Here is a 141,352-nt window from a genome sequence, read left to right as displayed (position 1 = left end):
GGCTCTAGTACGTGTTTAAGTTCAATAAGACAATGATTTTGATCTTTGTATAAGGTAGTGATGAATGATGTGATAATTGAGTGGTGGACGGTAAGATAGAAAGAAGATAAAATGTAAGATTGGAATATAGTTGGTTGAGATACACATGGTGTAAAACAAGTTGTTGATTAAAACAGGTGATTAAATGATGGGCGATGATTTTAAGGGTAAATGTGGCCGGTATTAAAAAAAACAGATGGGTTAACAGGGCCAAAATGCAATAAACGAGTAATTGTGGACCAAACCTTAATGTCACTATTATCACTATGACCAAAATGCAAAACACTCGTTAAGTTATTGATGACCAATGATTGTAAGGGTAAATGTGGTATTATGAAATTTAAGACAGGCTAACGACAATTTTAGACCAAAGTGTTGCAATAAACTATTATTAATTGTAGACCAAACCCTAATATCACTATGATCAAAATGCAAATTAAACTATTATCACTACTATGTCAGTGTCTTAGTAGACCTTGACCTGTCTAAGCCTACACCTAATCAAATTTTGGTTAAGGTTGAGAGTGGTAAGGATTTTATGCAGAACATCGAGCTCTCGAACCTCCCTAAGTTCTATAATCACTGTAAATCCCTTGGGCATCTTGTGGGGGGAATGCAAAGTTCTTCAAAAAGAGATCCATATATAAGGATGATAAGCTTCCCACAGTAGAAGATACGCAACCCAAGCAAAAAAGGAAATGGAACAAAAAGAAACAAAACAAAAGTACTGGCCTAGTTCTATTGGTGCTAAAGACTTGCATCCAATTCCAACACCACCAACTATTGATACTTCACCTCCTAAGGGCAATGACACAGTTGAAGTTGTTGTCGAAGAAACTATCATGGGGGAAGTGGATACTAATTTTATAGGGGAACTTGCATCTGCTGTTTTTGCTGAAGAACAAGTTGCATTGGCAGCTAACTCGTAGTCTGCTCTCGCATCTTCTTCTCCACTAGGACATGCCCCACATGAGGTTCAAGTTGGACAAGCTGTTAAGTCTGCTAATCAATATGCTCTTGTTGTTGATCAAACAATAGTAGTTAGTCATGGTGAAGTAGTAACATATACAGAGAATGATGGTACAATACGTAGACTGGGATGTTATGGTTCAAGTGGATGTTGTTGTAGTTGCAAATGCTTCCTAGAACCTCTTGGTTGGTGAGCAGGCTTGTGCTCCCATGCAACAACAGATGAGATATAAAGTTCAACCTATCTCGCCACCCAGTACAAGGTCGAGAGTTCAGAAAGAAGCTCAAGCTGAGAAATAGACTACGGTTATGACGAAGAGAACTAGCAAAGAACCATCTCCAAATGTAGTCGGTGGGTGCTTATCTGGTGAGATTAGTCCTACCTTAGCTATAATTAAGCAAATTTTCAAAATAAAATATAAAGGTAAAAACTTTGATGAGTACATTACTAAGATTTCAGATGATACGCTTGGTTTAACATATGCGTGCTGTGAATGTGTGATCTTTTTCTATAGTTTTGAGAATGCACAAAAACATTTAAAGACTAATCATCAGGTCTTAAGGGATAAACTTTTGTTTGGTGGCACGTTAAGTGTTTTATGTTGTATCTATGTGTGTGTCACCGAGTTGGTTTGTTCATGAGTTTTTCATGATTGTTAGGCTTATAGTCTAGTGTTGTTGTAGTGAAGATTTTCCCCTAATGATCATACAGATGAGGGTGCTTTTTACCCTGTAGGTAACACTGTTTCTTAGATATTGAACCTAGTTTGATGGTTGAAGCCATACCCAACTTCACACGTTTCTCTTCATTTTTAAAGTGTTTTATCTTGTTATATTATTCTAGTTTGTCTTTTACAAGTACGTCCAAGACCACATAAATCTCAGCCGATTTCGACATTCGACCATATAGTTCACTTCGCTGCAACATTTTGTCTGTTAATTTTCAAAAGTTAAAAGTCGGTGAAAGGAGGTTGCTAATTTAATTTGTAGGCGTTGATGAAGATTGATGTTGACTTAACAGAATTTCTAATATCTTCGTTGTATATTAATCTTGAGAAAATGTAGCCTCATATTAAGGAGATTGGAAAAGTGGAAATCAAACTTTTTATCTTCCACATCCAGAACAGTAAATTCTTAAGATAGTCTAGATTATCTTCATCCTCGCCAATGCAAAATCCGGTTCTAGTTCGGGTGTTTTCGATATATGTTAATCTTGTATTCTTGTCCATACAATGGAGGTTGACAGTATAATTCCTTTTTATAATTATTTTTCTTATCTTCATCATATAGTCGAGATGAAAAACTATGGAAACAAACAAATGTCTAGAGAATCATACATGTGATTCCGTGTAAACTTGAAAAAAACTACCCTCTATGGCAATTTGTTTCAAAGAGTACTAACTTTTGCTGTTTTTTGTGTTCTGAGTTCAGAAATATACAACAGTTGATCAAAACTACAGGTGATGTCCGTTCCACTTTTAGACATGACCACAAATGTTCAAAAGGTTTATTGTAAAAATGAAAGAGATCATTTTCACAGAAAATGGCCCTTTAATGGCGATGGTTTGTCTTTATGGCCTTAAAATATTTCCTGCTCTACTCAAATGCAAAAATTAGATCGCATTCGGGGCATTAATTTTTGAGTGAGATTTATACCAGCGTAAGGACCATACTCTAATGAAATTTCCCATCCAGCTATATTTTACTTTGAGCCAAGCTAGCCTAGCGTGTCGCTTGTATTATTGTATACACCTATCACAATAACCTGAATGCCTGATCAATACATATCTTCAGTAAATGCTTCCTTCCACGGGACTTCCAAAAGATTCATCCTCTTCTACGTTCGAATTTTTTTTTGTTTAAGGTACTGAATTTGAGTGTTTTTTATATATACGGTGTAGATGTGTGGGTTTCTTCCTACGACTTGATGTTGAGGTTGAGGGGAATAGCTGCACTTTTGTTTGGGATAAGAGTTGCTTACATATCAAGTTTCTTGAGTGAATTTGAATCAAGCCTTACGTAATTCATCTCTATCTACTTATAGATGTTTGGTCTGACTTTCCTTATTTGCTTCAGACCGTTGTTAAGTGTAGATTCATATTTTGTGCTCTCTTGATGATTCGTCATTACTCTTGCTGTTACAAAATAAATGTCTCATTCATTGGTGTGTTGACTGAGCTTCAGCATCGCGGTAGATCATTTATTTCTATATATGAATGTATTTGATATTTGGGACGACCTGAGTTTGGGTCGTGATTATGTCCTTGTGGCGCAATACGATCTGGTGGTATACGAGCTGTGAGGACACGACCTGATAGATTGGACACATGTGATGTAGTGAATGTCTGAGAGTACTTACATACGGTATCATACAAAATCTATTGCGAAATAGGATACTTGTGCATATGTGTGTCACTGTTAAATCATTTGGGCACCAACCCAATATTCAAAGTACAAAACTCAAAGCACACAAACCAAAAGCCCACATGAGATGTCTACATGTGTCAAAATACTTGTACAAAGGAGCATGCACACGGTGCCCTATTTTGCAATAAAATTTGTACAATATTGTATATGTAAAAAACGCTCAAGTTCGGTACCCAAAACTAGGGTGCCAACGGGTCGGTTTTGGGTTGGGTCTTAGCAGTTTCGGTTTGAGTTTTACTATTTGCGGTTTTATCGGTTTTGGTTCTTAACGGTTTTAGTATGAGAATTATATAACCCAACCCAAAACCATAAAAACCCATGGGTTTTTATCGATTTCGGTTCTAATTCGGGTCTTTATTATTTATTATGATTATTAAACAATTTCAATCATTTAAATACTAAAATTTGCATTGTTTTTTTTTTATTTTTTATTTTCCTACACGATAATATTTTATATATAATTAGTGATGTATCAACAATCATATTTACATCAATTTATGAATATGTATCAATCATACATGTTAAAACATTTACTATTCATGTGATAATTTAAACATTTGATATAGAAATTAAAATAATCAAATATCTAACCTTATCATTTTGATTTTTTTTTTACGTACATAAACATATATTTGTTTTCTTGTATTAACTCGATCGTGTACACGTGCAATCACATATATTTGTTACATTGATATATTTTACGTGCATACACATATATTTTGTACGCGTGTATTAACTCAAGATTTTAAATCGAACATGCGATACATACGCATCTTACAATTACATCTCATCACTAATTTTTAACATGAACACTATATATTGGTTTATAATAAGTGTGTGTACCACAATATATCAAGCATGTGTATCCTATTTAAATATACACGTGCATAAGTTAATAAATATAAAATGTATTAGTTAATTCATAATATACACGTTGACATTATTATTAACAATCTATGATACACTTGTTTAACGTATAATTATAAAATATACATTTAACAACACACATTCATTATTATGCTATATATATTTAATAAACTTTTACACATAAAAAATATATTTTATATTATGATATATGAGTTTGATTATCTTAAATGTAATATAATATTAAATTTTATATATCGAACATAATAATCGGTTTTGGTTTCGGTTTCGGTTTCGGTTCGGATACCCATGAGTTTTTTACTATTCGGTTTAACGGTTTCGGTTCTTTATCAGTTCGGTTTTAAATGGGTCTAACTTTTTAAGACCCAGAACCGGAACATTTGGTTTCGGTTTTGGGTAATCGTACCCATTGGCACCCCTACCCAAAACGATAATTTTTTCTCTTTTAAAACGGGGTAGCTCAAACTCCAAATCCTACTTAATTTAGTATGAAATTCATAACCTTATCATAAGAAAATGACACCCATAAGTTTGTGTTCCCAAACATACATATTTAATCACTTACATAATTACATGTTGCTTATATCTTCCTTCCCCTTCAATACCCTTAAACTTTAAAGTTTCTCTAAGCTAACATGGTTTCACTTTCCTTTCTAAGAATACTTCTACTGCTTTGTACATTGTTCTTTTCAAGTACATGGGGTCTCAACTCTTCTTCTACTTCAGCTCTAGATACTCAATTGTCTTCCTTCAGATCAGTATGCAAATCAACGCCATACCCAGATGTCTGTTTTGATACTTTGAAGCTTTCAATCTCAATAAATATCAGTCCAACTATTAATTACTTATGTCCTTCAGACCCTACAACTTGCACTATCAGAGGCTGGGAAGCTCTCTGATCTTCTCTACCATGTCGGTAGCTCAGATATAGTTGAAAGACAAAGGGGTACACTCCAAGACTGCAAGGAGCTTCATCAAATCACAATGTCATCACTACAAAAATCCATGTCTAGAATTAGTTCAGGGGACGCTCGTAAATTATCAGATGCCAACGCCTTCCTAAGCGCAGCCCTCACCAACAAGAACACATGCTTAGAAGGTCTTGATTCGGCGACTGGTCCACTTAAAACAACCTTAGTAAATTCCTTCGTTAGCACATACAAATATGTTGGTAATTCTCTTTCAATGCTCTCGAATTCTAAGCCAGTGAAAGGCCATTTAAATCGTCGTCTCATGGGTTTTCCGACATGGATAGCGCTTAAAGGTAGACGAATTTTGCAAAACCTGGATAACGAATATGACCCAAGTGAAGTGCTCACTGTGGCGGCTGATGGGACGGGAAACTTCACAACTATCACTGATGCCATTAGTTTTGCTCCTAATAACAGTTATGATAGGATAATTATCTATGTCAGGGAAGGGATTTATGAAGAAAATGTGGAGATTCCAAGCTACAAGACTAACATTGTTTTGTTGGGGGATGGAAGTGATGTTACCGTGATTACTGGTAACCGCAGTGTGGCTGATGGTTGGACTACTTTCAGGTCAGCAACTGTTGGTAAGTCCAAAATTCCCGGCTTTTGATCTTTTAAGCTAGTTTTTATTGTTTTTCCTTTTTCAAAGGAATAGTAGTGGATATTATTCGGAGTTCAATAGTTCATGAACAGGCATATAAAATGCCGCATTGGACCAAAAATATCAGAGTTCATGAAATCTATTCTATCAAGTGGACACTAGGAAAAATTCAAGTGTATACGACCCAACCCAATTCGATTCTGTCCTTCACGTGTGAGATTTCCCGTGAATAGTCTGGATCTTGTACATTACCCAAATCTGCCTGCTTTGGCCTTTGGTGACTGTCGTCCACATGATGGTTCATTGGTTCTTCCCTTAGGCGCATGTTTAGGCTATTTCATTCCGTGTCCAGGATTGAAGTATGTCATATGATATGGCAATTTTATCAGTTGAGAGAAAGATTGTGTTAATAATGGTTCCTTTCGTAATATTGCTGTTTGTATATTATTGAGGCTTAATTGCAGAAATATACAGCGTATTTAGGTTCTTTCTGACACTTATATCATTGTACTAATAAAACTAGCAATCTATTAGAGTCTGTCAGTTAAGTGGTGATGTGTCTATTTATTTTTTTCAATTTTTTTTTTTTTTGTATTTTTGACCTATTATTAGTTCATGATACTTCAGCAACTACTGCCATTGACAATTTTTCTTATAGTTTCTATTGTTTTCTGTAAAACCAGCTGTGTCTGGAGACGGTTTCCTAGCACGTGATATAACTTTTGAAAACACGGCAGGACCAGAAAAGCACCAAGCTGTTGCTTTACGCATCAACGCAGACTTATCTGCGATCTATCACTGTGTTGTAAATGGTTACCAGGATACATTATACGCTCACTCATTTCGACAATTTTATCGAGAATGTGATATATCTGGGACAATAGATTACATATTTGGAAATGGAGTTGTTGTGTTCCAGGGTTGTAACATTATATCAAGATTGCCTTTGCCAGGACAATTCAATGCAATCACTGCACAATCTAGGGATTTTGCAGAGGAGGACACTGGGTTCTCGATACAGAACTGTTCAATTTTGGCCTCAGATGAATTGTATGCCAATAAGATGAGCGTCAAGAGTTACTTGGGTAGACCGTGGAGAGAATTCTCTAGGACAGTCTATCTTAAATCCTACATTGACGACTTAATAGACCCTGCCGGATGGAGGGAGTGGTCAGGTGATGTAGGACTAGATACATTGTATTATGGGGAGTACGAAAACAGTGGGCCTGGTTCCGGGACAGAAAATCGAGTCACTTGGCCTGGGTATCACATTATGGACTATGACGATGCATCGAACTTCACTGTTTCCCAATTCATAGCTGGCGACCAATGGCTCGATTCGACATCATTTCCTTATGATGATACGGTTTGACCGATAATGCAGTATGTGTCCAAATTATTTCTCACCATAATGTGACTTTGTTTTAAAGTTTGTAATATCATGTACAATTTCGGATTAAATGTTGCTTAGGTGAGTGAGACGATGGTTTCATTTCAACCTTGAGTCCTAATTTCGGATCCCAATCTGCATTTTAAACAAGATCAAATTGGGTTTAGCAGGCAGGTAAATCGTTGTAATTATACCTTTTGTTATGAAATTTATAATTGATACTTCTACAGCCTCACCAAATTTTGGCATTGCTGCAAGAGATGGGTGCACGTAACGTACTGTATATTTAATCATGCTAAAAAAAGGTAAAATGTGGCGCCAAAAGTGGTGCAATGGTTAGAATCTCCATCACTCATTTCCATTAACGTTTAACTAACTTTCATAAATGAAGAGGTCAGAATTTGAAGGAAAAGAAAGGAGGAAAAGTAGGTTGATACTGTTCTTTTCTCTGCCTTGGAATATTTTCTAAGGCAGACTCTCTGCCTCAGTAATTCATAGACAAAATGTTCCAAGATTTCAACCATTTATCGGAACGCCGAAAGGCCGAGAGAGCACAAAAACGGAGAAAGAAAATTGCTATAATTGCTGGAGTCATTGTTGTCGTGATAGTTGGAGCCATAATTGCGGTTGTTTATGGATCTCATCAGGATGGAAAAACTAGGAGCCACGAAATCCCATCAACAAATCAAGTCTCGCGTTTACAAAAGGGAATTAAGATGATATGTACCCCTACGGATTACAAGAAAACATGTGAATCAAGTTTGACAAAGGTAATGAGCTCTAACAGCTCAGGTAACCCCAAGGAACTTATGAAGGCTGCTGTCCTCGTTATCGTTAATGAGTTAGACAAGGCCTTCAATAACTCAATTAAAGGTAAAATTGATGATCCAAAGGTTATAGGGGCAATACAGGATTGTCAGATACTCCTTCACGATGCCAAGGAAGAACTAGGAGAAACCATTGCTCAAATTGGTGACAATCTTGATAAGCTGTCCTCAAGAGGCCATGACATGAGTAATTGGTTAAGCGCTGTAATGTCCTACCAACAAACTTGTATTGATGGCTTCCCAGAAGGGAAACTGAAAGCTGCTATACAAAAAGGAATGAAAACTGCAAAGGAGTTGACAAGCAATGCTCTTGCCATAGTCTCTGAGGTGTCATCTACTCTTTCGGTGCTGCAGATATCAATACCAGGACTCACCCACCGACGCCTTCTAGAAAATGTATCAAATGAGCTTTCTCTAGATACCGATGGACTTCCAGGTTGGATGACACATGAAGACCGGAGAATGTTAAAACACGAACCTATCAATTTGAAGCCTAATGTTATAGTGGCAAAAGATGGGAGTGGAAAATTTAAGACTATTTCTGATGCCTTGGCTGCCATGCCCAAGAGTTACAAAGGGAGGTACGTGCTTCTTTAACTACATTAATGTAAAATAAAAACAGCATGAAATCAATGTCATGATATTTTCATGCTATTTGAACCGCATTTGATACATAGACATTTTGATAAGCCACCTGCAACGCTGCAATAATAAAAAAAACCTACATCGTAACCAGAATTTAGATCCATAGAGTGCAAATTTATTGTTTTTTCACTACTTTGAACAATGTGTTTTCTTTTTTGTTTCACTTATTCTTGGAATTTCTTTCTTTTGAGACACAGGTATATCATATATGTGAAGGAAGGAATTTACGATGAAACTGTAATTGTAACAAAAAAGATGGTGGATGTCACAATGTACGGAGATGGATCGATGAAGACAATTGTCACAGGCAGAAAAAATTTTGTGGATGGTGTCAGGACTTTCCAGACAGCTACTTTTGGTATAGTTGAAAATAATTCATTTATGTTGTACTCCCATTTGTTTTTGGAATTCTGTTTTTGTTTAGTAAAAACATCTTTGATGGTTGAGATAATGGACGTTGATTGCATTCCTCTTCACGTACAGCTGCTCTAGGAGATGGTTTCGTTGCTAAATCTATGGGATTCAGAAACACTGCTGGTCCAGAAAAACATCAGGCCGTGGCCCTTCGGGTCCAGTCCGACCGTTCCATATTCCATAATTGTCGAGTGGAAGGGTACCAAGACACATTATATGTGCAAACTCACCGACAGTTCTATCGTAGTTGTGTCATTTCTGGTACAGTGGACTTCATTTTTGGTGACGCAGCTGCAGTCATTCAAAACAGCTTGATTGTTGTTAGGAAGCCCTTGGACAGCCAACAAAACATTGTTACAGCCCAAGGAAGGATTGACAAGCGTCAGACAACAGGGATAGTTGTACACAATTGTCGCATTTTTGCAGACGAGAGACTTGAACCGGTCAAGTCCAAGATAAGAAGTTACCTTGGGCGACCCTGGAAAGAATATTCTAGGACTATTATTATGGAATCTGACATTGGGGATCTAATTCATGCTCAGGGATGGTTGCCTTGGGAAGGCGATTTCGCTTTAAAGACATTGTCCTATGCTGAGTACAAGAACACGGGGCCTGGTGCAAAACTAAATGGGAGAGTAAAGTGGCTTGGGTATAAGGTCATTAGCAAAAATGAAGCCATAAAATATACAGTAGGACCTTTTCTGCAAGCAGACTGGGTAAAGGCCTCTGGTGTTCCTGTACGCCTAGGTCTGTTCCATCCGTAAAGGCTTTGACATGGATGAGATTGAACCCTGAAGGAAAAACAATAAATGGGCATCACTGCTTCATTTTGATTGGAAATGAAACTGAGTAACGTGTCTGAATTTGTGTAGGTCAAAGGCTCATCCGAGTATCAACGTTATATGTTCTTCTATATTTGATCAAGTAAAACTTAAGAAGTTACTTTTGTCCTTAGATATACAAACTCGCACTGATTCCTCTTTTTGTAGAATAACAAATATTCTGGAAAGTTCATTATCATTTAAATTCTCTTGGTTTTCAACCAATCAAAACATCCTTCCTGTGGAAACTAACTTCATTATAAAGTTCGCTTAAGTCCCAAATTTTGTTCTTCAAATTGAAAAGAATTTGTATTCGTATGATCATGTGAATTCCAGTATATATAGGTCAGTGAAGAAAGGATAAACAGATCAATTACCAAAGACTTGAAAATGAAACAACTTTATTTGGAGCACGTACTAGAGACCAGATTTGTAACTAAAACCTGCTCCAGGGATCCACGTATCTCCACTGATGAATGACTTCACTGTCAGTTTATTAGCTTCTTTAACGCTAATATTCTTCAATCCCTTCCATTTGACACGATTCTTGGTCGAAGAACCTGGACCAGAGTTCTGGAACTCAGAATAATAAATGGTGTCGGGGGCAGAGGTACCAGTCCATGGTAACCATCCAGCTGGAGCAATCAAAGTTCCCATCATGGAATGCATAAAAATAGTTGTTGAGTAGGCCTTCCATGGCCTTCCAAGGTATGTCGCGACTGATGTCAAGTTTCCTGAAGCCCTAACGGTGCAGTTCTGGATTACAATTCCAGTATTCTGATTTGGATCATATTTTCCTTGTGCAGTTATAGTGTTCTGTTGACCATGCATGGGGACCTTAGCAAATATGTTGCAGTTTTGGAGGACCACTGCTGCATTTCCAAATATAAAGTCCACTGTTCCGTAAATGTCACATTCACGATAAAATTGACGAAGGGCATGTGTGTAGAGCGTGTCCTGGTATCCATCAATACGGCATCGATAGAAAATTGATTCATCGGAAGACGACATAAGAGCTACTGCTTGGTGCTTACTTGGACCTGCAACATTACGAATTCCTATATCGCGACCAATAAAACCCCTTCCAAACACGGCTGCAAAAATAGTTTTCAGACAATTTAAAATTCTGAGAATCTGAAAACAGGACAAGTAAAGTTTTTATTACATGTAGAGAATGAAACGACTAAGTTAAGTAGCCAAGGCTAAGTTAGAAAATTACCTAATGTGGCAGTGGCAAACGTAGGAGTTCCATCAACGACATTGAGTCCACCCGATATGACTGTGGCACTCATACCATCACCATAGATCATAACATTCAATTTGGCTTTCTCCACCCGAACATTTTCCCTGTACACCCCCTTCTTCACATAGATGACAAACCTCTTCTTGCTCTTATCAGGAACTGCATTAAGGGCCGCATTTATAGTCATGTAACTCCCAGAGCCATCTTGGGCTACTATTGCATCTGCCTTGGTCTTAGAACTTTGAAGTAGCTTTCGATCTTTTGATGTCAACCATGTAGGCAATTCACTGGTTGAGTGAGTACTCAACAACCGTCTTAGCTTGATAGAATTTGCAGCATTAAAAATCCCAGTGATGATTGCAAGGCTGTTACTAGTTAACTCAGTTGAATTTTTAAGGTACTCAAAAACAGAAGCCTTTACGTTGTCTGTTGCACCTTCCAGTCCTTCTAGGCATGTCTGTTGGTATGTCCCAGCTGCACTTATCCATGTTTTGATATCATCGACCACTTCTAGCGATGTGAGCTGATCCGAGGACAATGTCATATTTAGATAGTCAGTTGCCAGGTCAATAAGATCATAACAGTTTTTTAGTGCTTGAATAGAAATGCTATCAGAAACCCCCTCAAGTACATTTTCGGAAAAGTGTTGGGAAGCTCTTGATAACTCTTGCAATGCAACTTGAATCGATAATTTAGACAGCTTTCCAGGGTCTGGCCACGATGAAATGCCAGATTGTGAGAGGCTAGTGTAGCATGAGTCAGGGTACAATGTGACCTTACATATAGCTTTGATGGAACTCAAAATGGATTTAGTACCACTATCATCGTTGCTCAAATTTGATTTTCCATCAGATTTTAGCCGAGTCACAGTTGTAACCAGCACGGCAACTATAATTGCTAATAGAACAATCAACCCCAAGCTTATGATGATGATTCTGTTTCTTGTTTTCCTCTGAGCTTCGAGTTCTTCTTGCTCAATTTCGTCGACTTTTCCATAAGCTTTGGAGGAAGACATCATGCTGTTTGTGTACATATCTGTGACAACTTTGAGCTAATGCTGTGAACTCCCAGTGCACTATTTGCATGTATACATATATAACCAAATGTAGAAACATTTTGGTGGCATTACGTGCAAAGCAGTTGGTTGATTGAAAAATAAAGAAAGGGGAGGGGGCGTAAAAAGGCGTGGGAGGACGTTGTGTAATCAAAAATTCAAAACTAAATAAAAATCCTATAAAAGTGCCACCCATGTCGTAGCACCATCTGCGTAAAAATGCGTTGAATTTGGGTGTGGTCAAAGGGCCGGGTGTATTAGCTAATACAACTTGTATGGGTTTTTATACAAATCAAAACATGTGAGATGTGCTGAAAGTTACGATGGATGGGTTTTGTTACTCGCTAGACCAAAAATCTAGTATCAGTTTGCAGAATCTAAATGATAAAAAAAATCGGGTTTCCTTCCTGCGCGAACTAGACCACTCTCTCATTATTAGATATATAGTAACTAGATACTAGTCAGACAACTCGATAAAAGAGATTTTGACGTGCAGTCGATTACTCGATTTAGATATTCCAGAATCCGCTACATTAATTAATAAGCTGATAATGTACAATCAAACCCACCAAAATTATAACGTAATATAATTACAACTACGATGTCAACCAATGTGTATGCAACCGCTACCAAAAAGAACTTACGTGTAAGTGTGTAAAAAAATTAAACTACTTCAAACACGAAATTTTTTGTAGTGATAAAGATTTATAAACTGAACCTTGGTAATAAGAGAAAAAGTACCAGTCTCACCAAGTAGAAACTCGGGTTGCATGCAGGTCTGGAGAAAATTCTTAATTTTACCAATGCTTGAAAAAGTTTTTCTTCTTCTTACGTTTCAGAATCTGTATGAAAATTTTTACTTGATTTAAATAAATATATTTTGGTAACTAGCTAGCTAATTATTGCATTGATTCCGAATATATTAGAGTTACTTTATATAGACTAAATAATTCTAGTAAGATATACAATTTGAGTGGTTCTAGTTCGGCTCATACCAGCAGTAAGCCAGTAAACAGATTGTTTGTGAAAAGACACTACAGAAATAATTAAGTACATCCCTATGGAGATACAAATAATGGAAGTGTGATGGGCATAAAGAAAGCTAGGAGTCAATTCCAGTATTAGTTGCATAGATACAAATGGAAGTGTGATGGGCATAAAGAAAGCAAGGAGTCAATTCCAGTATTAGTTGTATTCTGTCTGTTTCAATTTAGTGTTATGGTAGCCTTGGAATTTAGATTAGAAATGTCAAGGAGCAATCTCCGGCTACGCGGAACTAAGCTGTCACGCAGAAGTTTCTCAATCGAATCTGTTGGGAACATAGAATCGGTCTTCCCTTGTGGGATTAATTGGAGACCATAACTCCTTAAGAACACATAGTTTACAACTTCAAAATGGGCCGGATTTGAACCAAAACCTAATTCAAGCCAACTCAATCATGGTTTGCACTGCAAAAAAATTCGTATCAGCACGCATGTTTTCTGCCCTGAGCTTAGAAAGCAATATGAATTGTTGTATCTTATTAACCCCAGTAAAAAAAAGAGTCTGGCAATTTTTGTCACAAGAATCTAAAAATAGGTATGGACCAGCTCTTTGAAACACACATCGTACGAGGCCTTTGTTTTAAGGAACCCAAAGTTGCTTGTATTCATTCCTCATTGAGTTCTACTATATTATGAATTTTGCGCGTAATTCCAAATCAGGTCGACTAAGTCCCAAACCATTATGAACTCCCAAAGGAGAAAACAGTGTGAATTTGATGGTTAATATTTGGCAAGGCCAGTTCTACTCTTGTACAAGTTGACTTACCTGATTGTGAAACCAAGAAGTGGACAGATGTTGATTTACCAATCCGCCAAATCAGCACTCACTCTGTCTTTGCTGTCCTTACGTGGATCGTCGGCTTGCGGCAATTGGCCTGGCTTAAAGTTACAATATAGATTAAATCTCAGTATAGTAATCAACTATACTTTCATGCATATGCATAGCTCTACTCATAGTTCCGGATTTTGAAATTTTTGGAAGTCTGACAAATTTAAAAACCGAAATTAATTATATTTTGACTCATATCAAATTTTAATTTCGATCAAATTTCAAAATGACTAATATTTCAACTTTATGTTGTATTTTCCGGTTTTCTAAAACCCCAAAATATCCAACGGAATTCTAATATTCCGTTCGGAATCTTAAACACTAGCTCTACTACACTCCTACAACGCCGGGTTTAACAAAGTGACTAAATCACCATCAAGTTGTAAGTACCTATTCTAGTGGCATTCCAAGAAATTGCTTGGCGAGAGCCCTTTGAGCAAAAATTGCGGCATACTATATTGCTGCATATTATAATACCTATTCTAGTGCAAAAATTGCTGCATATTATAGAGACTGCTAGCTATTCTCAACATATATGATATCAACAAATGCACTTCATCATTACCCATTTGCCTTGACCTGAATAACGATCCAATCAGAGTTTATCTTGACTTTTTTTTATGAATATATATTGTTGAACGTCATCAAAAATATATGAATGACAGAGCTCTACCAACTACCAAGAGCAGTCAAGTTAGTTACTTGCATATATTTTGTGTGCGCAACAATAGATGCTGGTTTGACGGAATTTTTGAATCAATCTTTCTAATCAACCTTCGGAAGGCCTCAAATCCCTCAATATTGGGAATTCCGCGTGGATCAAAGTCCTGATCAGTCTATAGTTGGTTAGTATACCTAGTCCAATGTCAATCACAAAATAGTACAAAACACTGAAGTGTTTACCGCCACATAAGGCTAATATAGTAATTCTCAGCTTGCCAAACTGATTAGCAGGCTAAGTTACGTTAACGATACACACGGAAACAGCATTTAGTTCACTTTGCACTTTTGCAGACCCAGTCTCGACTCTCGACTCTGCACTTGGATGATTACATCTGCACATTGAAGCATCCTAGCAAGTCAGCCTCGTTGACGTTTTCTCTATAAATCTCAACACTACTAATCACAACTCCACCTACGACCTAGCTTCCACTAAATCACCCCCAACAGACCAACAACATTCAATCACTGATCAGTCCATATGGATACTGTGAAGTCCTTTAAGGGCTACGGCAAGGTAGACGAGGTCGAAGAACGTACATTTCGACAAAAGACGCGACGCAGGATCCTACTCATTGGCGTCTCAGCCATCGTCTTGGTAATAGTAGTCATTGGTGCGGTTATCGGTACCGTAGTACACAATAACAACAACAAATCGGATTCCAAGAATCCAACCACTTCAACAGCTCAAACAATCAAAGGTGTTTGCAGTGTGACTCAATACCCCGAGTCATGTATCTCCAGTCTTTCTTCAGTTCAAGATTCAAATAAAATAACCGACCCCAAACAGCTCTTCAAACTCTCCATGCAGATTGCCATTAACGAGATTTCCAGAATCTCTTCTTTACCCGATCAGTTCATTTCCAACCTCAATGACACGCTCGCCGAAGATGCATTGCGCAATTGTAAAGAATTGTTCGATGATTCAATTGATCAACTCAATACTTCAATTTCGTCAATGACAGTGGGGGGAGGAGAAAGTTTGTCGTCCCAGCAGGCACAAATCGACGACATCAAGACTTGGATTAGTACTGCAATTACCGATCAAGAGACGTGTTTGGACGGCTTAAATGAAACTACTAAATCTGACGTTTTCAATGAAATGAAAATGGCAATGAAGAATTCTACGGAGTTCACCAGTAACAGCTTGGCTATTGTCACTAAGGTCATGTCCGTTATTGATCATTTGAACATTCCGGTTCATCGAAAGTTACTTGGTTATATTGATCATCATGGTTCTGATTTTCCAAGCTGGCTGCACCCAATGGACCGTAGACTGCTTCAGGTGGCTAATCCGAAAGCAGACATAACGGTCGCGAAAGATGGTAGTGGAAATTTTAGAACAATCACCGCTGCGATTAAAGCTGTGGGAAAGAAGAATAAGGCCAGAACTGTGATCTACGTTAAACAAGGGGAGTACGTAGAGAATGTGGTTTTAGACAAGACGTGTTGGAACATTATGATGTATGGTGATGGCAAGGCTAAGACCGTTGTGTCCGGCAGCTCAAACGTTGTCGATGGAACCCCGACGTTCTCCACAGCACCTTTCAGTAAGTTATTTCTCTTGTCGCATTTATTTATTGTTGTCTATAATTGGCCTGCGTTAGCATGTACATGTTTGTCTTCTTCTTTTTGGTGTGAATGTGTGATAAATCATCACTGTTGGTCAGATGACTTTGTCAAGGTGTGACCATCTGACATTAGATATCGATTTGATCGGAATGCCCAAAATTTCGTCAAAATTTTCAGAGTCCGGTATTTGGTTACAGAAAATTATAAAGTGAGGTCTGAGATATCGTTATCATGCTTTGCTATTTTGGCTCTCGCGTACTTCACTAAACTCTTGAATTTTGGCAACCAATTTTGTTCTAGTTTACAACCAGTTGCTGAATAAGATATAAACACGTCTTGGTCTGCTTCTGAGTTCTGACTTAAAATAAAATCTAATTAAAGCACAGAAAATTCCAATTAGGTAACAAGAAAATGAAAAGTTATTTAGTCCTACACTCTGACTCATCAATTACTCTTTTAAAAATGAAAAAATAAAAAGAAATGAGACGTACTGTTCGTTTGCTCTGTCTTGCCTAAGTCTATTTATTGTTTTGGTTGGGTTTATATCTAAAACCGGGTTCCAGACATTACTAGGTTTGCAATTTGGTAGTTGGAGTCAGAGTCACTGACCTTCCGCTCATCTCATATTCACTCTAGAAGTCTAGAATCAATCATCTTCCGATCTAAAACATTGGTGATCTGATCACCACTACAAGCAGTTTGACAGATATATATACCTGTTGCATTTAAAGTTTTAAACCTTGAGTGATTGAGTCAATGGTGCAAGTTTGCATTTATCCAACAAGTAGCATAAATTTGATTTTCCCTTTGATTTATTGGTGTGTCTTTCTTGTTGTTGTGGTCCAAGTGTCCAACCCGCCGGCAAATAAAAATGGGAATTTATTACTTAATCATAAACTAGGGAATTGGAATACTATTCCCAAGGTTGTTCTATGGTTTCAAACCTATATGTGACTATGTGAGAAGCAAAAGCAAAAACAAATTATCAACACGGCTGCTTTTTTAAAGAGAAGATAAGATATCCAAGAACTGAAGAACGTGGTACCGATTATTGGGTCCCAAAAATAATTCAGTGTCCTGAGGGATTCATAATTATGATCCACCAATTACGGAATCACTTACTAGAAATAACAAGAAATTGATCCCAAACCCTATTTTGGAGTGAATTACAACAGCGTTTTTTTTTTAATTCAAAACTAATTTTCGAGTAAAAATAACTCATAAACGTAAATAGTCTGAATTTGACGATTTTATATTTTTTATCGTTTTGTTATGAACCATAAGTATTAATACCTTATGTTGATATATGAACAATGATTATTCATATCCAAATAGATTAATGTACCTCATACAATATATTAATGTATGAACAATGATTGTTCATAGTTCATATTGAGATATAAACAATGATTGTTATATTCCAATAAGTGTTCTTACTGATCATATATTATGTTTAGGTATGAATAGTGATTATTCATACGAATAATGATTGTTCGATTGTTCATACGAACAGTGATTGTTCATAGATTATGTTGAGATATGAACCGTGGTTGTTCATATCTCAAATAGATATGAACAATCATTGTTCATACTATATATATCAGGTCGTTTCGGTTGGGCCGGGCCATTTATTATTTTACGCTGGGATATACTTATTTTTCATCTATCGAAGCCATTTTTACGCTGTGATTTGACAGTTAAATTACTCGGAGAACATAGACTCAGTGATCAACTGCTACCAGAATCTAATCATTTTATCTTACTGCACAGTTGTTGTTGGGAAAGGATTTATTGCAAAAGACATGGGATTCGTTAACACAGCTGGGGCCCAAAAACATCAAGCGGTTGCCCTCCGTTCTGGATCCGACCAATCGGTATTTTATCAGTGTTCCTTTGGTGCCTATCAAGATACATTGTATGCCCATTCTAACCGGCAATTCTATCGTGAATGCGATATCACGGGTACAGTTGATTTTATTTTTGGAAATGCGGCTGTGATCTTCCAGAATTGTAACATCCAGCCTAGGCAACCGTTGCCTAATCAGTTCAACACGCTTACCGCACAAGGAAAGACTGATCCCAATCAGAACACTGGGATTTCCATTCAAGGGTGTACCATCGCGGCATTGGGTAATGTAACAGTAAATACTTATCTTGGTAGGCCATGGAAGAACTTCTCGACGACGATCATCATGAAGTCAGTAATAGGATCTGTAGTCAGCCCACCTGGATGGACCCCATGGGTGACCAACATAAAGCCAGCAAGTACCATATTTTATGCCGAGTATCAAAATACTGGCCCTGGATCAAGTGTTGCTCAACGAGTGACATGGGCTAAGCCTACAGCCACAGCAGATGAAGCAGCTAAATTTACAGTGGAACCTTTTATTCAAGGAAGTCAGTGGTTGCCTCAAGCTGGTGTCACATTTACTTCAGCCTTGTGATTGGTTAAACCATAAATTTATTTGGGTTACTTGTATTGTATTTGCTATTGAAGAACCGTTTAGTTACCCACCAAATTCTGTATTATTTTACACGTCAAATAGTGAAATTCATTTCATTACTAAATTTCAAAACTTTTGGTGTTGTTCATTTGATTGGTTGTGAAATAAATAAGTTGTTGTATATCGAAACTTAGACATGGATCGGAGTTGGATTATCACTTTATCCGCGAGCAACTCATTACAATGACTCACAAAGCTCAGTTTGTTCCCTTTGTTGATCAGCTTATCGATATTTTCACTGATGGGTTACGACTATATGAGTCTCATTTTTCAATTATATTGTTGCGCTCCAACCTCATCTCTTTTGCATGGGCGGAGTATTAAGGACTAGCAGGGCCGGGCCCTGGGCCTATGCTGTCTAAGCTCTTGCATAGGGCCAAACCGAAACTAAAGCCCCATTAAACTATACAAAGTCCACTATGATATTAAAACCCCAAACAATAACCCAGAAAAAGTAAACAAATAGGCCTATGTTGCAGACCTTGCATTGGGCCTTTCGAAACTTAGGGCCGGCCCTGAGGACTAGAATATGCCCCATGCACTCATCAACGCCTTAGGCGCACTTTGGCCATGCCTAGTCATGGACTCATGGTTTGTAAGACTTAGGCTGGGTGCAATGGCTTCACATTCCCTCAAAATTGGTGGGAGTTGCGGTGGTTTCTCTCTCTATCCGCATTTAACTCTCTATATATAGAGAGTATTATCGAGGAATGGAGAGTGCATTCCACATGAGTTGAAATGGCATGGTTTGTAAAAACCCAAATGGCGCCACTTGAAATAGCGTGGAATGCAAAAACAATTTTATATGATGTCATTTGAAGTGGAGTGGTTTGCAAAGTGTCCCCACCAAACCGATTTAGAAATACAATTTCATATGACGCTGATCAAAGTGGCGTTGAAAAACACGTGAGCTTCAAACCGCACCAGTTCAAGTGGTGTAGGATTGTTCAGACCATTGACTCATCGAAACCTCCTCTCTATCCGTATAACACTATTTTTTGAAGGGATAGAGATGCAGAATACAAAGCCATTGGACTTAGCCTTATAAAACAAACCTAACTCTACTCAACAAAGAAATTTTATTAGACTGTATAATTATGATGTTGGGAATAACTGACGTATTGGTCTTATGTAATAAAAAGCGATTTAAACATTTGATCTTATGTATAAAAACGCACATCATTCGAAGAACCAATGAATTTATTTGTTGCAAAAATGAATAAAAACAAGTTGGACTTTGAAGTGTTAGCTTCCAAAATTATTGGTTTAAAAAACTTGATCGAGGAACCAGTGCTTATTGAAGAAGCAATGGAGTCGATTACAAATAGTACTCATTTGAAAGCTATGTGGTGGTTGAGATTTTTTATTTTGTCTCGAGATCTAACATAATATTCCTATTATTATTTTTTTGAGAATACAAATCTCGAGGCAAAATAGAAAATCTCAGCCACCACATGGCTTTCGCGAGATTTTTTATGTTAGATTGATAATAAAAAAACACTTAAGGGCCTGTTTGGCAGCATGGTTTGGGTAGCATGTATAATGTATAAGACCCCTTATAACGTGTTTAGTTGTTTGGTCCAGTCCATTTTCAGAATATGGACCACAATTTATGAATAAGGAGAACATAAATGGCCCGGGAACAAGGATTATGTTATCTCTTGGGAAAGGTAAGATAACGATATTCATTCAACTTAATCACGCGAAAAAAAAAAAAAAAAAAAAAAAAAAAACACAAGAACTTGTATAAGAAAGCCTTCTTCTTCACCCATTCTATGACTTCTTCTTCTCCACCGTCTCGATTCCGATCTCAACCGACCACCACAAATATTTGTCACTTCCTCCGTTTTAAGTTCTAACTCCTACCATTTTTTTTTTTTATGTATTTGAAAAAACAAAAAACCAAAGCATTACCACAAATAGAATTTGGGTATTCAAAGAAGAACCATCTTTACAATTTCCTCATTTTTATATTTTCAATCTTCTCTCTGTCTTCACAATCTAGTGGAGTGCTTTTGAATTATCAATTTTTTTTGTTGGACCTCAAGTAATAGGGAGATAATGTTGAAATTATGTTGAATTGAAGTTTGGTTGTCATTTTAAAATTACTAATCCAAGTTATCATTCGGTTGATTTGTGGTTATTTTTTCTGAAAAATTTGATGTTATTTTCATTCAATTTGGAGAATTTGATAAAAAAAAAAAAAAAAAAAAATGAAGAACAGTACCAGACAAATCTGAAGGACCAAACAGTCTCCAAACTGATTACTTTTGGGGTATCCACCACAAATTACACTATTTTGGGGTATCCACCACAAATTATACATAGTGTAGACATGGTCAGGTACTACAGAAATTTCACGATGCCAAACATAGCCTAAACAAACTCATGATCATCATTAGAGAATTTTTAAGTTTTTGTAGATATAATGTTGGAGTGTACACATGCGTAGTCTATTGCCGTGACATTTACTCAAAATGAAGAATAGAGGAGAACTTCCAAAAGCACAGTTTGAAGTTTGAACTCTTTATAGAGTACTCCTCTTTATATAATCAATTCACGATCACATTAATGATCTCCATTGTAAACTTGTTTTTCCCGCACATTAATTATCTTTTGAACGTGCTTAGCTTGATGTGAGGATGGTAACGAGTGGAGGTGTCACTTTTAGACTCGAGTACTTCAACGTACTGGTCTGACACGGTAAACCCAAGCTAGCTTCTTGTCCTTTCGATCATTGGATTAGTAAGTCATTGATTATAGGTTGTTAATGTTTCAAAATCAATAAGATAGGACTAGAAAGCTGCCGGACCCCTTTGAGTTAACCTATTCTTCGACCAATTTCGACCACTTCACGTTTGATCACCGACACCTGCTGGGTCCTAGCTCAACATGTTTCATAAAAAAACCTTTTTGTAAGAGAATTTTATCCAAATCTATATATGTAAGGATCACATGAATCACATTGAGAATATCTTTGGTTAGGGGCATTTATATTTCAAGAAATTTTAATCGTGGAAAACAGAAGTTGTATAACGACCCTGATCAAGATGATACGTGGGAAATTTGAACTTCGTAACTCCACAAGTATATGAGAAACACGCAGAGTCACTTGGTTTATGCTGGAATCGTGTTTGAGGATGGATTCTATGTAGATCAATAGAGAGTTTGTAGAGAGCTAGGATGCAACTCTGCAGGAAGCCCGCACATAGAACATAATTAAGTAGGACACACCTTGACGTTGGTTATTTGGAATAAAATGTCCCCAGTATGAATGCGAACTAACAACGGAAACGATAGCTGAGGAAGAGGATGAAAGGGAAGGACAAAATGAAGGGAAGATCCTTAGATAATTGGAAGAGAATCTTGTTACAAATAATAGTCCTAGCTTTCGCCGACCCTACAAAAGAAGTATTAATCAGTATTCCACAAAAGGGATAGACCACAATTTTTAAAGGCATTGTAGAACTAGACGTGGTCCAGTTGCAATAGTGAGACTGTGAGTATGCATCCAACATTTGTAGGGTACACAATTTGGATTGTATTCCTAATTTTCCTCAGAAGACTCAAGGCTCATGTTTTTTTGCATTTGACTAGTTTTTATTCTTTTCCAGTAGTACATTTGTTGTCGAACATGTTACAGCTTTAGTCACTGGAAGATCTTCATTTGCCAATTAAAAATACAACCAAACGTACGATGCACGGCAAGTAACCCTTGCCTCTTTCTGATATGATATCAGAATAATCAAGATTCCACGTCCTTGTAATCCCTTGTCCCAACCCCAATGCTCAAGCAAAGAGCACTTTAATATTTGTTAATCCCTTACCACTTGTTGGCAAGTTTGAATAGTATTAATGGCCGGCAAGGGTGGTGCATTGCATTGCCTTTATCTCTAGCGGGTCTTGGGTGTGCCGCATACTAGCTACTAAGAGAGTAAGAGGTTGATAAGGCAACTAGGTTGATAATCGATCTCTTTTCTGAAGTTGATAGATGCGCGTGATGTAATCTAATCAGAGTCTGCTCCTATTGTCCTATTGGCTTGCATTTCTTTTCTTTTAGTTATACTGTTATTGACTTATTGTCATCATCTTGCTGCATGTTGTTATCAACTATTTCTCATCTGTTTAAATAAGAATAAAAGCATCCATAGCTGCAGGATATTTTTCAGTGTATCTATACAGTTTTATTACTTCTCCTTTTTTTTTGTTCCCCCATCCCCCCATTCAGAATTATTACCTTTCAAGTGCAATGCTTGGAAATTGGAATAACCAGTATGCATATATAAGATACAAGACCCTAAAAATGTCGTCTAAATTTGAAATTTCCATGTAGCTATCTAACTAGCTTACAGAAAAGAGCAATTAATTTATGTATGCAGGAGCAATGGGACCAAACCGCCAAAGTGTAGGGGGGCAAAAGTTAGAACCCAGCAGAAAATGCTTAAGGAATAGTAAGAAAGGAGATGGAATTCTATAAATTCCATTTACGTTCAGATTGTGTCGAATGTGGATTACAAGGTGTTGTGAATAATTAGCTCGCTAAAACAACGCTACTTCATAACCAAACGGATCAATCCTACACAAAGATTGATCTTTTCTCAATAGAAAAAACTTCAACACCCTCCAAGCAATATCTCAACACTTCCAATATCAAATAAAAAGATATGAAATAAAACAATCAATGTAAAAAGAAGAACAAACCACAAGACGAGATATATGGTGGTTTCGCAATTTGCCTACTTCCACACCGCGAAGTTCCAAGCTTTACTAGATGTCCGAGTATGGACGATTCTCTCTCTCAATTCACTCACAAAGAATGAACACTCAACTCACAAAGAATTGTTCTCTTGTAATCACTCTCTTTCTTGGTTTTGGAAAAGTTAGGTTTTCCAAAACTCGATTTTGTTTTTATACCAAAACCAAAAATCGCGGTTATCGTGAAGCGATGGTGAGGCCCGCAAAAGACTGAAGGGCTGGCCGCTTCTATTCTGGCTGGCGCTTACGGTTAAAGCCATGGCGAGCGCTGGCGCTTTTTTGAGCGCTGGGCGCCGCTTAAATCATCGGAGTAGTGTGGTTGAAGTCGCGCTTCTGAAAGCGGTGGCGCTCGACCGCGGAGAAACGAAATTTTTCTACATTCTCCACCTCGGTGAGGTTTTAACACATAAAACCAAGCGAACACATCCAAAGAAGATCACATCCAAGAGGGAACACCTCCGGCAAAGAAGGAAGACTCGCGATCAACCGCCCGAAGGGCTAAGCCCACACTGGGGCTCTTTCAAACATGTAGGATTTGGAGCAAGTCCAAACAAAGTGTTGGAACTTAACTCCGGTGACAACTTTTCACAAGATATCGCCGGGGTTGTCATGGGTGTCTACTTTCTCAAGTGCTACATCACCATCCTCAACGACATCCCGTATAAAGTGATATCGGACATCAATATGTTTGGTCCGACCATGATGAACTTGGTTCTTCGCCAAATGAATAGCACTCGACTATCACAATACACAAGAACACCGTTTCGCTTTCAATACCCAAATCATCTAGAAGACCTCGAAGCCATAGTGCCTCTTTTCATCGCTGCCGCTTAATCGCCATATACTCGCCTCCGGAGTAGTAGAGCAATAACTGTAGATGTAGACCTCAACTAACCGGTGCACCATGCATCATAAACACATAAAAAGTCGATCGCCGTCTATCTAGATCACCGCATAATCGTAATCCACAAACCCTTCGACATAACAAGTGCCTCCACCATAAGCTAATCCCACATCCAAAGTACCCCTTCAAGTACCTTAGTACCCATTTCATCGCCTCCCAATGCCGCTTCCGTGATTTTGCCATATACCGCCACAACACTAATCGCCTGCGGAAATGTCTGAAGCGTGCACACCATAGCATACATCAAACTACCCACGGCACTTGCATAAGGAACATTAGCCATATGCTTTTTGTTCCTCCACCGAACTAGGGAGAGAATGAAAGCCTAAAATGCCCAACTAAAGGAGTAGAAACCGACTTTGCATTCTCCATACCAAATCGAAATTACTTTTCGAATGTATTTTTTCCGAGATACAACTATTTCGCTTCTTCCTATCTCTTCAATCTCCATGCACAAGATCTTCTTGGCTCCACCTAAGTCTTTCATCTCAAACTCGAGCTAAGTTGAGATTTCAACTTGTCTATCTCCACCATGCTTTTGGAAGCAATAAGCATGTCATCCACATAAAGCGGGGAGATAGATGAAGTCATTACCAATTAAGCCTTCTAAAGTAGACAGCGGTCATACTTACCCCGGGTGTACTACTCATGTTGCATCATGAATGTGTCAAAGCTTTGTACCATTGCTCGGGCGATTGCTTTAACCCGTGATGGACCGATTCAATTTGCATACATAATCTTTTTTCAAGAACGACAAACCCTTCGGGTTGTCTCATATAGATCTCTTCTTCCAAGTCCCCATGCAAGAAAGCGGTTTTTACATCAAGTTGCTCTAACTCCCAGTTTAAGTGAGCAACTAAACTTAATAACACACGAATGGACGTATGTTTGACCACCGGGGAAAATACCTCATTGTAGTCAACTCCTTCCTTCTGTGAAAAACCCTTTGCTACCACTCTTGCCTTGTACCCAGAGATTGTCGGACTCGGGAAGGACCTCTTTCTTTCGAACACCCATTTACTGCCGATAGTCCTTTTGCCCTTTGGCAATAAAACTAGGTCCCATGTGTGATTTTTATCAAGAGATTCCATCTCTGCTTGCATAGCTACCAACCAATCTCTCAGAATGAGCATCTCTAACGACTTCCTTGAAGCTATCCGCTCATCATCTTCGATATTCGGTGCATATGCCACTAAATCCACCGACCATAAGTGTTTCATCGGCTTCGTGCCCATACTTGTGCACTTCTTTAACTTGTCTCGTGGCCTAGGGGTCGACCTACTACAATTCGCGGATGCTCTTGCTCTTCTTCTTCCTGTTCTGTGTGTGGTTCCATGATTTGGTACCTCATCATGATCTAACCGGGCCATCTCACAGATCGGATAACTCAAGCTCGGAGGCTTGAACTTCTATGGACTCACCATTCGTTTCAGCCTACTTGGAAACTGCCATCGAAAGATAACACTTTAAGTCTCATCAAAAGTAACATCTCTGCGACCGGGGAACTTGTGGGCTTCTAGACACCACAATCTGTATCCCTTTACCCCATTTGCGAAAGCCTAAGAATATGGCCTTCTTAGCTCTAGGATCTAGCTTGCGTCCTCACATGATAGTTAATGTCGATCCAAACACTCGCAAGATACTATAATCACCGGTGGGTTCGACCACACCTCATAAGGTGTCCCGCAATCGACCGGTATCGGTGACCTATTTCACGGGTAACACGCCATGGACACCGTGATTCCGCCTAATACTCTTTTTGCCTAGACGGGCATTAGACAATAAACATCTTGCTCTTTCAAGCAAAGTTCTATTCATCCCTCTCGCCATTCCATTCTTTGTATGGCGCCCCCGATCGTTGTCCGATGTCCGCAATTATATTCATTGCGCATTTAACTCTTGGAAAGGTCCATAGGTATACTTCAAGATTACCATTGTCGTAACCGTAATGTCTTTACCTTCCTATCACGATGCGATTCTCAACCCTTGCCTTCCACTTCTTAAATGTCTCAAACACTTCATCTTTCGATTTCATCATATACACCCACACGCGAGTATGATCATCAATGAATGAGACATAATAGCGGTTACCTCCTTGGAAGCCACCACGGAGGTCCCCAAACATCCGTGATACACATAATCAAGGATGCTCGTTGAGAGCTTGCTTGACTTGAACTTGACTCTGCTTTGCTTCCCATAGACGCAATGCTCACGAACCCCATACTTGGCTTCTTCAAGTTCTTCAAGAACCCTCGCTTGCACAACTCGGACAAAACCTTTTCACTCATATGCCCTAAACGCGATATGCCACATCTTAGTGCACTCGGAATCATTACTACATGCACCCATTGCTACATCGCTTATCACCGCACTACCAATCGTGAGTATACAAGGTTCCATATTTTTGACCCTTCATAACAATTAAAGAGCCATTAACAATATTTAGGAAGAGCCCACAAACTTGTGGCCTTTGGAATCCAAGGTACCAAGAGAAATAAGACTTTTCTTTAGCTCGGGGAACATGTCTCACATCGGTTAGAGTCCCTCACTACACCATCATACATCTTGACTCAGATAGTTCCAATTCCTACCGCCTTTACAAGCAACGTCATTACCCATTAAAACAGAACCACCATCAATGCTCTCATAAGAAGTAAACCACTTTCCATTCGGGCACATATGATAGGAACAGGAATCAAGAATCCACCTCACCGATTATATATATAGTCTTGTGTGGACACACAAAGATCGAACTCATCCTCTTCAGAGCACAAGCATAATTTGCCTCAAATTTTGCCTTACCTTCTTCGACCATCATCTCTTGTTTCTTTTTCTTGGTGGGGACAATTTGCGTAATGTCCTTTTTCATTTGCAATTGAAGATCAGCATGTTTTAAAGGCTTTTTGACTTGGACCTAGAATTATCATTACTTGAATAATTACGTTCGAACGAATTTCCTCTTGCCACTATACGACTTGCATCAATGCTATTCTCTACACGTGTCTTCTTCATTAACTCATAAGAAAGAAGAAGCACTTCGAACTTCGTCAAGATCGACGACTTCTCTAATTCATGAATGTAGTCATTAGATGCTCATAGCTTTTCAAGCAAGGAGAATATTAAACATGCCGCTTGATCCTCATCATCCATCTTCATACCAACATTCAAATAATCCGCTAGACGCCGACGGAACTTGAATCGCGTGCTCTTGCATCGTTGAACCATCGACCATCATGTACCGATAAAGACGCTTCTTAAGGTACATCTTGTTAGTCATGCTCTTGGTCATATACATAGACTCTAGTTTGAGCCAAATACCGGCAATGTATTTTCTCCCATCACACTATACATGACCTCATTAGCAAGACATAACCGGATTGATGAACAAGCCCGAAGATCGAACTCTTCCCAATCATCATTACTCATACTTCGCCTTAGATTTAATCCCCTTCAAAGCCTCAGGCAAACCTTGTTGGATGAGGATGTGTCCTTTACTTGGACTTGCCAAATCCCAAAGTTATTCTTCCCATTAAACTTCTACTTCAAACCTTGCGTTTGACATCTTGGGAGCCATCTTTCAAGTTACACACAATAACCCAAAAGCGGTTTCACCCTCGAATTTAATCTGTTTGTCTACACAAATTTTTTAGTACTAAACTCAAAATCCTAGGTCGGATACCTACGCCCGATACCAATTGTTGTGAATAATTAATGCGGAAACAACGCTTTTTTTTGTTCCGGATCAATCCTACACAAAGATTGATCTTTTCAATAAGACAAGACTTCAACACCCTCCAAGCAATATCCCAACACTTCAATATCAAATAACAAGCATATGAAATAAAACAATCAATGTAAAGAAGAACAAACCACAAGGCGAGATATATATCGTGGTTCGAATTTGCCTACTTCCACAGCTGAAGTTCCAAGCTTTACTAGATGTCCCGAGTGGCGATTACAAGTCTCTCTCAATTCACTCACAAAGAATGAACACTCAACTCACAAAAATTGTTCTCTCAGTAATCACTCTCTTTCTTGGTTTTAGAAAAGTTAGGTTTTCGAAAAACTGATTTTGTTTTATACCAAAACCAAAAATGCGGGATAAGGAATAGGTAAGAAAAAGATGGAATCCTCGAAGGAAAAAATTATTATTAAAGCCATGTTCAGCTTAAATCACTGGAGTAGTCGAAGTGTGGACCGTGAGAAACAGAAATTTTCTCTACACAAGGCTAGTTTTGTTTTTTTCACACTCAGATGCTCCGTCTCTTTATGGAGAGAGGCAGGTATTTTATGATGATGACCAAGACTAGAATAATTTGTAATTTCTATTTATTATTATTATTATTGTTGTTTTTTTTTTTTTTACCAAGCTCGCTCTTAAGTACGATACGAATTTAATTTAGCCTTTGATCTTGTACTCTTTTGCTTTTGCAAGACCTCCATTTGGTTTGATGTCTTCAAAGAATTCAGAAGATGACAGCTTTAAATCTTCACCTAAGACTGTTAGATTGTTAACATCTTAACTAAAAGGAGTAGATGGGATGGATCACCAATAGAACGGGTCTATTGCATGTACTCCCCCTTCTTTTTTGTTGGATTATTTTCATCTTAGATGGTTTAGTTAGACGGCATACATACTTCTTTCTGTTTTCATCTAAGCATTGAACTTTTGATGACGGTCCAAAAATTACCAATCCATATATACAGGATCGAAAAGTAAGGGAAAAGCCGGCATTGCCTGTATCATTATATAAAGCTTCATTTGATTCCATGGAGATCATAATTCATAAGCCATGCCATCTTAAAAAATGACTATACAAGCAGAAAACTACACCAAAACATTAAGTTAAAAACTTCCTTTCATGAAGATATTGTACAATTCTGGGGCATGAAAGGTAATAGGTACATTTGTTTTATACACGAGGATATTATTGACAAAGAAGTATGATAATGTAAGACGGCGATCTTAAAATATATTTATTTTTCTGACCAGAGGACTCAATCAAAGACCAGCCTCAAAAATTACTCCTGTAGAAGGCAGCCATGCATTTCCACCAATTAAGTTTGCCACAGTAAACTTGGCAGCATCTGCAGACCCAATAACATGATAGCCAGGCCAATTGACCCTGTTGGACGTTCCAGCACCAGGCCCTGTGTTCAGGTATTCTGCGAAATAAAGAGTACTCAACGCAAAATTACCCGACCATTCAACCCAACCTCTTGGGTTAATAGCGTCATCAATGATTGATTGCATTACCACCGATCTTGCGTATTTCCTCCAGGGTCTTCCTAGATACGAGGCAATAGAATGTTTGTAAGGAGAAAAGTCTGACGCTGGACTTATTTTACATCTTTGAATAGAAAACCCTGTATTTTGCCCGGGATCTTCCCTACTATTTGCAAATATCACATTGTAGCCTCCAGAACGAGGTCGGCGTAGATAAATGTTACAGTTTTGAAATACAGCCGCAGCATTTCCAAATATAAAATCAACAGTCCCGTATATGTCGCATTCTCGGTAGAATTGACGGAGAGCAAGTGCGTACAGGGTGTCTTGGTAGCCTATAAAGCTACACCTGTAGAGAACTGAATGATCCGAAGCGATATTGATTGCAAGTGCTTGGCCACCTTCAGGCCCAGCTGTATTCTGAAATCCAATGTCTCGGGCAATAAATCCGTCACCTGTAATTGCTGGTAGTAGACACGAAGAGCATACATAAATTGAAAGGTCTTAATTATTGTTCTAAGTTCGATCAATTCCTAGTTGATTAGTATGGTATAGTATTGAGAAACCGTAAGGTAATTGTAAAAGAAACCAGGCATGTTATCATAAATTAGCAGTGGCTTTTTTTGTGTTGTCATTTGTCAAAAAAAAATTCTGACAGAGTCCAGTGAAAACAAATTCCAAATTGTAGAAATTTCAAATATCAGGTGAAAAACTAAGCAGAGGAGTGACCTCAAAAACTCGTATATATGATGGCTAGGATAATAGTATCAACAAATATCTGGTCCTAGCACTTTGTAAAGTTTTCACTGTGAATGGGGGTTCGGACTTTAGACCAATAGGATTTATTTTTAAAACAAATTATTCTTAAGTGATGCAGAATCTGTAAGAAGTGTCGGCAGTTCATCAGTCATCACTAAGCAGTCTCCTTGTCGCATAAATGGAATATATAGCATCTTAAAAAGTGCAGTACAGTACAGTACAGTACAGTACAGTAAATATAATATATAGTGACTCCAAATATGAACGAAGAGATGGAATGTGTACCAAATGTGGCTGACCCAGGCATGGTGGAGCCACCTTGAACACTACCACCATTTGATATTATAGTTGAGTACTTCCCATCTCCTATCAAGGTGATACCATCCTTGTTAGTATGAATTTTTTCCTTGTACACGCCAGCCTTGACATAGATCACAAAGCGCGCCCCTGAAGCTGCCTGGATTGCTTCTGAGACTGACATATAATCCCCTGAACCATCTTTTGCAACGACTGCATTTGCTTCTACGGGTATGGTCTGCAATAGTTTCCTATTTTTGGCGGGCATCCATCTAGGAAATTCGTCATTGGACATAGTACTCTTCTGGTCTCGGCCCATTTGATTTACCAGAGCCAGTGTATTACTAGCCAAATAAGAAAGATAGTCCATCTTCCCCGAAATCTTGCCAACTAGATCATCAGAATGGCCGTTGACCACATCTTGGCAACTAGACTGAAAAGTCAGCACAGCACTTAACCAGGTTTGGATGTCTTGCTTTCTTTTTCTTGATGATGTGCTTTTGAGAGCTAAAAGGGACTGGTCAAGGCGTCGGAGTGACATGTTCATGAGTTCAAAACAGTGCCCTGCATGTAAAGCCAAAACCTAATTAACTAATAAGAAACAATATTATGAAATACACTTTTTGGATCATATCGTAGTTCTCTATATCAGCAATAACTAATTCACTATAGTTCAAGCACGTATACTAAATCTGATTGCTATACAAGTTGTATATATAGGTTGAGTCCAGGTGCAATGTAACCCTGGCCGGTATTCATGCTAACTCATGTGTTTTAATTGAACCCGCTTCGTCTTACAGCTCCGTGTTATACTACAAATTAAACAGAAACCAATGGAGTTAGCTAATACCCATAGAAGAAGCATGTGCATGCTGGTTATTTAGGCTCTGAAATTGGTAGTGTGGATTTGAAGGAGTGAGCATCATGGTTTCATTTCTCAACTTTTCAACCATAGCAATCAGTATATCAGCATCAGATTGCCCTACACCCAAGCCTGACAAGGTTTCAACACATTGCTGGGGATACCTAGTGAAGCCACACTGCATTTGGTGATGCTTATTTGCTCTATGGTGTTGGTCATTTAAGCTCCATGCAATGGGTGCCCTATGAGCCCACACAAAGAGGATTAGCACCAGGCACCGTTTTACCACCCCCATAAGGAAATTTATCAAACACTAACTCTCTCTAAGAAGACCGAGAACATGGGATGTTGGAGATTGAAATTTATAGTGAGAGACCTATAAGAATTTTTGGCTTAGTCCACCCTAATGTTTGGTTAAAGGTCTATTCCTTTCTTCATTTTTTTTTTCTTTTATATACTGAGGTGGGTCTACTACCCTACACTAGGACAATTCAGTGATGCCTAAATTTTCCATGTTATGTCTTATGTGCGTACGTAAGTATAAATGCAAGTTTGGATTAGGACTGGCACTATTATATACGTCTTCATTATTTATATCGGTGAACAAGCAGATAGCTAGGGGTGTAACATGCATGCCCCTTCCTTGCCACAGATGTTGTAACAAGAGTGCATTCATGAGTTAATGGTATTTAATTCTCCCTATAACAGATGTACGTTGAGTGATTGGCAGCCTCTAATGGCCAAAGAATGGCAAGTCAAATTTCACGTACGTACTGGTTTGCTAGGTAGTCTTTATGAAGTTTCTTTTAGTGATGGTTCCACCAAATTAACCAAAAATGAATGTACATTCTTATAACTTACAATTCTCCAAAAAGGAAAGGTGCGTTAGTAATGAGCTATCCATTAATCACAAAAATTAAATACATCTATCCTATTCAAGAATAGATGGATATAGTCATAGAGTTGAGAATACTTCTACTTCAAGTAACTGATAGCCCTCACCCTGAAGTTTCAGAAAGTATTAGGAATGGAAACAAGTGAGGTTTCAGTTAAGGTCGTGAGGCTAAATAATTCGAGGTAAATTGAGAAATTAGGAGTTCTGAAGGAGCACATAAAGGGGTGAAGATATTGGGGGAGTAATACAGAATGTGAAGGACCAAGTGGAATTGCATATATGTAAGATATTATAAGAGAATGTGGAAACTAACAAAAAGGTATACGTAGTGTTGAAAAACAGGAACTTTTGACCTACTCTTTCTAGAGTGAGTCACTCACGGTTAAAATTAAAGGGTTGCATGGTTTTTTTTTGGCAGATACAACCGAAATTAAATTAACTATATAAAAGAAGTTAGGATTTTGATTCAAAACTAAATTAATGAGTGAGAAGAAAATTGAGAGATTTGAGATAGCATTTTTTGTGAGTGATTGAGAGTTGATTGTTGTGTACAATCAAATATCTCATCTTGTAATCTTCTTGTTCATCTAGTAAAATCATCGATCATCGTGTGGATGTAGGCATATTGCCAAATCACCTAAAATTATTGTCTTGTGGTGTGTGTTATTTGTTACATCGCTTTACTTGCTTATGTCTTGCTAATTGAAAAGATATTGGGTTTGTACTTTGTGCTTGGGTATTGTTAAAGACACTTGTCTTGATTAAAGGTCACACCTTTGTGGTTGATCTTGTTATTGAATACTTGTTTTCCACTATGTGTCTGTCACAACAATTGGTATCAGAGCTCTGGGTTGAAACCTAGAGAGCATTAAGTTTGAGTTTTGGTTAAATCTTAAGGTACTCAAATTTGTGATGATAAAGTGTTTGATAAAATTTCAAGTAAAATTTTCTTGTAAATTACTTTGTGTGACTTGTAGAAATGGCTCCCAAGATGTCTAGGGTGAATTTTGAAGAAGAGAAATTTGATAAAAAAAAGCACAAGAATTGATAGCAAGAGTGAGGTCGAATGTTTTAAAGGTTTCTTAGAACTACACTTATGTGGAAGTGTAGTTAGTTAAGAAACCTTTAAAACATGTGCGGTGCTACAATTGTAGGGAAAATAGGTATATTATCTAAGTAATTGCCCTAGCCCGAAAAATAGTAACAAGACGAGTGGTAATTAAGTTGGAGAATGAGGATGTTGGTGAAGCAAGTCACGCGCTTTTGGCTTCGATGGGGATGATGTAAGTCTTTTGGTGTCTACACAAGACGATCAATGACCAATAGGTGGATTCTTAATTCCGGGTGTTCCTACTACATGTGTCCAAATAAGAAGTAGTTTGCTACTTATGAGAACTTGAGTGGAGGTTCCGTTTTGATGGGTAATGACGTTGTTTGTAAGACGGTAGGGATTGAAACTATACGAGCCAAGATGCATGATGGTGTGGTAATAACTTTAACTGATGTGAGGTATGCTCCCAAATTAAAGAATAATCTAATTTCTCTTGGTACCTTGGATTCCAAATGCCACAAATTTGTACAAAATGGTAGAGTCCTAAAGATCTTTAGTGGCTCTTTAGTCATTATGAATGGTCAAAGATATGGAAACTTGTATACTTTGTTGGGTAGTACAATGAAATGTAATGTAGTAGTGGGTACATATGGTGATAATTCTAAGTGCACAAAATTGTGGCATATGCACTTTGGGATATGAGTAAAAAATGATTGTCTGAGTTGTGCAAGCGAGGGATACTGAAAGACTTAAAGAAACCAAATATGGAGTTTTGTGAGCATTGTGTCTACGGTAAACAGTGCAAAGTCAAGTTCGGTACAAGCAAACACAAGACGAGAGACATCTTGGATTATGTGCATTCGGATGTGTAGGGACCCTCCAGAGTGGCTTCTAATGGAGGTAACCGGTATTATGTCTCTTTCATCGATGATTATACACGCTATATGTGGGTATATATCTTGAAGACCAATGATGACATTTTTTAGACATTTAAAAAGTGTAAATCAATGGTTGAGAATCATACAGAAAGAAACATAAAGACTTTGAAGTCTGATAATGGTATTGAATATACCTATGGTCTTTTCAATTAGTTTTTGCGCAATATGGTATTACTAAACACTAGACAATGAGGGGCATGCCGTAGCAGAATAGGTTAGCAGAAATAATGAATCGCACATTGCTTGAGAAAGCTAGGTGTCTGCTTTTCAATGCCAATCTTGGCAAAGAGTTCTAGGCAGATGCAGTGACCATGATGTGTTACTTGTACAATAGATCACCAGTTTCGGCGATAGACTGTAAAACACTTTATGAGGTGTGGACAGGGAAACCAACTGATTATAATACTTTGCGCGTGTTTGGATCTAGTATTTACTACCACGTGAAAGATAATAACTTTGATTCTAAAGCTAAGAAAGTTATATTTTTGGGTTATGCAAAGGGAGAAAAAGGATAAGGATTGTGGTGTCTTGAGAACCACAAGTTCCTGGTCAGCAGTGAGGTTACCTTTGATGAGACTTCGGTGCTATATTTTAGCAGGTCGGAGAAGACTGGAGATAGCGGTGATACTATAGAATCTCAAGTGGTTGAGATGGAAGCATCACAGGTTGATATATATATAGAGAGCGAGGTTCTTACTGATGAAAAAACTATTCAACAAGAAGTAGAGCTACAACAACCTGAGCAGCAAACTTTGACGCGCTAGATCAAAACCAAAGAGAAGTGTGAAACAAGTTACGAAGTATGGACATGATAAGCCAGTGACGAAGCATTATAGTCAACTGGACTCGGTTGCATACACACTGAATATTGAGGGTGGTGAGCCAAACGACTTAAAAGAAGTTGTTAGAGATGGTCATTGCAAAGATTGGTCGGTGGATGTACAAGAAATGGTAGAGGCTTATGACAAGTTTTGTACCTGGAATTTTGTTTCTTTGCCTAAGGGCAAGAGGGCTTTGGGTTGGAGAAGGTTCTCTATGAAGTTGAGTTCCAACATTGGTTAGAAGTACATACTCCACTTCTTACATTATTGAGTGATGCCTTTCATAGGCATGGCCATTTGTTGGCATTATTGCTCTTTGTGAGCATGACTCTCTGTGAACAACACGGCTCTTTGTGGGCACAACACGGCTCTTTGTGGGCAAGACTCTTTGTGGGTATGACTCTTTGAGGGCAAGGTCCTTCGGGGCAGTTGACGACGATTTCAAAATGTGGTTTCTTGGTGGATAGTGTTCGACTCAATTTTATGTGTTAAAACCTCATTGAGGTGGAGAATGTTGAAAAACAGGAACTTTCAAGGAGTGACCCACTCTCTCGTGAGTCACTCCTGGTTAAAATTAAAGGGTATCATGGTCTTTTTTGTAGATACAACTGAAATTACAACAACTATATAAAAGAAGTTAGGGTTTTGACCCAAAACTAAACTAATGAGTGAGGAGAAAATAGAGAGATTTGAGAGAGCATTCTTTGTGAGTAATTGAGAGTTGATTGTTGTATACAATCAAATAGCTCCTCTTGTAATCTTCTTGTTCATCTAGTGAAATCATCAATCTCGTCGTGTGGATGTAGGCATATTGTCGAACCACTTTAAATCCTTGTTTTGTGGTGTGTGGTATTTGTTACGTCTTTTTACTTTTTTATACCTTACTAGTTGAAGAGATATTGGGTTTGTGCTTGGGTATTATTCTTGTCTTGATTAAAAGTCATACATTTGTGGTTGATCTTGTTATTGAATACTTGTTTTCGTTGTGTCTGTCACAACACTAACAAAAATGTATATGTAGCGAGGTCAACCGAGAGACAGAGACGAATGTTTATACTTGGTATCCAGGAAATATAACCATTATGGACTTCTAATACAAAGCCAGTGATGATGTAGTGATAACATATAATATCAAAGTCGATCGATCGATTTTACATCCAAGAACGCCAATAAAACAAAATGCCACATAAAGTTATAGATCGATCAGGTTTTGTTATACTGCTTCATCAGATAGATTATTGTTTTAGCATGTTCAATGATTGCTGATGTTATTGCCTAATGATTTTCATACAAGTTCTTTATTACTTATTTAAATTTAGGATTAATTATAGAAATATGCAACGTATTTAGGTCCTCTTAATATACACTTGTATCAACATACAATTTTTTTTAACAAATGTATTAATGTACTATGACTGATTTCACAAAAATAGCAATATGTTAGCATCCGTTAGTTAAGCGATGATGTGTCCATTAAATGATGATGCATGTGTCTGTCAGTTAAGTGATAATGTGTCCGTTAAATAATGATGTGTTCGTCAGTTAAGTGACGGACACATCATCACTTAACTTAACTGATGGGTGCTAACATATTGCTATTTTTGTGAAATCAAACATAGTGCATTGATACGATTGTTAAAAAAATTGTATGTTGATACGCTATGTACGTTGCATATTTATGTAATTAAGCTTTTAATTTACTGATAAGAATAGTATTAAGTCCAAACCAGCAGGGCATCATAAGCTTTGGATAATTGAGCAAAGATAATGGCATTATGCATGCTAGGGAAAATAATGATGAGATAATGTAGTAAGTATTTATTTACTAATGCACAGACAGTAGTTCTTAGAATGTAAAGGGAATTAACTCACCATATCCATAACACAAGCAAATACGTACACTGTACTGTCAATCATACAAGAAGATTACTAATAACTAGAGCATTGCTACATAACATGGAGAAAAGCTCATTTTCCTTAGTCAGGGGTGACTTGGATCCCGTTTCATCATTAAACCCATCCTCACATGTATCGGAATCCGTCATTGCTGCTGTTATCAGGGAATCCACCGTGTCATAGGACTTGTTCTCAAGAGCTTCAGTAGCGTCCTGAAGGTTTCCAATGGCCTCGTTATATTCATTGATGCAGTCATCCAGGCAACTTGATACGAAGGGTGCAGTAGTAGTATTTTTCTGAGACTTGAGACTGTTGACATGGGAAATGATGTTTGTACCATTGTTAATACTAATGGCCAATGCCACTTTTGCAAGCCCCTTCAAATCTGCAGTCCGACTACGAGGATCAGACTGCAAGGACGATAAACATAAGTCGTAATAGAGTGTTTTTGTGCAGGTACTTTTAATAAAATCTCCATTTCCTGATATTCCATGCAGCCTTGCACAAGTGACCGGCCTGCAGCCAAAGAAGGTAATCAAGAAGAAAAGAAGCAGCAGGTTGGTAGGAGGCATATTTGGTGAGTTTTGGTATGGAAAAGGCGTCCATATATATATATATATAACTATAAAGGCAGTAGCTGCCTCTAGAGAGATACGAGTGATTTTGTGCTTGTCTTGAGTGATAAGGTGAAAGGAGGAAAAGCTAGTCTGGAGCATTTTGTAGTTTGTTTTTATAAACGAAATGCTTGTGATTGAACCATGTGTCACCAAGCAAATAAGCTTCAGTTGGCCTGCTGGACTTTTTTCGGTATTATTATTATCAAACAGAAGAAGTTGCTTATGTCGCGAGATTTTTTTTATATAAAATCGGTGTAAAGTAAGGGTGGAATTTGAGCCAAGGGCTCAGAGCTCGGCTTGGGCTTGGCTTTTTAAGTTCGGCTCGAGCTCGCTCGTTTACTATATGAGCCGAGTTTGAGCTCAAATTAAAGCTCGTGTAACAAATGAGCTTGATGAAGCTTGGCTCGCTTAGCTCAAATAGCATAGTTATAGTGTAAAATAACCAAGCGGTTCGGGCTCGGTTTGGGCTTGGCTAGTTTAAGCTCGGCTCGAGCTCGCTGGTTTAACTATATAAGCCGAGCCCGAGCTCAATTTAAAGATCGTGTAACAAATGAGCTTGATGAAGCTCGTTGAGGTTGAGCATGGTAAATCTCGGCTTGTTTACCTCGAATTCCACCCTTAGTGTAAAGAAAGGCCCAAAAAGAAAAAAGGTCCAAAAAGAAACAAGGTCTCATTTGAGATCTACTTTTTCTTCTCCTTGAACGAATCTGTAATGGCTTCGTCTGGAAGTCGATCAGCAGCTGTGTCAAGAGGCTATAACTTCGCTTCAACCTGGGAGCAGGTCAGTAGTTTCAATTATTTCCCCGTATTACATTACATTACATAATAATAATAACTAATTAATTAACAAATTACAGAATGCGCCTTTGAGCGATCAACAACAAGCAGCAATATCGTTACTCTCTCACGCTGTTGTCGAACCCCCATTTCCTCTCAATCTCAATCGAATGCACCAGCGGCAGGATAGTTCTAATGTTTCGACCACAAACCAATCCGTTATGGTCAACACGCATCAGGTTTTTTTTTTTTTTTTTTTCCCTTACTACTTACATCCGTTACTACTACTAATCATCATTCCCTGCTGCAGTTCTACAAGTGGTTTACAGACCTTGAATCTTCCATGAAGTCTGAGGTAACTCACCAACCCACCAACTCAGTGTATTACATTATATTATATATGCATACATAACTTTACTCTTCTTAACAGACAGACGAGAAATACCGCCATTATGTTCATACTTTGACGGAACGCATACAGACCTGCGATGATATTCTTCATCAGGTAATTAATTAATATATCCAAACATCTATGTTTATCTATAAATCATCATATGCTCACTCGCCCTTTTTACTGCAGCTCGATCAAACCCTTCATTTCTTCAATCAACTGCAGCTTCAGCATCAGGCTGTTGCAACCAAGACTAAGACTTTGCACGATGCCTGTGATCGATTGGTAACTCCAATTCCCGCTTTGTTAATTCACTCTCACTTTCTCTTTTAACAATTTCCTTATCTCCAATGTAGTTGATGGAGAAGGAAAGACTCATAGAGTTTGCAGAAGCACTTCGGAGTAAGCTCAACTATTTTGATGAATTGGAGAATGTAAGGTTTGATTGCTATCTTATCTACAGAGGATCTTCACTTTCAATGTTTTTGACTTCCCATTATAGTTTGCCGCTATTATGAACTCAAATTTATGTCATTATGCCCTTTCTTTCTTCTACTTAATTTCACATAATGCTTGTGAAATGCAGAAGCCTCATACAAAACCCTTAACTAGGACTACACGTATCAATTCTTATTTTACTTGCACTTAATCAACTGGTAGAGGTCTATGTATGTAACAATATAACCCGAATCGAGTCAAATTCCCGAATCTATTCCTTATATACTGTAATCACCCATCAATGTTCTTGTTCAAGGCTTAAGTAGATTAAAGTAAATGGCACCATGACACTTCATAGGGATTTGAAGAATGGTTGTGATTTGTGAACTATAGCTTTATTGCTTTAACTGATAGTACTGTAGATCTGCCAATAAGAAAATAGAAAAAACTATGGTAGCTCTACACTTAAATTTTTATTTTTATTCGGTTAACATCATGGTACGTTGTAGAACCTCCTTAACATCTTGGCCCAAACGGAACCACTGATCTCCTTTATCTAGGAAAGAACACACAGGAGAAATTAAGATTTTTTTTTTTTTTTTTTTACGGTAATATGTATCTCTTTTGTCCTTAGTAATGAACTCATGAAAAGTTAAAGACACATTCGGATAAGGTGCCTAGGATTAAAAGTTCAGACTTTAGAACTATATACGACTCTCTTTGCAGAGATAACATTCCTCCAATCCATAAATTTTTCTTCCAATATGTTCCACTGTACTTTCTCCCGAGTCCCACACTATGTCTAGATGGTGGGGATTATAGTTACTACAATTGCAGCGTGATGTCTGGGATCTTTGTTGCGTAGGGACCTCTCACAGCTTAGATTTTTTCGTGGGATTCTTTGTTGCTTTGAGGTGATCTCAGGGCTTAGGGTGAATATGGCTAAGAGTAAAGTGTATGGGGTGGTTGACATGAGCGATATTGATAGGATGGCTGGAGCTATTGGGTGCTCTGCCGGATCTTTGCCCTCGAGGTATCTTGGGCCTCCTCTTGGTGCTCGATATAGGTCTGCTACTATGTGGGAACCTGTAGAGTAAAACCTCTGTTAGAAACTTGAAGGGTGGCATGGACAGCACCTCTCGAGAGGGACGAGAGTGATTTTGATTACTAGCTCTCTTTCGAGCCTTCCGGTTTATGTTATGTCTCTTTTTAGGATGCCACAAAGCGTGGTCAAAAGGGTTGAGAGGATCATTAGGAATTTTTTATGGGATGACAAGGAGGAGAATCATAGGTATCATCTTGTTAACTGGAAGATTGTTTGTATGTCAAAGAAGAACGGGGGTCTGGGTTTGTGAAGGATTTGTGAGTTTGGCTTTGGAGATTTGGGAAAGAAAGTGAGAGGTTTTGGAGGCATGTGGTCAAATCTAGATTTTGTGAGTCCAATCTTGGGTGGTATAGCGGGGGAATTAAAGTCCTTACAGGTGTATGGCTTGGAAGAGTGTTCAGAGAGGTCTCGTGGAGTTTCAGAGAGAAATCACATACGTCTTAAGTGACGGGGGTAGAATTAGGTTTTGGGAGAATAGATGGATAGTAAAGAGACTGTTATTCTTGTCTTTCCCGAGACTTTATGCCATCTCAGTTTTTAAAAATCGCACCATTTGTGATTTCATGTGTCTAAATAATTGTAATCTTTGGTGGGATTTGGGGATTCATGCTCACATGATTGATTAGGATATTGCGAGCATTGCCACCCTCACGCTTATGCTGGAGGCGATTCCTGCTGTGAGACTGGATAGGGATCATCGGCACTGGACTATAGAAAAAAATGGGAAATTCTCAGCCAAGTCTTTATACTTTTCTTTGTGTTCTCATCTACTGGTTAACACCCGAGGGGTCATGATTTCAAACTTTCCTAGTTATTTTATTTGGTCAGCAAAGATTCCTTGTTTTTTTTTTTTTTTTTTTTTCATTTTGGTGTGCGACCCATAATAGGATTTTGACCATAGACAATCTTATTAGGAGAAAAAAAATAATCATAAACTTTTGTCCCTTGTGTATGGCTGATGGGAGTACTGAGTCACACTCTCATTCATTGTCCTTTCTCTTGAGAGATATGGAGTTACTTTGTGGGCCACTTTGGGGTGTATTGGGTTGTTCCTCGGTCAGTAAAAAATCTGTTGAGCTCTTGGGTGCTTACTCTGAGGTGTATTGGGTTGTTCTTTGGTCAGTGAAAGATCTGTTGAGCTCTTGGGTGCTTAGTGTCCATTCTCCAAAGGGATGTAGAGTGTGAAGCATCTTACCTTTTGCTATCATGTGGGCTTTGTGGCTAGAAAGGAACATGAGACACTTTGATGGATGTTCGATGACTAGGGCACAGGTGATTGTAGCAATCAAGGGATTCGTCTTTCTCTGGTCGAAGTTATGGGAAGAGTGGACAGATACATCGATCGTTCGGGGACCTTATGTTCAGATGGGATTCCTTGCTTGGCCATGCATGATTGCATCCCTTTGTTTTAGTTTTCTCTAATAGTCGTAGTTTCTTTTTTCTAGTATCGATTTTTTATCTGTCTTTACCTTTGTTGTATCTAAGTGGGATATCTTATCCTATGAACTGTGGCTTTATGATTATATATATATTCACATCACATTTTACCGATCAAAAAAAAAAATGTCTGGGATCTGATCTTTACCATTTCACTTTGCATTTTTAGTTGCATGGGGTTCTATACATCTCTTTTAAGCTGCCAATTACCATTTTCTTATTTTTGTGCCCTGCTGATGGAGAATAACATGACGTACTAAATACCTCATGGACATTTTTTACCATATTTAATGGATTAACTTTTTCCTTCTGTGCAGGTTGCTACAAATTTTTATTCTCCAAACATGAAGGTTGGAAATGGGCACTTTCTTCCTTTGCTAAAACGGCTTGATGAGTGTATTTCGTAAGTGCATTTTCCAAGGCAATAATTTCGAAAAATATATTATTTCTAAAAGTCAGTAGTTTATGCTGGTTTACAAAAATAAAATGGCAAATTCTGTACTGTGGAATGTACCGAAAGCTCTCAAACTAATTATTTCCTGGTGACGATCTTATTAGGTATGTAGAAAGGAATCCTCAATATGCAGAATCAAGTGTTTACTCGGTCAAGTTTAGACAACTCCAGGTATGCATTTACCTTTGCCTAACTAACTTGTAAAGTGGTAGATATTTTAAGTGACACATTTTCACTCTTACATGGAAAAGTACTCCTGCTATTTTCTTTTGACTATCTGTTTTTAATCTCCACTTTCATAAATCTTTCATATAGTCGCGAGCTCTGGGTATGATTCGATCTCATGTACTTGCTGTTCTCAAAAGTGCATCGTCCCAGGTAAAAGATTTATATGTAGCCTTAGTAACCATTTTTTTTTTTTTTTTTGATATGCTTTTGGTTTCACATATGAAAAGTACTGAACAACAACTTTTTGTTGAAATTTGCTTTTTATATCAGGTTCAAGCAGTGATCAAGGGCAGTGGTGGCAGCAAAACTGCTGTTTCTGAGGGTGTAGAAGCATCTGTTATTTATGTTCGTTTTAAGGCAGCAGCTAGTGAGGTAATAAATCCTTTTAGTCATTTATAGTCTTGGTCACAAGATTGTACTATAATATGAAGCATGCAGTTGGTCACTTGGTCATATATCATATACATTGCGGAAGGCAGAAGCTATGGAATTTATTTCTTCTTCATCTTCTCTCAAATTTTCACTCTGTTTCATTTAGTTTATTCTCTTTAAATCTACTTAGAGATATACCTTGTGAAACGGATGCATTTGACCAATTTAAAGATCCAATTTTATGCACCTAGAACTGAATCTGATCTCGTGTGGGTTTTTTAATGTCGATGGCCGTCTTTCTTATATCTTTGCAGCTTAAGCCCATACTGATGGAGATTGAAAGTAGATCTTCCAGGAAAGAATATGCTCAAGTTCTTGCAGAATGCCACAGACTCTATTGTGAACAGCGGCTATCCTTGGTGAGTTGATGCCTAAATTTATTTCTCTTTAAAATTCTTTGTGGACTCTTTGCTATTTCTCGATTTAAACATACTTCGCCTTTTGTGATTATAGGTAAGAGGCATTGTGCATCAGAGGATCTCGGAATTTGCAAAGAAAGAGACATTGCCATCATTGACTAGGTCTGGATGTGCATACCTAATGCAGGTAGAGCTAATTCTTTTTGTGTCTAGATCTTACTTGTTCCGTTGAGAACCTACTCATCCTCCAAACAGTAAATGATATTTGATATATTTGCCATTTTATGACATAGGTGTCTAGTCTGGTCTAGTGAAACACTTTGAATCCATGTTTGACTAGGTCTGGATCTCCATGTTGGTGGATCTAAGTTTTTCCTTGTCTAGATCTTACTTGGTACAAGCAACGTAAAGATTAATGCACCGTTTGCAGAGCAGCTACTCATTCTTCAAATAGTAACTGATAGATGGATTTTTTTCTTCTTCTAAGTTAGTAAGTTGTATTCAGATGAAAAAGAGGTTACAAGAAGGTTGGCTTAGTTAGGAGTACATTTCCTAACTAACCGGATTCAAATCTGTAGTAAGTACATCAGATGATTCCCACTTGGAAATCCATGTAGGTTTCCCTAGATGTACATACTGCTCGTGTGTTTAAGCTAAGACTATGTTTTGCAGCTTTATCTGCTGCAAAATTGACTTCACGCCACGTGCTTGTCACCTTCACATAGTTGAGTTAACTGATAGATGGATTTACCATTTTATGGAGTAGATATCCTATTACCGACCGAGAAATGGAAATTAAAAAAAAATAAAAAATGAAGTAGATATCTACTCTAGCCTAGTGACCTCTTCAAATTTTCATTTGGTATAGGTCCTAGATGTTATACAAAAGGTGAATTTGAAGATGAAATGCAGTCTCTACTTCTACACTCTATCCTGTGAATCCCATATATTGATTTATAATTATTCATCTGAATTATTAACTGTTCCATGCACTTGCTTATCTTTACTTGGTTAAAGAACAAATATTTAGGGATCTGATCCTGGGCTTAATCCTGTTAGCTGAAATGGTGGAGAAACTTTGACCATATATATGATTGATCTTGGTTGGTGACCAATCGTATTTAAGGATAAGGGTTCAGGTTCTTTCTAAAGTTAATGTTGGGGAGCAGTCCTAGAGTTCAGTTGATGGATCATTGATGCATGCTACTGGCTTTTCAAGCTCGCGAGTCACCAAAAAAGCTATATTGTTAAATTTTGCATATTAATCTACACAGTTTATATATATAAATTTATTTAGTAGATAAGAAGTTTGCAAGACTAAATGGATGGATCTCATTATACAACCAACACTGTGGATTCATAGTCCATTGATGTATGGCAAAAAATTGTCTACTTGTCGTGGAAGCCTATACTTGATTTCGATTAACATATAGGGTTTATAAATACGACATCCCTTGAAAATTTCTAGTTCTGTGAGATTTTGGAATAATTATGAAAGAAGTGTTGCTTTGTTTTTTTAAAAGAAGTGTTACTTGTCCAGCGAAAGCCACCTAATAGGTGTTTCATTATCTTATTTAACTTATAGTAATCTGACCTTATTTTTTAATTTCATTGTTTCGGATTTAAGTAATAAACCTATCTGATTAAGGATGTCATTAATTGCAGGTATGCCATCTCGAGCATCAACTCTTCGATCACTTTTTCCCATCTTCATCAGAGGATGTTTCAAGTTTGTCTCCTTTAATAGATCCTCTGTAAGCTTCCTGGATAACCCGAAATTCTGTATTCTTCAAGATAATCCTGGTGCATCGAGCCGTTTTCCTTATTCTTAATTGCATCTAACTCTCCTGCATTTATCTATCACACGCAGCCTCTTTTTTTTTGTAGCATTAGTCTTACAATGACTTCTAATTTTGCAGGTGCACGTATTTGTACGATACATTGCGCCCAAAACTTATTCATGAAGCAAATCTTGATTTTCTTTGTGAACTTGTGGATATTCTTAAAGTTGAAGTATTGGGAGAACAGCTCAGTAAACGGAGCGAGTCATTAGCAGGGTTACGCCCCACGTTACATAGAGTTCTGGCAGATGTTCATGAGCGATTGACATTCCGTGCTCGAACTCATATTCGTGACGAGGTACTGTAAAAATTAAAAACATTGAAGAATACTGTATTTTTTACATGTATGGCTTGCAGAGTTAATTCATTTCTATCTGCATAGGTCTCACCGCCTCACAGCATTCACTCAGCATCTAATGTACTTTGACACCTTATATGAACTGCTTACAGAAGAGGAAATACATGTTAATGACTTAATGAACTCTTTCTCCTTTTCAAATAAAGCAAGTTAACTGACACCTTCTGTAGAAATTTCCCACTAGTTCTCGATCCAAATTGATATATTTTATAAAACAACAAGAACAAGTGCTCTTGAAGATTTGAAATATCATCACTTAGAAATTTAATGCATTCATTGGTGATTTGGTGAAGGTACAAAGTTTTCATGATGAGAGGACCTCTTAACTTCCTTGTGTTGTTCCGCTACTTTCAAAAATGCTCCTTCATAAATTGTAGTATGCTGAGTTGGAAATGAAATGGTGAAATTAACTCATACTTGGCTTTTTCTTTGTTCGTTCCTGTCACCAAAGGAAGATAACAAAGTAGATGTGTAGAATGAGATATCCTACATTACAGATACAACAGTGAAAGAAAGTAACAAAAAAATATTGAACATAGTTAGCAACATAGTACACATACCATAAGGAATCCCCAGATATCAAAAGGAGAGTAAAACACATGCATCTCACTTTAGGTGTTATTCAGCACAATGTCTCATTTTCTTAGGGGCTTCAATTTCCTTGGTTAGCCTAGCTTCCACAATTAATCTTTGGTAATTTTTGTTGCTTTTTTACAATATTTTTATTTTCTTGTTTTCCCTACTTTTTCCACTTTACTTTTGCTTTATCATTAGACTTCAAACAAAAGAGGGAATTATATTTAATTTTCTCTTTCTTCCTTCCATTTTGTAGATAGCAAATTATCTTCCTTTCGATGAAGACCTGGATTACCCTGGAAAGCTGGAACTATCTGCTGAGACAGTATCTGGAACGGCCTCGGTAAATTGTTGCATCTCACATCCGTTACATTGTTATGTTGCAACTTGCAAACACCTCAGACCCTTCATATTTATGTTTGCCTTTCCAATTCATCATTGTCGGTGTATATAAAATATCTCTGTCTAGGCATCCAAATTCCTAATTCATCATATTACCTTGTGTGCATCCATACAAATCCCTCTCACCTCTTTTGACCTAGGATTATGATCAAGTTGCACTGACCTTCTCTTTAGCTGAACAAGCCGTTAATTGGGCTGATGAATGAACATACAGTGTTTTTAAAATGCATGAGCTTTAAGGCGATCTGCCTCTGTGAGGCTTGACTTTTTTTCTGGAAAAAATTCAAGTTAAGGATCCTGAGTTACTCTACCATTGAGGCTTAGCCTCAGTGCACTGATCTCCCAAAAGGCTCAAGTCCTGCCTCAAGGCGCAAGCCTCAGTGCGTTTTATAGAACATTGTAAATGGGTGATTGAGGGTGAAGGAGAGGTTAATAGAGATGCCTTCAGGGAATACAATGGCCTTAGTATAGCTGCTAAATCTTTGCCTCTACAAACAAAAAGGACCAGGGGAGGTGATGAACAAGAAGGTGATTGAACTGATAAGACGATTAAGAGGTGTAAGGTGCTAAGACTTAAAACTTTTGTAGGCTTTACCTCATCTTATCTGTTCAATCTGCACTTTTAAACTAGGTAAGGGTATGCAGCTGATCAGTCGAATAGTTGAAGTGCTTCACAATTTCTCTATCTAGCTTAGCTGACCAAACTGAGAATGTGAAAGCCATTATATCATACACTGCTTTCCATAAACACACATGTTATTATCTCAAAACTTCATATCTAAACACGGTGAAAAGCAATAGCTGAACCGCAGATCTGTTTCAGCTTAAATGGAACTGCCACATGCAAGATAAAAAGGAATAGTCATAAAGGCGTGTGACACACATCTATTCTGTGATGAGCTTGTAAGGAAGAGAAGAGATCCTTGATGAAAGTTGCAATCTGCCGATCTCTATATGAGTAGTGAGTTATGATTTCTGTAACCGAGAATATAAGAGCATTCCAGTGAATTGATTACCTTTCCTTCATTATTTGATATCAAACTACAGCCTGAAGAAAATCCGGATGTTTTCAAAACATGGTACCCACCGTTGGAGAAGACGTTATCGTGTTTGTCAAAGTTGTATCGCTGTTTGGAACCCGCAGTTTTTACTGGCTTAGCACAGGTATTGTTCCCTGACTTGTTGAAGTGCTATCGTAGACATTTTACTTCTTCCTAGGACACAATATGTGTATTTTTCTCTTAATCTTTTAATAATTTGCTTAGTATCTCTGCCAGGAAGCGGTGGAAGTTTGCTCCATGTCCATCCAGGTCAGCATGCTATGCAGTTACTTTATTTTAAATAATTGGAAAAGTTCACTACACTAAAGAAAATTCCGTAGCTTAGTTTTATACTTTTATTTTATTTTTCATTTTGTTTTCATCGATTAGATCAGTGGCTTTCAATAGATTGTTGTTATAATCTTTTTCACATTATCCCTCAGTTCTATCAAGAAGTTTTAGTTTCATATCGCATTATTTTTTTTTTCATCACAGAAAGCAAATAAATTAGTTGCAAAGAGGTCGTCACCCATGGATGGTCAACTTTTCCTTATCAAACACCTTCTTATCTTAAGGGAACAGGTTGGCATAGCTTATGAGATATATTTTATCTCTATTTGTTTCACTCTATCTTTGCCATCAGAGTAAATTTGTTTTTCTAATTAAAGTTAAAATCGAGTAATACTAATAATTTCAAGTGGTTGGTTTTCCAGATCGCACCTTTTGATATTGAATTTTCTGTCACGCACAAGGAACTTGATTTCTCTCATTTGCTGGTTAGTGCCTCAACTGGAAGCTCCTCAGCAAATTAAATTATTTTTCTGTCTTGTAATACACACCCACACACACAAATAGGAATGAAAGAAAAACAGAAAATAGAGTTGTAATGTTGACTAAAATTTCATATCTACCTTTATCTGAAGTCCTCCAATTATTATTTTAATAACTGATTTAGAGAATCAATTCAATTTGAAATTTGAAGATTTAACGATTACTACACAATTGTTACCTCAGTAGGCTTTGGGAAATCTCAGAAAACAGTTTGGAGGACAGACTAAAATTAAGAACTGGAGCTCATTTTCTTTATACTGTCCACAAAGATGATCTTTGCTTCAGGTATTGGCCCAAAGAATGCCATATAAATTCTCTATTAGACATACTGACCCACAACTACTGTCTACTTCGCCCCCCCCCCAAGCACCACCTTTACTGACCTTTAAAATTCAACTTGATCGTATACTGTTTGAACGTCTAAGGAAAATTTTGATAAATCGAATTTAAAATACTAGATAGGTACCAAGTAATGTTATTCTTTCGCCTCTCCACTGCCAGGAGCATCTGAGACGTATTCTTAGAGGTCAAGCATCACTTTTCGACTGGTCAAGATCAACTTCTTTGGCAAGGACGTTATCCCCAAGGGTTTTGGAAAGTCAGATAGATGCCAAAAAGGTATGTTACTTTTTGTCTCTAAGTTTGATGCCATCTCTAAGTTTGATTTCATATGTTTAGCTCATTTCATTATTTTGCTCCCAACCTTCCATGGCCAATTTTGGAGAGCATTAGAAACTACAGACGTGATCTTGTATGATCTTATCCATGACACAGAATCAAGTGATTATGTCCATATAACTGGCTTTCCGTTGGGTTATGGAATTTTGGTTCCTTGGATGTGACATGCCACTGACAGATGAAGAACGGGAGTTTCATATTATTTCTTGTTTATAATAATCCTTCAAGCAATTGCCGAAACTCTTCAACCAACAAAATACCATGTTGCTGTCAGTTGGTCTTGAATTCAGTAGTTTTGGAAACCCTGTGTTTTATTGTTAGTAGTTTTCATGTTTTATGTTTTATGTCCCCCACCCCCGCAGGAGTTGGAGAAGAGTCTAAAATCCACGTGTGAGGAGTTCATCATGTCAGTCACAAAGCTAGTTGTCGATCCAATGCTTTCGTTTGTCACAAAGGTTTGTAGTGCTCTTTTTCTTCATCTCATAGCTTCAACCTTGCAAGTGAATCTGTTTCTTTTTTAAGCGTTGATGATTGCTTAAATAGGTTACAGCTGTTAAAGTTGCATTATCATCGGGTAATCAAGAACAGAAACTAGACTCTGTTCTTGCGAAGCCTCTCAAGAATCAAGCCTTTGCTACTCCAGATAAAGTGGCCGAGCTTGTTCAGAAGGTATGCTATTCGGGATCCTGTCTCTATTTTCCTTTGCTAGGCATGTAGGCTTCATTGCAGAAATTGACTAATCAGTGTGTAAGAGTATGGCGAGTATAAATGGAGCAGTTCAGAAAAGGATAAGAACTTGCTGAAAATGAAGACATAATTCAGGAGTTAATTGTCAGAGTATTACGACTGAACATATTTGACCACTGTTAGGGCACGCTCGTGAGACCAACATGATGATCAAAAGAACTGGTTTCTTGTGTAATTGTTCTCACATGTATCCATATGGAACCCTGAATTTTTTTTAACAATTTGAGTTGTGAGTCAAGTGATGAATGAAATTGCTACCAAAAAGAAACTGTTCCAATTCTGTGGTCCTCTTTCAGTGATGCCAGGAATGCTGGAATTTGCAGAGTTGAGAGTAAAATCAGCTTGGTAGTGTTGTTTTGTGAGGATAATCTCAATATTGAACTGTAACTAAGTGGGAACATACTGACAATTTTCTTGTAGTCTGGATGCTTGGATGTTCGACTTCCCTCCAAAATGGCAATAAATTTAATGAATATCATAATAGTGTCATGTGGTATTTAGAGGTTGGAGATCTGCAACTTCTACACCCACCATAAGAAACCCCTTTCTGACGTCATATGACTTCAGCACTTTGAAACACTTGTCGTGTTGACGTCATATCTGCAAAAAAGTTGGTTTCTTTTGGTGGCGTGGAGGTTGCAGATATCTAACCTTCACAGTGGTTTCTTAAACTAATAACTTGCATGTTTCCAAATTTGTGCCTGTTAACTATTGCCTGTTAGAGTATCAAAGTTTTTTACAAGTAATACTTATTCCACTAGCCATCATTTGAACAGGTTGGTGTTTCTATTCAGCAAGAGTTGCCGATCGTGATGGCTAAGCTGAAGCTTTATCTGCAAAACCCATCAACACGGACAATTCTTTTCAAACCAATCAAGTAGGTTATCAGCTTACTCTAGTATGTTCTGCAGTTAAACAATTAAGAACTGGCAGGTCAACTATAAGTTGAATACCAGCAGTTGAAGATAGAGATTACAGTATAAGTTATAAACAGATTTAGAGTACATTAAATCCCTATTATACAAGCTTATAAATCTAGTGTGTTATTCCTGTTTTTTTTTAATTTGGGAAAAACTGAATCCATGTACCGCCCAGCATGCGGAACTTTGCAAACTTCTAATATATTGCTAATTTGAGTTTTCTGTACCAAGGTGAAAGGTAAACTACTCGGTTAGTTAAGTACTACACTTTTATGCATTGCGTGTACACCTTGATCCAGGCGATTTTGAGTGGAAGGAGCTGGGAGGCAGCTTAATATCTTTCATGGGCACTGAAATTTGTGCTAAAACTTTGGTTGACTCCAGATCTTAATGGAACTTCATAAAGATAATTTTTATTTTTTGAGAGAAGCTGAAACATGCATAATTATGGAAAAGCAGCTCAATCAATTAACTTGTGACCAGAATAAATTACTAATATTTCAACATTGTCTTATCATTTCATATCCAGGCTCACCAATGCACTATCAATTATAACATTATAACATTTTTGCAGGACGAATATTGTGGAAGCCCACGTACAGCTACAGTCCCTGATTAAATCGGAGTACTCTGCTGATGAGATGAAAAGCACCGGTATGGTCTCAATACAAGATTTGAATGCTCAACTTGACAGCCTAGTTTAGGTGGTTTTGAAGCCTGTGCATTCTACTTGACAAACAAGATTATTGAATTCTTTTTTATTTTCATTCGATTTTGCTGGTGGTGTGTTCAGAATTCTTTGAAGGAATGTAGTTTGCCTTCCTTTTGAAGTATTCTGGATGTAGGGTTTCCAAGTCGTGTATAGATTCAGTACACATGTTTACTTGGTGTGATTTCATTGCGATTATAGGTAATCTAAGCCATTGGTGAACTAGAGTCATGTGATCAGTCCATTAATATCATGGACGTTTTAGTCACTGTAATGGCCTAATGGGAATAACATACAACCTAGTTCCATTAAAGCATTGTTTTTCAGACAAAACTTGAATGTATGAAAAAAGCTATGTCCCATCTAAGAGCAAGTCCAATTAGGTGCTATATGGGGCTGTTAAAGGCTATATAGCAACCCAAACACCAAAATGTCATTTCAATGGGGCTGCTAAAAAAGTCTTAAATTTAGTTGGTGTGATAAATTCAGCCAAATTTGTAACTTTGTTTAGCAGCTGCCCATAATTATGTTTCGGGAGACGAATAGCAGAATTTTTGCTGTCTGTTAACTTTCTGCATGTGCTTTAACTTTCAACTTAAGTTTAGAAAACTTTTGGCACTTCAACTTTAAAACTTCCATCGGAACTGTTTTTCAGTTTTCACATGGCAAATTTGACTTGGCTGGCTAAAACTGCCAAAAAAAAACTTAGAGGGCAGCCTAAGAAGCCGTAGGTTCAATGGTTTTGATGAAGGCTGCCAGCCTTAGAAGCCTTAGGTTCAATGGTTTTCATGAAATTTCAGTAGGAACAAGTGAATGCTATTAATAGGTGCATCATATTCACCTAAATTTGGGAGATAAAAATTTTAAGGAGCGAGATGGCTAGGAAATTAAACAATGATTTTTTCGAGTTTCAACAATGTACTTCTCTTTAGTAGCTTGTAGGGGCTCATTTCCGCACATCCTGATAGGCATTTACAAGTTCAAGTAATTATCCTTCCTCAACATTTCTAGTGTTCTGCACTTGTGCAAAGCGAACTGAATATCGAGCAAGATACTCATCTACGTTCTATCGGCCTAGCTGCTTTTTAATGACTCAATAAGACACTCTTTGGATTCTGTGGAAAAGCTGCAGAATCTGAAACTGTTATACGCACAGCGCACTCACGACAAGATCCGATTCAGAAATTTCTGTAATTCTACTGTTCTTTTCTATATTGACTGAAGTCCAACAAACACTAAAATCCAAAGCTTGGGAATAGAGCCGAATAAAAGCAGGATACTCACTTTTATTTGGTTTGGCTGCATAGTACAATGCAACGAGCTAAACCTTTGAGTTGTCTCTCTCATAAGCTTTCAATCTCTTTCTCATCCTCTGTTGTGCTTTAGAGATGATTGTTGCAAGGAAAGCAACTACATGAGTTGAAAGAGTTATGCTTGCTCTTCAACTTGTGTGCTTGTTCAGTAGCTCTCTGGATCTGCTGTGAGTGTTGTTGCTGGGCAGCTGTTATCCATTCCTCGGCTTTTCTATGAACAATTGACATTCTCTTCATCAGTTTCTCTTCTAGATTTGATCTCATCTTCTGTATTTTCACCTGAAATAACAAAAATCACCAGCTGGAAAATTAAACAATGCTAAAAAAGTAAAAAGAAACCATAAGAGTCACAAAGTGTAATTCAGATTTTAAGAGGTTATGTGAATTGTGAAGAGCAACCCAATTACTGATTATGAATTTATAACATGTAATGACCTCAGTATCCAAGTTTTGAGATGCTCAAGATTTCAAAACCGATAATGACAATGAATGAAGCAAAAAGCTGGTGATATACGACAGAGTTGAACACTTGAACCATAGCAAGTAAATAACCAATACGAACTTTGAGAGAAACTTACAAACAGGCACAGAACCAAGATTTATAGTAGAATAATGATTTAGACATCCCCATTAAGTTACTCTGCATTATATTAAAACTTGATGATTATCTTATCAGATTTTCACATGGGCTTCACACTATCATTGACTTCCATTAAGAGTTACCTATTATTAGACTGGGTAAAGGTAGAGACAAGCAAGGATCAATAAAGTATCAACTATTCTTGAGAGGTTTGGGGGGGGGCTCGAGAAGTAAGCATGGGAAGAAGACGACAGGCCTTCCAGCTGCTTAACATGAAAAGAATTTTGACTACATAAGAAAACATAAACATGTTTCCATCTTTTGGGAAGTTCTTGTTCTCAAGCACCAACCACCACCACTTTAACAATTCACACAAAAACACAACTGCTGCTCTTTAAATTTTAAATGTAGTTGAGCTTTATGTGTTAGATGGGTTAAAAAATGATGAAAACCTATAATCATTGCAAGGATGAAATTATGAATGAGCTCTATACAGACTTGCAAAGAAAATGACATACCAAGATGTTGAAATCATTGAGAACATTAAACAGGAGACAACTCATTGTACTTTCTTAAGCTTGCTGAACTTTTCATGTGCTAAGCTTACTCGCAATTCATAATACAATGAAAGTAGGCTGAAATTCTTTATACATTCAAATTAAAATTACGTACCTCCAGCTTTCTTGATTGTGCTTCTGCTTTTGCACTTTGGAGGTTCACCCAAGCTTGAATTCTTGCTTCTTCCCTCTGATACCTGCAATCCATATCAAACAAAATGCTGAATTCAGAAAACTTTAAGTAGAGAGTCGGTAACAAGGAAGCTAGCAAGTAAAATGACCCATTTTAACCTGATGCATGATTTAGTCCTTTCTTCTTCTTCCCAGGCACAAACTCTAGTATCAACAACATTTTTTCTACATCCATCACTGGGTTCAAAATGTCTTAAACTCTTCGATATCTCCTCCTCTTCCTCTTCTCGTGAGCTCCAATTCGATACCACCGAATCAAATTGTGTTCCAAGCTCAAGCTTAGCAAAGTGGCATTCCTGAAGTTCTGTAGCACTAATGGTGGTTCTATTGAACGGCACTAAGGGCCCTGATCTGTCAGCAGGAGTATTATGTCTTGCTGGAGATGAGATTTTAATTGGGGTATTGCATCTAGAAGTTGTCGAGCTAGGGAGAGGAGTCATTTCAGTTCCAATGTCTCTATGTTGAACTTCAGGAACCATTTCACAAGCTGAGTTCTTAAACATAAACCCTTCTGTTGTTGGCTCAGAATATCTGAAATTTGGAAAAATTGGATCCACATTGTCTGTGAACTTATCTGCAAGGAAAGAAATAAATAAACTTGGTGTTGAAAAATGCAGAATCAAATGAATTCAGCAAAATGAAACTAAAAACTAACACATGGAGATAGAATTGCACATGGGTGATCACAAAGAAACAGTGTATTTTCATAAGAATAAAAACAACATTATAATGTAGAGCAAAGTGAAAAGATATATATATTTAAGGTTATCTGCAAATAGATAAGGAAAGAAATGCCAAAGTGATCAAGAACAGTGAAAAGAACCCATACCTTTTAGAAGTACTTCTGAAGAGCAACCATTAAAAGATAAGTTGGGGTGGTCCAAAAATACAGGTCCATGAAAGGTAGAAACAGCCCAAGGAACTTTTTCCTCACAAACACTTGCCTTCTCTGCAAAAGCCTCTCCTTTTTGCTGAAAAACATCACACTGTTGTTGTTTGGGCAGCTTTGATGGTTCTGGCAGTGGTTTTGTGACATGGGAAGGAGATTCATGACAAGAACTACTACTAATGAGCCATTTCTGAGCATCGTCCCATTTTGAAGGAAAACTCTTTCTAGAGAAATTCCCAACACTGAAGCTGAAAACAGGTCTTCCAGGAGTTGGAGGGGCTTCTAATCTCCTTTGCTGAACTGAACTCACCCCCTTTCTGCTTTCACTACTGTTGCCACTAGTCATTGGAAGTGAGTTCACAAAGTCAGAGGTTTCTTTGAGGTTTAGCTTGCAAAGTGGGTCAGGGAAGGTATCTAGAAATGGGGTTTCTTTGTTTTTCATAAAAAACCTGTCATTCCCCTCTAATGCTGATGATTCCTGAAATGCAAAGCATTCAAATATATATTCAACAACCACAAAACATCAAAAGTAGTACGTTGTTGTTAAACCCATTGCCAGATAGATACAAGAGTGAAGAGAAGAAACAACAATAAAATAAAATGTTGTTATTTACCTTGTTAGAAGAAATGAAGTTTGAAGATTGCAAGTATGCTGGTGTCTTGGCATCCATAGCTGTGATATTAGAAGAAGGTTGGGCCTAAAGGAATCTCTTGTTTCTTCAACTGGCTTCCCTCTTGGAATCTTTATTTCATATATATTGTCACATGAAGTATTTATTTTGAGAAAAGGACTTGGGACTTGGGAGTAACAGTTGAGAGGTACTGTTAACTGAACAAGGAAAATGCAGTGGTATATTAAACTTCTGATCAAGATACTATTTCAGAAAACACCATGGCCAAAGCAAACAAACAAACTCTCTCTCATAATGCAAGAAAATCCATTCATAGAAAATAGGAGAAGAGAGGAAAAGAGTAATAAGCTCAGTGGCTCTGCTTATATATTTACCATATCTAAAAGATGGACAGCTTTGGAAGGTGTAGTCAGGACTAAGGAGTGAAGAGTCAAGAGTGTAATCAGAGACAGTGCTTATAAAATAAAAAAAAAGTGAAAGAAAACTGAAAAAGTGGAAAACTAATAAATTTTCCAAAATCTTTTATTAAAGGAGTACGTCTTTGTCATTGTCTTTGGGTTTGCTTCTGTTTTGTCTGATTCACTACTCACTCAGTCCTGACTTTGTACTGAAAAATCACAAAAGCCTCTGTCCTACTACACGCAAACAGTAGTGGTTTAACTTCTGTCTATCTTGTTTTCACGCTTAGTTAAAGCCAAGCATCATTGGACTGGCCCGGTACAACGTTATGGCCCATTATTTTTGCCCAACACAAAATTAGGCCTAATCCCACAAATTGAAAATTAATTTTAGTTGTTCAATTTTTATTTATGGTTCTAGGACAAATCAACATAGTTGTGTTAGTTATTATGGTTCAAGGACAAAATTTAATATTTTTGTTTTATTTTTTTCCAATAATAACTTTCTTTTCCTATACATAGAAATCTTCATACTCAATCCAATTTTCATGTGAGCAAACTCTTATTATTCAAATCTCTATTCTATTTCTATCGATCAATTTCTTATTCTCTCATGACAAATATCTACATTTTTCTCCATCTAAAAAAAAATCTTCAACTATAAATTTATAATTTTTTTTGAGATTTAGTTGTTTCTATGTTTGAGCTAGTTGGTTTGTGTGGTTTAATTAATGATTTAACATGTGAGAAAACATCTTATTTTTCTCATGACAAACACTCTTCTAATTTTGCAATATATTTTTTTCACTTTTCAATTCTAAGCTATTGTTGATTGAAGAATAATTGGGTCAATTTCGACACCGGTTCGACAAACAATTGAATAATAACTGAATTTTCTCTTCAAATCTTATGTTAATCAACCGTATAATTTATCTCGATTTCAATATTATTGTCGTCGATAATATTATATACCAACATGCATTTTTGTATAATAGACATACAAATACAACTATGTATGCATATCTCACACCATTATATATGTGTATGTACAACACACATGCAAATAATATTATGCATGTGTATTAAAACATGCATATATCTATTTGCAAACAAATTTGTTGCTAAAACTTGAATAGCCAATTCTCTGCAATTAAATTTGATTCCTAAAACGAGATGAATAAATAAAGAAAAGAGAAAAACGGACAAACAAAGTGGAGACATATTTTTGTCCAAAATCTTCAAGTGGAGGGCATAAATGTCATTGAACAAAAACTATTCTTGAGCCATAATTATATGCCAACCCCTAATTAAAACCAAAATTAAAATCAAGTTTTGGGTTTAATCTCCTTGGTTCATGAATAGCCTACATAAAAACCCCCTCACTACGGACTAACCCATAAAACCCCTTCATTTTCTAAAACACCCAAACTGACTAAAATACCCCCACACATAATTGACCAGTGAAACTTATATCTCAAATTTCTCTCTTCTCTATTTCTTCTCGCCGCCTCCTTTCTTCCAAGATAAAATCTACTAACTCTACCAAAGTGTTCCGTTATACTGTTTTGTCTATGCTACATTTTTGCAAGAGTCCAAAGAAAGAATTAGATATGTTCATATTGTCAAGACGGAAGAAACTCTTTTTGACACATTTTTTATGGTTTTTGTTGAAGGACATTGAAGATACTTAGTTGAATAGGGAGGAAGAGGACAATGGAGTGGAAAAACCTAATTCGATGTACAACTTAAAAGAAAAGAAGAGGATACATAAAACATCTTATATCTATGTGGTGGAAACTAAGAAAACATTATAAAGAAAGAAAATCATGAAATGATGTGTTGTGCTTTATTGGTGGTCTGGTGGGAGATACTAATTTTGTTTGAATTATGGACGTAAATCTTTGATCTTCTATGTAATGTTGAGCCTGATGCGCTTGTCAATTTGTCAGATTTCTATAGCCATGTCAAAAAAAAGTTTATGAGAATTCATATTTGCACATGTAAATTCCGATTTGCATAGATTGTGTCACCTGTCAGATGACAAAAAAAAAACGTTTGTAAAAATTCATGTTAATCTTGAACAAAAAGAACTTCTACATCTTATGCGGGTTAAAATTTTCATAGGTTAATCTTCTGTGTAATTAAGATTTTCATAGCATACGTCCGATATTAGAATTGTTTTATTTTAGTAATCTACTACGAAAATCTAAATTTTCATATGTAAATACAAATTTCCATAGATTAAACAACTATGAAAACATAAAGTTTCCATACATTTTTTCATCAGGTTTGTTTTGTTTTACAAATCTACTATGGAAATTTGCATATGTCCAATTTGTATTTGCATGTAAATTTACAAATCTACTATGGAAATTTACAAATCTTCATATGTAATTTCAAATTTGCATATGTCCAATTTGTATTTGCATGTAAATTAAATAAACTATGGGTGTGTTTGGAAGTTTTCCTTTGGAATTGGAATTGAAAATATAATTCCAAAATATTTGTGTTAAAATTCACGGATATTGAAATCTCAGTTTTTATAGAAATATAAAAAGTTGCCAAACAGTTATTAATGAAATATAATGAATTATAAAATCCACAGTTTGCCAAACACACCCTATGTGAATTTCTATTTGCATATGTGAATTTGCATTTATATATGTCAAGTTATTATGTAAATATATATTTACATATATTTTGTCAAGGCATCAGACAATTTCAACTCTCCAATTTTGTCTCTGCATTTGCTTTGGTTTCTCTTTACCCATAATTTATGAGTAGATTAAAGTGATCGTTCTCTCCCATGCAAGATCTCCTACTTCACTAACCTCTTTAGATCAAATAAACACTAACTTATTTCCTACAAACATTTCATTAAACAAATTCCACTCAATCTACTAATCTCTCATCAATTATCGATCGAGTGATAATAACGCCATGGTTCAAAGTCCCTAAAATATCTCATTGGCTTATAAATATCATTATGAAGATGTACGTGGTAAATAGTATTTTCATATAAAAATCAAATACCAGTGGCTCTCTTCAATGGCAAAAGAAATGAAGTTAAAATCAGTGTTTTCGTTGGCTTCTTTATTAGAGTGAACTCAACAAAAAAAGAATATACGGTGGTTATTTATTAAGAAAGGCAAAAAAAAAAAAAAAAACAGATAAGTGTGGAGATAAAAATTAGACCAAAATTTGCATCCATTATAGAAAGAAGAGAAGTTAATTGGCTAGACTTGAATAATAAGGAGGTTTTATGGGTACATCCGTAAGTAGGGGGTTTATATGTAACTGAACCGAAACGAGGGCCTGAGGCCCATTTCTTGAAATTAAAACTCAATATTGTCCAAGTTCTCTGATTATCCAAAGCTTACGGAGTCCGATGGTTTGGACTTCATACCACTCTTAACAGTAAAAGAAGAAATAATAAAGAAGTTGTATGAAAACCATTAGGCCAATAGCAGCAATCATTGATGATTGAACAGGCTAAAACAATAATCCATCTGATGAAGCAAAATAACAAAACCTGATCTGCAACTTTATGTGGCACTTTGTTTTCTTCCGTTCTTGGATGAAACCGACGTTTGATATAATGATATTATGTTATCAGTGGCTTTGTATAATTAGAACATTAATGTAGTCCATACTTTCATTATATATAAGTACTAAAACTGATTATAGAAAATGTGATAAACAATGCTAACAATTAATCTAAGTCTATATCGACCAATAAGAACAGTATTTAAGAGGCTTAATACATCATCAACAGTCATAAGATAAGGTTAGGAGGGACCCGACAGCATATATACATGCACTCCATGATTAAGAGAGGTCAATAATTTTATTATTCTGAAGTCATAAGGTAACAATACTCGAGAATCAGTTCTTCTCCCCTACTTGCTTCTTCTCAACTGTCTTCATTTACAAATTCTCATTCTCTTTTTTGGTTAAAAAAATCCTTCAGGTCCAATCAATCATGGCTATGGGATGTTCATATCACGGTATTGTGGTTCACGGGAGTCATATATTTAAGCCTAGGAACAAGGTGTTCTTGCTTCCAACTAACCAACCTTGTAAACTTTTCATAAGATCTTCTATAGAAAACAAGGTGAGTGTTTCTTGGTTGTCTTGCTCTTTTTATTGAGTTGAAATTTTACTTGCATCAACAATGCAATTCCAACTTCTCTCATACAATTTATCTTAACATTTAAGTTGGCGTCTAACAGGTTTTTGAGGATCACTCGCTGGGAATAATATGTTACAAAAATGAAAGTGGAGAAATAATTTGTGAAGGTTATGACGAGGGACCTCGGTTCCATAAACAACAAGTCGAAAGGAAAACTTACCACCATAGGTAAATATCTACTATACGATTGCAGTTTATAATGAATGTTCTACTTACACAATTTTGTACTTGTATTCGTTTCAGAGAACATCAGATAATTGACTTACAGATCATCAATTTACTTCAGAAACAACAACGGTTTCGATTCGTCCAAGACAGTGTAATTCATCTTGCTGAAAAGGGTCTTGCAGTGCTGGAGGAGTTGGATTCAATAGCGTTAGAAGATAATGTTAATTAGATATGACTTTAGGTTGCTGATATATATATTATATGAGTATATGTTTACTGATCACTTTCGTACGCAAATTCATCAATAATAAGCACTAATGTGGCTTTTAAACAAGTTTCAGTTGCTTACCAGACGTTGATTTTAACTCCTATTCATGTTTCTCTCAGAAATAGTCACCTCGTAGGTATCCCTTGTACTTTACATATAAATGAAAATCTCATACTCGAACTTTGAATACCGCTTATGGTCAAGTAAGTTTATGACGCAATCCCGCAAAGTTGTAGGCCTATAGTGCAGTTTAAATCCCAATTTCTGCCCAAAAACATTATTTCTAAATTTTCCAACTGACAATTCAAAATTCAAGTGTTGAACATGTCCTGAAAAACAAAAATCTAGATGCAATGTCAGATGTGCAGACTACGGAGGCAGAGAGAACCTATTCGCAAAATATAGTTCGCATAACTAATATCGATCTGTATTTGATAGCAACAATATGAACATTTTACTATATATATGCAGTTCAGTTCCTGCTCCAAAATTTTAATCACGAATACCCACTGCCTAAAATTTTAATTAAGCTACACAAAACTACTGCAACCCTGAGTAATCTACAACTCGACCAGAACCGCCCAAAAATCCACTCTAGCACTTTTCCATCTGTACTCATGTTTGTTCGACTTTCTAGAGGCCATACTATACATACAAGTAAAAGGCCTATCTCATGACACAGAATGAAAGCATAGTCTGGTTGATTTCACCACTCGACACAAAATCATGGTAGATGATGATAAACACAATACAGCTTTATCAAAAATAGTTAGATGACTACAGGTATATTTGGAAAGCGGATAACATTTATCACCGAATAATGAAAGTGAAAAGAACATGACTGTTTATTATCTATGAAATCATCCAACAATGTAATTGATTTCCCCATAGACCAATGTTGAAATTGAGATGGAACATTATATGTCAAACCTTCTATAACAAACAAGTATAGCTCTGACGATTTTATTACGATAAGTACATTAGCAAGGATAATTTACAAATAATTCAGGCGGAGGTAATCTAATAGTATACCTCCAACGAGTATCTCTTTGCATTTGAACGGCATTGTCCTGCTTCAAACAAATATTTCACAACCAAAACAGGGACAATGCTCCCACTAGACAAAAAAAATTTACAACCAGAAGAGGAAGGAAAAAATAGTAAAAGGAGGAATGATTCTCGACTTACACTTTGACAGATATAGGCACATTGTCTCTGTCTACAACTCTAAGTTTCCACCTTGGGTGTTCTCTTCACAGATGTCGGACTGAGACGCACTGGGGATGATTGTTGGAGGGGACCACTGATCTGGGACCATAAGAAAATAAGCTGACATGGCTTTTCTGAACCGCTTCTTGTATTGCTTTGGAGAGATTACAGTTGGTGATGTGTTCTTGGGACCTCCTAAGATTCCTGAAGCTTTCACCCAAGTCTCAAGGTGCTTATCCCATGTATACTGCCTCATGAAATCAATGATTCCCAGCACCAGTTCATGCTTCTTCTCATCCACCCCAACCAATAAAGAGTAATCCATTACATCTATTGACTGACAACATAAACAATTATAAGAATTAGCAACATACACAATTTTACCGACAAACAAGATTAAAGGTGCCTTGCACAAGCCAACAAGCACAACACACTAGATGTTCATTGGTTAGTCTGATTCTTATAACAGAAGCCTTATGTACTTTTGCAGATTGTAACGACAATATAACCTTCTACTCCTACAAGAATTTATAACAGAAACGTGACCAAGCTATTGATGGTGCACCACCTAGGTAGCCACCATTCCAAAAGGATCCTGGCCAGATAATTGTAGTTATATTGAACATCCATTTGGACCTAATGTACGCGTCTACAATCACCTGCTCAGGCATAACTTCTACATTGTTACATTGATGCACCAATTCTTCACATGCCCAACTTACGAGAAAGAAGACTTAACGCAAATCTAGGATTTTATACAGATTGTAGTAGGGTATTCAGCGTCTCAGATAATCAGCTTACCGCAAGAAAAGAAGTATCATTCCAGACAGCCCTCTCCAACAACCTCTTAGCCTTGTTTCCTACAAAAATTGGGGAAGTTGGCATTGCTTCGATCAGGTTCTGATCCAAAAGAACTTTATTGCTCCCACTTGAATCTGGATTATACCGAGATCGTGCAGATCCTTTGAGGTCATAAAGTCTTGTGACATTCCGTCTAAACAGAAGGTTCTCCATCACTAGAACATCCATCTTTAATTCCTTACCCCCTTTAAGGTGTTTTGCAGTAACCTTTGTCATTCAAACAGACAAGTAAGGAAAAAAAGTAAGCTCCATACAATAGGAATCAAGGACTAAGAAACAGACACTAGAGTTTACCCACACAATGAATGCTGAGAAAACGAAAGAATTGAGTACCGTTTAAGGATTTAATAAATGCAGATACTATGATCAACCAATTAGACTAGATGAATGTAAAGACTCACGAGTGTGCCATTTTAAAAACAACGGGATAAACTTCCCGTCAACACAAATTCTGACCGTTAACAAGACAAATTTGATCATAGCTAACCACAGAAGCATGTTTCAACCTTGGGAAGTTGCACCCGACAGGGTAGAATCAATTAGATAACGCAAAAATTAAGAAATACCTGATATATCCCCAAAATCTTTGCCAGGCATGTTGGACTTCCAGTGCTGATGGATTCTGATAGATACTTAAAATATTCTGGACCAAAGGTAATAAATGAGTCTAGCTCTGTCTTTGTAACCTGCTTGATGATAAACCGGTCATCCAAGCTTTTGGCAAAAAAGACATTGCTCTTGCCACCCTGTGCTCCCCATTTCTTACAACGACTAAGAGACCTTATGAAATCCAACTCGGATGGGCAGCATATCCTCCTCAAGGCCTCAAACTGCCTTGCAAAATAACAAGTCACAGTATATTTCACCTTACCTAGCGGGCCATCATCTGAAAATGAAACTCTGACATGTGATGTCTTCGTATAAAATAGAGGATCCAGAGCCAGTGAGCTCCGCGATCCAGACATGGATAAGATGCTGTCGTCCATAGAATCAAAACTTCTAAGAGGTTCAGAGGTTGAATCATCGAAAGAATGATGTGAGTGAAGATTCATCGTATCATAAGAATTTAAAGAAACCGAAGATTCCATTCCATCTTTTGGCCTCTCCCGTTCATCAGAACTCTGAAAATGATATTCTGGTGAGACCAGTGCATATGCAATAATACTTGTTGGTTCATCATCATATACCGGAACCACAGTATCATTGACACCCACAGGCAACAGCAATCTGGCCCCACCTTGACTTTCCAATTTCCGAAACAATGACACGTACACAGGAATATACTCACCAAGGGTCTCAAACTTGGGGATGCTCATTGAAGAATTCTTGTTAAAAGAACGATAAAAATTCAAAAAAGGCATCGCCATCCAGCTTGTGGAATCTTCCATGACGTCAACTGCCTTAACTGGAAAGATTGCCTCGAGAGGTGGGCTTACTGCTAATATCTTGTTGTTTTCTGAATGCTCTTCCAACTCTGTCTTCTCTGATAAAACTTTTTCTGTGTTTATCAAATCTGCTGAGGGTGGTGTATCATGAAGTACAGAATCATTTTCCTTTGCTGCTAAACTTCCCAAATGATTTTCTCCTATCCATGCAGCATCTAGGGTGTCTGACAAATTTCCAGTAACTGGAAACTGTCCCTCTGAAAGGACCCTGCGAAAAACTATCCCAGATCCTAATGGATCAGAACCGTGGCCTAGGGTTTTGCTAGTAGATAGGTAATGCGGACCCTCCTTGCCATGATTCAAATCCCGAACTGTGTCATTTACTTGACAGACTAAGCCCAGCTGGTTAGTTTGGTGACCAGTTCCTCCTTCATTAAGATATCCACTGGACTTTGCATCGACAATAGAGTCACAAGTAGTAAGACCTTTATCTTGCATGGAAACTGAGTTAAACTCGGCCAGTTTCTCAATGGCACCGAGTGGTTTCTCAGTAAGCTTTGACATGGAGCTTCTCAGACCTTGTAGGCTGCTGTCAGCTACACTGGCTACATATATTAACCTGTGATCCCACACATAAGAGAGGAAAACTAATTGCCTCCGTAACCGATTAATCTCAAAAATATCAATGATAGGCTGCCCCTTGTTCACTTCTTTCTGCATTGCTTTGTGGATAGATTCCTAAGACAATGTACATCAATCAAATTTTGTGCCAAAAAAGCAGTTTTTTCTACTTCCAAAGAAAAGTATTAACCGAAGACAAATGACTTATTGTCTTTAATATAGTAGATTAAACACGGCTTACTACTAAATCAATAGAGGAAATCGAATGGTAAGAGCTCCTACAAAAATTGGGGACCCGGACAAATAAAAATAATAATAATGATATATATAAAATAAAAACTTGATTCAAACTATTATTCCCAATTATTCATATGCTAGGTTAAGTACTAGTTCCACAATCCAAGTTTGTCACCAAATTTTTCTCTTGGACTCAGCGCACTATACTTACAGACCTTTTAGGTATTTTTTTCAACAGATAAGGTTGTGCCTCATACGAAAACCATAATTACAAAGCACAACGACCAAGTGTTTAGATATTATGCTTGCACTTGATTTAGAGCAATGTATAGCACATGAAATTCTGACTCATTATGTTAACTAAAAAGCCGTCTGAGTTTTTTTTTAATCATTCCGGATTATCTTAAGGGCCTGTTTGATTGATTGATTCACTATTTTCCAGTGGAAAATATTGATTTTCCTAGGAAAATGCTATTTTCTTGTGTTTGATTCTTCAAAAGTAGGTAGGAAAATTTGCTCCAGAAAATTTATATTTCCCACCTTCTTTAGAAAACATTTTCCTACCCTTCCCCCGAGGAAAATCTTCTCACGGGAAAATGAACAATATTTTCCCTTGTTTATAGCTTGTTTTCCAGTTATAAAACTTAAAAAGGTAAATGAATCAACTATTTTTCCACAGCAAATTTTGTTGGTGTCAAATGCCAAAAAAGAAAATTTTCAAATTTTCTCATATGCAACCAAACACAAGAATGGATTTTCTTGACACATTTTCATAAGAAAAATTTCTGAGCAATCAAACATAGCCTAAGAAAATTTTCTTAAAACACTTTACAAGAGATCTTCTGGAACAATTTTAACTGGCCCGCCTATGAACATATTAACAACCAATTGAAGAGGATAAACCACTTAATGACAGCCTAAACTAACTTAGGATTTGACAACGTATTCGGTAATCGGTATACTCTCAAGCATCTGATGTTATCTCATTCGGAGAAAATTCTAGTTTGATAATAGTAGTAAATAGAAGCATTTATCCCACCTCAAATTCTGCCTTCTCCTTTTGTAGCATTCTTTCCAGTTCTGCAATGCGCCTTCTTAATTCAGCAACTTTTATGGAAGTATCATTAGATTCAATGCCTCTTTTTTCCACAATCTGACATAAAGCGTTCAGTACTTCGGTAAATAAAAGCTTTGCTTTGTCAACTACCTGCTGTACAGAAGATCAAAAGACCACCAACTATGAGCAGTGGGAATAGATATCAGTAAGTATCGGTAACATATAGAATTACTATACCTCATTCGCTTCCGTCTCTATCCACTCCTGCTTGTCATTGTTAAAATCAAGTTTTGCAGGTGGAAGGTAAACAGAATGAACATCAATTGATGCATAACGAAAACAAGCAACCATTCTCCCAAACCTGCACAAGTATGAACACTAATTACATAAGCTTATACTGATTGGCGTGTTGATCAGGTTTTCTGGGTCAACAATTTTGCGTCTTGTTCAAGGCATACCCCAACCCACATTCGTCTAGGGTCTTTGAATTTTTTTTAGATTGTGCAGGTAAATATCTTACCTGGAAAAGCATTGTGACGACCAGAAAGGTATCAAAAGGGTAGTTCTCGTTGATGTCATTTTCTTTATCACAATATTTAGTTTTTTATTTAACTTACTGCAATAAAAAATTAATTGTTCAAACTAAACAAAATATGCATCAACAATCTACACATTATCCACTTCCAGGATGCGGCTGGTAAAATTCTGATTAGAACTTACCCATAGAATCGGAGACAATCTCTATGTAAGGAGTGACCACAGCTAGCCACCCTGCTAGCAGCAGCATGGTTTGAAAAACTGAGCTCCAAAAATTTCCCGAAAGATAAACCCCAAGCAGCATCAGACATAACTATCCTTCGAGTAGCTGGTGGAAAACCATTGACCCGAGGACACCGTAAACACCTGTGCCACATCCAGATCTTGCCTTCTCTTTCACCTGGTAAGAGAAACTCTGGAAGCTTCTTAACAGAAATTGTAAGACTCCCTTGTCGATGAGTATAACAATGAACATGTGCTTCGGACGGCATCTCACAAGAACGGCAGCGATAACTCTGAAAAAAGAAAGCTTACAGTCTCAGAATTGGGACGATTCCTGTTTAAAGAAATATACAGAAAAATTTAAAAGAAGCTTAAAGTATGTACTTGATCAAATAAATGGTCTCGCAAAAACCGGCCCAAAGGCTTGTCAAAGCTTCCGTAATATTTGATCCGAAATAGATGAGATCGTTCGCACACAGTTCCTTTCCACACACACCTAGTCGATAATGAAACCAAAATGCTCTGATGATCAGAAGGGGATGGAGGAAACTCTTCCTTAGAAAAACCTGGCTCCTCACGGTTTTTATTATTATCTGGTCCCAACGATGAAAACTCAGTTGTGAATGGTTGAATTTCAAACATCACATTATGATTAATTGTGGCATCTCCAATTTTGGTAACACTTTCATCCGAGGTGTCCAAGACTCCAGAACCATTCAAGACGACATGATTTGCCCCAATTTCTGGGTTGTCGGTTCCAGATTCTTTGAACACTTTATTTTTCTTTTCATATGAACAATATGGTGGAAGCTGATCACGAAAAGAGTCCGAGTCAAACTTCCTAGGAGATGACAAGGAAGAGAAAGAAGCAGATGAATCAATGAAGGTTGAAACAGGTCTGGTAAACGGTGAATCAGGACCTTGAAGCAAACAAGGTGGTAAAACCATGTCTGTTTTGCTAATGGAGTTCTGGTTGTGCAATGTTGAATCAGATGGGATGGTTCTGATAGGTAAATCAGGTTTTCCACTGAGCTGAGGTCCCTGAGCCTTGATGGAGGAAGGGACAGTGAAACCAGGTATTGTAGAAATAGACCTGGCAATATTAGATGGTTTATCTGGCAGTGCAACTGTTATAGGAGATTTCAGGGGGAGTTCTGGGAGAGAAGCGCCCTCATCAGCAAGAAAAGATGTTTCCAAAGCCAAATGATAAGCTGCAAATACTCCATATTGGAGGACATGCTTCACTTTCTTCAACTCATCCCCACTAGCACCCTTGAGCAGTATCTGTAACAAATGTGAGACAAGCCACCCTACGTTAGTTTCTTTATAATTGCTATCTTTATATCACTGCTCTGTAGATACATTGAACAGGAAATTTTTAGTACCAAATGGCTAGATAAATATCAGTCAACCTTGTCATAACTCAGAACATAAATATACTGCAACTCTGCAAGCCAGCATGAGCAAGCAGTTGGGACTAACTGAATTGAGCCTAAATGCTTTTTGGTTATAACTGTATTCATTTGATCTACAGAAATCTTTTCAAGCTTTCGCAACAAAACTCAATCACTTCTATAAAATTGAGAAGAGGCTAATCGAATCAATGATCTCCTATTAAGTCAGACCCTAATTGTGCGGTATTCTTATAACTTACAGCTATGCCATGTCAAGACATATACGCATTATGCATGATGTACACTCAACTCCCACATAAAAAAATGAAAGTGTATTGCGTACTTACAGTACAACCCAATGGCTTCGGGCAACCCTCAAAAAACATCAGTGTCTTCACCAATTTCTTCCCAGCCTGGCCCGCAGTGCCATGCTCTTCAAGAAACTTTTCCACATGGAATGTGTCACAATACCCTAGCTTCTGAGATGAGAGATGATCAATAGAAGGAACAATCTGTGCACCTGTGCACCGCACAATTCTCTCTAAAAGAGGCCTCTTAATATTAAGAACGAGTGATATATCTTTTGCAAGGAGGTAGTCTTGGGCAAAACGTGAAACTGATTTTTCTACCAAGAGGACATTAGGGTGATGAGCATCAATCTTTGCAACAGCCATTTTCAAGTGGTCCATTTCCTGAATAAAGATGTAAAAACCTTGAGAGCCCAAAAAGTATGAAACAACCCAACTTATTAGATGATTCAGTGAGGATGTTGCAGTAATTAATCAAACAAGAAAAACAAAATTCGGCGGAAGCACCATAGGGTCTTTTATTTAAACCTAATAGCACTTTTAATCAGGAAAAAGAAAAAGGGAAGCAAAAGATAATGAGAAAAACCTGCTGCAACAGAGTATCAAAACTTGATAGGTGATTAGTAACCCGCTGATATTCAAGAGCTCCACCAAGAACTAGGAAACGGGGTTTTTCTATTTTTGAGGTCATTCGTCGATGGGCCACATTCTTCTTACAGACAACCCCTTTTACCACAATACTAAAGAAACAAGAGATCAAAAGGTTCATCAGATGAAGAAAAACTCAAATATGAAAAGGATAACAATATATTTTCATATCATTGTTTCAACAGATTCACATTTAGATAAGCAACGGACGTAAATCAAGGAATTTTTTTTTTCAGTAAGGTTGATAAAACGTAGACAACTTTCAATAATGTCGGAATGTCCCTAATGTAAGTCTCTCCCGGGAGCAGGAACAGAATAAAAACCACTTAACTAACTAATAAATATTATCAACATAGAGTAGTTCTCATAACATCACCATGAAAGAGGAGACTTCCTTCTTGATTCTCAAATCATAATGCCAAATCTGATTATAATGGGAGGCTAACGGCCTTATTTGTAACAATGATAAAACGTCCTAGATTCTAACCAAGAAAAACAAGGAAACCTAAAAAAAAAAAGGTCTTGCCAATCAGGAATCCAAACTAATAACAAAACAAAAGAATCGTGTATAAACAATAAACACATGCTGAAAAGAATTCATAGAAGGCGGTTCAACTAATGGCACTAGGCCTTAAAAAGTGATCCTATTACGTGCCTTTTATCATTCATAGAAATCACCAAAAAATAGTTTCATGAGTTTACCAATATTTTCATCATTGAAAACAAACAAAATTTTCACTGTCAAAATTTTCAATTTCAAGAGGTCGAAGATAACTTGTTTAAAGGAATTCATATTATTTTAAGTATCATTTCTTTTTAAATTTTTGTTGGTTAACATCCACAGGGACAATAAATGATGTATTGGATAATAAGTAAACTAAAAGTTAGTTCTCTTCAATATTTCTCTTGGATACAACTCTTGGCCTCCTACTATATTTTCTTCAAATGCTATAACAGGATAGGGACCCAGCGACCATTTGTCCTACACTTAGGAGTCATAACCAACAAATAGACAAGCTAAGTACGGTGCACAACTGCACATCATTGAGACTGCACTGAAGTTAAATTATATATGCAGTAAGAAAAGTTACCTCTCACTTGGGCGACCACAAGCCAAGCATTTGATTTTCACATAACCACCAGGATCCATACCCCCTCCCTTGCTTGTATCCGGCTTAAGGAGAGTAGCAGCTTCCCAGGACAACAACGTAATTATATCTAACCAATTCTCCTGATCATCTTCCTCGCTAACAGGCAATTCTTCAACCTGTAACAGCTGAGTTACCAAAGCCCTAAAATGCCCATCGACCACATTTTTCATTACCTTCCTATGCTCCTCGCTTGAGCGATCCCTGCTACGGTATTCCCCACTGCCAAAACTGCTTGAGGAACGTAAGTAACCCCACTCACCTGTAGCATCCTCATCGTCATCATCAAATAGAAGGGCTTCCCTCTCATCCTCTTCATCTTCAGGTTCGGGTGGAAGCCAAAGCAGCCCATTGTTCTCAAAATCTACTGGCTCCGCATCTGCTACCTCCGCACTATATATAGAAGAAGCAGCTTCACCATCACTAATCTGATGAGCATCTACTTCTTCCCTGAGCTCCTTGACCCCTTCCAACTCTTGTGATTCTAAACCATTATGTACTGGAGAAGAGCTCAGATCTCTTCCATCGATGATATCTTCTTCACAATGCACTTTAGCAGATCCATATGCATGTTCTTTTTCATCAAACTCAACTGGACCATAATAACCATTAGCCTGAGTAAAGTGCCTTCCTTCTGAATCAGATCTATAAACACCGTATACGTCATCTTCATCATCACTCCTGAAACAACATGATGAGGAACAATTAATCAATATCAAATTATAACACCTCTAAAAAGAATCAAAGCTTGAGAAACTACAGATACTAGTCATTGATTAGCACATTAAAATATCTTCAATATACAGTGTGATGATTTTTCCTAATCTAGAAACACAAGTATTTTGTTGATGATCAATAAACAATGAGAAATATTGAATCAAGAAAAAGAAAAGATCTAGAAGATGATGAGTTGAACCACGTTCTTTAATGGTTGCCTACGAATCTTGTGAAGAGGAATCAAACTCAAAATGTAGTTCAACTATTTTATTTATAAGAATAGATTAGGTTTCCATAATTACTTGTGAATTAAGTAATTAGTGTTTAACTAGGAAACAATCTCTTGTCAAGTCTTATCCAGACTCTTCTAGAAACTCATGTTTCCCAAATCAATAAGTCTTCTTTATTGACTTGAACAACAAGGAAACATGTTCAAGTTCGGATTGGGAGTTGGAGTTTCGAACTTGGTAGTTCCGGATTTGGAGTTCCTAGTCAGGAGTTAGCAATCCGAACCTACTACTCCAAGTCTCCAACCAATTCCGAACCTCCTCTACTTATTTCACTCCCGAACATAGGAAGTGAGTTAGTCAGGACTTGGACTTAAAGTGTGTTATGGTACTTCATACCCACACTAAGACCATACCCGAGCGTTAAGAAGATATTGCCACGTGCCACATATTTATTTGCTAAAATATGTACACACATACAGTATAGACGTACGACCCTGAGGTAAGCCAAAAGACTATATACTTGCAACATCACCTCTCCCAACGAGACGAATCAGCAATTAGAAGTACTTTGTTCCCACATCATTCACGATACCATTGAACCATACTCTGATTAAAATAACTTTCCAAGCATAAAAAGTTACTTACATACTGTATTATTCTGTTACATATAAAGAAAAACAATTTCACATCTCTTAATAACCAGGCCTTTGAATGCCAAGACGAAAAAAATATACAAAACTACAAAATTTAGGAAAGCATGTTTGAGATGGTTTAGTCATATCACTTGAGGGGGAAAAAAAGGCCACTACTAAGAAAGGTTGCACCAGTGCCAGTATAATTCTATTGAAGAGGGGAATTAAGAAAGGGGGAATGAACAAATGTGAACATTGGGATGTGCCATTGTTTTCTATAATTATCAGTTGCCAATAGGACTAGAGAGTGTTCTGAGTTGTACAGTGTTCTCATATAACATAACTATTACATATAGTTATCAATGATTCTGATTAGCATGAAATCAACACAGATGAGTAAAAGCATACCTGTTCCTGCAATATCCATATGAATTAGGAGAAGGATCCCCTATGTCCACTACAGGGCCCATGGTTCCAGATGCCACAATATCTTGCTTTTCGGTGCCTGAACCAACTTGGGAAGATTGAGGCGGGCTAAGACCAGAACTGTGAGATACACGCTGGTAAGGTCCAGTGGAATAGGTAGTGCTTCCGGTGCTATTATGGGTGCCGACAGACTTTGGGCTAGCCAAACTAGTTGCTGATGGTGAAGGACTGAGAGCTGGAGTGGAAGTTTGAATCCCATTGTCGGCTAGCTCTTGCTCCCATTGTTTGAAGCAATAATTACAGACGACGTATCCTGTCGCACTCTTCTGGGGAAACCCTTGCAGGGTCATCAGAGTGGAAAGGGATTGAGTTAGTGGTACACCTAGAACAGAAGACGCGTCCACAAAGGCGACAGTGATGCCTACGGTTGAAGATGGTGAATTGGGAGTCACACTCGTAACATACTCTACAGCTCTGGTCGGGCATCCAAAAGTCCCTGGACACATTCGCTGGCTCGCTTCTCCTTGGAATCCAAGACTTGAAAATGTCAACTAGCTCAGTGAGCTTCTTGTCAGGGGAGTCCATCGACCACAAACCCTCCCCTTGAAATTCATTCTGGAATGTACATTGGCTAAACTATTATTCAAAACAATCTCATACTCATAAAATTCCCCCTTCCCTTCCCTTCCTTCTCTCACAGAACCCAATTCAAATAGGAGCATAAAATTCTGAAAATTCAATACAAAAACAATTCAGCAATCCAATTGACTATTATTTTGTTAAAAATTGAATCTTTATGCAAATTGAAAGAAGTCAAACACACGACTTTGTGCCAAGACAAGAAAATCCGTGATAAACATAATCAATCAATTATTAGTGTTTCGATTCAATACGGAATCCGAAATTAAATTTACAAATTAAATGAAATGAAAGAGAGATCAAAATTGCACCTGTAATAAATTCCCCGCATTCTCAAGACCGAAATTTTTTAAAATAAAAAAAAAAAAAATCCAATTTCAAATAAAATTTAAAAAATGTATATGTATTTTTTTTAGAAAGTGACCCTCTTTTATTTTTATTTTTTTTTTTTATATCAAACTGAATTTTCGATGCAGTAATATATAATAGTAAGAAATTTTCATGGACCTCTGACTTGAGTGTTTCTAGTATGCGACCAAGTCGGACACAAAACTATCCAACCAACACTTTTATTATTATGTTTACTCATTGTAGGAGTCCTTCCAATATAGCCATGCATTCTGCCCTGTAGCTAGTACCAGGCCCAATGTTTTTCCATACTGTCAGCTTTAAATTAACCATCCAATCTCTGGAAACAGTGGAAAGCAACACCAATACCTGATGTTTTTTCTATCAGATTGAATACAAGACAGTTGAGATTCCCTCAATTTGAACTATTGAATCATTCAGATTTATAACTTTTGGTCAACTTTTTTTTTTTTTTTGATAGTGTAGACAACAACAAATTCAAGGCATTATGTATACAAGGTTCAAGTAAAAAAAAATGCAGAAGAAGTTCAAGTAGCTGCCATTTATGGCTCCGCAATATTGAGTATGGATAGAAGGATACAGCACAAAGTATTCGTCCAAGCCTTTGTCATAGCCTAAGGCTGAACACCTCTATATAATTGTGCACGCGAGAAGTTAATCAGGAAGTTGCCTTCTTTGATTGTTAGGGCTTTGCAACTCCAAAATTCATTTCATTGAGTACATAAATGAAAAGTATTTAAGAGGACGAAATCAAACAAACAGAAAATTTGAAAAAAAAAAAAAAAATGGAGATTAATCCAAAACGTACAATACCAATTTCCTACGTACAACTACACAGATCCAAAGATGAAAAATGACACTACAAACTTCTTCAGGTCCGAAGGGAAACTGTTCTAGCATCTGCAGCACAATCCACTGGCATTTACAAGTTTCATTTAGGAATAATTTCCTGTCTACACATAGTTAACAAGCTCTTGCTTTCTACCTAACAATCCAAGTCTCATTTACAAATATTTCCAGTCTACACATACAAACTTGTTCTGCATAAGGGTAAATGTCCTAACATCTGCAGCAGGATTGTTCTTGTCCGTCACTGAATAACTATAATTTTTTGCCTTGATTCCTATATTTCAAGCATCTTCCTTATAGTTTGACAAAAAGATGCAATGCAGTAATAGTTACATCCCTAAATCCCTTCATCCAATAATCAATCACCTTGTTGACTGCACATCCACTTGTACATTTTGTTAAGGTTATTACAAAGCCAAATTGTATCACATTGAATAATCTTCAGTACCTGTCTCAGAATCTAATAGGGCTCTTCCTCTGTAATTCGTTACCTCAAGACCGCATATTGAAAAAAGCTCTTGTCCATTTGACTGGGAACTAGTATTCAATAATGCTGATTTTGGGAATGCCCTGGAGATGCACTTTGAAACTTCCTTCTGACTAATGGTGGAAATTCGTGCTTCTCGAAATGGAATTAAGCACTTATCTTTAGCAAATTTACGACAAGACTCCTTGGAAGAAGCAATACAAGCAGACATCTCACGCTCTTCACACCGTTCCCTTTCTGAAAAATCAATGGTAGTAGCTCCAAACAGGGTTGTTTTCCACCACGGAGGCTTGCATTTGCTAGAAGCACTGATAGAACACCCAATCCGAGCACCTCCCTGTACCAAAAACCACTTGAGATGACAATTTTGAAACACAAACTAGGGAGATCAATCTCTGAACTAATAAAGAATGTAGTGCAACAATCAATCTCAACTGCTACAACTGACACAGTCAAGAGCTGGTTATCTGTGCCCCTTGTATTAAATATATGCAGCTGTGTAACTTTACTGTTTGGCAATGACTTGAGCCAAGCAGCTCGGCCAGCTGCAATAATCTTACTATTATTATTCGTAAATAAAAAAATACCTCGCATTGAAGTCTGATTTTGGAGTGGGATGTTTGAAGAGCTGATTTCCAGGTTTTGGAGTCTTTGAAAGCAAGTACGAAAGGGCCAATTGAAGGATCGTCTGATAAACCGGCAGGTAATGGTGCTCTTAGTAAAGGAAGAGGGGGATTGAACGGGATTAGTGTTGCTGATGCTGAGTAATCCTCACTATTGCTTATCTCTTCCTCATTCCACATTGCGGCGGAACAAGAGTAAACTGAACAAGAGTTAAATGGTATGGATAATTTATTTGGGCTCCTATAAGCCCGTAAAACTCTTATTATTAGTCCAATAACTCTTGCATTACTTTATTGTTAACTAGGGTTTGCCCGTGTCGCAGGGCAATGAACAACTCCTGCCATAACACCTAATCAAGTCCAGTCCAATTTCCCATTATCTATAACGACTATAAGTCTACCATGTCAATTTTGGAGGCCAATAGTATATGAGCTAGCCAAGTGTTTAAACCCAATCATAATTGTTGACTTTCTGGATAGATCCGATGGATATTGAGTGATTTAATAAAATTGTACAAACTCCTAAGTCACTTGGATTCGTCATATCATATTTTTGTTGAAAAAGATTTTGAGCCGTCCGGATAGAACCCTTTGGGACCCACACCGCTATGTTTTGTTAGATAGAAGAAGATAACCCAACAACCAACTTAATATAATATTCTTGTGTAACAGTCAAGTCACAAGTATACTAATAACTAGCTTGTAGGCCGTGCATACACATCGGCTTTTTTGAAAACATAGTTTTTTTAAAAAAATTGGGACTATCATTTTAGTCGCTAGTCCGTTTTAATTTTCTAACAAATTATTTTTAATGAAATTTTAATTAAGTTTTAAAAATCCATTTTTTCAATTAGGAGAAATATTTTGTTTTAATAAGGAGAAGAATTCCCATTTTAATTAAAAGTGCTATAATTTGTTTTAATAGGAGAATAATTCACATTATAATAGGAGATGAATTCCCATTGTAAAAAATGATTTCCGTTTTCAAATAGGAGAAAAATTTATGTTTTAATAGGAAATAATGTGAAATTTTAATAGAACTCGAAAAATATCCTTATTGAGAGCTTTAAAATTTCACATATATAGTTCACGGATTTATAGTTCACGGAAATCATTTTAATATAATAGGAGAGGCCATCTTGATATATAGTTCACGGATTTGATCCCTTCACAGTGAAGGAAGAAAAAACCTTAAAAACAAACGCATGACATTTTGGCCGGTCAATTATTCAGATAGTTAATATAAGAAGTCTTCGATCGTCTGCATTAATTACAACTTAGAAGATAGGTACATTGACTTGGACAACAACTTTAATCTCTAATCATAGAGTAGACTTCCAATGTTGGTTGAAAACTGATCCCCTTTCCCTAATCCATCTTTTATATTTGCCTATGGAATGAGATGTGTTCTCACATGTCCTTAATTTTCAACATAAAATGATTCTATGCATATCAACTCTAGGCCAACCATTTCAAACAAATTGCAACACTTTGATAATATACTACTATTCTATGTCAATTCAAAAAAGAATGAAGATAAAAGGCTAAGTCCAATGAGTTGGAGCGCCATCACACCAAACTATAATATAATAGTTCATAACGTTAGTGGAATAGCGTTTTAAGACCCAATGATTTTTTTTTTTTTATTTTTATTTTTGACAACACCTCTGCGCCTTAAACAAAAAAAAAAAAAAAAAAAACCCTCTAACCGCCACTCCCAAGTCCCAATGGCATATGGAATTTTTTTCCCCTTCTTTCCTATTTTGCCCTTTTTTCTTAAGTATACAAATAAAATAATAAGGATACAAATGTAATTTATTAGAACTAAACATTTTAAAAATAAATTTGGTCAAACAAATTTTCTGGCCGCCGTTTCTACTAATGTGCATACCATATGCTATATTGTTAAAACTGGCGGTATAGATAGGTAAACTTATACCGATAGCGTTGGCGGATTAGCGTTTTGACGTATCATTGGATTACAATTTCTATCATATTTGATGTTTTGACGCACCATTGGACTTAGCCTATGAAACAAATAGATGGGAAAGGAAATTAAAATGTCTAAATATTCCATGAAACAAAATTAATGCTAAAGCGTATATGTTAATTCGTACTTATTCGATATGTATATTGTCAAATGTCATAACTGCTATTATGGGTGTATCATAGTTCGGAATTCCGATAAATCCAAAATCCGAAATTCATTAAATTTTGACTCTTATCACATTTGAAATTTCAACTAATTTTGGAATTTTAGATATTTCAACTCTATATTTGGAATTCTTTTTTTTAAAAAACCAAAATTCCAGACGGAATTCCAAAATTTCGTTCGGAATCACGAACTATGGGGTGTATGAGTGTATCAAGTATTATTATTTGCCTAGTACCACATACACCATTATGTCAGAGTATATCGTTAACACATATAATAATCGAAGCATCGGTCGTGATTCCATTTCCATTCTTGTCTAACAGGTACATGGTTCTCCAAAGGTGGTAGATCTCTGAATAGTACAGCTGCCACTCCACCAGGTATAGTGCTATAATAACATATTAACTTTAAGAGAAATGTGGACTGATGTTCACAAATGGCCTCTGCTTTGGCTAATTTTCCTATCAAGAGTACTAAAATAGAAAAGCGAGCGATGTGACATAGAGGCATAGAGGCATAGAGCATTGAGTCAGTGAAGAGATAAGGTTTATAGGAGAAGAGATTATAAATACACGAATTATGGATGTAGCCATAAGCCATGACATCTGCTTTTTCTTCATATTTAACAAGTCTTTTAGGAAGGGTCGGTAGCACACTTTTATCCTTTTGGAATACTTTTGATATTTAGTAAGCAATCAACAAGTGTAGTACTGTTTTAAAGAAAATTAGTCTAATATATAAGAACTTCTTAAACATATTTATTTTGGAAAGGTCGTTTCTCTCAATTGATTTCTATCTGTGGAGAGTTATCACTTTAGCAAAGAAAAGACAAATAAACTACTTCAATCATGCCAGCAGCCACCTTAATAAAATATTTAGTTCCCATGCTTAGGGTCTTAAGTATTTATTAAGACCACATTGCCTTTGGACAGGCACTACAACCCAGTTTCTAACCAATATGGCAAGAGTTTATCCGAGGGCTGCCCAAACTTTTCCTTCTTCGTCGTCTTCGTCTTCTTCCACATCTTCTCCCTACGTAACGTCTGAAAGAGAAGTTTTTACCATATGGATGAAGTCAATAGTACTGAACGGAAATGGTTGCACTGTTTTCGATGCAAGTGGTAATATTGTTTATCGCATTGATAACTACAACTCCAAATGTAGTAATGAAGTTTATCTGATGGATCTCAGAGGCTCAGTTCTATTTACCATACATAAGAAGGTAAGTATTTTAAAATAATACGTACTGTTCGTATGAGCACCCTTACTACAGGTACATTCTCTGAACTGAATTTGTTTTTCAAATTTCTTTTTGCAGAAACGCAGACTCTTTGGACGCTGGGAGGGCTACCGCGCAACTAATCCTATGTTAGAGAACAAGAAGACATGGTTTCAAGTGAGAAAGGTTTGTAGGATGTCGAAGTCCAACTCACCCTGTGAAGTTACTGTTGAGGGGGATAACAATGAATCCAGATGCTATCGGATAGAAACAATGCCTAACAAGTCAGCTTGTAAGATAGTTAACCAGGGAGGTGGACTTGTTGCAGAGGTGAGATTTTTATTTCTTTCTTGAACCTATGATCGAAGTCCATAATATAGAAGAAATTAAAGTTAAGACTATATAGCTCTAGCTGTCCGTTCATCAAGACATTCGCTACATGCCATATGTGTTTACTATGTTCTTACGTGTTCACAAAGAAGTGTGCCTGTAGACTGTACGTAGTCATCAACGTGCCTTCAAAATAAACATTCCAAGAAGAACTTCCATCATCTATTATATTTTCTGATATCATTGTTTAAACTATGTGAATGAACAGGTAAAGAAAAAGCAAACATCCTCAGGAGTCGCATTAGGAGATGATGTTTTGACATTGGTGGTAGAGCCCCATATTGACCATTCGCTTATCATGGGGATTGTCGCTGTGTACGAGCTGATCAATCGTAAAATGTGAAGAAATTTTGTGTGTGTGTGTGTGTGTGTGTGTGAGTGTGCGGTGGGGAGGTGGGGAAGAGATTTGTGAGATATATACCTGTACCTGTACGTTAATTTGTTAAATTAGGTGCACATGTATAGATCCTTTTTGTAGCATAATATACTTTTTTCTTAATTACCCGCCTTTAATTACCTGTTTAGTCGTAAGAATTCTTGTTGGATTAGATATAGTAGTTCTGTAAGCTGTATCAATTTTAAACTGTCACTTGAGCAACTTCAGTGCTAATTAGAAAAGAACTTGCAAATGACAACCTAATTACTTTGAAGAAAAACTTTGTTCCATGAAAGTTCAGTTCGAGTTTGTAATTAGGTGGAGGAGGATGAATCCATATTTAAGGTTTTTACTGAAACTCGACAAGGACTAGATAATTGACACCAACTATTGATTCACTCAGAAACTATATATATGTCAATTAGCACTTGAGATTCTTATTATTATGTTTACATGATGAGACAAGGAACTAAAGTACTGAATATTTGACCCCCAGTGCCGGCCCTTAGGACAGGCGAGACAGGCAGATGACTGGGTCCCCTGACTTTGGTACAAAATTAGGACCTCCGATGCTCAAACCAATACTATACACTAACACTGGTCTGTGTTAGGCCCAAGCCCAAATAAAAGCGATATTTGGCCTAACAAACATAAAAGAAAAAATATGAATTAAATAGTGAAGAATTAATTAGTGACTTTGCAGCTAGAAATTCAAAAAGATTAAAGTTTCAATAGTGTTTAGTTTTTGTAATTGAATTCTATTTGATTAATGCAATTACATATTTACTTGCATATAAGTGGTTATGACTTCATTTTGGATAAGAAAAGAAAGATGCTCCTATCTGTTTTTTGTTTTTGCCCTTTTTGTTCCCGGTAAAACCCGTACCGTAAGAACTCGCCTAGGGCCCCCCAAAACTTAAGGCTGCCGTTGCAGTCCCCCTTCCATTTCTCCTCCGCTGCATACACAAACAGAGATGCCCCATGAAATGCGTGCATACATGGATTAAGATTTGGGAGATACCACTTAAAGGCACTCAAACTTTCTGCATACATATGTGGTACGGTCCCCGTAGTCAAAGTTTCTCCTACATATAACACGCATGTCTTGTATCTGGCTCTATTTGAAAGTTTTTTGCCGCAGGCTATGTACTGTCACCCATCAAAATGAGATGCATTGCTTGCTAGTGTCTTTGTAGATGTACGTGTGAAATCATTTATCCAGGGGTTTATTGAAGTTTTTCAGTTTAGGTCTAGTTTTGGGTCAAGAGTAACTTGATCACTAAAACCAAAACACTGGCTTCTCCAATCTGTCAAGCCTTTCTAACAACTTTAAAATTCTGAAAATCAAGAGGAAAAAAATGGTACAAGTAATTGCAATCCACGAGTAGTCCAGTATGTCATGCAAATGTGCAGCACTACATGAACACAGCCATTGAGTAGATAGGATGAGTGAATGCTTGATAAATTGCAGGCTTAATTACCATATGTCTGGATCACTATGGATTTTGAAACATTATCAACTTGCTCCTGTTAGTTCTGTTTCCAGGTTGTTTAATTAGAACCGGATCTATAGAAGCCAAAATAGTAGAGGGACCTGTTATGCAAAAAGATTAAATGAAGAAATAAAAGCATTTGTACTGTACTGTAAGTACTGGGTCACAGTAGCCATTGGTCAATTTGCCGGATCAAGACCATTTTCTCTGTTGAACGCCAGAATGTGACTGAATTTCTGTTTCATGGCATGCAGTAGCTTTAGCATTAAAGCATTAAGTATGCTCATTTTTAAATTTTTTTTCCCCGTAATCTTTCTGAAATATACTGAAAGGTAATAAAATAAATAATAAATATAAAATATAAAATATAAAATATAAAATATAAAAATATAAAATAAATAAATAAAAATAAAAATAAGAGGTTGTGTAACACATGTGTCTGACTGGACGATGACCAATTTGCTTTGATGTCAGATTGTCAGGTTAGGCCCCAACAACCATATCCTAACTGTTAAATAATTGTAATAGCCAATTGTTTTATCTCAATGTTTCACATTTCAAGATACTTTATTGATTTGCTAGTTACTTATTTTAATTAAGTACACAAGATGACCCAAGTGACAGCATCAGCTCTTCAAACCCCTACCTTAATTTGAACATTAACTATATACTAATATATTGCGTTGCAGTGAAGAGTGAGCGGAGCTGTGGGGAGAGAGAGAGTTAGGTGATGCGGGGGAGAGAGAGAGAGATGGGTGAAAGAGAAAGAGTATTGGGGGAGAAGAAAAAATGAGAAAAAAGTTGAGGACATACAGACAGAAACCAAACAAGTTGGTTTTTGTCCGCATAGTCCCCCTTCTACCAAGATCGTTTGCTCCACTCACTCGATTATCACTGGATAGTCAATATGAATTGTATTGTGCGATCTTTAACTAAAATCAGTGGTTTGGATCTTGAGACTATGGTTGTTTGAGAGATATGGAGGTTAAGCTACAAATGATAGTCACATTTTAAAAGGCATTACAAGCCTTGTTTATTTTTCGGGTTAATTTGTCCAAATCCACTACTTTTGTCACCACTTTATAATAAACTCTCCACATTTGTAAACATTTTTCATCTAAATTTTGTTGGTATTTCACATAATACCAAAAATACCATTTACTTTGATAGGTAGAGTCAAATGAAAATATTATTTTGGAGGGTTTAGACAAAATGAAATGCTCTTTTGGGGTTTAGACAAAATGTAATCTATTTTTAGAAGGAATATTTTCGGTATTAGGTGATGTTTACAGATATGAGGAGTGTATTATAAAGTGGCCACAAAAGTGGGGGGAATTTCCTCTTATTTTCCTGTGTTATTTGACGTACATGTTCTTATTTGACTGTACAAGAATGGCTGAATTACTTGGAACAAACGTAATTGAAAGCAAAATAGGAACTAGTAAATTTGAATACTTCACCAAAAAAAACAACAGGTACTCAATTTGAATATACTATATGACTGTATGAGTTACGTGTTAAGCGTGATAGACAATGTAAAATCAAGCTCCTATATAATCAAAAGAAGAAGGAGAAAAAAAGGGGAGAACTTTTAGCTCATTTTCATGGACAACAGTTTCCAAAATATATTTAGTCTCTAGAACACTCAGAAGCTTTAGGAAGAAATCTATACTAGAGAAGTTTCTAATGGCAAAGATACATCCCAAGACCTGCCTTTCTTCTTCACCACCGTCTTCGTCTTCCACAAGCTACATGACCTCATCAAGTAAAGAAACTTTTACTATATGGATGAAATCATTAGTATTTAATGGGAATGGATGCACGGTTTATGATGCAAACGGTAAGATCATTTACAGGATGGATAACTATGATCGGAAGCAGAGCAGTAGAGTTCATCTCATGGATCTAAAAGGAAACATCTTGTTTACAATACTTAGAAAGCAGGTTAGCGATTAATATGAAAATAAGAAATGCAACAGCGATTAATTTTGATTTCTGAATTAATGTCGTCTCATTATACATACTTGCAGAAGCTTAACATCTTCGGGTGCTGGGAGGCCTATAGATACAATGGTATGGAGGTCGAAGAAGGGAAGCCATGGTTTAGAGTAAAGAAAGCATATCGATCTCCTTGTGAAGTTATTATTATGGCAGCAGGACAATCAAATAAGAGTTGTTATCACATAGAAGGTTGCTCCGGCAAGGTGGATTATTGCAAGATAGTAAACCAAACAGGAGGACTTGTAGCAGAGGTAATCTATAGTGCCATGCTAAAAACTAAATTTATAGTAATTGGTCTTTTGTGGTTAGTTGAGTTCGTTCCTTGAGATGGTATGTAACTAATAATATTTGTCATATAATAATGTTGCAGGTAATGCAAAAACAATCAGGATCAGGGATTGCGTTGGGAGAAGATGTAATGAAGTTGGTGGTAGAGGCCAATGTAGATCACTCACTTGTGATGGGGATTGTAATTGTGTATAGCCTAATGAATCACAGAATGTGAAGATCGATTTTTGTTTTAGACGTAGATCACAGTTTTGAAAAAGAATATTGATTTATCAAAAAAAAAAAAAAATAGAATATATATCACAAGGCGTGTTGCGTAGTAGTGAACGGATTCCAAAGAAGTTTTCTTAAATCAGTACATTGTAACAATAATAATAATAATAATTTAATAAGGATTCAAAACCATAGCATCTTACAAATTAGTGGAGACTATTGTCGTGTTCTCTAAAGTTGAATAAGTCTTTTAGTTGTTTAAGTCTAGAGTTATTTTCGGAGTCTGACTCGGTATTAGTTTTAGTAGTTGAGAGTATCAGGAGTCTTAGTAGTTGAATATTTTTAGGAGAAAGTCTTGCTAGTAGTCATTTATCACTATGTAACTTAGTCTACAGCAGGAGAAAGTCCTGCTAGTAGTCATTTATCTGCATAGAGTCTACATATATATAAATCTAAAACCATTATTGCACAGTGGGCGAAAATGCTCATATGCGATTTCAGGAGGCCACGTCAGCAATATTTTTAAATAAGGACACAAAATTAATTACAAAACAAGACATTATTTTCATTATTTGCAAATTGGTCCCTATTACAAAATACATCGTCCGTTGGATTTGCTCAAGATTGGTTATATATTTTGAGATCCATAAAATGGCGAGAAAACAATTACACGCCAATCAAAATTATGATTCGTGATATACCCTACGGAACATTAAAACACAAAAAAATGATTCAAAACCCGTAAGCCTCAAACTACACTACTTAATCCTCAAAAATGAAAACCTTCAATTTGAAATAGAAAATCGTTCCCAACGCCTCCAACTACTGAATCCTCAAAAACAAAAAAACCTTCAAACTGAAAATATCATCGAAACCCCAAAACTTTTAGGGTCACCTCCTCTCCTAAAAAATATGCATGTAAATTAATCATCTTCAATCCAAAATCGCATCTTCTTGACGTCGTTAAGGTATGGCTAATTTAGGCGATTCATTTTTATAATGTAGTATGAACAATGGCATGAACTGACATTGTTGATGTTCACTTGACTATAAAGGTGTAGAAATCAAGGTTATGTGAGTCGGGATTTTGGATAGTTGCATTATTTTTGGTATACCTAATTCCAATTGGATGCTTCTTCGGACCTCGACGATTTCACCAAGGCATCCTCTTCAACATTCATGGATTCGATTATCTCAACAACGGTGTCAAACAACTTATTTGGGTAACAGAGGTGCATTTGACTAACTTGGCTTCGGTGTTTTCTTTTAATTTTAATGTCGTCATGCAAGTAATTTGATTAGTTATCCCTATTAAAGGAAATATATCTACATATTTTCATTGGAAGTTGGTTAATAGACATTTGACGTGTCAATGTCTTATAGGTGGAATTCATGTTAGGTCTTGAAGTTTACTTGGTTGAATTAGGATTTGCTATGAAAATTGTCATAATAATGATAATCTTGGTGCAGACAAACAAACTTTGAGGGAGCTCACTCTTTGATAAACTTCACCAGGACTCAAGCAAGTATTGTTGGTATTGCTTGCTTCATTTTTTTACTTTTTTATTTTATGTGTGTGCATCATTCATGTTAATATATCACATGTTAGTACGATATGCAATATATTATTATATGTACCAATTAGAAAGAAATCTGATTGATTGACTTTTTGTCCCTTTTATGAGGTTTTTAAATGACTATATCATATCATTATACTGTACTGATGTTATGCCTGATTCTAGCACTTGAGAGGGCCTATAAATTAGTTAGGGAGTTGAAATGGGTTAGGGAAAGAAATTAACGTAACTGTTGACATAGTTAAAGATCCTTTTACATTGAATGGACCTTACAAGTGAATTTGTTTTGGAATAGAGGAGTATACAAAGGGATTTTTAAGTTAATTTTACCTTATAGATAACCGGTTCGAATGATACATTGTTGCATATATAATATTGGAAAGAAATAAATAGGTATTTTAGCCAACATAATTTGGTTATTCAATTCATGGATTCACGGTAGTGTTCATCAATGCAATGTCTTTTGCTATTCAAAAAGAGAATATAGTTGATGTAAACCAGAGGCGGCGTAGCCTTGGTGGCTCATGATTGAATGTAAGGTGGAGAAGGAGCTCTATTGCTAAATAAGAACGAAATTCTCCAATGAAGAGGATGAAAAGGTACAGTCATTCAAATGTCAATTTGGTTGAATTGGGAAATGAGACAATCAAGGAGGATGATTGAGCCATTTTGCTGGAAGAGGCCTTACAAAATCCGCATCTGCATGGTTTCAAAGTTCAACAACCAAGGCAAACTTAATCAGGTTTCTACACTTTAGATGAATGAATCATGAATCTATCCTACACTCTACAGAATTTTGCTAAAAATATTTCTATTTTATTTGATGGGCTTTTAGAGATTTGGGTATCTGTTTGTTAATGGCATGGTAGCATTATGATACCTTTCAAGTTTTAACTGTGGAAATTGATAGAATAGTGAGCTGTAGTAAGCTATTTGCTAATGATAGATTGCATATTGAGCATCTTATGGAGAAAAATCACATTGAGGTATTGTCAACGTGAACAGGGGTTACATCAAAGTGTTTAGCACTTGATAGATATTGGAAAGCGGCGATTAAGGGTAGAACTTGGACACCGATAAATATTTCTCCTTTGCATTGCCTATAGTACGTTGAAGCCAGTGGAACTCTGAATTGAGAAAAAGGTAATCCCTGGAATGGGCAACCACGGAGAAGTGGCGATTATCGATGATCATGAGCGAAAAGGACTCCCTTGAACTCATTCAAAAGCTTCGCAAGGTACAAATTTGGCAGCAGAACATATGGACATGGTGATTGAATACACTATGAAAAATATAGAAGGTCTTCATCCTGGTCTAAGGGACAAATTTTCGCCAAGTCAGCTTGGACAAAACACACTTCTCGCATCTACATCTTTGGGAGCATCTGAACTTGACACGGTCCATGAATTTTTTAAGGAGCTACAAGAATTGTATAAGAACAACAGTGCAATTCGTAAAATTCCCATTCCTATAACCATGGATCAAATTGAAGGTAGAATTCTCCTTAACGGTGACTCCTTATGTCTCCTTTTTGGGGAAAATTCACATCAAGGCGGAAGTACGGGGAACATACATCGAGAAGAGTTTGCATATTGATAAAAATGCTTCATCAACAACTTATGCTCCCGAGATAGATGTGATGTACCACCCAATAGCGATGTTGCAAAACAGTTTCGAAAGAGAAATTAACGTTTCCATTAATTGGGACAGTCCAATCACTATCACGGATTGTATCCGGGAAATGTTTATGTACAAGAAAAACTAAGTTAGCGGTGGCTGATTTAAGAAAACCTGTTAGATATAAATTTTCCAATTCGAAAGTACACAACTTATTGAAAACCTACTGCAGACTTTTTTTGGGGGTCTCATTTGGATACACACTTTGTCTTACACCCCGCACCACAATATCAAGAGTGCTCCATATCAAAGATGGATGATTTAGGAGATTTAATTTGTTGTCCGTTGATAACATTAGTGAAATACTTTGTAAGAAAGAAGAAACGATTGTAATGAATAAACGAAGTTAAGAGGGATTATTAAGTCATTTGGAGATGATTTTCGATTCACATTGGACCCCCGAGTAAGAAACAACTTGGTCTGTAGGAGAATGAGGGGTCTGTGTTGAGTTCCTCTTCCACTACTTTCAGAGTAGTTTAACTATAGAATCTTGGATCGGGTGTTAATAAGTGGGTGCAATGGGTTAATTGTTCAACATTGTCTATCTTTGTCAAGAGGTCATTGCATACATTATCATTCAGTACATTTCTAAATGGGGCAATTATTGGTTTAAGTTGCACATGGCCAAGTTATATCAATTTATTTTTTTCTTATAGTATGGCATTGTGGGAGTGCGACTACTCCCCATTTTTCAAATGCACTCTTATTCCTAAAGGAGAACCTAATAGGCAAAACATAAATAGAATAGAACACCTAAGAAGCATAGATCTATGTGGAAACTTTCTTGACAGAGGAATTGACAAGCATGTACTTGAGAGAACAAAATATGATTCACTCAATACAAGTATCACCGGTTTTCAATCATATAGCTCTTAATTTATATATTTTGTACTGCGTGATATTGATTTAGTTTCATTTGTTTTGTAGGATCTTGAGGGTCTCTTCCGTGTATGCGCAATGATAGCCATTAAGTAGTGTGAGTGTCCGTAATACTTCCAAGGGCATTACAACCAGCAACTACAAATTTGTTTGAGCTCCTCGAAAACATGTAAGGGCTCTTTGGAAACAAAGTTATTTTTGTCGTCTATGAGAGCGATCTTCACCAATTGAGTTGGAACACAATATGAATGGAGTAGAGTTGATGTGTACTTCTCCTTGCGGGATCTTTACGAGTTGCGGATTCAATTGTTTCGAGAAGGGAATGCTTTGATTGCAAGAAATTTCAAATCACGGTGAGAAACACCCCTCTTCCAAATGGATAACTAATTGCACAACCAGCAAAGGGAGAAGTGAGCTTGCTTGCTGCAGATATAAAAGATAAACTTGTGCTGCTATTAGTTTGAGTAACAAGTGATGAGGCGAGATGATAAAAGTCATAGAGGCATCAATGGTGAATGACCTTATTCTTTGATCTCGGCTCTTATGTTTTTGTAACATGGATTATTTCATATTTTCAACAGTTTTTGTAACGATTATCACAAGAATGAGTTATTGGAATCTCAGTAACCAAATATCTTCCAATAAAACAAACAAATAATAAACAGGTTTTTTCAATATTAAATAAATAATCCCCGCCATGGGCGGGGCAAAATGGCTAGTAAAGACTATGTAACTTAGCCATTTATCACTTGAAAATCATATTTTATCTTTGGTTTCATTAAGTAATAAAACATTGGTGTTTTTCATTGTTGCTTTATCATCTTCTTCATTTAAGTACGTGATTTCTAACATAGCCCTTTATCAAAAAAAAAAACCATAGCCGTGTACAATACAAGAAATGATTCTCAATTCTCAACGTTACCGTATGTCTGTATGTGAGACCATGATTAATGAGAAGCAGCAAAAGTAAAAAAATAGTTTAATGGGTCACTCCTGAAATTGCATTGGTCAACCCAAAAATATATATATATATATATATATATATATATATATATATATATATATATATATATACAAATTTGTTATTTTCTAAAAAAAAATGTTTTGTGTTGGGCACCACCCAACTCATCAACTCATCAACTCATCAAAGTAACTTGCTATTGCCCAACTCTTTTGGCCCTTCACCTTATATTGAATACTTAAGCTTCTCATTTCCTCATTACTTTTTTCATATTTTCATACTCAATCAAAATTCTAAATGGAACATGAAGATGAAAAATAAACATTTACAAACACATTATAATGAATGCAAAACTTTTGATTAATTGAATGAATTAATTTACAAAAGAATGCAAAACACTTGATTGATTGAATGAATCTACAAGAGAGTATTTATTAGAATGAATACAAAACTCTTGTTTGATTGATTGCATCTACATTTGTTAATGTTGCAAACTTCCATTTAACATATTGCAACTACAATTTGGTATCAACAACATTTAGAACCCGAGCCCAAACGATATCACTATGTCGTTTCAGTGTACACTCAAACGGTCTCGTCATCATGTCGTTTCTGTGTAGACTCAAACAGTCTGAACAAGTCGTTTGAAACAAAACTCTCGGGTTTTTTCTTTGAACGGTTTGAGCTTGCCATTTGAGTGTACACTCAAGCGGTTTGTGCGGGTCATTTGAGACAAAATTCTCGGATTTTTAGCTAGACGATATGGCTGGGTTGTTTGGGTAGTCTCCAGGACGACATAGCTAGGTTGTTTGGGGACTCTTGGGCGACATGGCTGGGTCGTTTGGACTAAAAAATTGAGAAGTTCATTTTGTTTTTTGGTCACTAAAAAAATAATTTTTTTGGCTCTTGATTAAACAAAAGTGCAACACGAAGGGGACTTAGTGACTTAATTTTGAAGTGCACATTCACACAGACCCAAACGATATAGTAGTGTCATTTGGAAATAACTGAATGTGGCTTCACTAAGTCGTTTGAAGTAATTGAATGCGGTGGGAAATAAACAATGTTTTGTAACCCTTAACCAAATACAAACAACAATGAAACTAAGAACCAAGCTCAAAAACCTACTTCCGAAACCAATCCCAACAATGCCCATTATCAATAATTCTTTATTTTTCGAAGGTGAAAATGGGTATCAAAAAATCTTTGTTCCCTTGAAATGAAATAGCATTGAACATGGGCAAATTCTCATTTCTATTCAGTGAAATTGGTACTGGACCTAAATGAATATGCACTTATAGTGTTTGATTGAAGGAAGAAGACTTGCAAGTATTGTTTACTAGGAGAGTGGATAAAAAATGGCGTAGTTTAGTTAAATGTAATAATTTGGTGGAGTGTAGGATACAGGACTCCCCAAGCCCAATACTCTAATAAGCCCACACAAAATAACTGGTAACTCCGTCCGGGAAAGTAAAGGGCATCCGTAGATGATTTTGGAGCAAGAAATTAAGATGGAAACAGGTCTAATAATCCAGAAACCAAACCCTGATTCGAACATTTCAGCTTACTACCAAACCCGAGCAGCTCACCACGGTGTTGTAACTAGTGACTGGCTAGCTCAATCCCAAGCCGCCGTGGGTCGTGGCGTTGATGAAGGCGATGGAAAGATTTCAAGTGACTCGGGGGAAAGTGTTTCAGTGTGATTGATGAGTTCAATCGCTGGAGAAAACAACCTGATTTGGCTGAAGCTGTTGCTGCTATCCTAGCTTTGGCTTCCGTCATTCGCTCTAGCGAGGCCACTACCATGATGGAACTTGAACATGACCTCAAAACTGCATCTGATTCCCTCAAGGTTAGTTTAATAATCACTTACTTGGGTGGTTTCTGTATGTCTGTCCTCATCTCTTCCCTTCTGTTTTTTTCTCTTCGTCTCTCTCTCTCCCTTTTCCTCTCTCTCCAGATACTCTAAATCTCCACTCCTCCATCTTCCTCTCCCACTCCGCTCACCTCCACTGCTTAGCAGTATACTAGTTATTAATAATCACTTTATTTGTTTCAGTCATGGGATACAACCTCAATCTCTTTGACTGCGGGCTGCGATCTGTTCATGCGCTATGTAACCAGAACTTCAGCATTGGAATATGAAGACTTCAGTGCTGGAAAGTCACGCTTGATTGAACGTGGAGAGAAGTTTGGGGAGATATCTCGTAAGGTATATATTTCATGTCTTACTACTCTATATATCCTTTGAATGAGTTACTTATCTATCATTAAGGCATCTCTCAGGCACGCAGGACCATCGCTATGCTTAGTCAAGATTTTATTTTCGACGGGTGTACCATCTTAGTGCATGGTTTTTCAAGAGTCGTGTTGGAAGTTTTGAAGACAGCAGCACAAAACAAGAAACTCTTCAGAGTGTTGTGCACAGGTTTGCATCTGACTCAACTTTTGCCTATCTGTATTAGGAAGATTAGGAAGATTTGATGTGTTGCCTAGAAGGTTTCCGAGTTGGACTATTAGCAATGTAGGGAGGATCAACAACTCTCAATCTACGTTGTCGAAGGTTCCTCCAAGACAGTCCCGCTGAATTACCCTAAAAATGAGATGAATCTTTCAACCACTTTAATTTAGACTTAACGTGAACGGATTACTTTGTGAGCTAAAACTACATTAACCTTTAATGTAATAGTTGAAACTTTTTGGGAGAACAATCTCGATTTGGTTTAGCCTTGGTCTCTGTGGGACCTGTTTAGCGATGGTTCTTTGCCCCGCATGTTCACCATCGTATAATGAAGCGCCATTTAGTTGGTAATAGTTGTCTGATGTACGTGTTTAGATCTATTGTCACCAGCTTCATCTTAGTTTGCTTTGTCTTTTTCATATTCTGTCCTTTCTTTTTTTCACCGTTGGTTTCACATGATTTGGACACAGAGGGGAGGCCCGACAGGACAGGCTTACGATTATCAAATGAACTGGCTAAGCTCGATGTTCCTGTGAAGGTTCTGATTGACTCGGCGGTAGCATACATAATGGATGAAGTTGACATGGTTTTTGTCGGAGCTGATGGAGTGGTTGAGAGTGGAGGTATTATCAACATGATGGGGACATACCAAATTTCATTGGTGGCTCACAGCATGAGTAAACCAGTATATGTCGCAGCTGAAAGTTACAAGGTGACCTACTGGAATTTTTATGATGCAATTTTTATGATGATGTCTTGCTACCACGTTAATTAATGGTTTAATACTGACCATCCATATCATGCATATTCACATTTTCAGAGACAAAAAAAATTGAACAATAGTAGTTGAATTTTGACAAACAGTTGTTATAGACTTATAGAAAGGAGCAGAAAATTGTGTTGGCCCTCTCCAGGTTGTATTCACTTTTTCTGTGATGATCATAATCCGGCAGAATAGGTGTCTAGTGATTTTATGTTAGATGTTATTTACCCACTGATGCCAAATGGTAGTAATTAAATGTGGCGTTGTAGAATACAGGAAGAAATCTCACACAGCTATTTAAGTGTTGTGAATTATGTTAACGTTTTTCGGTCTTTGTTTCTTATTTTGCAGTTTGCACGCCTCTACCCATTAGATCAGAAAGACTTGGGCCCTGCACTGCGACCGATTGATTTTGGGGTCCCCATACCAGCTGGAGTTGAAGTTGAGACATCCGCGAGGGATTATACACCACCTCAGTATCTCACTCTTCTATTCACAGATCTGGGTGTGTTAACACCGTCAGTGGTCAGTGACGAGCTTATTCGCTTATACCTATAGCAAATTTGCAAGTCTAATATAGAAGAAAGTCGATAGAAGTCTTGGTGTTATTTTTTTACCAGCAGCATCTTAGGATGCTTTTGTAAACTTATATTCGTGGTACGAGCCTGGAATCATCTCTAACCTAAGGTACAAGCTCGGCACTTTTGTAGTCTCTGTTGCCGCGTGCTCATATTAGTTCTTGAGAAATGAATAACTTTCAGTATAAAGGATTTTGACTGATTGACTCTGATCATGAAAATTATATGGAGGTGTGTTTACACCATATGATTGTAGAAATTATCTTTGTGTAAACTAGGTCGTTGAGTCATTCTGCTCTAAATTCACAATAGTTTGATATTTTTTATATTTTATTTTGTTCGATAATGAGAATAGTAGGATACAAATAGGTTAAACGCTTAAATCATAAGTTTGAATCTTGATGCCGCAAAGTCATTCCTAATGCAAGATTTAAGTTTGAAAACGGTACGGATGACACAATTTCTCTCTCGTCTGTCCATTAGTATGTACACACAAATGGCACAATTTATGTCATCCGTTTGTTTATTAGTATGTACACTTAAAATGGCACAAACGGTACAATTTATGCCATCCGTGTGTCAACGGACAGGAGAAAATTATGTGTGTGCCTAAACTTATTTTGACAGACAATATCACAAATTTAGTTGGGTTTATTACACCAGCCAATTTGAGAACCCATCTAGCAGCACTATTGGACGGTTACATTGTGTTTGGGGTACTATACTGCAACCCATATAGCACCCATTGGACTTGCTCTAATGGGCATTGTGAATTAGCACTTTAGCAGTGCCTGAACCACGTGAGAAGTGTGGACGTTTGTTCCCGCGTCACCAAACAGATTAGTGTTGTCTCTGACTCTCTGGTGGAACGTGAAGTTCGCATGCATGGACACCTGTCGCTTATTCTCGAGGCGCTCCAGAAATGTGAAAAAGATAGAGAGAGAGGAAGGATATGTTAGAATATACCCTCAGGTGAACGATTCTGTCTGGTGTAAGAATTTGTTTATAGAGTTGAGGTAGAATCTATGAATCTAAAGGTGCTGGATTACTTACATATGCTACTTTTATGGAAATCATAAATGTTTGCTGTAAGATAGCGCAGTTGGTCAGATAGTGGCACTACCTGCTTAGCCGCTGTGAGGTGCAGCCGTGCCAGGGATTTTACATTTTCCAACACTGGAAGAATCATTTGTGGTCTCATTTGAGTGATTGGAGTTGAGATACTTCGACTAATCTCAAACCAATGTTAATTGATAGTTAGGTTAGGATGCTCTGTTTATCGAAACAAGTTTAAGCAGAACTGGTAAAAACAGGAGTTTAACATGGTTACAGTTTACAGACGAAAATTCCAGCTGTGATGTATCGTACTCTTGACAGTCACTACATTCGCCTCTAACTTTGGTGATCTGCATCTCAAATATGAAATTTTATTAAAACGGTTGCTCTTAAACTGTAGAAGAAAATTTGGTGTTTAACTTTATTACAGAAGTCGCAGAACTTGCTTTGCATTCTTTTACTTGGGTTCCAGGAGGCAGGAATCAAGCGTGTAATTCTTACTGGGCAACAACGAACAGATATCAGTTTCACCTAATTAAAAACGACAAATTAGATTGAGACAATTAAGCATGTGTTTGATAGTAATTAAGTGTAAAGATTATTGGTAATCACGAGGGTGCACATGTTAAGAGTGGAGTTTTTCTATGCTTAAGACCTGTGCCTTTGGCATTTTATTCACTCAAGGTTCACTCTTTCTGAATCGATCATTACTCTTGGACATTTACATATCATGCCTTATTTAAGCAAAAATAGGTAAAAACCATGAAATTTCTGAACTACTATCCTGTTCATTTATCAATAGTAATAGCATTCCCAGATCCCAAATCCCAAATCCCAATGCAAGTCAATATGAGGGGGAATTGAAAATTTTCACCTCTAAATGTTAAATTTTTTTTGCCTAATGCAAAGGCGACTATTTTTCCAAGTCAAAACGAGAGTAAAATTTCCAACCGAGATAGTAGTTAAGTTGTAAGCTTCGGACGGAATGTTTTATTCCGTTTTGTGTGTTTTTTGTTAATTTTTTTTTTTTTTTTTTCCGGATGGAATGTTTTATTCCATCTCGTGTGTTTTTTCGATTTTTTTAAAAAAAAAAAAAACTTAGGCAATGTTTCATTCATTCCGTCCGGCGCGTTTTTTCAATTTTTACATTCAAATGGAATCAAACATCCCATCCGAGATTAATAGTCACTGTTACATTGAACAGCTCACCTTATTTTTCACCAAAACAATAGAAAAAAAGGGAAATTAAACCTAATGAGAGGAGAGATAAATATGAGCAACTTTCACTGGGAATGCTATAAAGCGTCAAATATTTTCACACAGTTGGTTGACTTGGTAAATAAATATCTAATTTTTATAAAAGCTGGTTTCAAAAGAGTTTTGTTTTTAGTAACCTTTTGTTGTTAATGGAAACGTACATATTTTGGAGTTTTGTAGGAGGTGTTGACATCACATATCATAATGAGGTTCCTTTAGTTTAGTATCTTTTGGTACCAGTACCCCCTCCCCTTTCTTCTCCCATCTACCATGGACACATGCTTGCACAGGATATTTCTCTAGACCCTCAAAGGTTTCCTCACCTTTTCCGTCTTCTAGTCTCCAAGTTCTACTTGTATCTGCATCTTTTTTTTTCTTTCCATATTATAGTTTGAAACACTGCACACTTTCTTTGAAGGCATGGAAGTTGAGTATCCAACATTTGACCCCCTAAAACCAAATTTGAGAACCATTAGCCATTACAAGCCTTACAAGATTTCCAAAGAACCAACCTTTGAGTTCAAGGTGATATACATGAGACTCGTAAGTTCATCGGACATGCAGAGTTGCATGAACCTAGTCTTCCCACCGAGAGATCTTCACACACTTTTACAAATAAATGGTTGCGGGATCCACCCAAACGAGAAAACATCAAGACCTCTGAACAAGCATAGAGAAGATGCATTTATGTCTGAATCTGTTTATGTGAATACTGATAGAATAAAGTTCAAAGGCAAATATCTTCCCTTTGAGGTTCAAATACAGGGGTCATCACTTGTGCTTGTTTCAGGGGTTTTGAGAAGAAAAGGCAGGAATGATCAGCTTTCTGGAGGGAGGGGTGATTGCATGTGGGTCATGGAATGCGAGGAAGGCAGTGTGAAAGAGTCGACTGATGGAGGATCACTTGATGTTTATGTTGCTGGGAGGAGTTTGGGGAAGCCTCTTCTTTTGAATGAAGTGGTTGAATTGAAGGGATGGAAAGAATTGGAATGCATTCCTGAAGGTGATGAAGGAAATAGTGAGATCAGCTCCAAGGTGAATATAAACTGTACTAGTATTTTGTTTGCATAGTATCTTTCGTTTTTCAGTCCGAAATTAGGGAGTAGGAGCATGATTTTTGAATCAATGTCTATTTTTTTCTTTTTTTTTTGCTGATTTATGTTTTCCTAATTGCTACTAATATTTGGATTTTCAGTTTTGTTTTTTCACGTCTTTATTTCAATGCAATTTTTTGTTGCATAGAAGTGAAGTAATGCACTTCTGGGGAGGCTCATAAGTCATAATTTTGATGTTCTCCTTCATTCCATATAATTGATATATTACAGAAATTGTTATTAGCCTGCTCCAAGAATAATCTAATGGGAAAAAAGAAAAAGAAAAGTAAATGGAGTTAAGAAGCAGCAGAAAAGAAATAGGAGTTTCTAAGAACATGTGAAAAAGAAATGTAGTTTCAATTTCTAGGAAGACACTATATTGCGGCTGTCGTTCTTCCATGCCATACACTCTACTCTGCTTCAGGCGTTAGCAAAATGACAACATTGCAATGCCACGCTAACCTACAAAACCCACGTGCCACGCTATCAGGTAGCACATTGTCCAATTCCTGTCTGGATTCTCCAAGTGCCATTAATGATCTTAGTGCTTCTGTTATGGGTCTGGCTCATGGGTTAGCAACCAACTTGAATGTCTAGCCATGGGCCATGGGCATTCAACCCAAACATTTTGTTCCATTTGCCGTTGACCCCTTATTTACCCTTAATTCTTTAATGACATGTATAAAATGGATACTAAGCATTATTTTTACATCCCTTTGCAGGAATCGGGAGTCAAGCCTCCTGAAGAATACGAAAGCAATGATGAACATCACAATGAAGAGGAAGAAGTAGTGGGTGAAGAAGGTGAACTGTCATTGTTCAATGCAGGTTTGAGGGTAGGAATAGGTTTGGGTTTCGGAGTGAGCTTAGGAGTTGGAGTGGGGTTAGGACTAATTATAAGGACTTACAAAACAGCCTCTGGTGTTGTCAGAAAGCTTGCACTCTAATAAGTAGACATGTAATGGAGAACAACTAAGAACAGTCTGTTCATATGGTGTTATTATATACCGCACGACCAGTGGGTATATATGTTTAACGTAATTGTGACAGTATTTAACTTATGAAACTAATTTCAACTCTCTCTAAAGGTCTAATAACAATTATAACATATGCAAAAGTCTATTATAACAGTTAATGCCATTTCATAGAGACATTCTCGTGGTGCTTGACATCTAGCTTATGAGGTGGTGAATCCTAGGATTTATGAGGTGTGGGTTGTTTAATAGTGTGGAATAAGAGTGTTGCATCATTTTTGAAGTCAATAAATGCAGTTGGATTTTTAGTGGGTTTCGATTGGGTTTTTTTATCGGGCTTCTAATGGATTTGGATTGGAGTTTTTTAGTCGGGTTTCTAATGGGCTTCGATTTGAGTTTTTTTAGTACGGGCGGATGCGATCGGGAGGAGGCGCAGCAGATCAGAAGTAATGGGGGGGAGGTGGATGCGTGTCGGGCCGAAAAGCACACGATTTGTACCCGTGGGGGGATGATGCCGCGTCGTATAAAAGCGATATCTGTGCAGATGCGACGGGGGCGGATGCATTGGGGTGCCATAGGTGCGTGTATCTATGCTGTACGAGGGGCGGATGTATTGGGGCGTAATAGGTGCGCATATCTGTGCCATATGTCACGGGCAAATACTAGTGTGATATAAAATTACACATTTATTCATTTATAGAAAAATAAACGACATTTTCTGAATTTATCATGAAATAATGTATTCCCGATTCCTAAAGAGTCATTCATGTCATACATTTCTATTCTAGTCTCAACCAAATGAACATTTTGACGCATTGAATTCCTGCTCAAGTTAATTATCGTGCAAACCAATGTTAGATATGCAAAAGTAGGCATATACTCCAACGATCAGGCCCAAGGAAAAAAGCCCGGCCTCTATTTGGTTGCCCCTCGTGCAAGAAAATTTTGTTTTGTTACTTAAAAAAAAAAATCATTTCGAAAAAGGAAAATGGGTTCAGAAGAAGAAGAAGAATCATTGAAGGTGAAGTTACTTGAATTGCAGAAGCAACTGGGAAAGAGACAATCTTTCGAAGTGGCTGTTTCCTCCATCAAATCTATTCTCCTCCAAAACTATCCCTCTGCATCTCCCCGCTCTCCGCAAATCGGTAAAAATTCCATCTTTACTTTTTTTTTTTTTTTTTTGATTGGCAAGCCTGTTTTAAAATGAGATCAGTAACTCTTTGATGCTGGCGGGGTTCGAGCCCCAGACCTCTGGTATCATCACCCAAAGGTTTTACCAACTTTGCTATTCGACACCCGACACCTGCATCTTTGGATTAGTAATCTGATTTAATTAAATATATAATTGAACCAATTGTGTTGTGTCAGATTTATTCGGTTGTTTGTCGGGTCGCAACGATTTTACAGACCAGATATACTGCGCCAGGGTTTTGGCTTGTTGGTAAGGGACTCTTTGAAGAGGCCCAACGCCTTGTAATTGACTCTTCGAGAGAAGACACTTGAACACATGCATTTCTAAAGCAACTCAACAATTGCTAGATTTTGAAAACCAGCCCGAGCCTTCCCAATTTACACGTCCAAGGTATCTTTTTGAAGGCCATTTGACTGTGGACCCTGAACCTCCACGACCTGCATGGCTAGTGGCAGAACATTTTCTCGATGCCCCTGATATAGCAGCTGCACTTTCTCAAAGCTTAATGGGGAATACTAGTATTACATCTGATACGACTATTTCATTAATGCGAGAGCTGGAAAATCACTTGGGTGAAAACTTTCATGACCTTGAGACTGCCCTTGAAGCTTCTTTGCAGGTATGCAAGCTTTATATCTCTCTTACTTTTATGTATCACAAGGAAGGTGCAACGTTCGTTACTTAAGAGTCTTAATGTTATCTTTTAACTATTTACCTGAGCTTTGCAGTAGTTAACGATCAAATTACATGCTGAGATTTCCTGGTCATCTTCATTCAAATAAATAATTTGACTGAGTTTATAGTTTGACTACAGATTTGAGCATGGCACACGGTTTTTAAAATTGTTTATTCTTGCGGGTGTTTCTTTTGCACCTATGAAAAGGCGCAACTTCATCTTAGGAACGATCAATACTAAGATAGTAAAGCAACTCATGACTAGAAAGTAGCAGAATGAGAGCATCCCTATGACTATTTTCATGAAAGTAAGTGGCAAGGAAACACATCATGTTTTGAGTTGTACTTTCTTGTAAGTACAATAGCTTGTAGGAATTGTGCCTTCGGGCTATGTACTCGTGTGTCGTGTTGTACCTCCCTCTAATGAATATACTCTTAGGGAGGAATGTAAGCTTCAAGTTTTGGTTTTAATATACAGGTGAGGGTCTGCCTTAACCCCAGCTTAACTTGTCAAATTTTTTTTTTTTTTGTTTCTTCTTGGATCTAAAGGTCTAACAATGTACATGTTGACATGTAAATTTTTCATCAAAGCTGAATTCAAATTATTGAAAGTGTCTTGTTGAAGTGAATTTTCTTTGAATCCCATTTGTGGGCAGCTCTTTCATTAGTCCAAGAACCTTCAAAAAGGTTATGTTATGCCAGAATTAGTGATATTTCTTTGCTTATCAATTTACTCTTTCCCTTCTCTCATTCAATCATGTGCAATCAAACATATATTCTATCAATTAAGGAAATTAACATATTTTGTTTTTCAGTTTACAATATATAGGAGATCGGTGTCAAATCCCGAGGACCACCCCCAGCTAGTAAAGATTTGGTTAAGAAGCTTCCATTAGTCACTGTTAATGAGGATGTTTTGGTGGGATTGGGAAATGAGACAAAGTGTGCTGTTTGTCAAGAAGATTTGGTTATCAATGACATAATGCAGGAGTTTCCATGCAAGCATTTGTTTCACCAACCTTGTGTGAAACCATGGCTGGTAATTTTTCTTAACATTACCCTATGCAAGAGCTTTCGGTAATTGATAAGGTTTCATAGAAAATTCAAAATTTGTATAATATGATCAGCAATCAATCATGAATTCTATAAGTTGGTCAACCAATAGCCTGGATATTCTGATGTATACTTCTCTCATTGATGATATCAGTTACGAGATCACAAAACTAGGTGTATATATGTGTGTGTGTGTAAGTTCCCTCAGTAATATCAGGTTATGAGTGCGCCTAATCGGTGATTTGGTGAATTATTAGGGGCATAGACTATAGTATTTGGTATTATGTTGATGGTGCTTGGTGCATATGAAGGTCTTCTGCATGTATTTACCTTTAATTTTGAATTTTGTAGATTTCAAAAAGGTTTCTTTGGTTTACCACTTTCTATTCGATAGAGATGATCATTATTCTACCCAATATCCATCATTATAAAAAGACTAACTTTTGATTTTATTTATTATCGTAAAGACCATATGTTGTTCTAAGTGTTGGGGTCTTGAGGATGACTCATATGTACTCAATGAAAAGAGCAAAAAGCGTAATACACATGTGATAGTCTTTCCCATAAAGTTTCCTTCTGATAATCTTGGATGCTTAGGAGTGTGACTGGTCACTGGAGTTTTATAACTTATTTTGCTCTATTTTTTCTCAATTTTTGCTTTAACAAATCTGATGAAACTGACTCTTTCAGAGTTTCGGTTATTCCAAGTACTTAGGTTTATGTTTCATTATGGCAGGACAAGCACAATTCATGTCCAACATGCCGGTGTGAATTGCTAACAGATGACCCTGTTTATGAGAACCAGAAAAAGCGGGATAAGGAAGCTGAAGAAGAACGAAAGGCTGCGGCAAATGCAGTACGTGGTGGTGAATATATGTATGTCTAGTTTATTGAAATTGTAATTTCTTAATTGTTATGTTGTAACTTTGTTCTTTTAATTAATGTTATATCACAATAATGTGCTTCAGTTGTTACCTCATCATTATCCCTAATATCACCACTTAATTGGCCTCGGCATGGCAAATTTCTAGTCATGAGTATCAGTCCTCTAGTCCTCTTAACGTTGAGGTAGAAACTGGTTAATCAGATATTTCAGTTTTGGACATCATATAGTTATTCATTCTCATTTGTATCCATGTTCATGAAGTGCATTTTATAAGATGCCCAATCTTTACTGCAGCATGATGACTGGATTGCGAGTCTTTTTTTTTGCACACAACTGGACTAGACTGCGAGTCTTTTTTTTTGCACACAACTGGACTAGACTGCGAGTCTGTAACCTATATGTTAAACAGTAAAACATGACATCTCGTTGCGCCCTATGTAGTCCCATGTCAGGTCCTCATTATGCAAGAGCTACCTGTAGGGATAACTGCTAGTTCAACCACTCTGTACTTCTGTAGAGTGTTGTACTCTAGTCTTTAGTTTTGATTTATTTTATTTTCATTCTTTTTGGTGAGCTTTTTCTTGAGTTACAGGAGATCAACGTCGGTGATAACTTGGTATCATCTTCCTTGGTCTCTTGAAGTTCAGTAGCTTTGGGAAACAATGCGTTCGGAATTCGAATGCCCATCTAGTTTAATGTGAATTTACACACTAGTTTTCGAGGTTCAGAATATCCCCATTTTTTCCTTGTATGAAAGGTCCACAATCCACATCTTTATCATTAATCAGGAGAAAGTAAGTACCACACAGCCCGCCTATGTTGGAAGTGTCTTGACGGCTTGACCCCATCGAAGTGTGCCAAACAACTGTGCTGGGTAATCGCTGCATCAGTGGAAGCAAAATGATAGGTGAAAAAAATCTGAAAATAATATCTCGATGAAAAACGACAAAATTTAAATTATTATTGAATGTTTGGTTTTGCCTTTTGTATTCTCACAATTTTCACGTTTTTCATGTCCATCTAAGTAAAATAAGCTAAGTGCACATTTCCTTTTCCTTTTCTTGTTTTTTCAGCTTGGCTCAGCTCGGGTTGAGGCCAAAACAATAGTGATGCCTTGAATGCACAAATTGTTAAACTTAAAACCACCGCCCTAGGATGCATAAATATGTAAACCTTATATATTTCATGTCCATGATATAAAGATTATAAACCTTGTAAACATGTATATATTTGTCACAACTCTCCCGATAGGCTTATTGAATAGGAAATTTTTAACTACACTTTTTTGAATGAGCCTATTGTCAATCTGGTTAAGTTTGAACAACAATGGTTCAAGATTCAAAAAATGTGGTCTGGAGCCTTGAAGAGTTGTGCTTCCATCAAGAAATCGTTTTCTATATAGGACCTTTTGAAAGAGGTGTGCGTATTGCAATCCATTACTGTATTTTGCGGATATGCTCTTCTTCACTGTATCGTCTCAGCATAAGATTAGCATATTCTGGAATTTGAAACAATACCATTTATATTCTAGAAAATGAACCAAGTTTAGCCGAGCCAGCAATCGTGATGACAGTTTGACAGAGGAACAGCGAGAAAAAAAGGGAATAGGGAGTGGGTGGGGGGCAGAGAAGTTACGTTAAACAGTAAGAATATGCCTCTAAATATCCATCACTCTTTCAGTCCACACCGGCCTCATCCCTTGGAAAAAAATATCACGTCTTTGTATAATCTCTCTCCTTTTCTCTTTATTTCTTCAAGCAAACACTTACCATTAACTCGATCAATGCTTGTGATGAGGGTAAGAAAGAAATCCACAGTGGAATACCCACGTACAGGCAGCTTAAACAAGACATCTGAGGGTCCAGTTGGTTTGCGGATTCTCATCCAGTGTTCAGAATGTGATTCTAACAACGTCGTCAAACCATCATTCCGATCAATTAAGCCCACGCCTTCAACATATCAGACACCGTCATTTATACAAGAATCGAGTTTCCTCAAAGCATGTCATCTATGCAACAAACTGTTGAGTCCTCAGAAGGATGTCTACATGTACAGGTATGGGATGATTATGCATGTACTCGATCTTCTAGCAGAATAGCCAAGTCATCCTACTATGGTTACGAGTACAGGGTGTACCAACAAATACCCCACACATGCACTAGTGACCAATGAATATGAATCTTGAATCACTAAAATGTACATTGTAACACCTTAAAAGACCATCGTACGCATGTCAACATATTATTGAAACTGTAATGATCTATCTGACTGGGTGGATAATCTGTTTGTGTGAATTGTAGGGGTGACCAAGGCTTCTGTAGCATCGAGTGCAGATGTAGGCAAATTTTCCTAGATGAAATGAAGGAGATAGAAGCAGTGCTAACATCCTCTCGGCATTGGAGATCAAGAGGTGAGGTGAAATCAGGTCGTCGAAGAGCAGCTGTTCCTGCTGCTGCATAGAAACTCAAGTCACTTGTTAACTGCCATGATATGATCTATGTGAAGTGAAAGCGCAAGAATGTTTTCCTCTTAGAAGGGTTGTATCATCAATAGTTCAATACTAATAATATACTTTGCTAGATTAATAATGGTTACTTTTTGTTTAAAGAAGCAAAATTTATAAGTTCTGAATCCAAATGCAGTGAACTAAATCGAATTATGAATCAAAGGTTTGGCAGAATCTTATTGGAGACTAATATTCAGCATGCACACGTTGACAATATTTGAGGAACAAGAACATTGTTGAGAATCGAAACAAAATGGAACTTAGAAGAAGCCCGAACGATTATTCAACAAAAATTGCACAAGTTGACAATATGTTCAGAGTCTCCCAATTTTGACATCTTTTATCATCCAGTAATTCATGAAGAACACTCATTTCTTTTTACTATGTTTGTTTATTTTATGGTTGACCAGTTTTTGAATGACTTGGAATTTGCATTAACTTATTTAAGAGGAGATACCCAATGTTTCCTTTTTATTACTTTACTATTTTCATTATTGATTTTGATCTTACGACTTACGGCACCCTCTTTTTTTTTTTTTCTTCTCTGGGTTTTACTTTATTCTTCATTTTATCGTCTGGGTCGGTGGCTTTTGAGGTCTAATTCGAGTGTTGTTGACCTGAAAAGAGGCAGATTCATTCTTGTTTCTCTCTTTCAAATTGTATCCCTTGATAAAGAGTTGTTCTTTTGGTGGGAAATTGAGATTGGGATTTGCTAAGTTGTTTGGTAGAACACTGTCGGAACTTGTCTGTAATGTTTGAAAAATGTTAAATGCTCAAGTTTCCCAGAAGAACACATGTAGCCTACTTGCAGTTTTATGTGGAAAATCAACTGACTTAAATCAGAAACAAAATTTTGTGAAAGAAGATGGACCTAGATATCCCTTCCCAGAGCTTGTCTCTTCGGGTCGCCTTGAGGTCCAAATCTTGTCCCTGTTGTTCTAGTTTTTTAACATGCTGTTTGTTACTTGATATTTCTGCTCCAACTCTTACATTGCGCATTGGTTTAAATTTGAGCAGGTTCAAACGTTGCGTAATCCAACAACTGATGAGTTCCAGCAGGTTCTAGAATCAACAAGACCAAATATCATCTACTTGCAAGGACAACAGCTTCCAAATGATGAAGAAGTAGGCTCTCTTGTCTGGAATGGTATTCACTTGTCCACAGCTGAAGCTATATGTGGGCTCTTTGGTTCCACATTACCTGATGTTGTAAGTGATTACCTGCTAATAAAAGTAGAGGATATGTCTATAGTTTAACATTTGATATACATTTTAGTAACTCCTACAAAGAACTGAAGTACACTTTGATAACATCAGGTATTGAAGTATGGTGGTTAATTAAAATGGTTGAATGTGGGTGCAGGTTTATTTGGAGTTACCCAATGGCGAGAAATTAGCAGAGGCACTTTGCCATAAGGTGATTTTAATGCTAGTATTTGCTTAAAGATATCTTATAACGTCATTTGCAAACAATTTGTGATCCTAGGGTGAACATATGCATTTTAATATGGTCTCACATTCTCTTAATCTATGGATGATTTTGTTTTATTTTTTGATGCAGGGAGTTCCTTATGTAATATATTGGAAGAATGCATTCTCTTGTTATTCAGCTTGCCATTTTCGCCAAACGTTGTTGTCGGTGATTCAGAGGTATTGTGATTTTTATGTGTTTAGTCACTCAGTGAGGGAAGGCTCCCCTTATTACGAATTTTTCAATTGATGATGTCTCTGGCTAAGCTGAACTTCTAAGTTGATGTTCCCTTAGAGTTTCTTAATGTCTCAGAACACAGTCTCCACTACCAAGCTCAGAAATGTACTTCAAAGTCTGATATTGTGCAGTTGAAATAAAACTTGTTTTAATAATAATGTAGTAAGAGTAAAACTTGCACTTTTGAACTAAGTATTGGAGGCTATTTATGCGGTGTAAACCATACACTCTTAAGGGACAAGCAGCTCATGAATACAGCTTAGTTAAATGCAGCCAAAAATGCTTATGCTCCCACAGTCCTACCTCTGGATGCACATATCCCAAATTGCTCCAAGTGGTTTGTTTTGGTTTCCACCAAATGCTTCTGTTTGGTAATATGTACATATATGAAAAGAAAGAAGGAGCGCTTGTAGAGTTTTGTACAGATTGTTTGATCTGATGTGTGAGTTGTGGTTTTAATGACCCAACTCATTGAGCTTTTTTTGGCCATTAGCTCATGTACCCATACTTGTGGCCAATTTCTCTTGTAAAAAATTAACTTCTTGAAGCAGAACAACAGGTTTACAATTTATTTTTTATTTTTTGGCCATTAGCTCATGTACCCATACTTGGGATGCTTTCCAACTTGCACACGCATCTTTTACTCTCTATTGTGTGCAAAACAACGATATCTTGCCAGATAATTGCCAGAAAGCTAGTCGGAATTTGGGACCAGTCCTTCTTGGGGACCCTCCAAAAGACAGCGTCTATCCTGTGGAGAAAGTTGTAAACGGAGAAATAGAAGATGACCTAGAATTATCTGGTACTCAACCTGCTATACAAATACATGATGATGATGTGAGTTTGAAATTTCTTGTTTGTGGAGTACCGTCAACTTTGGTGAGTTCAGACCATCCTATTAGAGTCAAAGTTCATTTTAGCTTCCTGTGGAAAAAGTGGTTATTTCTCAATGGGTTGACGGGCATACGTTCTCAACTTTTCAGGATGCATGCTTATTTGGATCATTAGAAGATGGCCTAAATGCTTTATTGAAAATTGAAGTAAGTTTTTGTTTGAATTGTGGTGGGGTGTTTTTTTGTTTTGCAAAACTAGAGGCTATCAAACACGTCTTGCCATCTGATTGTTACCGTTGAATTTTTCTGATTACTTCCTTTTATGTTGTTCCAGATACGTGGAAGTAAACTTAATACTCGGGTCAGGTATGCTATGAACTGGAACATTTTTTTTCCGGCTTAGCTAGGGAACATACATAAATATATAAGGGGATTTTCCTGGGAAATTATTGTTATTATTATTGTTGTTGTTGTTGTTGTTAATTTTTATCTTTATTTTTATTTTTCGTTACAGAATTTGGTTTGTTTGTATTAGGATACTTCATGTTTTCCTTCTTTTGTGTCAAGCAATTTTCTATGAGTAGTGCTATCATGGTATTGGGATATTTGATCCTCTCATGATAGTCATTGTTACAAATTTGTCATTCTCACTTTTTGCCTTGGATTCCTTGTGAGCCACCCTTATATACGACTCAAGAGAACCTTATACAAGTATATTATATAGTTCCTCGGAAAATAGACATGTTTGAGTGATTGTAAGAGCTACGGTCAAGCCCTATATCCTTTCTAAGTTTCTATGCTTACTGTGTACCTTTTCTTGATCTTAATATGTCATATAAAAGATTTTTCTTCACATATATTTCTGCTGGAAATGATTTGAGATGAATTCTTTGTTATTTCTGAAATGGATTTTTTGAAAAACACTTGAGAGATGAAATTTAACTGGTTTATATAGCATATGTTTGAGAAAAGGCTCGGAATCGGTTCCCACCTTCACCAGGGAAGAGGGATTTAAGGGTTGAAAATAATAAAAGTTGTGCTAATTTGAGTTGTTCATTGCAGTGCTCCCCCACCTCCTCTCCACACAGGGGCATTTTCTCGAGGTGTTGTGACCATGCGATGTGATTTTTCAACCTGTAGTTCTTGCCATGTCTCTCTTCTAGTGTCGGGCAGCGCTCAAACCTGTTTTGATGATCAGGTAATAAACAGTTATAATGAGCAGGCTGATCGATATACCTAATATATGGGCAGTTATTTTGTATTGAAATACATGTGAATCTGTTGTCATTAAATAATTTCAGCAACTGGAGAATAATATAAAAAACGAACTTCTCGAGAAAAGTCAGCTAGTCCATGCATTGCCAATCTGTGGTGAAAGCAATAGATCTCTGTCTGTACCTAGAACATCTGCTTCAATAGCTTGTGGCTCAACTGTATATGAAGTTTGCATGAAGGTTCCAGCATGGGCATCACAGGTTTGGTTTTTCAGTCTTTCCCTCTAATTTTTTTGTTATCGCTTGAGTGCTTACATTCTATTTATGTAGCACGACTGCACGAGGTTCATGTTAATAACACTTGTCTTTTAACTCTTTTTAGATATCCTTACATTACTTCCTATGCATCAGTTTGTCTTGTAACCCTGTGATTTCCATGGTGGATTATTCTGAGATCATATTAATGGACATATTTATCTTTTCGAGAAAAAAACTAGAAAAACTTATAGAAGTTATAGACATAGGGGCTAAGAAGTGTTTGCATTGAATTTTTCAGATCCTTCCTTTTAGTAACTACGACTTGTCTACTTCTCTTCGTATTTGGGAGATGCTCCTTGAAAAAGCAAATATGTACATTCATTGTCATGGCTATATGCAAGATTGCTTTTTTCTGACCTGACTTTGTAGCCTGTCTGTCCATCAGAAACCGCAAGGGACATTTTACCTTCACAGACCAATAATGCCCAATTATATCCATGAGCCTGGCACGAAAACAGCAACTGTAGCAAATACAGACAATTATCTTAAGTTTTGTAGTATAAATCTGTTTGTACTAGATGACTTCTCATAATGTCCTGGTATGTTATGGTACTTTTATAGGTTCTGAGGCAGCTTGCAACAAAAATTTCGTTTCGTAGCCTTGCTGCCCTTGGAATTGCAACTATTCAGGGATCCTGTGTTGCTTCTTTTGATAAAGATGATACTGAGCGCCTTCTTTTCTTCTCTACAAGACAAGAGAGGGACCTCCTCCAACATGCTATTCCTAGTAGCCCACCAAGCTGGTTAAGACCACCTACTCCAAGTCGAAAAAGATCTGTGTCACAGCAAGAAACAAAACTGCACTGTGTTGCAAGTGAAGGGAAAACTGGTGCTGCGGATATATATCCAGACAACGGAAACGGATCTGGATCATTTGACTTTTCTGATGTGCCATTTCTACCAGTTAGAAAAAAACTGAAAGTCGCTGCAATGAGACCCATCCCTCACGTTCTTCACCATAAAATACTGTCCTTTCCGGTGATATCTGAGGCTGATAAATCTAATGGAGGTCAATTGAAGGCAAACTCGTTACCCTTCCCTGTCCCAAAGCCTAAACCATTGGGGTCTGGTCCATTTATGCATCAGAAGTCATTGCCAAATTCTTATCAGGCTCAGCAGATTATTTCCTTGAATCCATTGCCTCTGAAGAAACATGGATGTGGCAGATGTCCAATTCAGTTTTGCTCCGAGGTCAGTTTGTTCCATATTATTAGTCTTGTCAGTTGTCCAAAGTTTGGTATTATGTATATCACCTTTAGGCAATTCATATAGTAGCTATGAACATGCTTAGAGCTTTATTTTATAACTATGAATCTATGATACACTCTCATGGAGTATGGATGTTAGAATTAGTTGCGATTTGTTTTGTTCCAAGTAGGTCCTTATCTTTGTTTACTTTGTGATGCGAAATTATACAAATTGAAGTCCTTTGCTTCAGTTCATTCTTGTCCCCATTTTCTTCATCACACTATCTGCACTCACGAACTACAGATTGTTTTTGGATTAACATTTAGTACTTTTCGATACTTCTCTCCAGCATAATGATATATACCATTACCTGTACTTGGTAATGTGGAATTCATATTTGAGGAAGCATGGCACAACAGTGTCACAGCATACTTTTTATTCTTCTCTGATAATATATTCTACCGCAGGAGGAATTTTTGAGAGATGTGATGCAGTTTCTCATCTTGAGGGGACATACCCGTCTTGTTCCACAATGTGGTATTTCTGAATTCCCTGACGCCATACTGAACACGAAGCGTCTGGACCTCTATAACTTGTATAGAGAGGTGAGTTATTGTTTTCATGCTTGTTTGTAGGTGGTGAACCCTCATGCAAACTGCATAGATGCTTCTCCTAGATCCTTTTGATTTATTTATTTATGTTTTTGGTGTGCTTCATCTTCTCGTAGTGTTAATGTATATGCTGTATAAGTTTTGGAATCCCCATTGGCAGGTGGTTTCAAGAGGAGGGTTTCATGTTGGAAATGGCATCAACTGGAAAGGCCAGGTTTTCTCAAAAATGCGCAATCACACTGTTACGAACAAAATGACCGTAAGTCATCGTACTTTGCTCCTGTGCTCCTTTGTTGTCTCAAATTCGTTTCTTATAAATGCTTTTTTGCGGTGGTTAATTATATTATAACCCGTATTTTGCTACTGTTAAAACTTTTCTGATATTGAACATGTATCCTGTTATATGAACCAGGGTGTAGGTAATACATTAAAAAAACATTACGAAGCGTATCTCTTGGAGTATGAATTGGCCCACGATGATGTTGATGGAGAGTGTTGCTTGTTGTGCCACAGTTGCGCAGCTGGTGATTGGGTGAACTGTGGTATATGTGGCGAGTGGGCTCATTTTGGCTGTGACAGAAGAAAAGGACTTGGTGCTTTTAAGGTAAGATCCCTCAGGATGACCAGATAAAAACCTTTGAACTATATCATAATTACATCTCATGCAATAGAAGAAAATTCATGTGAAGATTTACGAGACACAGTTGTGACTTGTGGTTTAGTGTCTGAGACTCGGACACATGCAAGGAGTGTGGGATATGCAGATCTTATCCCTAAACCTTGAAGCATGTTTACTGCGAAGAATGTTCTTTGGTTAAAACATGTATATTGATTTCTTGTCTTGTTAACTGTTGGTGGTGACAGGATTATGCAAAAACGGACGGATTGGAGTACATTTGCCCTCAATGCAGCATAACAAATTTCAGTAGGAAACCAAAGAAGAGTGCAAATGGGTATTCACAGGCTTCGAATGGCTTGTAACCCACATGATTTATTATTTTGTTTTTTGATGATATTTTTCCTATAAATAAAATTAATACAAATATAGAAGGTCTCGATTATGTGTGTATGTGGGTAGGTTTGCATCTCTATATCTTGTAAATTGTTTTTTTGCACATATTTATGGAAGCCACTCTTTCACATTTTGGGCCTTGCTCGGATTCTGCTATACCGTTCGCAGCAGTTTATAAGCAAAACTTTCAAGTTCCATGCAATTAAGTTGAAAGTGCAAGTTATATCTTGCACGCAGAAAATGCAACATATATGGCCGCAGTGTTCTCAATCTAGGTCCAGCATATGTGAACTCGTCTATGGCCGCTGTGTGCCCAGCCTGAAGACTGATTAAGGGGCCACCTCTGTACACTCCAAGTACCTAAAAGTTCGTTTCCCTTACCACTCTGAAAGTAAACCATGTAGAAGAAAATAGACACTAGCAAAATAAAATGTAAATTTTGGTTATTTAAAATTTAAACTAATTTTCAGATCACAAGAATAGTGCAAAAATCTCATGCTATTTAAAAGGAGTGCATATACATTATTTTGCAACATTGTACATATAAATGCGTGAAACTTGGGCCAACTTAAAATGAGTGAGTGAGTGAGTGCAGCTACGCAAATAATCACATCCCCCAGAGGTCAGAAGTATCAGTTCATTGCATTGTTTATGACCTTAGTAAAGATGGATGTCAACTCCAAACAATCAAATCAGTCATGCATGATCAAGCTACAGGAGAACGCCCCGAACAGATTATTCTCTTTTATTTCTCTGAAATATGCATATATCTAAGTGCTATAGTATGTTTTATGCCTGTATCTACACTGAAATCTTTACAGTGTGAACCTGAATGTCGCGTAAGCAAAATGGAAGGGAGAAACAAAATAGTTCTGTAGATTATATGCGAACTTAGTTACTACTCTACTTTTCTAGTGAAACCTAGGGGGAGGGAGGTTCGACTAAATTACGCCTTCTCAGGTTTCATTTCTCTTGTATTGGTATTGAATTAACTCCCTCTCTTTTTATCATTGTTACGTCGCAACCTTTGGTTGGAGTATCTTCTTCTCTGCAAATACCATTCATACTGTCCTTTAATCCGTTGTCGCCATCAAAACATCTCTGACCTGTCCCAACGCTAGGCTGGCAATTATTATGATGAGCAAGGCCATTGGTCAAGATGCTTTCCTTTTCATTGGCAGAAACAGAGCTCGGTGATGCTTTACTGCCAGATATGGCAGCTGCAAGGGCAATGGGCATAAAACACAGTCCTTTGCTCAGAAGAAATTGCATTGCTGCAGTCATATCCGATTCCATCAGCTTCACGACTTCTTCCTCAAACGCCAGGTCATCAGGAGATTTGAAAGGATTGACACCCCGACCAGTTGACTGTGACAGATGAAGTCCAGTAGATCCCTGTAAAAGAAATAATCTGAGATGAGTGTTCCCTTAGCAAATTAGCAATTCACTTCAGAAAAATTTGCGGATCTTAGATGTTTTATTACACTGAATGAAGTGCAATTACATAGAATATAGAATATGACACTGAACTTACAAATACTAAACTCAAAGTGTAGCTAGGATACTCTTGAACCAGTAATATTTTGGCGTTTTATGTGGGGATGGGGAGCGAGAAGATGCTCCTTGAAACTTCCCCACTTGTTTACACAAACAGTATCAGTAATAGGTACCCCTCCATGGCTGAAAATACTTGTTCTATAATGTGGTTTTAATTGGACATATGCTTTGTTTTTCCAGTTTAGTTGGTTCATGTTTGTAGTTGAGTTTCTAACAGATGAATGAACGCTGATCAAAATAATGGCAGTGACGTAATCTACATTATTACAGTGGCAACATTAGTATATCAACATTTACTTGAAAACTGAGAAAAAGAAAACGATTACCAAATTGTAAACACATTAGGAAACAAATTAAAGAGGACCTACTTGAGTTTGTTTTTCAGATAATAAAATGGATACCAAATTCAGATATATCTGACCAAAAAAAATAAGGTGTTGCACCTCAGCTCGGCTGTCTGTAATGAGTGGAACAACCGCCCCTGCTGCCCCAAGCCGGCTCATGCTGAGAACCTGCCATGTAGTATATCAGAAAACCCAGGATATGCTGATAAAAAGTGAAGTTCTTGCTAATTGACTTAGACATGACGAGTACTTATAATACAGTGACTAAAAAGTTAATCTTTTCCGGACCTTTACTTGAAGCTGAAGAAACTTCACATACTCGATGATCTCATCAAGCATAGATGCTTTATCTGTCTGCATACACGTGTTAAATGGAATATCAGTGGATTCATGCCCTTGAAATGATACAAAGCACCTATATCAGGTATTATCTATAGAGAAACACAAATAAGAAGGAACATTACATGGATACTGAAAATACAGAGCATTATTTGAAAAGGCAAACAAGCATCAGTCAGTCGACAAGGCACTACTACTGCAGTTTAAGAAGGATCTGAAATTAACTCGAATTTTATTTTGCTCATTTCAACATCATTTTCTCCATTTCAATAAGAACTAGCTAACTTAGGTAAGGAGATTTACATTTATTTGTTGTTACCATGGACACTATGTGTCCAACATCGCATACCAGAATAGCAGTAAGGGTTTTATAATCAACAAAAAAAACTAAAATGGCAAATTAGCTGTGTAACATAGACACTTCATATTCTTATATAAAAAAAACGTGTCGGACACACAGACACGTACATATGATTTCTAACTAGGATTTCTTCAACACCCTACCCAAAAAGCATGAGAAAATAATCAATTAACATAGTCACAACTCCAAGATATGCCACTTTCACAGTTACTTATTTGTAAGGAGGCGCTTTGTAAGGCCCTGAACCCAGTAATAGTTGCGTAATAACTAAAGAATAGTAACATTTGTAATTCAAAATTGGCTGTGTCCCTGTGTCCTACTTATATAGGTCGCCGTGTCAGACACCGACACGCTCATCTGTGTCAATGTGACTTAGGAAGATAACATGTGTACACACTGCAACTTATGCAATGTAGATCTGAAACATAGAACTACCCTCAGTTTTCCTAAAAGAAAGGTGAAATGCATAAGATCTTTTGTTTTTTCATCCCAAGGCAGATTTCTGACACCTGATACAATAGTAATATTAAGGTACCTTATTAGAGCTCGGAACAAGTTCTTGGAGATTCTTCATCCTCTCAGCTATTTTCTCTCTCCGAAGCTGCATCAAATTATTACACCAAACAACATAAAGAAATAAAATTTTGAGAACTACAAGAAATAGAGCATGTTTTGATTCTAAGGGTACCCTAGTTACTTAAATAGAAAAGAACAAACAGGAAACGAAAATCAATAAGCTATCAAAATACTGACCCTTTCAGCAATACTATGTGGATCGGTTGCTTGCCCCCTACGAGCTCTCACACGATGCTTTGCAGCTCCATTACAATCGCCAGAAGCAGTATTAGGGGTATGTGGTAGCTGAGGTATGGGAGTCTGGTCTGCATAATGCTTGATTGAATTTCCTCTCGCCAAATATGACAACTGGGTATCATGTGTTCGAAAAAGAAAAATAATTAAAACCAGAACAGAGTAACACTTTACAAATAACAAAATGTAGAAAGGCGAGATCTATAGTTTATAAAGAGTGGAGTATATGACGAACTTGCATCTGAGAGTGTATTTCAGCTGTTCTTCCTAGTGGAATCTGGTGTCCAGCAGCAAAGGAACACATATAGTGGTTGTTCATCTCATTCTGCTCCTGAACATAAAAGCACAGGATTTATTTTTATGATAGGATAAGCTCTATCAAAGAAATATACTATTAGATGGTTCTCTACATTGGGCAGTACCTTCTTGCTACTTCACCATAGAACCACATATGCCTTATTAATCAAGATCATCCAAATTAATGGAGTTACTCTCACGTACTCCATTCTAGAAAAAAACTATCTAAGCAATCAAGTCTACTGGAATTATTTCATTTGGATGGTTAATGAAGAATTCACTACATTAGATGAAAAGATTGTGAACAAAGGGATTTGGGGTGTCACAACTTTAGGCTATTAACAAATGATTGGATGATCCTGACCAACTGGTGAGCAGACATATAGTAGGGCATTATAAGGACTGTGATATATATATACACACACACACACACACATTGCAGCATCTGTTTTTATTTCATAAACTATATAGGAGGATAACAGTGTTAGACATTTACAGGTAACGAAGCAGGCAGGTTTCCTTGTTGTATAGTATCGTTGAAATATTTGCTGCCCAACACAGCAGCATCAGTTTCCACATATTGTCTCTGTAAACCAAAACCTTGTGGTTTATCTTCCCCCACGACAGGGAACAGGGAAGAAACACCTCTATAAGACGGCGGCCATAACTGTGGGACAGAACTACGGCAGTGGGAATCTATAATTGGGGGATGAATCTCTGATAATTCACTGTCATTGCTTCCAACAGAGCCAGATTCAGGTTGTACACTAGAAGAGTTAGCTGGATCAACTAGCACAGGCGTTATCTCTGGTTGATTTAGTGCGCCCAAGGTTGAGCTTGTGTTTGACTGCATATCCAGGTAGCTTGGCTTAGGGTTACCATCCAGGACACCCAGCAATGAGAGCTTGCTCCCATGGCCTGTGCCCCCTTGGTTTGGATTCTCCAGAACGTAAACTTTTTTCGAGATCAAAACTTGAATCCTCACTAGCAAAATCAGAAGTTTTTTGAGTGATTAAATTGTCTACAATAAGACTTGAAGGAATCAAGCTTTGAGTAATGTTCTCTTCATCCTCCCCATATGCTCCCATTGTATCAAATAGTAGTCCATTTCCAATCCAAGATGACCTTTCAGTCGCCTTTACATCTGACCAAGGTGAGGAGGAAAGAAATTGATGGAGAAACTCATCCATAACAGCTCCTCTTCGACAGCAATAAGAAGTTGGCCGGAATTAAAGAATTCTCTTCTTCTCAAAATCTCTTGGCTCCTAACTTCAAGTGCAAAACAAAATTAGTAACAATTTAGTCTGGAGTCATTTTTAACTACCTAAACTAAGGACCATTAAAAAAACAGAATCAAATTTGATCTTTCTTTCAAAAATACCACCAATCAAGCCCTCATTAACACTTGCAAACATCCCCATGGAACAAAAAATCACACACAAGTCAAAATATCAGCTAAACTATAGTGAAAAATTATAAAACAGCTACTTTAGTGTTACACAGTTGATGCAAATGCTGAAAAACAAAATATGGACGAAAGAAAAGTATTATAAGAGAAATGAGGACCAACTTACAACAGAGAGTGTAAAATAGCTAACAAGAATGAGGAGAAAAAAAAAGATGGTAGAGAATAACTGACACATTTATAGCTTATTAAAGTTGAACTACTTCTTCAAAGTTTTCTACTCGCGTCGTGCTGTTATTAGTCCACGTAATCGAATTTCTGTTCTGCTTGAAACCGTTTGGAGATTTTTGTGTGGTTTATTAATAGGGAAGAATCTTTTATTCCAGTATTATCCTTAGTATGCACCCACTTGATTGAAGAACGACGTGGGTATAGCAGTCATTACGGGACAGGAGTCTTGATTTCTCCCGGATTACGCGGGGAAGTTGCACTTCAGTGAGAGTGGTGGGTTTAGACTGCATTGACTAACACACTCTCGTTCCGAAATTTGGACGCACCATCTGTATGGGCTTTTATAGATGAACCCTACACTCTGAAATGGCTGAACAAGGGCCCAAATTTCCATTAAAAAGGCCTTTAAATCCGGCAAAAGTGGTCTATAATAATTCTAAGGCGTCACTTTCTTTTTTTACCCAAACACAAAAAAAAAAAGTGGTCTAAACTCTAAAGAAGCTGAATTTTGGGCAACAAAACTGGCTATAAAGCACGCTCAGTTTGTAGTGATAATAAGAATGTAGTGCTCTTTGCTTAACATTTTCATTTGTAAAGGGATATCCACTAATCGGGAGGCCCATGACAACAAGACCACACTCATTTTTCAGAAACTGATGCAGTCCGTTTTTAGCCAAAAATAAAAATAAAAATGTGACGGTGCTTCCTCTCAATTGCGTTTGATACGTTTGACTTTTTAGTGTAAAAAATTATTGAGTTACTTGAGAGGTTGCAAAAAATAATTGGCAACAATGTGATGACAACTAACTATAACAAATATGTGGTTTGGAGGATTGGGTTTGCTATTCAAAAAGAGCTTGTAACGCGCATAAAATAAATAAATAACTATATAAATAGGGTTTAGGAAAACACGCATGCGTCGACATTACAAGAATATCTCAAATAGTAGTATTTTGTAATGGAGTCTTTGAGGCAAGGGCGGATGCAGGGTTCTCCACCAGGAGCTATTAGCACTAATTCACACTATTGTTCTTTTTTTTTTTTTTTTTTTTTTTTTTGGAGTATAAATTATGAACAGCCACTAAATTTTTTTTTTAGAGCAAAGGAGGGCTATAGCCAGGGTCAGCCAACTCCTAGATCCATCCCTTGCTTTAAGATAAGAGAAGCAGCCAATAGCACAGTTACAATGAAGGTGGATAAACATTAAAAAGCCTGTGTAGCTAACCAACATTACTTCGTCCTATTTGACTCTTTTGGTTTCTTGGTATGGAAAGCGGTTAAGTTGCTTAGCAGGTTGCAGAAGGTATTAGACATCAATGTGAAAAGATATCTAGTCCAATATGTGTATAAGAAAAGGATTGGTTTTGATATTCATAATGGGCTTGCCACACAATTTGTAGACTTGAAATCTTTTTACATATGATTTATTTTAGACATCAAATAAAATATATTCTTTCCAAAAAAAAAATTGCATCCATATTGTGGGCCTGCAGGTTATAAATGGTTTGGCCCCGTAATTTGCATTATGCAAATATGACAAGTGGCTGAGGGACACAGCAAATTAATAACACTGAGGAGGAAATAATGGAGAAAACTAGATTCGTACTTGGGTAGATTGATATATTGAATAATCTATGAAAGTTTCCAACCTTTCAATGGAATTAAACAACAAATGTTGACGAGTAGTTGAAGAGATTCATAGCACTTCCAACGCCAGACATGGAAGTCTAACTGTACCAGTGTGGCAGTGTAACTAGTAAATTGAAATGGTCGTCTCTTATTATGGGTACCCATGATATATCAGACGAAACTCAAGCCCGATAAAGGCCCAAAAATCAGTACGTTGATGCTGCTTGTTTGATAGCTCCCTTGCTCATCTGAAGATTTGAGTGCACAACAGAACAAGCAAAGGTCACGTGAAAACTAAATGACACGTGTGGGTGTGGATCATCTGAAGAATCCAAGCTTTATTGATGCACGGGACAAACTACTCGAGCAATCCAGCTAGAAAACTGTCCTGCTGCTGCGAATTGAGAAACGCGTTTGCTTTTATTATAGTGAGTGACAAGGTCATCATTGGTCATTAACTCTTTACGTTTTCATCAATCCTTTTTTTGTTTTTCAATCAATCATAATTTTTGAAATTTTGGCGGTCCAAAAATCAAACTGAATACAAGCTTTTGCATAATTTATATGGGCTACTACTGCCTTAAGGTTTGAAATATCAATTAACAAAATTGTTGGTTTATTTTTTTTTTACTATAATTTCAGAACTACTTCAAGTGAAATTTCTTTTTATAATAGGAGGGAACATTCTGTGCTGGTGCACTAGAAGACGATTAAGTAGTTGTACTGAAAAAGGTCAAAAAAAACCAAAACAAAGCAAAAAGCAACCATTTTCTTTCTTTCCCATCAATAGAAAAAGCCACATCATAATCCACAAAAAATTATATTAATTAAAACACTAAACACACTTCACTCACTCACTCACTCACAACTTGTTTGTTTAAATTTGTATCTCTCACTTTTTTGCCAGAAAACAGAGCAAACCTGTTTTTTCTTGCCTTCTCTCTAATGGCGATTCATCACTCTCCTCAAATCACATTTCTCTCCTTGTTCATAATCATCTTCCTCATTTCTGTTGAAGCAGATTTAGACACTGACCAACAACATAACACGTACATAGTACGAGTTCAATACGACGCAAAACCATCAGTATTTCCAACACACAAACACTGGTACGAATCATCACTCAATTCACTCTCTTCCCACTTACCAAACCAAAAAAAAGAATTGGAAACTCGAATTCTTCACACTTACGACAAAGTTTTCCACGGTTTTTCAGTAAAGCTAACACCTTTAGAAGTAGAGAAACTTCAAACTGTCTCAGGTGTAATTGCTGTCATTCCAGAACAAGTACGACAGATTCAAACAACTAGATCACCTCAGTTTCTTGGTTTAGAAACAACAGACAGAACTGGATTACTTAAAGAGACTGATTTCGGATCTGATCTTGTAATTGGTGTTATTGATACTGGCATTTGGCCTGAACGTGAGAGTTTCAATGATCGTGGACTTAGTTCAGTGCCCTTGAAGTGGAAAGGAGAGTGTTTAACTGGTAAAGATTTCACACCAGCTTCTTGTAACAGGAAATTGATTGGAGCCAAGTATTTCTGTGCTGGTTATGAGGCCACCAATGGGAGGATGAATGAGACGTCAGAGTATCGGTCAGCCAGAGATTCAGACGGTCACGGCACGCATACGGCTTCCATTGCGGCTGGACGGTATGTTTTTCCGGCATCGGCAATGGGGTATGCGCGAGGTGTAGCGGCTGGTATGGCCCCGAAGGCTCGCCTTGCTGCTTATAAGGTGTGTTGGAACACTGGATGTTATGATGCTGATATTCTTGCTGCGTTTGATGCTGCTGTGTCGGATGGTGTGGATGTTATTTCGCTTAGTGTCGGTGGGGTTGTAGTGCCTTATTATTTGGATACTATTGCGATTGGCGCATTTGGAGCGGTTGATCATGGTGTTTTTGTATCCGTTTCGGCAGGTAATGGTGGTCCTGGTGGACTCACGGTGACGAATGTGGCGCCGTGGGTGACGACGGTTGGTGCTGGTACGATTGATAGAGATTTTCCAGCTTATGTGAAGCTTGGAAATGGGAGATTGCTTCCTGGAGCTAGCCTTTATCCAGGTCCTGGTTTAGCAGTAGACAAGATGTATCCTCTCATTTATGCTGGGAATGAAGGTGGTGATGGATACTCTTCTTCACTTTGTTTAGAAGGCTCTTTAGACCCGAAATTAGTTAGAGGGAAGATCGTTTTATGTGACCGAGGAATCAATTCAAGAGCAGCGAAAGGACTAGTAGTGAAGAAAGCAGGAGGAGCTGGAATGATTTTGGCTAATGGAGTATTTGATGGAGAAGGCTTGGTGGCAGATTGCCATGTTTTGCCTGCTACTTCTGTAGGTGCATTAGCAGGTGATGAAATCAGGAAATACATGGGTAGGGGCTCTAAAAGTGGATCACTACCAATGGCAACGATTTTGTTTAAGGGGACTCGAGTCAGGGTTCACCCTGCACCTGTGGTGGCTTCTTTCTCAGCTCGAGGACCTAATTCAGAGACACCTGAAATCTTGAAGCCTGAAGTAATTGCTCCCGGATTGAATATACTTGCAGCTTGGCCAGACAATGTAGGACCTTCAAGTCTCCCATCGGATAAGCGGAAAACTGAGTTTAACATACTCTCTGGAACTTCCATGGCTTGCCCACATGTTTCTGGCCTAGCGGCATTGCTAAAAGCAGCTCATCCCGAATGGAGTCCAGCTGCAATTCGATCTGGTTTGATGACTACAGCGTATAAGGTGGACAATAGAGGGGAAACAATGCTCGATGAATCAACTGGAAACACGTCGACTGTGTATGATTACGGAGCAGGTCATGTGAACCCCCCAAAAGCCATGGATCCTGGATTAGTCTACGACATATCAATGTATGACTATGTGGATTTTTTGTGTAATTCAAATTACACTAACACGAACATCAATGTGATTACAAGAAGGAATGCTGGTTGTCGTGATGCCCATAGGGCGGGTCATGTAGGGAATTTGAATTTCCCTGCATTGTCTGCAGTCTTCCAACAATACGGAAAGAAGAGGATGTCAACACATTTTATTCGAACAGTTACCAATGTTGGGGATCCAAAGTCGATATACCAAGTTACAGTCGAACCTCCAAGCGGAGCCACAGTGACCGTGGAGCCAACAAAACTTGCGTTCAGGAGAGTAGGACAGAAGCTGAATTTTGTAGTGAGGGTGCAAGCAACTGCTGTTCAGCTCACTCCAGGGAGCAGCAGTATGAGGAGTGGATCATTAGTGTGGAAAGATGGGAAGCATGTGGTCACTAGTCCTATTGTAGTAACAATGCAACAACCCATGTAAGTTTTAGAATTTTAAGGCTATGTAGGGGGTTTTCATAATCTTGATTATGTACTATGTTAAATATGTTATATTAATAGTGTACCATCTGTAAACAAGACCTTCATTATAAGATGAAGAATGTTGTTTTGTTTGTAGAAAATGGAAAATGGTATTGTGTGCCAAAGAATAGAGTAAACAAAACAAGGCTAATAAGATTCTCCTTGTTCTCTTTCTTTATTACAAACATCAATTGAACTGCTTTGTTTAATGCAACTTGTGCCCATTGGCCTTCCTTGCCATCCTTGGTGATGTTACTGTTTACAAACTTTTCTTAATCTTACAGATTTCTGGCCTTGTTTTACACTTTAACTTCTTTTATAGTTGGTAGTACTGCAAAATTACATGTCTGTAGTGCTTAATATCTAGAGATCTAGAGACTAGATTACTACAAAGCTGTAGTGGAGCTGCAGAGAGAGGAGAGGAGAAATTGGAGAGAAAAAGGACGAGACAGACAGACAGACAGTCGGGGTCAAGTTACATTCTGGACCCCCCCTAGGCCCAAGAACTGTTCGCTCTGCTCACTTGATGCGGTACTTTAACTTGAATCACTTGTAGTTTTCTCCCATAAGAACTGTAAGGGAGACAGCCCTCAAATAGGTTAAATTATGGTGCCAGGTCTTCAATTCTGGGCCACTTGAACCAACTTGTGTGTTTGCATCAAAAGTACTGATCCAAATGTATTACCGCACCATACGACCTGGGGAAGACATGCCCTACCAAATAACCCAAAAAAGAAAAGAAAAGGGGCAGCCCTACCGCACCTGGACTCCTGGAGCCCCAATATCGTTCTATTTAAATGCTCATTGGGTTGTTCCATGGGCTCACTTCTTACATGACTTTTATATTACATAGTATAATACAGCCCGGTGAAGCCCAATAGCATTCTAATTAAGTAATTAGATATCCATTGTGCTACTCTAAGCAGTTAAAATCGGATTAAATCGGGGGGTTGAGCGATACATTTTTTTCCGATTTATTAGTGACTACTCAGTTCCCAATTTATTCGGCCAAACGACCGAGAACACCGATTTCTCAGAGAATCTCGGAGAAATGAGAAAAAAAATCCGCCGATATTACCGGAACCCAAACAGTTAAAAAACAGACCGTGCTTCCCCCTTCTTCCCCAACTAGATGCATTTACCCACCCCGATCTAATCACCACCATGTACTCCCGAGAGATGTGAGGAGAGAGAAAACATATTATATAGAGATATGATATGTTATAAGCATTTCTCAGTTAAATATCAGTAGGGTTTAGAGTGTTGAAGAATTGAGAGAGAGGTTGGATTGAGATGGCGTTTTTATTTTAGAAATTTCAAGAGGTAACAAATCTGAACACCCAACTCTCATACATTTTGTATTTGCAGGTTTTGGTTTGAATTCGAGTTTAGTGGATCATCTTGACTTTGGGTACGCATTGTTGTTATAATTGTTTTTTTTTGGATATTTGATTATTGACTGGATGTATGAAGATTTAAGAGAGTGTCATTGTGAATAGCTAGTTGAATAAATCATTGAGGACTTGAATGGTTTGGTGGTTAATCTAAGAGAGAACCGATTATGGATTGTAAATGTTTTTACAATAGATGTAGCTATAATGCTATATAGTCAAGCTTGTCAGTATCAGACTGTATAATTTTGAGTTTAGAACCACATAATTAAACTTGTCAGTATCAGATTTAAGGAATGAAAGGGAGGGGGATTTGACACTTGGAAGGAGGGTGACGTTCTGGAATGAACTTGGTGAAGACATCGATAGAGGAAATTTTAACCACTTTTACTTATTTAGCTTGATAAGAGACCTACTTTCTTTAATTTGAAAGAATATGGGATGTATTTTTAGGAGATATTTAGTTTCAAAGAATATGAGATTATTCAAAAATATTATAATTTACAATTTTTATTATAATGTTTCTTAATTATTGAGTTGAATGTTGTTGGTATTTTGTATTTTGAAGGTATAATTGTATATTTAGATATAATAATATTAAACCGATTAAATCACCGATTAATCGCATATCGCTCCTAGACCGATTACCTCCGAAAACCGATTTTAACTGCTTAGGTGTTACTCCATTTTGTTTTTGTTTTAAACTTTTTACAGTTTTTAAGATTTCCCCACCCCACCCCAGGTTTGCCAATTACACTTCCCTCCACCCCCAATTTGACATCAGGACCAAGTTATCCCTCTCTTTGATTAGATGCCGTCCGGTTAGTGCATGTACAATGACAATTCTACTCTTTCACTATGTAGACTTTCATGATGTTAGATCCAAAATTAAGTTTGTATGAAAGTAACTTCTAAAACAAATCTGAGAATGAATATTATCCATAGCAAAGTGTTTGAATATATGGAGGAACTTGGTGGTGGAGGATTCGATAAAATTTTCCCTTAATTACTGTTGGATTTTGTGAGTGGATATTTATGAGCTATACAATAATTTACAATTAGAATTGTAAAATCCTAATGGCACCTAGGTAGAGCCTATGTGGAGGTGTAATTTTACACCCCCCATTGGAGATGCCCTAACACTATAACCCAAAGGCACAGTTGGTTATGAGGTGCTTATTATGTTGTCTATGTGTTATACATTTAACTATTTTTAAATGGTTGTCATATGTGGGAATTTGTACACATTTTCTTTTACAGTACTGTTACATGTTTATGTTAATTATATTCTCACTAATGGAAAGCACATGTAAAGTAATGACTAATGTCAATCGTTAGTGTATTACATAAAGTCATAATTTACTCGGAAATCTTTATTAATCTTACTAATCTTATAAATTTCAAATAGTATTTAATCGATGCTTTCCATGCATTGTGAATTGTTAGGAAACCATATAGACATTCTGGTTTTGTTGAGTCATTTTCTTCATTGTTTATTCCAATCTTGACAGTCGGCTTTAGATGTGCTTTGTAAATGTTGTCGTACACTGTTAAGGCTGCATGATGACCCAATGATCCCCCACTGAGGGTTGCTTTGAGCTTATAATTTTGAAATTTGGCTTCGGCACAGAGGCTCTATGTATTTTGTAATTTGCTTGATTAGCAATTACTTAGCAAATGTTTGTGCTGCTAAGTCACACCCATCACTCACGGTACTTAACAGCTCATGAAATTTCAAATTGGCAGAACTATTGTGCCCTGAATGAAATAAATTATAGCACCGACCAATTTGAATGCAACCGATGATGTTTGATTATACCATCTTTTAAAAAAAAAAAAAAAAGATAAAATGAGATATATTACTAAGCACCACCATAATATAGTGTCTCATTAATAGTATTCGTAAATATTGTAATAACTCAGAAATTCATAAGTAAACTGGAGAACAACAAAATAATATTATATATATCCATTAGGAGTTTCAAATAAGACATAAAGGCCAGTTAATTTCAGCCTGACATTTACAATCTCTCAAACATTGAAAAAGTAATCAAAGTTCTTCTGAATATGATATTAATAATATTAATCAAAGACAATAGCGCTACTGAAAACACCAACAAAAGATCAATTTCTTTTTAGGAAATTAAGAGGAGAACGTCAATTTCAGAAAGAATACTTTTCTCCAAATTGTAAATAGAACTAAAAATAGCACAAAAAGAGAAGGAGTAAAAGAGTGCCCAACCCGTCCGAGTGTTCGGGAGTGAGGACTACTGAGTTTGGAAACAGGACATTCAATTGCTCTCCATTATTCTTTTTTTTTTCTTCTAATAAACGACAAACGACATTTATATTTTATACTCTTGAATTTGTTTCTAAATTGATGGAGATTCTTGGGGATTAAACCCACGTCTATAGAACCTTATTTGTAATAAAGTTTTCAATTAACCTATTAAATTTGTATTAATTTCTATCTCGATCATTTCTCTCATTAAAAAGCCTATGGAAATCCCACGGTAGAATTTCATTTGCTACATCGCCTATGGGAAATGGTCCCAAGGCTCATTACTCTCAGAACCAACTTTTTTTTAATTTTTAATCACTCTCGAAGACAAATTTTAGGTGAAATAACCCGTAAGGACAAATAGTTTGGATTTGAAATAAATATTTTCTAATTTTTACCTTTTTCGTCGTTTTGTTATGAACAATGAGTGTTCACACCTTATGTTGATATATGAACAATGATTGTTCATACCCAAATAGGTGAACGTACCTCATACAATTGTTCATACTCCAATATGTATTATTACTTATCATACATTATGTTGAAGTATGAATAGTGATTGTTTATATCTCAAATAGGTATAAACAATGATTATTCATACTCCAATAGATATTTTTACTAATAATACATCATGTTAAGGTATGAACAATGATCAAGAAAGACGCCAATTAAGTATTAGATATAATGAACGATCATATAAGAAATTGCTCACATATCATGATAAACAAAATAACAATAACATCCTCAATTTGTTAATTCAAATTGTATGCTTCGAAAGTAAATCTTATTCTTGATCGAAAAAAAGGAAAGTAAATTTTATTTATTCACTTGAATATGCCATTACAATTTAGTAATATTGAAACGCGTATAAGAGTAATACATATATTGTTGTTGATATGTTTATCTTTATTTCCCACTAGACTAAAGTTGAATGGATTTATTTTCTTGGTAAACGCCTGGGTGGAAGTCTGGATTTTGCAAGCACATGTGTTGTAGCATCTCCGAAATTATCAGCCAAAGCCTGCACACAAGAAAATGGCATTTATGTTTCATGCTCTAATAAGAAGAAATTAAACTCCCAAGACCACTGACCACTCTAGGTTGCTTAACGGAAATTAAAGGTGTTACAAATATCCAATATCTCGCAGAGTCGCAGTATATATGTGTTACGTAGCAATGTAGCATACTGCATACTAACATTAGTTGCCAAATCTACTCGAGGTTAAAATTCTTACCATGTCTATCTAGGACAAGAACGAGCGCACTTAAAAGGACAAGCAATTTGTTGCCACCATTTTACCGTGTCATAACACCTGAAGACACAATTCTTTTGGCAATCAGGTCTTGCTTCATTGGGTTGAATAATAAGTGCAAAGAGAACAATGCTTAGAACAAACACCAAAGTAGCTTTATTGACCATTTTATCAAGAATGATTGTTGAATGAATACAATCTTTCCTAGAAGACAGTAGTTATATGTTCTTAGCTCAACTGTCTCTCCCCTCATTGGACAATTTGGTTGGTAACAAAAGCTAAAAAATAGTCTGACTTAGGTGTACATGCATGGCATTCCAACCAATTAGTATTTGAGATTTGGGTTGACTACCCAATTTCAGCCTACATCCAAGGGTAACATATATTAGATCTTACACCAAACAAATTCCATTCCATCTGATTATTTCATTTGGAAATGAATGGAGATCATATCAGTAAAGAACTTAGTTACTAACGTACATTTATAATATATGATAGCCGGGTTTTGAGTAACCCATTCTCCACTATCGAGTAGACAAGTTAAAATCTTCCTATTTGTTCAATTTATAAATACCTCCCTCACAAAAATTAGAAGCCCCCTTATTAATAATTTAAAAAAACCCCCCTAATGTAACTTAAATTATATAATTATTCTCAATTTTTCTCTCTGAATTTAGAACAAGCCATCTTTTATTAATAATTTAGAAAAAAACTCCCTAATGTCACTTAAATAACATAATTATCCCTTATATTAAATTAGATGTGCCTCTCCTATGTAATTACAATTTGAATCCAAAAAAACCATGCTAATTATCAATCTCGAATGACGGGTTTTAAGACTTCAGGAAAAAAAAAACCTCGATGCGTAGCATGATTTGTATACTTGTATCTAAATATATAAATATATGGACTAGAAGGCTGTTTGAAAACTAGAAGGCTTGGCGATCGAACGTGAGAAGCATTCCATAGTTATCTGAACCTGGAAGAATTGAAGCTGTTTGGAACTTGGCCTAGTTTATAATATATGCACGGGAAAAAACGGAGGCCGGTCCCCAAGCGGCAAAGCCTTCTATCTTACAGTTTTAAGTATAAATAGTGCACAAAAATCGTCCAAATTCGAAAACACGTACTTTTCAGTTTTCAAGAGTTAAGTATGGTTGCCATGTGTTCACTATCCACGCCTTTTCTCTCGCATCTCTGAATACATACATTTTTTTTGGTGAAATCTCTAAATATATACCTACACAATTGTCGTCTTTGCACAATGAATATATTCACATTCAACTCTATATGTTCAATTCGCTGTGTACCCCTTTTTTATGGAAGAGGTTGCAAGTTCAAATCTTACCAAGTGTTGGTTGAGATTTATTTCTTTTGTAATTATGTAACGGGCTTTTGGGCCAGGTGAGCCTTCAGCTAGTGACAAGAGTGCTACTATGATAGGTGGACCAATGAGCGAAAGCAAGTCTTCATGGACAAGGTGGAGGTGGTTGGGTCTATTTAAAATGACTTATTGGTCAGAGCCTTCAGGCTAGGTTCCCTTCGGGGTTGATGAGCCTTCAGACTAATGTCCCTTCGGGGTTGATGAGCTTTCAAGCTAGGGTTCTTTGATGTAACCGATGTGTATGTACGTGGAAGTTAGTTTGGCGTGCAAAGTCTACTTTGCATTCATTTTTTGGCATGATAAACCTTTTTACTTGCATAGTCTTTTCATGTTGGTCAGACGGTTTCTTACAAATCTGTAGTATTTTTTTTTATCCCCCTTGCTGAAAGTTCATAATTAGTTGTAAAACGATTGAGAATGCATTTATTAATTAAGTGTTATACTTAATAAATATGTTACCACGTGGTGGAAGATTATTGAGCAATCCGGGTTGCTTAAGGCTAAGTCCAATGGTGCGGCAAAACACCAAATATCACGGAAATTCTTATCCAATGGTGCGTCAAAATGCTAACCCGCTAACACTATCGATATAAGTTTACTTATCTATAGCGTTAGTTTTAACGAGATAGCGTCAAGTCTACACGCCAGTATGAGTGGCGTTAGAAGAAATCTAAGCTACACGCCACACTGTGTGGTGTCTAGATTTATTTATTTCTTTTTATTTTTATTTTTATTTTTATTTTTATTTTTAAAGTGTAAATTTTATACACAATGATAACAAATTTTACAAATAATTAGGACAAGCGTGCAACAAGCTGTGCCGCAAGCCCATTTTGAATAGCAAATCATATCCTTCTAAAAACAAACTCGTTAGAACCAGATGTTATAACGTTACTTTCCATAACTTTCTGAAGTCGCCTGAGGATCTCAACAGAGTGTTGTTCCAAGAAACCGAAAGTGTCAAAATTAAACAGAATAAAACAATGCTGGTTAGCCTTGCAAGCTTCCTCATGCTTCTCCATTTTCCCTGTCACTGCTATCTTATATGCTTCTCCAACCTCAAAGCCACCATTCCCCAACCCTACCAATGGAGAGACTCCAGTTACATCAACACATGCATGTTTTCCCTCAGACCAACTGTAGATCAAGACATCTGTAGGCTTAAGTGTCGATCTGCCCTCATTCGAATAAGTGAGAAAGTTAATAGGAGCTTCTTTCTTCACTTGTACTCCAGCCCTCCAAAATGCATCACACAAAATGTACTCCACTAGCAATATACGCTATCCAAGCCCCTTCATCGGGATAGCAAGTAGAAAATCCTTTGCATGTTCTGCCTGTAAGCATCCAATGACTGCTTTCTGACGAGCAGATAACATAAATTCCCTCTCAAGGCCAGCAACAATCTTACCATAGAACGCTTAAGCCAATTTTTTTTGTGGTTTTGAGGGGACGGTGACATTCACAGTCATAGAACTGTGGTCAAAATCAGATATACAGAGACTCAATGCATTGCTAGCAACATAAAGAATCTCATCCAAAGGCACTGGGCCACAACTCCTAAGAATGTGGTTTTGATGCTTAGAGGTTTGACAATGAGAGACAACAAAAGTAAAAGTAGAGACATCAGTGGCATAATAAATACCTGACATACCAAGACGTAATGGGAGTATCGATAAATGCCATTGTAAATCACTGAAGTCAGGACCATCAGAAGCCACAACACCTTGGAGAACACTACGGAGATGCCTATCAAAAGTCTTAGCTGCCTCTCTGAAAAAGGGTTGTGGACAAGTACGAATCGCAAAGACCAACTTAGAGAGCCCAGCACAAGCATATAAAAGCTATAACTCACACTGTGGATCTTCTAATGTAGCTAAACGGCCCATCAAAGTCATAACCTTTTCAACACGCTTGCGAGCAAGAACCATGACGAAGGATGAATCAGTGCTGAGGACGGGACAAATATGAAGGAAAGAGACCCGGACTGGAGTGACGTGGATCCAGTGATGGCCAAAATATCTCAGTTTTAGCCACATTAAGAACCAGCCCGTAAGAAGGACCTTCTTCCTGAATCATACCCAAATCTGTCGCCACCTATTATGTATCTCCGATCAGAGTCCCATCATCTAGGTACCAAGCTTCTAGCAATAACTGACAACTAGACTGGATCCGTAGAATCGGGGATGCAACACCAGTGCAAAAAGAAGGGGACCCAAAGGGTCGCCTTGATGGACCCCAGCAGCATACCATATGCAACCATCTCCCAAATATAACCTCGCAGGTTTACATTATAAGTACTCTACAAAAGGGGCAATAGCTGGGCAACAGATATGAACCTCTCTCAACTTGGTAGTCCAATCAACCATGTTAAAATTATTTTGAAAATCTACAAGCAGCATCGAAAGAGAGGTATTGTCACTGTTAGCATACACTATACGGTTGACATCATGCAAAATCACTTCTGCTCCGCCATAAACACCAACCCCATACTAAAAATCCTGAAAGTACCCTACCACCTCTTTTTAAACTCCTTCATTCCAATCTTGGAGACTAGACACCGCCAAACCTTGCCCACAGTTACAGGACGAATACTATTATCCGGCTTAAGAAGCGGAGCACTCGCAATGAATTCCGCTAACGCTATCCGTGGACATCGTCCCGGTAACCAAAGATTCACCACAGGAATCAATGCATCTAGTAAATTAGACGATATAGCTGCTGCAACACCACTTATGACATCCAACAAATGCTGAGCCCGAAGACCATCACGACGATAAAAAGTACCTTTCGAAATGACACAATACATGAAAATATGACATCTCTTTCTACCACTAAAAGGGGCTTAGCAAAAGGAACAGTTGGTCTTACCGTTGGTTGTCGTATCGGGTGCTTCTCCTCTAATGCACATATGGTCTCCACGATATTGGAGTCAACTCCTGATGATGAAAACACTTTTACCGTTGCAGCAAAATGTCCATCAGCAACCTTCTGCAAGCATCGAATAGTTGTTTTTTTGGTAACTTAATATACATCAGTTTCTTTCTTTTTTGGTAACTTAATATACACCAGTTTATTTTTTATGGTAAGTTAATATATATCAGTTTTTCATTTTTTTGGTAACTTAATATACATCGTTAGTTGTTTTTTTTTGGTAACTTAATATACATCATTTTGTTTTTTTATTTTATTTTTTGTTTATTTGGGTAACCTAATATAAATAATTTATTTTTAAGTGAAAATTTTATCGATAATGATAACGAGTTTTACAAATGATTAGGACAAGCGTACAACAAATTGCGTAGCAAGTCCTTTCTGAATGACAAATCTTATTCTCCGAAATACAAACTTGTAAGAACCAGCTGTCATTATGTTACTTTCCATAACTTTCTAAAGTCGCTTGAGGAGCTCAACTTTGTTGTTCTAAGAAACCGAAAGTTTTAAAATTAAACAGAATGAAACAATGTTGGTTAGCTTTGCAAGCTTCCTCATACAACAAGTTGCACTGCAAGTCCTTTCTGAATCACAAATCTTATCCTCCGAAATACAAACTTGTAAGAAGATACATCATGTGTGTTATAATACACCAGTTTGCTGACGAAATTTGAAAAAAAAAAACAACTGAATTCTTTGTCCTAAAAATTATACTTGATATTCTATATTAAAAAAATCACAAAAATCGTTGATACAGCATGTGTGTTGTAATACACCAGTTTTCTGATGAGATTGGAATTAATAAAAAATAATGAACTAAATTCCCTGTCCTAAAAATTATACTTGATATTCCATATTAAAAAAGCCACACAAAAACAGTTGATACATAACATGTGTTGTAAATACCCCAATTTGCTAAAAAAAAAATGGGAAAAAAGAGAACTAAATTCTAATATATTTTAGGTTGCGTAGATTTATTTTCAGAAACTTGTGGATCTTTTTAGAAGTTTGTATTGCTTTTTAGAAATCTCTCCATTTGGACTTGAGGCTTGTAATTTTCCAGGTTAGTTATATACAAGAATTTGCTCACGTTAACGGTCCTTGATAAAGAATATTGGTTGCATATATTTCCCTTTGAATTATTTTTCTTTGGTCGTTGAGCAGTACAACAACAACTAATCTTTTATCAATCCCAATATGACTTTCACCTTTTTGAGTACATGTTTGTTTATTTCTGCATGTGTGCCTGGAATTGGTGATTGTTTCAATTTTATGTCCTAAAAATTATTCTTGTGATTTAATATTAGAAAAGCCACAAAAAAATAGCTGATCATTTTTTTCCCCCAAAAAACGTTGATACATCATGTGTATACACCAGTTTGCTGACGAAATTGGAAAAAAAAAAAAACTGAATTTTTTGTCCTAAAAATTATACTTGATATTCCATATTAAAAAAACCACAAAAAAATCAATGATACAGCATGTGTGTTGTAATACACTAGTTTTCTGATGAGATTGAAATTAATTAAAAAAAAACATAAAAAAAAAAATTGAGAATTGAATTCTTTGTCCTAAAATGTATACTTGAGATTCCATATTATAAAAGCCACACAAAAATTGTTAATACATCACATGTGTTGTAAATACACCAGTTTGCTAAAAAAAATGGGAAAAAAGAGAACTGAATTCAAATATACTTTCGGTTGCTTAGATTTGTTTTCAGAAACTTGTGGATCATTTTAGAAGTTTGTATTGCTTTTCAAAAATATCTCCATTTGGACTTGAGGCTTGTAATTTTCCAGGTTAGTTATATACAAGAATTTTCTCACGTTAACGGTCCCTGATGAAGAATATTAGTTGCTTATATTTCCATTTGAATTATTTTTCTTCCATTTTTGAGCAGTACAACAACAACTTATCTATTATCAAGCCCAGTCTGACTTTCACCTTTTTGAATAAATGTTTGTTAGTTTCTGCATCTGTGCCTGGAATTGCTGATTGTTTCACCTTTATGTCCTAAAAATTATTCTTGTGATTCAATATTAGAAAAGCCACAAAAAAATAGTTGAAACTTTTTTTTTTTTCAAAAATCGTTGATACATAATGTGTGTTATAATACACCAGTTTGCTGTCGAAATTGGAAAAAAAAAAAAAACTGAATTCTTTGTCCTAAAAATTTTAGGTTGCATAGATTTGTTTTAAGAAACTTGTGGATCTTTTTAGAAGTTTGTATTGCTTTTCAGAAATATCTCCATTTGGACTTGGGGCTTGTAATTTTACAGGTTAGTTATATAAAAGAATTTGCTCACGTTAACGATCCCTGGTGAAGAATATTGGTTGCTTATATTTCCTTTTGAATTATTTTTCTTTCATTATTACGAAGTACAAAAACAACTTATCTTTTTTGAAGACCAATCTGACTTTCACTTTTTTGAGTACATGTTTGTTTGTTTCTGCATGTGTGCCTGGAATTGGTGATTGTTTCACCTTTATGTCCTAAAAATTATTCTTGTGATTCAATATTAGAAAAGCCACAAAAAAACAGTTAATACTTTTTTATTTCCAAAAACAGTTGAGACATCATGTGTGTTATAATACACCAGTTTGCTGGCAAAATTGAAAAAAAAAAAACTAAATTCTTTGTCCTAAATATTATATCTGATATTCCATATGAAAAAAAACCACACAAAAATCGTTGATACAGCATGTGTGTTGTAATACACTAGTTTTCTGATGGGATTGGAATTAATAAAAAAAAAAATAGTGAACTGAATTCTCTGTCCTAAATTTTTTTATTACGATTCCATATTAAAAAAACCACACAAAAATCGTTGATACAGCATGTACGTTGTAATACACCAGTTTTTTGATGAGTCCGGAATTAATAAAAAAATAAAAAATAAAAAATAGAGAACTGAATTCTTTTTGCTAAAAATTATACTTGATATTCCATATTAAAAAAGCAACACAAAAACAGTTGATACATAATATGTGTTGTAAATACACCAGTTTAAAAAAAAAATAGGAAAAAAGAGAACTGAATTCTAATATATTTTAGGTTGCGTAGATTTGTTTTCAGAAACTTGTTGATCTTTTTAGAAGTTTGTATTGCTTTTTAGAAATCTCTCAATTTGGACTTGAGGGTTGTAATTTTCCAGGTTAGTTATATACAAGAATTTGCTCACGTTAATGGTCCTTAATGAAGAATATTGGTTCCTTATCCTTTGAATTATTTTTCTTTTATTATTGAGCAGTACAACAACAACTAATCTTTTATCAAGACGAATATGACTTTCACCTTTTTGAGTACATGTTTGTTAGTTTCTGCATGTGTGCCTGGAATTGGTGATTGTTTCAATTTTATGTCCTAAAAATTATTCTTGTGATTTAATATTAGAAAAGCCACAAAAAAATAGTTGATCATTTTTTTTCCCCAAAAAATGTTGATACATCATGTGCGTTATAATACACTAGTTTGCTGAAGAAATTGAAAAAAAAAAAAACTGAATTCTTTGTCCTAAAAATTATACTTGATATTCCATATTAAAAAAACCACACAAAAATCATTGATACAGCATGTGTGTTGTAATACACCAATTTTCTGATGAGATTGGAATTAATTAAAAGAAAAGATAAAAATAAAATAAAATTGAGAACAGAATTCTTTGTCCTAAAAAGTATACTTGAGATTCCACATTAAAATTGCCACACAAAAACTGTTGATACATCACATGTGTTGTAAATACACCAGTTTGCCAAAAAAAAATGAGAAAAAAGAAAATTGAATTGAAATATAATTTAGGTTGCTTAGATTTGTTTTTAGAAACTTGTGGATCTTTTTAGAAGTTTGTATTGCTTTTCAGAAATATCTCCGTTTGGACTTGAGGTTTGTAATTTTCCAGGTTAGTTATATACATGAATTTTCTCACGTTAACGGTCCTTGATGAAGAATATTAGTTGCTTCTATTTCCATTTGAATGATTTTTCTTTCATTGTTGAGTAGTATAACAACAACTTATCTTTTATGAAGCCCAATCTGACTTTCACCTTTTTGAGTAAATGTTTGATAGTTTCTGCATGTGTGCCTGGAATTGCTGATTGTTTCACCTTTATGTCCTAAAAATTATTCTTGTCAATCAATATTAGAAAAGCCACAAAAAAATAGTTGAAACTTTTTTTTTCCAAAAATCGTTGATACATCATGTGTGTTATAATACACCAGTTTGCTGTCGAAATAAAAAAAAAAAAAAAAAAAACCGAATTCTTTGTCCTAAAAATTATACTTGATATTCCATATTAAAAAAACCACACAAAAATCGTTGATACAACATGTGTGTTGTAATACACCAATTTTCTGATGAGATTGAAATTAATAAAAAAAATAAAAAAATAGTAAACCGAATTCTCTGTCCTAAAAATTATAATTAAGATTCCATATTAAAAAAAACCAAACAAAAATTGTTGATACAGCATGTGTGTTGTAATACACCAGTTTTCTGATGAATTTGAAATTAATAAAAAAAAATAAAAATAAAAATAAAAATAGAGACCTGAATTCTTTGTCCTAAAAATTATATTTGAGATTCTAGATTAAAAAAGCCACACAAAAACCGTTGATACATCAAATGTGTTGTAAATACACCATTTTGCTAAAAAAATGGGAAAAAAGATAACTGAATTCTAATATATTTTAGGTTGGGTAGATTTGTTTTAAGAAACTTGTGGATCTTTTCAGAAGTTCGTACTGTTTTTCAGAAATCTCCATTTGAATAGGGGATTGTAATTTTACAGGTTAGTTATATATAATAATTTGCTCACGTTAACGATCCTTGATGAAGAATATTGGTTGCTTATATTTCCTTTTGAATTATTTTTCTTTCATTATTGAGAAATACAACAACAACTTATCTTTTATGAAGCCCAATATGACTTTCACCTTTTTGAGTGCATGTTTGTTAGTTTCTGCATGTGTGACTGGAATTGGTGATTGTTTCACCTTTATGTCCTAAAAATTATTTTAGTGATTCAATATTAGAAAAGCCACAAAAAAACAGTTAATACTTATTTTTTTTTCCAAAAACTGTTGATACATCATGTGTGTTATAATACACCAGTTTGATGATGAAAAAAAAAAAAAAAACTGAATTCTTTTTCCTAAAAATTGTACTAGATATTCCATATTAAAAAACCCAGACAAAAATCGTTGATATAGCATGTCTATTGTAATACACCTGTTTTCTGATGAGATTGGAATTAATAAAAAAATAAAATAAAATAGTGAACTGAATTCTCTGTCCTAAAAATTATTATTAAGATTCCATATTAAAAAAACCACACAAAAATCGTTGATACAGCATGTACGTTATACTACACCAGTTTTCTGATTAGATTAGAATTAATTAAAAAAAAAAAAAAAAAAAAGAGAGAACTAAATTCTTTGTGCTAAAAACTATACTTGAGATTCCATATTAAAAAAGCCACACAAAAACCGTTGATAGATCACATGTGTTGTAAAATACACCAGTTTAATAAAAAAAATGGGAAAAATGAAAACTGAATTCTAATATATTTTTGGTTGCGTAGATTTGTTTTCAAAAATTTGTTAATATTTTTAGAAGTTTGTATTGCTTTCCAGAAATCTCTCCATTTGGACTTGAGGCTTGTAATTTTCCAGGTTAGCTATATACAAGAATTTGCTCACGTTAACGGCCCTTGATGAAGAATATTGGTTGCTTACATTTCCTTTTGAATTATTTTTCTTTTATTGTTGAGCAGTACAACAACAACTAATCTTTTATCAATCCCAATATGACTTTCACCTTTTTGAGTACATGTTTGTTAGTTTCTTCATGTGTGCCTGGAATTGGTGATTGTTTCAACTTTATGTCCTAAAAATTATTCTTGTGATTTAATATTAGAAAAGTAACAAAAAAATAGTTGATCCTTTTTTTTTCCCCAAAAAACGTTGAGACATCATGTGTGTTATAATACACCAGTTTGCTGACAAAATTGGAAAAAAAAAACAAATTGAATTCTTTGTCCTAAAAATTATACTTGATATTCCATATTAAAAAAAACCACACAAAAATCATTGATACAGCATGTGTGTTGTAATACACAGTTTTTTTGATGAGATTAGAATTAATTAAAAAAAAACATAAAAAATAAAAAATTGAGAATTGAATTCTTTGTCCTAAAAAGTACACTTAAGATTCCATATTAAAAAAGCCACAAAAAACCTGCTGATACATCACATGTGTTGTAAATACACCAGTTTGCTAAAAAAAATAGGAAAAAAGAGAACTGAATTCAAATATACTTTAGGTTGCTTAGATTTGTTTTCAGAGACTTGTGGATCTTTTTAGAAGTTTGTATTGCTTTTCAGAAATCTCTCCATTTGGACTTGAGGCTTGTAATTTTCCAGGTTAGTTATATACAAGAATTTTCTCACGTTAACGGTACCTGATGAAGAATATTGGTTGCTTATATTTCCATTTGAATTATTTTTCTTTCATTGTTGAGCAGTACAACAACAACTTATCTTTTATCAAGCCCAATCTGACTTTCACCTTTTTGAGTAAATGTTTGTTAGTTTCTGCATGTATGCCTGGAATTGCTGATTGTTTCACCTTTATGTCCTAAAAATTATTCTTGTGATTCAATATTCGAAAAGCCACAAAAAAATAGTTGAAACTTTTTTTTTTAAAAAAAATCGTTGATACATCATATTTGTTATAATACACCACTTTGCTTTGAAATTGGAAAAAAAAAAACTGAATTCTTTGTCCTAAAAATTATACTTTATATTCTATATTAAAAAAACCACACAAAAATCGTTGCTACAACGTGTGTGTTGTAATACACCATTTTTCTGATGAGATTGAAATTAGTAAAAAAAAAAAAAAAATAGTAAACCGAATTCTCTGTCCTAAAAATTTTAATTGAGATTCCATATTAAAAAAACCACACAAAAATTGTTGATACAGCATGTGTGTTATAATACACCAGTTTTCTGATGAATTTGAAATTAATAAAAAAAAAAATAATAAATAAAAATAGAGAACTGAATTCTTTGTCTTAAAAATTATACTTGAGATTCCACATTAAAAAAGCCACACAAAAACCGTTGATACATCAAATGTGTTGTAAATACACCATTTTGCTAAAAAAATGGGAAAAAAGAGAACTGAATTCTAATATATTTAAAGTTGCGTAGATTTGCTTTACGAAACTTGTGGATCATTTTAGAAGTTTGTATTGCTTTTCAGAAATCTCTCCACTTCGACTAGGGGCTTGTAATTTTACAGGTTAGTTATATACAAGAATTTCCTCACGTTAACGATCCCTGATGAAGAATATTGGTTGCTTATATTTTCTTTTGAATTATTTTTCTTTCATTATTGAGAAATACAACAACAACTTATCTTTTATGAAGCCCAATATGACTTTCACCTTTTGAGTACATGTTTGTTAGTTTCTGCATGTGTGACTGTAATTGGTGATTGTTTCAACTTTATGTCATAAAAATTATTCTTGTGATTCAATATTAGAAAAAAAAAAAAAAAAAAAAACAGTTAATACTTTTTTTTTTTCCAAAAACTGTTGATACATCATATGTGTTATAATACACCAGTTTGCTAACGAAATTTGAAAAAAAAAAAAAAAAAAATGAATTGTTTGTCCTAAAAATTATACTAGATATTCCATATTAAAAAAACCACACAAAAATCGTTGATACAGCATGTGTTTTGTAATACACCTGTTTTCTGATGAGATTGGAATTAATAAAAAAAAATAAAAAATAGTGAACTGAATTCTCTTTCCTAAAAATTATTATTAAGATTCCATATTAAAAAAAGCACACAAAAATCGTTGATACGACATGTGCGTTGTAATACACCAGTTTTCTGATGAGGTTCGAATTACTTTAAAAAAATAAAAAATAAAAAATAGAGAACTAAATTCTTTGTGGTAAAAATTATACTTGAGATTCCATATTAATAAAGCAACACAAAAACCGTTGATACATCACATGAGTTGTAAATACACCAGTTTGCTAAAAAAAATGGGAAAAAAGAGAACTGATTTCTAATATATTTTTGGTTGCTTAGATTTGTTTTCAAAAACTTGTGGATCTGTTGAGAAGTTTGTATTGCTTTTCAGAAATCTCTCCATTTGGACTTGAGGCTTGAAATTTTCCAGGTTAGTTATATACAAGAATTTACTCATGTTAACGGTCCTTGATGAATAATATTGGTTGCTTATATTTACCTTTGAATTATTTTTCTTTTATTGTTGAGCAGTACAACCACAACTAATCTTTTATCAAGCCCAAAATGACTTTCACCTTTTTGAGTACATGTTTGTTAGTTTCTGCATGTGTGCCTGGAATTAGTGATTGTTTCACTTTAATGTTCGAAAAATTATTCTTTTAATTCAATATTTGAAAAGCCACTAAAAAATAGTTGATCCTTTTTTTTCCCCAAAAAATATTGAGACATCATGTGTGTTATAATACACCAGTTTGCTAATGAAATTGGAAAAAAAAAAAAAACTGAATTATTTGTCCTAAAAATTATAATTGATATTCCATAGTAAAAAAACCACACAAAAAATCATTGATACAGCATGTGTGTTGTAATACACCAGTTTTCTGATGAGATTGGAATTAATTAAAAAATATATATAAAAAAAAAATTGAGAACTGAATTCTTTGTCTTAAAAAGTACTCTTGAGATCCCATATTTAAAAAGCCACACAAAAACTGTTGATAAATCACATTTGTTGTAAATACACCAGTTTGCTAAAAAAAATGGAAAAAAAGAGAACTGAATTCAAATATACTTTAGGTTGCTTAGAAGTTTTCAGAAACTTGTGAATCTTTTTAGAAGTTTATATTGCTTTTCAGAAATCTCTCCATTTGGAACTTGAGGCTTGTAATTTTCTAGGTTAGTTATATACAAGAATTTTCTCACGTTAATGGTCCCTGATGAAGAATATTGGTTGCTTATATTTCCATTTGAATTATTTTTCTTTCATTGTTGAGCAGTACAACAACAACTTTTATCAAACCCAATCTGACTTTCACCTTTTTGAGTACATGTTTGTTAGTTTCTGCACGTGTGCCTGGAATTGCTGATTGTTTCACCTTTATGTCCTAAAAATTATTCCTGTGATTAGATATTAGAAAAGCCACAAAAAAATAGTTGGAACTTTATAATACACCAGTTTGCTAACAAAATTGGAAAAAAAAACTGAATTCTTTGTCCTAAAAATTACAATTGAAATTCCATATGTCAAAAACCACACAAAAATCGTTGATATAGCATGTGTGTTGTAATACACCAGTTTTCTGATGAGATTGGAATTAATAAAAAAAATAAAAAAAATAAAAGAAAACTGAATTCTTTATCTTAAAAATTATACTTGAGATTCCATATTAAAAAAGCCACAAAAAAATCATTGATACATCACATGTGCTGTAAATACACCAGTTTGCTAAAAAAAATGGGAAAAAAGAGAACTGAATTCTAATATATTTTAGGTCGCGTAGATTTGTTTTCAGAAACTTGTGGATCTTTTTAGAAGTTTTGATTGCTTTTCAGAAATCTCTCTATTAGGACTTGGGGCTTGTAATTTTACAGGTTAGTTATATACAAGAATTTGCTCACGTTAACGATCCCTGATGAAGAATATTGGTTGCTTATATTTCCTTTTGAGTTATTTTTCTTTCATTATTACGAAGTACAACAACAACTTATCTTTTATGAAGCCCAATCGAACTTTCACCTTTTTGAGTACATGTTTGTTAGTTTCTGCATGTGTGCCTGGAATTGGTGATTGTTTCACTTTAATGTCTTAAAAATTATTCTTTTGATTCAATATTTGAAAAGCCATAAAAAATCAGTTAATATATTTTTTTCCCAAAAATTGTTGATACATCATGTGGATACACCAGTTTTCTGACGAAATTGGAAAAAAAAAAAAATTGAATTCTTTGTCCTAAAAATTATAATTGATATTCCATATGAAAAAAACCATACAAAAATCATTGATACAGCATGTGTGTTGTAATACACTAGTTTTCTGATGAGATTTAAATTATTAATAATAATAAAAAAATAGTGAAGTAAATTCTCTGTCCTAAAAATTATTATTATGATTCCATATTAAAAAATCCACATAAAAATTGTTAATACAGCATGTGCGTTGTAATACACCTGTTTTTTTTTGATAAGACTGGAATTAAAAAAAATAAAAAATAAAAAATAGAGAACTGAATTCTTTTTCCTAAAAATTATACTTGATGTTCCATATTAAAAAAGCCACACAAAAGCCGTTGATACATAATATGTGTTGTAAATACACCAGTTTGCTAAAAAAAATGGGAAAAAAGAGAACTAAATTCTAATATATTTTAGGTTGTGTAGATTTGTTTTCAGAAACTTATGAATCTTTTTAGAAGTTTGTATTTCTTTTTAGAAATCTCTTCCAATTGGACTTGAGGCTTGTAATTTTCCAGGTTAGTTATATACAAGAATTTGCTCACCTTAACGGTCCTTGATAAAGAATACTTGTTGCTTATATTTCCCTTTGAATTATTTTTCTTTTATTGTTGAGCACTACAACAACAACTAATCTTTTAACAAGCCCAATATGACTTTCACCTTTTTGAGTACATGTTTGTTAGTTTCTGCCTGTGTGCATAGAATTGGTGATTGTTTCAACTTTATGTCCTAAAAATTATTCTTGTGATTCAATATTAGAAAAGCCACAAAAAAACAGTTAATACTATTTTTTTTTCCAAAACTGTTGATACATCATGTGTGTTATAATACACCAGTTTTCTGACGAAATTTGAAAAAAAAAAACTGAATTCTTTGTTTTAAAAATTATACTTGATATTCCATATTCAAAAAACCACACAAAAATCGTTGATGCAGCATGTGTGTTGTAATACACCTGTTTTCTGATGAGATTGGAATTAATAAAAATAAAATAAAAAAATAGTGAACTGAATTCTCCGTCCTAAAAATTATTATTAAGATTCCATATTAAAAAAACCTCACAAAAATCGTTGATACAGCATATGCGTTGTAATACACCAGTATTCTGATGAGATTAAAATTAATTAAAAAAATATAAAAATAGTGAAATAAATTCTTTGTGCTAAAAATTATAGTTGAGATTCCATATTAAAAAAGCCACACAAAAACCGTTGATACATCACATGAGTTGTAAATACACCAGTTTGCTAAAAAAAGTGGGAAAAAAGAGAACTGAATTCTAATATATTTTTGGTTGCATAGATTTGTTTTCAAAAACTTGTGGATATGTTTAGAAGTTTGTATTACTTTTCAGAAATCTCTCCATTTGGACTTGAGACTTGTAATTTTCCAGGTTAGTTATATACAAGAATTTTCTCACGCTAACGGTCCTTGATGAAGACTATTGGTTGCTTATATTTCCATTTGAATTATTTTTCTTTCATTGTTGAGCAGTACAACAACAACTTATCTTTTATCAAGCCCAATCTGACTTTCACCTTTTTGAGTAAATGTTTGATAGTTTCTGCATGTGTGCCTGGAATTGCTGATTGTTTCACCTTTATGTCTTAAAAATTATTCTTGTGATTCAATATTAGAAAAGCCACAAAAAATTGGTTGAAACTCTTTTTTTTTTTCTTAAAAA

General features: G+C 36.4%; 19 protein-coding genes across 19 annotated transcripts; 13 read left to right on the top strand and 6 right to left on the bottom strand.

Annotated features, from left to right (window-relative positions):
- The first annotated feature begins 4,827 nt into the window (after positions 1-4,827).
- Positions 4,828-7,506, top strand: LOC147473127 (putative pectinesterase/pectinesterase inhibitor 12). Its single transcript, XM_086587804.1, is given in 3 exon segments — positions 4,828-5,159; positions 5,161-5,878; positions 6,579-7,506. Coding segments are annotated over 3 exon segments (1,611 nt in total). The 5' UTR covers positions 4,828-4,955; the 3' UTR covers positions 7,268-7,506.
- Positions 7,507-7,701: 195 nt separating this feature from the next.
- On the top strand, positions 7,702-11,063 carry LOC147473126 (putative pectinesterase/pectinesterase inhibitor 45). Its single transcript, XM_086587802.1, has 3 exons — positions 7,702-8,693; positions 8,955-9,115; positions 9,241-11,063. Exons 1-3 carry the CDS (start codon positions 7,789-7,791, stop codon positions 9,933-9,935), a joined length of 1,761 nt encoding a protein of 586 aa, XP_086443928.1. The 5' UTR covers positions 7,702-7,788; the 3' UTR covers positions 9,936-11,063.
- On the bottom strand, positions 10,343-13,179 carry LOC147473125 (putative pectinesterase/pectinesterase inhibitor 24). Its single transcript, XM_086587803.1, has 3 exons — positions 13,040-13,179; positions 11,212-12,270; positions 10,343-11,086 (listed from the first exon to the last, which is right to left on the bottom strand). Exons 1-3 carry the CDS (start codon positions 13,059-13,061, stop codon positions 10,410-10,412), a joined length of 1,758 nt encoding a protein of 585 aa, XP_086443929.1. The 5' UTR covers positions 13,062-13,179; the 3' UTR covers positions 10,343-10,409.
- Positions 13,180-15,112: 1,933 nt separating this feature from the next.
- On the top strand, positions 15,113-19,021 carry LOC147473124 (pectinesterase 3-like). Its single transcript, XM_086587801.1, has 2 exons — positions 15,113-16,431; positions 18,224-19,021. The coding sequence occupies exons 1-2, from the start codon at positions 15,363-15,365 to the stop codon at positions 18,895-18,897; spliced, it is 1,743 nt and encodes a 580-aa protein (XP_086443927.1). The 5' UTR covers positions 15,113-15,362; the 3' UTR covers positions 18,898-19,021.
- Positions 19,022-29,512: 10,491 nt separating this feature from the next.
- Positions 29,513-37,943, bottom strand: LOC147473123 (Plant invertase/pectin methylesterase inhibitor superfamily). Its single transcript, XM_086587790.1, has 4 exons — positions 37,386-37,943; positions 31,750-32,074; positions 30,888-31,463; positions 29,513-30,307 (listed from the first exon to the last, which is right to left on the bottom strand). Exons 1-4 carry the CDS (start codon positions 37,932-37,934, stop codon positions 29,619-29,621), a joined length of 2,139 nt encoding a protein of 712 aa, XP_086443916.1. The 5' UTR covers positions 37,935-37,943; the 3' UTR covers positions 29,513-29,618.
- Positions 37,944-38,520: 577 nt separating this feature from the next.
- LOC147473122 (sec34-like family protein) lies at positions 38,521-51,927 on the top strand. Its single transcript, XM_086587794.1, has 24 exons — positions 38,521-38,760; positions 38,837-38,995; positions 39,067-39,111; positions 39,187-39,261; positions 39,337-39,432; positions 39,504-39,581; positions 42,445-42,530; positions 42,686-42,752; positions 42,897-42,959; positions 43,080-43,181; positions 43,496-43,600; positions 43,695-43,787; positions 45,266-45,354; positions 45,520-45,739; positions 46,632-46,718; positions 47,825-47,941; positions 48,055-48,087; positions 48,313-48,399; positions 48,531-48,593; positions 49,150-49,266; positions 49,689-49,781; positions 49,870-49,995; positions 50,850-50,950; positions 51,568-51,927. The coding sequence occupies exons 1-24, from the start codon at positions 38,692-38,694 to the stop codon at positions 51,695-51,697; spliced, it is 2,301 nt and encodes a 766-aa protein (XP_086443920.1). The 5' UTR covers positions 38,521-38,691; the 3' UTR covers positions 51,698-51,927.
- An 888-nt stretch (positions 51,928-52,815) lies between these two features.
- On the bottom strand, positions 52,816-56,246 carry LOC147473121 (Remorin family protein). Its single transcript, XM_086587795.1, has 5 exons — positions 55,848-56,246; positions 55,174-55,711; positions 54,444-54,918; positions 54,268-54,349; positions 52,816-53,294 (listed from the first exon to the last, which is right to left on the bottom strand). The coding sequence occupies exons 1-5, from the start codon at positions 55,902-55,904 to the stop codon at positions 53,085-53,087; spliced, it is 1,362 nt and encodes a 453-aa protein (XP_086443921.1). The 5' UTR covers positions 55,905-56,246; the 3' UTR covers positions 52,816-53,084.
- Positions 56,247-60,141: 3,895 nt separating this feature from the next.
- On the top strand, positions 60,142-60,957 carry LOC147473120 (LL-diaminopimelate aminotransferase). Its single transcript, XM_086587793.1, has 3 exons — positions 60,142-60,377; positions 60,496-60,623; positions 60,699-60,957. The coding sequence occupies exons 1-3, from the start codon at positions 60,246-60,248 to the stop codon at positions 60,850-60,852; spliced, it is 414 nt and encodes a 137-aa protein (XP_086443919.1). The 5' UTR covers positions 60,142-60,245; the 3' UTR covers positions 60,853-60,957.
- An 883-nt stretch (positions 60,958-61,840) lies between these two features.
- Positions 61,841-73,242, bottom strand: LOC147473119 (1-phosphatidylinositol-3-phosphate 5-kinase FAB1B-like). The gene is given in 12 exon segments (XM_086587791.1): positions 61,841-62,437; positions 62,902-63,168; positions 63,528-65,084; positions 66,244-66,411; positions 66,499-66,622; positions 66,982-67,313; positions 67,405-68,304; positions 68,762-69,106; positions 69,309-69,462; positions 70,462-71,199; positions 72,506-72,828; positions 72,830-73,242. Coding segments are annotated over 12 exon segments (5,514 nt in total). The 5' UTR covers positions 73,109-73,242; the 3' UTR covers positions 61,841-62,110.
- Positions 73,243-74,220: 978 nt separating this feature from the next.
- Positions 74,221-75,850, bottom strand: LOC147473118 (uncharacterized). Its single transcript, XM_086587805.1, has 2 exons — positions 75,455-75,850; positions 74,221-75,204 (listed from the first exon to the last, which is right to left on the bottom strand). Exons 1-2 carry the CDS (start codon positions 75,668-75,670, stop codon positions 74,806-74,808), a joined length of 615 nt encoding a protein of 204 aa, XP_086443931.1. The 5' UTR covers positions 75,671-75,850; the 3' UTR covers positions 74,221-74,805.
- A 2,711-nt stretch (positions 75,851-78,561) lies between these two features.
- Positions 78,562-79,767, top strand: LOC147473117 (protein LURP-one-related 11-like). The gene is made up of 3 exons (XM_086587797.1): positions 78,562-78,867; positions 78,964-79,194; positions 79,463-79,767. The coding sequence occupies exons 1-3, from the start codon at positions 78,604-78,606 to the stop codon at positions 79,595-79,597; spliced, it is 630 nt and encodes a 209-aa protein (XP_086443923.1). The 5' UTR covers positions 78,562-78,603; the 3' UTR covers positions 79,598-79,767.
- A 2,919-nt stretch (positions 79,768-82,686) lies between these two features.
- Positions 82,687-83,834, top strand: LOC147473116 (protein LURP-one-related 11-like). Its single transcript, XM_086587798.1, has 3 exons — positions 82,687-83,067; positions 83,154-83,375; positions 83,495-83,834. The coding sequence occupies exons 1-3, from the start codon at positions 82,810-82,812 to the stop codon at positions 83,627-83,629; spliced, it is 615 nt and encodes a 204-aa protein (XP_086443924.1). The 5' UTR covers positions 82,687-82,809; the 3' UTR covers positions 83,630-83,834.
- A 6,299-nt stretch (positions 83,835-90,133) lies between these two features.
- On the top strand, positions 90,134-92,766 carry LOC147473115 (uncharacterized). Its single transcript, XM_086587796.1, is given in 6 exon segments — positions 90,134-90,414; positions 90,417-90,571; positions 90,779-90,931; positions 91,006-91,147; positions 91,651-91,892; positions 92,295-92,766. Coding segments are annotated over 6 exon segments (1,107 nt in total). The 5' UTR covers positions 90,134-90,206; the 3' UTR covers positions 92,502-92,766.
- A 2,274-nt stretch (positions 92,767-95,040) lies between these two features.
- LOC147473114 (uncharacterized protein At1g01500-like) lies at positions 95,041-97,007 on the top strand. Its single transcript, XM_086587809.1, has 2 exons — positions 95,041-95,869; positions 96,651-97,007. Exons 1-2 carry the CDS (start codon positions 95,255-95,257, stop codon positions 96,873-96,875), a joined length of 840 nt encoding a protein of 279 aa, XP_086443935.1. The 5' UTR covers positions 95,041-95,254; the 3' UTR covers positions 96,876-97,007.
- Positions 97,008-97,854: 847 nt separating this feature from the next.
- On the top strand, positions 97,855-100,839 carry LOC147473113 (E3 ubiquitin-protein ligase AIP2-like). The gene is given in 6 exon segments (XM_086587808.1): positions 97,855-98,028; positions 98,030-98,047; positions 98,271-98,385; positions 98,388-98,713; positions 99,599-99,808; positions 100,559-100,839. Coding segments are annotated over 6 exon segments (957 nt in total). The 5' UTR covers positions 97,855-97,890; the 3' UTR covers positions 100,709-100,839.
- A 1,479-nt stretch (positions 100,840-102,318) lies between these two features.
- LOC147473112 (uncharacterized) lies at positions 102,319-103,296 on the top strand. Its single transcript, XM_086587811.1, has 2 exons — positions 102,319-102,763; positions 103,009-103,296. Exons 1-2 carry the CDS (start codon positions 102,360-102,362, stop codon positions 103,166-103,168), a joined length of 564 nt encoding a protein of 187 aa, XP_086443937.1. The 5' UTR covers positions 102,319-102,359; the 3' UTR covers positions 103,169-103,296.
- Positions 103,297-103,433: 137 nt separating this feature from the next.
- LOC147473111 (AT-rich interactive domain-containing protein 4-like) lies at positions 103,434-110,228 on the top strand. Its single transcript, XM_086587807.1, has 14 exons — positions 103,434-104,129; positions 104,232-104,423; positions 104,578-104,631; positions 104,776-104,864; positions 105,516-105,801; positions 105,906-105,962; positions 106,090-106,121; positions 106,818-106,953; positions 107,057-107,230; positions 107,849-108,478; positions 108,943-109,080; positions 109,247-109,345; positions 109,499-109,690; positions 109,951-110,228. The coding sequence occupies exons 1-14, from the start codon at positions 103,977-103,979 to the stop codon at positions 110,065-110,067; spliced, it is 2,349 nt and encodes a 782-aa protein (XP_086443933.1). The 5' UTR covers positions 103,434-103,976; the 3' UTR covers positions 110,068-110,228.
- A 593-nt stretch (positions 110,229-110,821) lies between these two features.
- Positions 110,822-115,585, bottom strand: LOC147473110 (uncharacterized). The gene is given in 9 exon segments (XM_086587810.1): positions 110,822-111,493; positions 112,099-112,167; positions 112,288-112,353; positions 113,235-113,300; positions 113,453-113,623; positions 113,745-113,840; positions 114,303-114,719; positions 114,721-115,075; positions 115,446-115,585. Coding segments are annotated over 8 exon segments (1,593 nt in total). The 5' UTR covers positions 114,997-115,075; positions 115,446-115,585; the 3' UTR covers positions 110,822-111,061.
- A 2,339-nt stretch (positions 115,586-117,924) lies between these two features.
- Positions 117,925-120,635, top strand: LOC147473109 (Subtilase family protein). The gene has a single exon (XM_086587800.1). It carries the CDS (start codon positions 118,017-118,019, stop codon positions 120,381-120,383), a length of 2,367 nt encoding a protein of 788 aa, XP_086443926.1. The 5' UTR covers positions 117,925-118,016; the 3' UTR covers positions 120,384-120,635.
- Positions 120,636-141,352: the final 20,717 nt, after the last annotated feature.

The sequence above is a fragment of the Coptis chinensis genome, unplaced genomic scaffold, assembly GCF_015680905.1.
Source record: "Coptis chinensis isolate HL-2020 unplaced genomic scaffold, ASM1568090v1 utg4669_pilon_pilon, whole genome shotgun sequence".
Classification (NCBI taxonomy): domain Eukaryota; kingdom Viridiplantae; phylum Streptophyta; class Magnoliopsida; order Ranunculales; family Ranunculaceae; genus Coptis; species Coptis chinensis.
This window is presented reverse-complemented; position numbering and strand designations above follow the sequence as displayed.

What these genes read in the sequence shown, in the direction of transcription:
- LOC147473122 (XM_086587794.1), top strand. Translation starts at nt 38,692, where the DNA reads ATGGCTTCGTCTGGAAGTCGATCAGCAGCTGTGTCAAGAGGCTATAAC. An exon ending in ATTTTGATGAATTGGAGAAT is followed by an intron (nt 39,582 to 42,444) that starts GTAAGGTTTGAT and finishes CCTTCTGTGCAG; the next exon opens with GTTGCTACAAATTTTTATTC. An exon ending in TTTGCTCCATGTCCATCCAG is followed by an intron (nt 48,088 to 48,312) that starts GTCAGCATGCTA and finishes TTTTCATCACAG; the next exon opens with AAAGCAAATAAATTAGTTGC.
- LOC147473111 (XM_086587807.1), top strand. Translation starts at nt 103,977, where the DNA reads ATGTTAAATGCTCAAGTTTCCCAGAAGAACACATGTAGCCTACTTGCA. An exon ending in ATGCTTTATTGAAAATTGAA is followed by an intron (nt 105,963 to 106,089) that starts GTAAGTTTTTGT and finishes ATGTTGTTCCAG; the next exon opens with ATACGTGGAAGTAAACTTAA. An exon ending in AAGGACTTGGTGCTTTTAAG is followed by an intron (nt 109,691 to 109,950) that starts GTAAGATCCCTC and finishes TGGTGGTGACAG; the next exon opens with GATTATGCAAAAACGGACGG.
- LOC147473121 (XM_086587795.1), bottom strand. Translation starts at nt 55,904, where the DNA reads ATGGATGCCAAGACACCAGCATACTTGCAATCTTCAAACTTCATTTCT. An exon ending in ACTTCATTTCTTCTAACAAG is followed by an intron (nt 55,712 to 55,847) that starts GTAAATAACAAC and finishes TTTGCATTTCAG; the next exon opens with GAATCATCAGCATTAGAGGG. An exon ending in AGGACTAAATCATGCATCAG is followed by an intron (nt 54,350 to 54,443) that starts GTTAAAATGGGT and finishes TATGGATTGCAG; the next exon opens with GTATCAGAGGGAAGAAGCAA.
- LOC147473114 (XM_086587809.1), top strand. Translation starts at nt 95,255, where the DNA reads ATGGAAGTTGAGTATCCAACATTTGACCCCCTAAAACCAAATTTGAGA. An exon ending in ATAGTGAGATCAGCTCCAAG is followed by an intron (nt 95,870 to 96,650) that starts GTGAATATAAAC and finishes ATCCCTTTGCAG; the next exon opens with GAATCGGGAGTCAAGCCTCC.
- LOC147473118 (XM_086587805.1), bottom strand. Translation starts at nt 75,670, where the DNA reads ATGTGGAATGAGGAAGAGATAAGCAATAGTGAGGATTACTCAGCATCA. An exon ending in AAATCAGACTTCAATGCGAG is followed by an intron (nt 75,205 to 75,454) that starts GTATTTTTTTAT and finishes TTTTTGGTACAG; the next exon opens with GGAGGTGCTCGGATTGGGTG.
- LOC147473112 (XM_086587811.1), top strand. Translation starts at nt 102,360, where the DNA reads ATGCCTCTAAATATCCATCACTCTTTCAGTCCACACCGGCCTCATCCC. An exon ending in AAGGATGTCTACATGTACAG is followed by an intron (nt 102,764 to 103,008) that starts GTATGGGATGAT and finishes TGTGAATTGTAG; the next exon opens with GGGTGACCAAGGCTTCTGTA.
- LOC147473116 (XM_086587798.1), top strand. Translation starts at nt 82,810, where the DNA reads ATGGCAAAGATACATCCCAAGACCTGCCTTTCTTCTTCACCACCGTCT. An exon ending in TTACAATACTTAGAAAGCAG is followed by an intron (nt 83,068 to 83,153) that starts GTTAGCGATTAA and finishes ACATACTTGCAG; the next exon opens with AAGCTTAACATCTTCGGGTG. An exon ending in CAGGAGGACTTGTAGCAGAG is followed by an intron (nt 83,376 to 83,494) that starts GTAATCTATAGT and finishes ATAATGTTGCAG; the next exon opens with GTAATGCAAAAACAATCAGG.
- LOC147473124 (XM_086587801.1), top strand. Translation starts at nt 15,363, where the DNA reads ATGGATACTGTGAAGTCCTTTAAGGGCTACGGCAAGGTAGACGAGGTC. An exon ending in GTTCTCCACAGCACCTTTCA is followed by an intron (nt 16,432 to 18,223) that starts GTAAGTTATTTC and finishes CTTACTGCACAG; the next exon opens with TTGTTGTTGGGAAAGGATTT.
- LOC147473126 (XM_086587802.1), top strand. Translation starts at nt 7,789, where the DNA reads ATGTTCCAAGATTTCAACCATTTATCGGAACGCCGAAAGGCCGAGAGA. An exon ending in CCCAAGAGTTACAAAGGGAG is followed by an intron (nt 8,694 to 8,954) that starts GTACGTGCTTCT and finishes TTTGAGACACAG; the next exon opens with GTATATCATATATGTGAAGG. An exon ending in TTTCCAGACAGCTACTTTTG is followed by an intron (nt 9,116 to 9,240) that starts GTATAGTTGAAA and finishes CTTCACGTACAG; the next exon opens with CTGCTCTAGGAGATGGTTTC.
- LOC147473123 (XM_086587790.1), bottom strand. Translation starts at nt 37,934, where the DNA reads ATGCCTCCTACCAACCTGCTGCTTCTTTTCTTCTTGATTACCTTCTTT. An exon ending in TAGTTATTAGTAATCTTCTT is followed by an intron (nt 32,075 to 37,385) that starts GTATGATTGACA and finishes AGAGAGAGTTAG; the next exon opens with TGTTTGATAAATTTCCTTAT. An exon ending in TGCACATGCTTCTTCTATGG is followed by an intron (nt 31,464 to 31,749) that starts GTATTAGCTAAC and finishes CTTTACATGCAG; the next exon opens with GGCACTGTTTTGAACTCATG.
- LOC147473117 (XM_086587797.1), top strand. Translation starts at nt 78,604, where the DNA reads ATGGCAAGAGTTTATCCGAGGGCTGCCCAAACTTTTCCTTCTTCGTCG. An exon ending in TATTTACCATACATAAGAAG is followed by an intron (nt 78,868 to 78,963) that starts GTAAGTATTTTA and finishes TTCTTTTTGCAG; the next exon opens with AAACGCAGACTCTTTGGACG. An exon ending in GAGGTGGACTTGTTGCAGAG is followed by an intron (nt 79,195 to 79,462) that starts GTGAGATTTTTA and finishes GTGAATGAACAG; the next exon opens with GTAAAGAAAAAGCAAACATC.
- LOC147473109 (XM_086587800.1), top strand. Translation starts at nt 118,017, where the DNA reads ATGGCGATTCATCACTCTCCTCAAATCACATTTCTCTCCTTGTTCATA.
- LOC147473120 (XM_086587793.1), top strand. Translation starts at nt 60,246, where the DNA reads ATGGCTATGGGATGTTCATATCACGGTATTGTGGTTCACGGGAGTCAT. An exon ending in GATCTTCTATAGAAAACAAG is followed by an intron (nt 60,378 to 60,495) that starts GTGAGTGTTTCT and finishes GGCGTCTAACAG; the next exon opens with GTTTTTGAGGATCACTCGCT. An exon ending in AGGAAAACTTACCACCATAG is followed by an intron (nt 60,624 to 60,698) that starts GTAAATATCTAC and finishes TATTCGTTTCAG; the next exon opens with AGAACATCAGATAATTGACT.
- LOC147473125 (XM_086587803.1), bottom strand. Translation starts at nt 13,061, where the DNA reads ATGCAACCCGAGTTTCTACTTG. An exon ending in GCAACCCGAGTTTCTACTTG is followed by an intron (nt 12,271 to 13,039) that starts GTGAGACTGGTA and finishes AAGTTGTCACAG; the next exon opens with ATATGTACACAAACAGCATG. An exon ending in GTTTGCCACTGCCACATTAG is followed by an intron (nt 11,087 to 11,211) that starts GTAATTTTCTAA and finishes CTATTTTTGCAG; the next exon opens with CCGTGTTTGGAAGGGGTTTT.